The sequence below is a fragment of the Oncorhynchus tshawytscha genome, linkage group LG03 (assembly GCF_018296145.1).
Source record: "Oncorhynchus tshawytscha isolate Ot180627B linkage group LG03, Otsh_v2.0, whole genome shotgun sequence".
In the NCBI taxonomy this organism is placed as follows: domain Eukaryota; kingdom Metazoa; phylum Chordata; class Actinopteri; order Salmoniformes; family Salmonidae; genus Oncorhynchus; species Oncorhynchus tshawytscha.
In genome coordinates, this window is record NC_056431.1 from 18,134,337 (window position 1) to 18,278,515 (window position 144,179).

At 43.5% G+C, this 144,179-nt stretch overlaps 5 protein-coding genes and 1 long non-coding RNA gene across 17 annotated transcripts in view; 3 read left to right on the forward strand and 3 right to left on the reverse strand.

Moving 5' to 3' along the window:
* The first annotated feature begins 30,191 nt into the window (after positions 1 to 30,191).
* LOC112229042 (probable C-mannosyltransferase DPY19L1) lies at positions 30,192 to 44,257 on the forward strand. Its single transcript, XM_042311267.1, has 22 exons — positions 30,192 to 30,609; positions 30,958 to 30,982; positions 31,119 to 31,206; positions 31,402 to 31,539; positions 31,636 to 31,756; positions 33,005 to 33,098; positions 33,230 to 33,287; positions 33,748 to 33,839; positions 34,744 to 34,843; positions 35,382 to 35,459; positions 38,372 to 38,458; positions 38,576 to 38,635; positions 38,914 to 38,994; positions 39,185 to 39,286; positions 39,457 to 39,528; positions 40,405 to 40,484; positions 40,638 to 40,662; positions 40,993 to 41,112; positions 41,502 to 41,676; positions 41,915 to 42,014; positions 42,107 to 42,232; positions 42,526 to 44,257. Exons 1-22 carry the CDS (start codon positions 30,366 to 30,368, stop codon positions 42,695 to 42,697), a joined length of 2,238 nt encoding a protein of 745 aa, XP_042167201.1. The 5' UTR covers positions 30,192 to 30,365; the 3' UTR covers positions 42,698 to 44,257.
* A 3,055-nt stretch (positions 44,258 to 47,312) lies between these two features.
* On the reverse strand, positions 47,313 to 50,676 carry LOC112229069. Its single transcript, XR_002950119.2, has 3 exons — positions 49,256 to 50,676; positions 47,675 to 48,674; positions 47,313 to 47,550 (listed from the first exon to the last, which is right to left on the reverse strand). It is a non-coding gene; the product is annotated as an uncharacterized LOC112229069 (long non-coding RNA).
* Positions 50,677 to 55,167: 4,491 nt separating this feature from the next.
* Positions 55,168 to 81,169, reverse strand: LOC112229050 (fucolectin-6). Of its 2 annotated transcripts, XM_042311278.1 has the most exons (7): positions 81,065 to 81,128; positions 76,279 to 76,465; positions 75,613 to 75,689; positions 62,067 to 62,361; positions 61,591 to 61,745; positions 58,044 to 58,326; positions 55,168 to 57,457 (listed from the first exon to the last, which is right to left on the reverse strand). In XM_042311278.1, exons 3-7 carry the CDS (start codon positions 75,686 to 75,688, stop codon positions 57,286 to 57,288), a joined length of 981 nt encoding a protein of 326 aa, XP_042167212.1. In that variant the 5' UTR covers position 75,689; positions 76,279 to 76,465; positions 81,065 to 81,128; the 3' UTR covers positions 55,168 to 57,285. The 2 variants fall into 2 exon arrangements, with proteins under 2 accessions (XP_042167212.1, XP_024250709.1); XM_024394941.2 differs by lacking the exon at positions 76,279 to 76,465 and having other exon boundaries at positions 81,065 to 81,169.
* Positions 81,170 to 91,397: 10,228 nt separating this feature from the next.
* Positions 91,398 to 112,686, reverse strand: LOC112229060 (fucolectin-1). Its single transcript, XM_024394962.2, has 6 exons — positions 112,370 to 112,686; positions 111,285 to 111,361; positions 98,836 to 99,130; positions 98,356 to 98,510; positions 97,872 to 98,154; positions 91,398 to 92,114 (listed from the first exon to the last, which is right to left on the reverse strand). Exons 2-6 carry the CDS (start codon positions 111,358 to 111,360, stop codon positions 91,943 to 91,945), a joined length of 981 nt encoding a protein of 326 aa, XP_024250730.1. The 5' UTR covers position 111,361; positions 112,370 to 112,686; the 3' UTR covers positions 91,398 to 91,942.
* A 3,534-nt stretch (positions 112,687 to 116,220) lies between these two features.
* LOC112244701 (SWI/SNF complex subunit SMARCC1) lies at positions 116,221 to 132,888 on the forward strand. Of its 3 annotated transcripts, none has more exons than XM_042311301.1 (26): positions 116,221 to 116,456; positions 118,093 to 118,212; positions 118,431 to 118,516; positions 118,694 to 118,868; positions 118,974 to 119,043; positions 119,405 to 119,474; positions 119,587 to 119,662; positions 119,803 to 119,928; positions 120,185 to 120,279; positions 120,427 to 120,557; positions 121,185 to 121,244; positions 121,379 to 121,416; positions 122,413 to 122,534; positions 122,643 to 122,714; positions 122,899 to 123,012; positions 123,260 to 123,413; positions 123,703 to 123,873; positions 123,971 to 124,229; positions 124,601 to 124,762; positions 126,087 to 126,142; positions 128,261 to 128,402; positions 128,502 to 128,668; positions 129,074 to 129,208; positions 130,624 to 130,890; positions 131,083 to 131,199; positions 131,298 to 132,888. In XM_042311301.1, exons 1-25 carry the CDS (start codon positions 116,271 to 116,273, stop codon positions 131,122 to 131,124), a joined length of 3,096 nt encoding a protein of 1,031 aa, XP_042167235.1. In that variant the 5' UTR covers positions 116,221 to 116,270; the 3' UTR covers positions 131,125 to 131,199; positions 131,298 to 132,888. The 3 variants fall into 3 exon arrangements, with proteins under 3 accessions (XP_042167235.1, XP_042167236.1, XP_042167227.1); XM_042311293.1 differs by having other exon boundaries at positions 116,222 to 116,456; positions 120,161 to 120,279; XM_042311302.1 differs by lacking the exon at positions 121,185 to 121,244 and having other exon boundaries at positions 120,161 to 120,279.
* A 10,800-nt stretch (positions 132,889 to 143,688) lies between these two features.
* LOC112229077 (chondroitin sulfate proteoglycan 5) overlaps positions 143,689 to 144,179 on the forward strand; it is a 43,877-nt gene continuing 43,386 nt past the window's right edge. For 2 of the 9 annotated variants that reach the window (XM_042311311.1, XM_042311320.1), the window contains exon 1: positions 143,690 to 144,179. This exon is cut by the window's right edge and continues 153 nt beyond it. The gene's annotated coding sequence lies outside the window, so the exon portion shown is untranslated. The other 7 variants (XM_042311307.1, XM_042311321.1, XM_042311305.1 and 4 more) reach the window with 5 other exon arrangements.

Sequence of the window (144,179 nt, forward strand, 5' to 3'; positions counted from 1 at the left end):
GGTCTCTTTGTGGTGGGATCTTCTGTAACGGCTGTCATCGGAAGGATGAGACCAAGGCGCAGCGTTCCTTGAGTTCCACATAATATTTGTTGTTGAAGTAAAACTTTAGACAAAACAAAACAATAAAGAAAACAACGACCAAACAGCTTCCTTAGCAATAAGGCACCTTGGAAGTTTGTGGTATATGGCCAATTAAGGGCTGTATCAAGGCATTCTGTTGCGTTGTGCATAAAAACAGCCCTTAGCTGTGGTATATTGGCCATATACCACACCCCCTCGGGCCTTATTGCTTAAGCATATGTGTGTGTGTGTGTGTGTGTGTGTGTGTGTGTGTGTGTGTGTATATACGCATGCATGTGTGTGTGTGTATATACACACGCGCATGTGTGTCTGTATACGGGTGTATGTGTGTGTGTAGGGTTAGGACGTTGGTCCCTTGAGAGGGACATCCTGATGTTATTGTTAGTGAAATCTAATCTGTCTGTGTGTGTCCTATTGGGGCAGCATTGTGCTGAGCTCTGGGCTTCAGCAGCCTCTTTCTCCATTAATGCTACATTAGCCAAATTAGAGCCCTAATTGGGGAGGCGAGGAGAGCTCAGCGCTCTTAAAGGGACACAGGCGCTGGGATCTAAGTGGAGAGGCTGACTTAAAGGGGAGGTTTTGGTGTGGGGGGTCATTAAAGAGGTGGGCCTTACCTTTAGGGTGACTAATGCATGGGTGGTTCTGATAGTTCGGATGGAGGTGCAATGTTTTGGTTGATGAAACAACTATTCCATTATTGAAAATTGTGAGAAATGTATGTGTGTGTGAGAGGGAATGAGAGAACATTGAAATTCCCCAGAACTGACCTCTTTGTATGAAGTGTTCTAAAGTAGCTAGCAGAAAGGGAGGGCCTTGGTTGATAAGCTGTAAATGACTGAAAGCTAGCTTAGCCTATTCCCCATTTGTAGGGGCTGCGATCGTTGCTCTAGCAATCTCATAGACTCTGTGTCCTGAGATCTCTACACCTCTGTACCAGTGGAGGCTGCTGAGGGGAGGACAGCTCATAATAATGGCCGGAGCGGAGGTAATGGAATGGCATAAACACATGGAAACCATGTTTTAGATACCATACCATCTATTCCGCTCCAGCCATTACCACAAGCCAGTCCTCCACAATTAAGGTGCCAACAACCTCTTGTGCTAGGTATTTCCTGTAGTGTCATAATTCACTGTGCCCCCAATGCCCCTTTAACCCCTCATATTAATAACCATGTGAACCATGGCCTGAAAGGATGTGGTAGAGGTGGTATACGCACACAGACACGCAGATGCACACACACACCCAACCGCACACACGCGCAAACACACACACACACACACACACACACACACACACACACCCTGGTGGCTTCCTGACAGACTCATTTCCGCGGGTCCTTCCTGTGTGGTACAGGACGGCCATGGTGGGGGTGTGGTCTGGGGCATTCTTCTGAAACATTCCCAATACGTCCTCCTCCAGCCAGACGGTCCCAAGTCAGCTAAATATAGACTGTTTAGGGCACCCAGTATGGTCCTTCACTACTGAGGCCAAGCCTCCTACTACTAGCCTTTACTGCTGGACTGTTTTCTGTCCAAACAGTGGGGCATCCAGGTATTGTGCAGTGGGACAGCAGCAGAGTGAGTTAGTAGCTATTGGTGGATGCTGTGTTCCTGGAGAGTGCTGCAGAGACAGTCAATCACCATGTGTGGTCATGCTCACTGGTAGTAACAGGAATGATCCAGTCAGCTGTTTATTTGTTTAGTGGCTGTTGTCCTATTGGTGATTCTAATGAGAAAGAGCAGTCTATTATTTAACATGTCTATGACTATGTTATAGGGTTGCTAAGGTATCTGCATCTGCCCTCACGTCAGTCCTAACATACACTACCGTTCAAAAGTTTGGGGTCACTGAGAAATGTCCTTGTTTTTGAAAGAAAAGCAAAAAAATGTGTCCATTAAAATAACATAAAATTGATCAGAAATACAGTGTAGACATTGTTAATGTTGTAAATGACTATTGTAGCTGGAAACAGCAGATTTTTATGGAATATCTACATAGGCGTACAGAGGCCCATTATCAGCAATCATCACTCCTGTGTTCCCATGGCACATTGTGTTAGCTAATCCAAGTTTATAATTTTAAAAGGCTAATTGATCATTAGAAAACCCTTTTGTAATTATGTTAGTACAGCTGAAAACTGTTGTCCTGATTAAAGAAGCAATGAAACTGGCTTTCTTTAGACTAAGATCTTGTAGAACTCTGTGTACTACTCCCTTCACAGAACAGCCAAACCAGCCCTAACCAGAATAGAAAGAGGAGTGGGAGGCCCCGGTGCAGAACTGAGCAAGAGGACAAGTACATTAGAGTGTCTAGTTTGAGAAACAGACACTTCACAAGTCCTCAACTGGCAGCTTCATGAAATAGTACCCACAAAACACCCGTCTCAACGTCAAAAGTGAAGAGGTGACTCTGGGATGCTGGCCTTCTAGGCAGAGTTGCAAAGAAAAAGCCATATCTCAGACTGGCCAATAAAAATAAAATATTAAGATGTGTAAAAGAACACAGACACTGGACAGAGGAACTCTGCCTAGAAGGCCAGCATCCCGGAGCTTCACTGTTGACGTTGAGACTGGTGTTTTGCGGGTACTATTTCATGAAGCTGCCAGTTGAGGATTTGTTGGTCGTCTGTTTCTCAAACTAGACCAGTTGTATTGCTTCTTTAAAATCAGAACAACAGTTTTCAGCTGTGCTAACATAATTGCAAAAAGGATGTCTAATGATCAATTAGCCTTTTAAAATGATAAACTTGGATTAGCTAACACAATGTACCATTGGAACACAGGAGGAATGGTTGCTGATAATGGGCCTCTTTACGCCTATTTAGATATTCCATAGAAAATGAGCTGTTTCCAGCTACAATAGTAATTTATAACATTGACAATGTCTATACTGTATTTCTGATCAATTTGATGTTATTTTAATGGACAAAAAATGTACTTTTCTTTCAAAAACAAGGACATTTCTAAGTGACCCAAACTTTTGAAAGGTAGTGTATCTCCATACATTATCAGTACATCTGCGCTCTGGTCCTGAGCAAAACCATCATGACAGCCATTGATGAGAGGCTAAAGGGATTATGGGAGCATAGGGCTAGTCATATTAAGATTGACGCCCATCCCCTCCCCACTGGCCTGTAGAATGGGGAGGTGTTAACTCCCAATGTGGTTCAATAGGCACTCCATTAGATCAATTCGCGGTCCCCTAGCACTGCCGCAAGGCATAATGACAGAACCTGTGGGACATTATCTCCAGGCACGTCCCCCTGTTGTGGGACAAGGTTTTGGCTTGTGGCTGATTGATCGATAATTGTGATGAGCATTCTGACTTTATCTGGAGCTCTCTTAGGGAGCTGACACAAAATGATCCATGATCAGACAATATTGATGCAAGAGTGTAAGAGACTGATCTCTCACAGTGTAAGGTAAGGATGAGAATTCGATGTTCATCATTGATTGGTAATGCCTGACCTGTGTTTGTAAATGCCTCTGTCACGTGAACTGATTGAGATGGTGGGTGGTCTAGAGAATAAAGACACGTTTTCCATTGCTCCAGCATGCTGCCTCTGTCTGGTCTTAACTTTCCTATACTTGACGTTCCATTCATTTTCCGAACAATCTAAATGGCGCGTTACAGTATCATCAAATATCATCGATGTCATATCAATGGATGTTTGAGATCCACCTGTGCTTAAGAATACAGCAGCATATTAAGCGACTGTATGAAATGCATCATATAGGGCCAGGAGTTTTCCGAACCATGTGACCTGAGCAGAATTTTTGGGGGGACCCTAGTTAAGCCTATAACCCGAGCCCAGAAATGGTCAGGTCACATGGTCAGGAAAAAAAGCCAGACCCTGGTCATATGACATTTATATCCATAGATACAGTAAAGGGTGTATCTACTGGCCCTACTCGGTTAAGTCTCTCTTAGAGGCCCGATGGTGGCTGGACTGTGGTTTGCCCTTGGCTGAAATGCTGTCCCCTGAAACCCTGCAGATTTCCAGAAGAACCATAAAGCCTCACTGCATAAGTGGGTTACAGAGCCTGTAATTTGTAAGCAATAGAAGTTGTCCTGGATAAGGGCACATATATATTGTCCAGTAATGTTTTTAAATGGGGAGGGAGGAGGAATCGAGAGAAGCCTCCCCACTTCAATCCTGGTAAATGAGGACAAACAGGATTATCTCCGAGAGTTAGTGGGCTGGGGAGGGCTCAAGAGTGGTGAGGTGGGGAGGGTTGGTGGGTGAGTTGGGACTTTCAACAGCTCTCTCATCATGGGACTTGATGTTGCCAAAGAACAGAGAAGGAGTGGTTAGACTAGAGTAACCTATTCTCCTAGTAGGTAATATGGTACGTCCCCATTGGTGGATGGGGATAGCAAGATGAACACTGTTGGTGGTTCAAGAGAGTAAAGAGTTACATGTATTCAGGGGGCACTGCAGCGAGACTAGAGGCTAGAGCAGGGCTGCCCAAACTGGGGCTCGCGGGCCAAACTTGGCCCACTCTTAATTAAAAAATGTTTACTTCGTCAGGGTCAATTTACTGCTGAGAGTTAGAATAGTAGAATACACAAGTCGCAATTTACTGATGAGAGTTAGAATAATAGAAACACAAGGTGCAATTTACTGCTGAGAGTTAGAATAATAGCAACACAAGGTGCAATTTACTGCTGAGAGTTAGAATAATAGAAACACAAGGTGCAATTTACTGCTGAGAGTTAGAATAATAGCAACACAAGGTGCAATTTACTGCTGAGAGTTAGAATAATAGAAACACAAGGTGCAATTTTGAAATGTGTAAGTGCATTAGCAGTTTTCCACTTGTTATTTCAGTCACTGACAGTCACTCATTTATCCCAGGCAAACAAATCTCGCTTAGGGCCCCAAAAAGGAAGTGTCTGTGCCACAACGGTCATTTTTGTTGTTGTCTTATTTTGGTGTCAAGTTATGTGACTACAATTTGACTACTGTTTAAAGTGTGATTTTATGATAGCTTACTAAAAAGCTATTGTTTCAAGACCCAAAAAATATATTGTATGTTTCTATTTCTAAATAGATAATGCTTATTTGTTTTCCCTGTGGCACACCACTCAGATTATATTTTGTCCCAACAAACCCAAAGGTTTGGGCACCCCTGGGCTGGAGGGTAGAGTAGGCTATATAGGTCTAATGGAGAGAGAGAGACTAGAGTTGGGTACTGGGTACTATCAATAGTGGAAAACACATCACTGATTATAGACCTATTTCATCAATGAGCGTACCAATGAAGACATTGCTTATTGTCAGAAACGCATTGTTGCGCTGCTGTTTAATCCAGACTGTAATATCCATGTGTGCTGTACCAGTTACTACGTGCTAATAATTGCACTAACAATTGAAAGAAAAAAAGCTCCTGCACACTGAACATGCGAGCGTCTCTGCCTGACTATCACTTGTTTATTTTTTTGTTTATCGTCTCTGCCTGACAGTCTTCATCAGACCTAGCTTGCTCCATTGGACATGATTTCTCTGATATCACTGTCTTCATCTGCCATGTTTTCTGCCTTCTCTTCCCGCACACACACTCATCCCCTGACATTCCTGGTGTTCTCGCTCAATTCCGAAAGGTTGCGAAAATGGCTTAGCTCTTCATGTCCAGCAGCGGTAAAGGTAGAGCTACATTTCACTCACGGGGCTTGTAATCAAATAACTCAATCCCTATAAAAGCAATTGTAAGGTTATTATCTTCTCAGGGCCCCATTTGTGCCGAGTGGCACTTAGGAGAGGGGAGTCGGGAGACTAATCTCATATTTGGAGGTCTTAGTCATCAGATTGGCCCTCATGCTGCTCATGGCCAATGTCATTGTACTACTCTGCCATTGCTGGTTTTACCCAGTGTGATGATGATGATGGGGGTCACACTGACCTCTCCCACACTGGTGTTTGTGTGCGTGTTTGAGAAAGGAAGTGCAGCTCATCAATGAGGTCACTATTGAGTTTGTGGCGGTGCTGCTGGCGTGTCAAATCAAATCAAATCAAATGTTATTTGTCACATACACATGGTTAGCAGATGTTAATGCAAGTGTACCCAAATGCTTATGCTTCTAGTTCTGACAGTGCAGTAATATCTAACAAGTAATCTAACAATTCAACAATTCCCTAACAACGACCTAATACACAAGAATCTAAAGGGGTGAATGAGAATATGTACATATAAGTATATGGATGAGCGATGGCCGAGCGGCATAGGCAAGGTGAAATAGATGTTATAAAATACAGTATATACATGTGATATAAGTAATATAAGATATGTAAACATTAATAAAGTAGCAATATTTAGAGTGGCATTGTATAAATTGACTCGTGATCCATTTATTAAAGTGGCCAGTGATTGGGTCTCCATGTAGGCAGCCTCTCTGAGTTAGGGATGGCTGTTTAGCAGTCTGATGGCCTTGAGATATAAGCTGTTTTTCAGTCTCTCGGTCCCAGCTTTGATGCACCTGTACTGACCTCACCTTCTGGATGGTAACGGTGTGAAGAGGCAGTGGCTCGGGTGGTTGACGTCCTTGATGATCTTTTTGGCCTTCCTGTGACATCGGTGCTGTAGGTGTCATGGAGATCGGGTAGTTTTCCCCCGATGATGCGTTGTGCAGACCGCACTACCCTCTGTAGAACCTTGTGGTTGAGGGTGGTGCAGTTGCCGTACCAGGCTGTGATACAGCCTGACAGGATGCTCTTGATTGTGCATCTGTAAAAGTTTGTCAGGGTTTTGAGTAACAAGCAACTTTTCTTCAGCCTCCTGAGGTTGAAGAGGCGCTGCTGCGCTTCCTTCACCACACTAGTTTGTCTGTGATGTGTACGCCGAGGAACTTAAAACATTCCACCTTCTCCACTGCTGTCCCGTCGATGTGGATAGGGTGGTGCTCTCTCTGCTGTTTCCTGAAATCCATGATCATCTCCTTTGTTTTGTTGACGTTGAGTGAGAGGTTTTTTTCCTGACACCACACTCAGTTCCCTCACCTCGTCCCTGTAGGCTGTCTCATCGTTGTTGGTAATCAAGCCCACTACTGTTGTGTCGTCTGCAAACTTGATGATTGAGTTGGTGGCGTGCATGGCCATGGAGTCGTGGGTGAACAGGGAGTACAGGAGGGGGCTGAGCATGCACCCTTGTGGGGCCCCTGCGTTGAGGGTCAGCGAAGTGGAGATGTTGTTTCCTACCTTCACCACCTGGGGGCCCGTCAGAAAGTCCAGGACCAAATTACAAATTAGACCCAGGACCTCCAGCTTGATGATGAGCTTGGAGGGTACTATGGTGTTGAATGCTGAACTGTAGTCAATGAACAGCATTCTTACATAGGTATTCCTTATGTCCAGATGGGATAGGGCAGTGTGATGGTGATTGCGTTGTCTGTGGACCTGTTGGGGCTGTATTCAAACTGAAGTGGGTCTAGGGTGGCCAGTAAAGTGGAGGTGATATGATCCTTGACTAGTCTCTCAAAGCACTTCATGATGACAGAAGTGAGTGCTACAGGGCAGTAGTAATATAGTTCAATTATTTTTGCCTTCTTGGGTACAGGAACAATGGTAGCCATCTTGAAACATGTGGGGACAACAGACTGGGATAGGGAGTGATTGAATATGTCTGTAAATACACCAGCCAGCTCGTCTGTGCATGCTCTGAGGACACGGCCAGGGATGCCGTCTAGGACAGCTGCCTTGCGAGGGTTAACACGTTTAAATGTTTTACTCACTGGTGCACTGTATTATTCTCAAAGTGGGCAAAGAAGGTTTGTAGTTTGTCTGGAAGCAAGACGTCGGTGTCCATGACGTGGATCTTTTTTTTGTAGTCTTTGATTTCCTGTAGACCCTGCCACCTACGTCTCGTGTCTGAGCTGTTGAATTGCGACTCCACCTTGTCCCTGTACCAGCATTTCACTTGTTTGATTGCCTTGCAGAGGGAATAACTCCATTGTTTATATTCAGTCATATTCCCAGACCTCTTTCCATGGTTAAATGCGGTGGATCGCGCTCTCAATTTTGCGCGAATGCCGCCATCCATCTACGGTTTCTGGTAAGGTAGGTTTTAATAGTCACAGTGGGTACGACATCTCCAATGCACTTCTTTATAAATGCACTCACCGAGTCAGCGTATAGGTCTATGTTGTTCTCTGAGGCTGACCAGAACATATTCCATTCCGCATGATCAAAACAATCTTGAAGCGTGGCTTCCAATTGGTCGGACCTGTGTTGAATGGTTCTTGTCACTGGTTTGAGTGACAAGAGCCATTCAACACAGTTGAACACAGTTGAGTTTCTGCCTATAAGACGGTAGGAGAAAAATTGCGTTGTGGTCAGATTTGCCAAAGGGAGGGCGGGGGAGGGCTTTGTACGCATCGCGGAAGTTAGAGTAGTAGTGGTCGAGGGTATTGCCCATGCGCGTAACGCAATCAATATGCTGGTGGAATTTAGGAAGCCTTGTTCTTAAATTTTCTATGTTAAAATTTCCAGCTACAATAAATGCAGACTCAGGATATATGGTTTCCAGTTTGCATAGAGTCCAGTGAAGATCCTTGATGGCGGCCGTCTTGGTGTCTGCTTGAGGGTGAATGTACACAGCTGTGAATATAACTGACGAGAATTCACTTAGTAGGTAAAATGGCCGGCATGTGATTGTACGGAATTCTAGGTCGGGTGAGCAGAAAGACTTGTGCTTCTGGATGATATTATAATTACACCATGAGTCGTTAATCATGAAGCATACACCCCCACCCTTCCTCTTCCCAGAGAGGTGATCATCTCTGTCGGCGCGATACATGGAGAAGCCCGGTGGCTGAACCGATTTCAACAACATATCCCGAGAGTGCCATTTTTCCATGAAACAGAGAATGTTACCATCTCTGATGTCTCTCTGGAAGGCAGCCCTTGCTCAAATTTAGTCTACCTTGCGGTCAAGAGACTGGACATTGGCTAGTGGAATACTAGGGAGCGGTGGGCGATGTGCACATCTACGGAGCCTGACCAAGTGGCCGCTTCGTCTGCCCCTTCTGGGTCGGCTACTGGAATTAGATCCATTGTCCTGGGTGGTGGTCCAAACAGAGGATCTGCTTCGGGAAAGTCGTAATCCTGGTCGTAATGTTGGTAAGTTAATGTTGCTCTTATATCCAAAAGTTCTTCCCTGCTGTATGTAATAAGGTTTAAGATTTCTTGTGGTAACAATGCAATAAAAAAACAAAATACTGCATAGTTTCCTAAGAACTCGAATCGAGGCGACCATCTTGCTGTGAGGTAATTTAGCAGTTTTTGGAGCAATGTACCATGTGCAGCAGAGAGGGAGAAGGGAATATACATGATCTGTTAGGTCTGTTCAATCAAGCCAAATCCATCAAACTGGTTTAGTAACCACATTAATAATATCTCCTGTAAGTCCTTTATTTAACGTCAGTCATTAATCATCCAATAAACTAATTACGCAAAAGTAAAAGGGTAAAATAAACTACCCAGGAAATAATTTGTTGGATCCTAAAAATCCTGCAAAAATGTTTTCTGCAAATGGCTTCAAATGTTCTCAGCATAATTGCTCATACCTGTCAAGGTTGTGCTCTACTGGTGAAGTCAGGTGCAGGAGAGCGGAGAGTTGTGAACAGGAGCACACGTTTTTTAGGCAGAGGCAATAAAACAGACAGACGCCACTGCGTCAAAACCTCCAGCCAAAGAAAAAAAGGGAAAGGTGCGAAACAGTCACAAAAATAAGCAAATGTTTAACAATTAAACATCCTTCATGAAATACCATGGAAAACAGGGGAAAAACCAACCTGGTGCGTAACATGAAACACGTAACAAAAACAATTCCACACAGACATGGGGGAAATAAATACATGCAGTGTGATTAGGGAATGTAAACCAGGTGTGTAGGGAACAAGACAAAACAAATGGAACAATGGAAAAATGGAGCGACGATGCCTAGAAAGCCGGTGACGTCGACCGCCGAACTCCGCCCGAACAAGGAGAGGAGCCGACTTCGGCGGAAGTCGTGACAATACCATCATATTGAGTAATATTTTTTGTGCAACGCTACCAACGTTTTGGGAAACATTCTTGCCTGCTTTAAACCATTCTTAATAAAAATAGTTCTGCAACATTTACTACAACATAATTTAAGGAGAACCTCAAGAGAACATTGCCCAATGGTCCTCAAACATGCTTACTTGATTGGGACGCCTGAGTTCCATTGAGTCTTTCGTTTCTGCTTCCTGCTGTAAACAGGGCAGTGTTGGGTTGGTTTGGTGGCAGTAGTTCCAGGAGCTTCTGCCCTGCTCTTCCCGAGATCAGGCTGTCAGAAGGCTTCTCAGACGATGGATGTCAATAGTGTCAGACTAAATAAACGTGGGGCAGCCAGGCTTGTTTGTGTGGTGTTAACAGGCCAGCGAAACCCCAAAGATCCCTCACAAGGGCCAGGCCCGCCACCCAACATGCAGGTAAAACCCAGGGATGGCCAATTCCCACACTGAAGAATTTGCTGGAAAAATATACACTCTGGACAAACACACATATATACACAACCACGAGCTTGCGTGTGCACGCACGCACACACACACACACACACACACACACACACAAAAAGAGCCACTGGAAAAAGCTCATGAGTGGTCCAGCCAGTATTGATCTTTGAACATAGGATTATACAGTCTGGCTCTATAGGCTTACCCGCTTTTAATTCCCTCACAGAATAGATAGACTGACTTTGGCTCTATACATATCTGGATCAATGCAAATCTACTTATGCTCAAGCAGTTCAATTTTAAACGAATTCCATTAGCCATAAGTAAAAGTTTTCTTGTGTAATGTGATTAGGGGCTCCTCACCGATGGAGCTTCTCTGCAAGCGGTGAAACGTCCCTTCTCCCTCTCTTTCTCTTTTACAGCATCCCTTCTGCCATCTCCTCTTGCCAGTGATCTGCGATGGACAAGGAAGTGACGATAACGGCGAGAGAGAGAGTAACAGCCGCACTCACACACACTTTTATATACTCCCCTTCTCAAACCACACGCTGTATTTTATCACATGTCAACTCTGTCGTTGCTCTGGCATCATAGAAGCTCATCACAGACACCAATGGTTAATGTATGAAACCATGAAACCCTCGTCAATAAATGACCTGTTTCTGTTTTGTTTTGCATATTTGTTACATCTTAGTACATCATGCTATGGGAGTATCCTGTTGTATAAACTGTCCTGATGTAGCGCAGAGGTCAGATAATGCCAGTTCTCCCAGTGGTCTCTGTTTCAGATGGTTCTTTAAGTTCAGATTTCCAGTTAACATTTCATCTCACTTTGTGCTTCAGTGTGTCCTGTAAAGGTAATGAGATTGTCTTTGTGCTTTGCTTTACAGTCATTTGGTTGACTGGATCAGTGTGTTATTGTCATGCACTGAGGCTGGGTGATGTTTTGGGGTGTTAGCGATCTCATCTGTAGCACCAGCTGGCTAACTGGACTCCTCTCTATGCTCGGCTCTTTGTTGTACTGACAGTCAGTCAAGGCGGGTCACTTATTTCAGCAGTGCCACTTTTTTTGTGGAGCCCTTTCAGTATGTAAATTATAAGGGAATTTGAATTTGATCAGCTTTGTGTGCAGATTATTGTTATTTTTCAGTCTCATCACAAAACAGGCTGTCAGCTCACGAGACACCATACTTTGCCATATGAACATATGGGCCTATTGAATTATTGCTCTGAGAATTTACAACTGCACATCAGTATATCTATGTGTAGTTACACTGAACAAAAATATAAATGCAACATGTAAAGTGTTGGTCCCAGTGTTGGTCCCAAAACAGAAATACCTTATTTATAGAAGTTTTCAGACCCTTTGATATGAGACTCGAAATTGAGCTTGTGTGCACCCTGTTTCAATTGAGCATCCTTGGGATGTTTCTACAACTTGATTGGAGACCACCTGTGGTAAATGCAATTGATTGGACATGATTTGGAAAGGCACACACCTGTCTATATAAGGTCCCACAGTTGACAGTGCATGTCAGAGCAAAACCAATCTGCAGCATTGAAGGTCCCCAAGAACACAGTGGCCTCCATCATTCTTAAATGGAAGAAGTTTAGAACCACCGATACTCTTCCTAGAGCTGGCCATCTGGCCAAACTGAGCAATCTGGGGAGAATGGCCTTGGTCAGGGAGGTGCCCAAGAACCCGATGGTCTCTCTGACAGAGCTCTAGAGTTCCTCTGTGGAGATGGGAAGAACCTTCTAGAAGGACAACCATCTTTGCAGCCCTCCACCAATCAGGCCTCTACGGTAGAGTTGCCAGGTGGAAGCCTCTCCTCTGTAAAAGGCACATGACAGCCCACTTAGAGTTAGCCAAAAGGCACCTAAAGGATTCTCAGACCATGAGACAAATTTGTTTACATACCTTCCTGTTAGTGAGCATTTATCTTTTTCCAAGATAATCTATCCACCTGACAGGTGTGGCATATCAAGAAGCTGATTAAACAGCATGATCATTACACAGGTGCACCTTGTAATGAGGACAATAAAAAGCCACTTTAAAATGTGCCGTTTAGTCACACAACACCATGCACCAAGTTTTGAGGGAGCGTGCAATTGGCATGCTGACTGCAAGTGGCACGACCCAGAGGGCTCTCTATGGTCAGGGCGTGACAGCAAGAATGTTAATTTCTCTACCATAAGCCACCTCCAATGCCGCTTTAGAGAATTTCGCAGTATGTCTAACCGGCCTAACAACCACAGACCACGTGTAACCACGCCAGCCCAGGATCTCCACATCCGGCTTCTTCAACTGTGGGATCAAAGGGGTGTGAGGGGTGCTCAGGAGTATTTCTCTCTGTAATAAAGCCCTTTTGTGGGGAAAAACACATTCTGATTGGCTGGGCCTGGCTCCCCTGTGGGTGGGCCTAGCTGCCAAGTGGGTGGGCCTATGCCCTCCAAGGCCCACCCATGGCTGCACCCCTGCACAGTCATGTAAAATCCATAGATTAGGACCTAATGATTTTATTTAAATTGACTGATTTCCTTATATGAACAGTAAGTCAGTAAAATCTTTGAGATTGTTGCATGTTGCGTCTATATTTTTGTTCAGTATAAATAAAATATAGGGTCATGACTGTCGGTGGCACACACACACACGTTGGTTTTACTATCCAATAGGATTTTAATGTATTACCATTCAAATCCTATTTTCCCTAACCTCTAGCTAACCATAAAACTAACACCTAACCCTAATTGTAACCCTAAACTTAACCCCTGAGCCTAAAATAGCCTTTTGGGAACTTTCTAGGCCGAATGCAATCAAATGAGCACTATGGGGCTTGCCCTCAGGCACTGCCATGACATGGACAAACTAGAGATGCCAAGGGATACAATCGACCATTGAGCGTTGTCCCCGACAACAGGTCGAATGAAAACAAACATGGACTGGCCTTCGGAAACAGCCAAACAGCCATCCAGCCACACCAGCCTGGAGAGGGAGAAAGAGGGGGAGAGAGAGAGGGAAAGAGAGATTGTTTTGGTGGTCATGACAGCTGATGTCAATCCACTATACAACTATCGTTACACACAGCATCATTTACAGTAGAGAGCTGGTTGGCTACGGTTATACACCTATCTATTCTAAGTAGAGATTTGTGTAATGACAATTTAAAGTGTCTTAATCTGACACTATCTGTCACCTTCAGCGCCTTGGGTGTGAAAAATGCACTTTACAAATTAAATATATTATTATTATTATTAATACATATTATGCCATTACAATGATAGTGTATAGCAGGCCTTAAGACAAAGGGTTCATGCACAGTATAACTGTTTTACAGTAAAACTGCTGGTTGTCAGTTCTCCACAGGGCCTCTCTCTCACTGTGTACTGGGCTGACGGGAGCTCATAGCAGAGCTCTGAAATACCGCAGTAAAACTTTAACAAGCTGCTGACAGGCCGCTGAATCAGAGGCAGAATCAAGAAAAATGTGGAGATGGATTTAAGTATGCCTCTCGTCATTATCCTCAACATAATCAAATCATTTTACTCATTCAGAACTTCTCAGGCTGCTGCGATGATGATGACGAACACTGTGGAGAATGGTTGACTTTGGCTCTCTCCGTGCCAGGAGAGCTGGCTATTGTATTTAAGAATAATGTGGGCATAGTTGCCAAAGATGTTCACTTAAACAGCTCTTAATTGAAGTTATCTGCTGTTAAAAACTCACTAATATGTTGGCAGATACTTGGAAAATCCTAATATTTAATGTCTCTAAATTCAATTTCAATACATGTCACTCAAATAATTGAAACAGTGTAAAGATACAGATACATTAGTAGCCATTAAAGAAGCACTAACAACAACATGTGAGTGTTTCTTATATATCTGGTAATTGTCACGTATAGCCCTAAGCCACACTGAGGTAATTATGTGCTAAAGTGATAGTTCATTCCAATATCAATGACTCTTAGACATTTTCAGATCTCTAAAGTGGTCTACTGTCAAGACACATTCATCTCCATCGCCATCGATAGCATGGGACATCCACTCATCTTGACATAAGACCTCTTTAGAAATATGTTCAGACCTTTTGATCTGTACATAACAAGAGGTTTTTCTTCCTCTTACAACCTTTGAGTTTTCCCTGCCATCCTACTCTGCGTATCCTATGGTCGCCCCCTAGAGTTCAAAGTCCAATGTTGCAACTGCTGTACAGAGGTAGACAATAATATGTGCTGCTGTGTTACACATACGCTGTGAAACAGTATAAATGTCTGTGCAACAATGCCTTTAGGTTTGGATAACCAGAGGGGAATGTAGACGTAGCGAACGGAGAGACAGAGATGTGTGTGTGAGAGAGTATGACTGTACATATGCTAGAGAGAAGTTTGTGTGTGGACAGTAGGTGTACTATACAGTGTTAACTGTCCATGTTTTGTGTGTGTGTGTGTGTGTGTGTGTGTACGTGAGAGAGTGAGAGAGTGAGTAGGGTTGAGTCTCTGGTCCAGCTGTGTGTGTTTGTTTGTCTTTGGTCTGAGGGCTCAAGGACCGGCCCAGCCCAGTGACAGACATGTGCAGTCCTAGCTTTCTCCCGCCTTGGGCTCTGAGAGAAATATGGTTCCGTGGAACTACCAGTTCCCATGAATCCAAGCTGTGTGTCCCAGGCTGGCAAGGGAAGCACACCCCAGCCCAGCGCATCAATTCATCAACGCCACCGCCCTCCCAATCACATGTGGCTATCTCCTTCCAGTGTGTGTGTGAAAGCTGAAAACACAGCCCCTTTGTCTGTCTGTGTCATTATTACAGTGGTGAAAGTGACGGCAGAGTGCTTAGGTGTTGTCTGTTTATTTCTATTTTTCTACAGTGCTTTTACAGGGTTGCAGAGACAGTGACAGTTTCATGGGGTTATTTTTTACTGCTCGTGGAATTGGTGGATGGTGTTGTGTGCTACATTGCTACACACTGATAGTGCCAATATAAATGTAATGACGGTTTTCTCATTGCATTTTATTGCAATCCCACTGTCAGTGATGGAGTCAATTGATGTGACACCACACCTTGTGGTTTATTTATTTGAGGCTGGGAGAGAAGGTGTGTTCACTATGGCAGGTATGAAACGAACTGTATAGTGTTTTGTACTCCAGACTCCATGTTATGTTTATTCTGTTGTACAGACCCTTGTGTGATGGATATGACTAAAATAAAATAAAGATTGTGTAAGATGAGGCGACGGAATAGCTGCGGTTTGAGGTAGCCTATTGTGATTTTAGTAGTGTAGGGGACAGGCATAGAAATCCTATTAAATGACTATAATAATACATAATACAGTATTCTAATTCCTAATTCTATGGGGACAGGTGATGAAGTTAGGAACAGCTGCACTGAAAAGGTTGCATCTACACAGTAGTAGCTTTCTTTAAAGGGCCCCTACTAAGTTAATTTCTTGTAATTATATTTTGCACTTTAGATGTCCATTTTCCAACGACCCAATATATTTTGTAAACGGTCAACTCTGCACTATTTCGATTTGAAACACTTTCCAGATTAAACTCGGAACTATAGGGAAAGAGTTGATTGGTTTTCCTTTTGATAAATGTAGGCCCTGCTCCTTTAGGAATGTTTGTATTGACTGTTTTTCTCCTCAGTTTAAGTCCTCATAATTTGTACTAATTAACTCTGAATTAATTGTCAGCATCACCGCTAACCACATAAATTACATTTGTGTTAGATGGAAGCAGAAATCCCATTTATTCTCTTTATGGTGTAGGGACATTTTTATTTATTGGACTGTGTTGGGCACTTGTAGGACTTACATTTTTGGTAGGCTAACAATTATTTGTGCCAATAACAACAAACCAAATGATTCATAAATGTAAAAAAATAAAATTATTTATTTCTTATCTATAACATTTAAATAAACTATTTATTTCTTTATTTTAGAACAACAAACTAAGATTTTATGGCATTAATGATTGATCTATCTTCATTTACAAGTACAGTAAAACTACCTCCACAAAGCCTGTCTAAAATAAGTTTTTCAGTCGCTTTCTCTGTCTGCTTACACTCAAAACAATCATCAGTATGATAAATATGCGCGGTGAATAGCTATCGTAAAATTGCCTAGGTTCCGGGAATGGCAAGCAAACATAATCCGTTCCGCTTCATCATCCGTCCAAAATGACAACGCTAACCACCAGGCGAGGGTCGAACAGGGGAAAGTCTCATTTGGCGGGCTGAATGCGGCTCGTGCACCCCGGCTGCTTGGGGCTCGTGCCTTGCCGTGGGACTGCTGGCCGGCTTCAGACAGCGAAACTAAATAAAGATGTTTACTGACAGGCTAATGAACGGATGGGCCCTCTTGATTTAACCTTGATGAATGGTTGGCCCAGGTGTTTTCAATAACGACAATAAGCACTGCAAGCCACAGACCCACTGATACTAGTATAATGCATTATTAGACCATTAGTGGCAGGGGAAGGGAGACCACTTATGCACTAGCCTATCAATAATGCTGTGTCCCAGTCTGCATTTAGGCCTGGGGAATTAGTCATACTGATATTCTATTTAATAAAAAATCACAAGAAGAGGCATAAAGAATCTCATTACATTTTAACAGGGTTACAGTAACCCAGGAGGACCGCAAGTTTAATTTTCATAAGAGCATCCATTCCTCAATTATGTCAAGCAGAGAAAATGTAAATGGTAAATGGAATGCTAACAATATCTCTACCAGCGCATTGGCAGAGAGGCGAGCCGGGGTCTGGAGAGCCACACAGGGAGGGGAGTATAAGTGTGAGTGTGTGTTTGTGCGTATGTGCGTGTGTGAGTGTGAGAGCGAATGGGCATATATGTGTGCGAGAGAAAGACTGATTTAGCCAATACTGTCTTCCCTCTCTCCCACTCTGACACAGACCGTCAGAGACAGTGATATCTCTGGTTATTTCTACTCTACTGTACGTAGCCCTCTAATCAGAGAACATCCCAAACACCTGCAGCCTGACAGTATCTCCATGTGCTAGTTATATAACAGATTGTAACACCAATACAAGTGTTGATGTAAGCAAGAGCACCGAAATGAATACCATTACTAGTTCACCATCCTTTCAACTTTAAAGATAGGATAGATAGGATAGTTTTACACTTTAGAGACTCAATATGATACTACATGCTACGTGCCCCACTCCACTGTGTGACACACTGGTACCTCTATCAGGAACACAGACTGATGTACTAACAGTGTAGGAACAGTTCTGCATAGAAACATGTTTACCTAAATACCTCCACCTCTGATATGAGTGAAAGGTGTCACTCTTCACTTTTGCCCAGCACACACACTCACACACACACACACACACACACACACACACACACACACACACACACACACACACACACACACACACACACACACACACACACACACACACACACTCACGCACCCATGCAGGAACACACACGCACGTATATGCAACCACACACACACACACACACTCACGCACCCATGCAGGAACACACACGCACGTATATGCAACCACACACACACACACACACACACACACACACACTCCAAAGTGTCAGTAGCAGTATTGGCATGTGGCTATCAGCGCCTTGTGCTGGGGCCTCTGTAATAATAAACTGCTAATTGAACGGCTGCTCTGAGCGGCCTGTTAGCAGGGAGCCTGGCTGCCGCTGAAAGATTACTGCAGCACACAGCCGGCCCGCCAACGTGCTGAAAGAGGCTATTAGACCTCGCCTCTGTACCTGGGAGGAGTGTTAATAGAAACTCTCTCTCTTTCACACTCATACACATACACTGGTTCTCAGAGAATACATGGGTAAACAGGCCTACTGTGAGTCACAGCAAACATGCATAGAATAACCTGTAGGATAGACACTTGCTTGACAAAACACACTCCATAGTAGGCCTATCTTGTAAACAAACTTGAGTGTAATGCACGGAAAGTACATTTTGCATAAAAAAATATAGCAGAAATTAACACAACTTTGACTGAGAAACTCTTTCAGATCCAAGTCTGCGTGAAAATGTCTGGCATGCATCACCTGTGGAAGAAACAGTAAAAATCTCTCTCCCCTAGCCTGCGCCCTAGATCTTACATCAAACCCCCTCTGGAGGAAAGGGGGCCCCTGGAGAACAGGCCCTTATGCGGCGGCATGAAGCCATGCAGAAAGCTCATAATCTTTTTATATGTGCACAGGCAAGAAAGATTAAAACGTTAGGGTGTTGACAAGTGACAGAGAAACCTCCTCGAGTGTGTAAGCTGCTCTGAAGAAGTCACACTCCATGGGGTCTCAGCGATCAGCCAGGACTCTTCACCTTAATTAAACTAATTGGCTTTCCAGATTGCTTTCCCAATAGTCGATCAGGTACGTCTTTATGAGTAAGAGGCTTAGTGGAAATATTTCTGGTAATGAGAGGGAGGGCACAGCCCGGGCGGAAGAGGGTAGGGTTGGGTCAGGTGTTTGAGAGAGACAGAGGGAGACAGAGACAGTGTAGTGTGTGCGAGTGTGTTAAATCTTTGACTTGTCCTGGAATCCATACCTTTTCGACACCACAATGTTGCTATATAAAATTGATGAACATGTTGATGTATGCTTCGTTATCCAGCACCTGCTAGAGCCATTGAATGTGCATATGTTTAACCCTCTCACATACTATAGCTACCGCAAAGCCAGGCTCTCTTTTGACAGACAGATAGACCCAGAGTGCTGGCTGATTGTGTCTCCATTAGCTAGCAGAGCCCAGCTGGGTCAGTGGGGAGAGAGGGGGGAATGCAGAGGGGAGGCAGGGGCCCCTTGGTATTCTGTAGAGTCTAAAAGAGAGGTCAATGTATTGTGCTAATTATATTACAGCCCCTACTCAATGCTAGTTAAGTCTGTGCGCATGTGTGTGTGTACCTACATAGTATAAATGATACATGAGTAACTACTAGCTCCTATCTCAATGGATGGATTCTATAGGTCTACAATTGCATCAAACAGAAGCGTCATCATCTGTTTATAACAGAGCTATGCTAGCACTGGGGGGCTCAGGGCCAGAGTTAAAATGTAGAACATAAGTTATGTGCTTTTTCTCAGTGGCTCTCAAAAGCTAATCCTGTAGGCTGCCCTGCTCTGCTCCGCTTCATTTCTCTCCACGCCCTGCCCAGGCCCAGCCCAGTGGTGTAAGCCTATCATATGACTGCATGCTCTGCACATCGGCCTAATCATATGGAAGAGATGATCACAGGGCAGGAAATCGCAGTGCAGGGCCAAAGGAAACAATCTTTCTGCACGGGCTTTAGCCAATCATGTTCTTTCTCTTAACTTGAAGCTGTTGGCCTTCTCTTACCCTTTCTCTTTCTTTCTCTCCTTCTCGCTCCAGGATGCAATCTATGTGATTCTTGGTCTTCCCTATACTTTTTGTTCTTCCCCATTTGAATTAGCTCTCTGTCTGTTTGTTGATCATGTAGACCTGGGGCTTCAAACTTTTCTTTCCCAGGGAGCCCCTCCTACGCAAACCGGCGACCCAGGGACATGTTAGCAAAAAACATGTTTTTTTTCAAGTCTTATGTCTTAAGTGCTCTCATGATAATGGCAAGGAGAATAAATCAACATTTAAAAATGATTTGGTTGATCGTTTTTTATTAAATCCCCACATTATAATTGGAAGAAGAAGTGTAAACGCAAACCCAGCCTATTAGCTTGAAAGGTAACTCCAAAAACATTTTCACTAAGAGCAACTGTTTTGCTGGTTAAACAAATGTTAGCCATGTGTTGGCAACAATTCATGTCTAAGTCAAGAAAGCCAGCGGCACTTGCTGCACTGGTAGCCTATTTGCTGGTGGTTTTTCAAAGTGTATGTCTGATACTCTTGTGTAATTGTCTCCGATGAGTATAATTTGCTCAATATTAGGAGTTGAGAAATAAAGTTGACATCATTAGAAAGAAGATATTCTCCTCTTTTCTACTGCAGGTATGTAATTCTAAATGTGTCTATTCTGTTGTTGCGAATGATATTCATGATTACTTAAAAATAAATGAATATATACTGTACATATATCTTCGCTGACCACTGCAGTACCTCTATGGACCCTAGGGGTCCTCGGACCCCCGGTTGAATACCCCTGGTCTAGACAAATATGGTTTATTGTATGTATACTGTATATGCGCCACTGTAAAATAATTACCAACCAAAAATGTACATGTCTCCCATGTCCTTTCCGTGATACCAGGAACAAGGCCAACAGGAAAGAAACCTCACATTTAATCCTCTCAGTTTAACAGCCTTGTTTTGTAGACCTTCACATAGAGTAACATAGACCTTCACAATGACATAGGACTTCACAATGACTGTCCTATAGACCTTCCATGTGGCCTCAGGTGCTCATGAGAGCACAATGACCTTAATGTTCCTCAGGGCTAAAGGCTGATACCTCTCCTTTTAGGCTGATATACAGTATGTCCTTTATTATCTCTCTGTTATCTCTCCATCAGCAACCATGCAGGTGAGGCAGGCTTGCGCTTTGTCCCAGGAAGAGAGGAATACGAAACATGGAGGTTGACGCTTGCCGGTAATCTGCCAGTGGTATTACCAGGATTAAGACAAGGGCAAGGGACCCGTAGTTAACCTGAACAGGTGTGCCTGTTACCATGCCACAAGCTGACATGACAACCACAGGACCTGCTGAGCTCTTGTAACCGACTGGCATCAAACCTGGATTGTCAGCTTTACTCTAATGTCGGGTTTTGTTCACATGCAGTAACAGACAGAGATCAGGACTGGAAAGTTGTGAAGACTGGAGTGGACTGCAGTGATTGAAGCTGTCAAAAGTGGTCAACAAAGTGAGCAACATCACAAAAGCCGAGCAATAACAAAACACTTTTCTTCAGGGTAACATAGACCTACATACCGTCCCTCTGTCCTTAAGACCACTCTTCACCCTAAACCCCCACACTTTCTCCCTCCCCTTGGGTGAGTGACAGAGTTCTGTAACGATAAACCCCCATGACACCCCCACCTCTACACACACGCACACACACACACACACACCCTTGCACTGATTTGACAGCCGCTCTCCCTCTCATTCAGATTGATGCTGTGTTGTGGCCCCAGGCCCCTGGAGAGGCCTAATTGAATTGGTTTCCAGAGAATACTAATGAGGCGTAATGTTGAGATAACTGATACCCAAAGAATAAGTGATCATTGACAGCATGTGTTTCTTGTCAGTAATAAACATGTCACAGAAATAGGGAGCCAGTTGGTGCATAATGAATTTCCCCTGGCACTCCCCCTTTGTCTCACGGACACGCACAGCATGCAATAAATTGTATGGTTTAGTACTGTAACTAGTGACTAAGTAAACGGGTTGCGAACTTGCACTGCTGAAATTACATTCGTTGGGCCAGTAACCGAAAGGTTGCTGGATCAAATCTTCAAGCTGACACGGTAGAAATCTGTCGTTCTGCCCCTGAACAAGGCAGTAGGCCGTTATTGTAAATAAGAATTTGTTCTTAACTGACTTGCCTATTTAAAAAAAAAAAAAGTATATTTATTTAATAATTTGACTATCAAGGTGTCATTATAAAAATCTCTAAAAGCGAGAATTTTTTTTTAGATGCCACAGACAGACACACGCACACACTGCTTGTGATCACAGATCTCTTCCCACTGTCCCGTGGTTACTTTGGCACCCATGGGCTGCCCTGGCCCAGATGCCTCCCTCAGTTCTCTGGCTGCTCCATATGGGAGATGTTTGTGTAGTGGAGACTTGGGAGAGCTTCAGTGCTCTGAAAGCTCAGTACATAAACACTGGTCCCTGATTCACACTTCAGACTGCCGACTGTGTGCTTACCTACTGGACCAACCAAAACCAGCCCTGCTATCATTTAATCCAGGGAGACGGACTGTTGTGGAGAAGGGAAATAGCAAAAAATATGACATGGTAGCATGGAACTCTAAAATTACGTATGAGAATCTCATGATGGACTCCAATAGGACAATTATTTGTAAAATCAAGATGGCCAACAATTATGTGCCCCTTTCATATGAGACAGACAAAATCTCAAGAGTTGGAGTGAGCAGGACTGTGCAACTTCCAAGAAACGAAGACCCAAACGCCCTTCCTCTTCCAAGAATGCTATTTAGCTTCGGCATAGGGCGGCTGGGCCGGGGCGGCTGGCTTCAATTACCCCGGGGCAGTTAACAGGAGGTGTCATCAGCCACACTACAGTGCGTCGAGCAGTCCTGCCCGCACCGCTAAAACGCCTGCTCCCTGTCCGCCTCTACCCACGCTCGCCCTCCTTCCAGCCAATCCAGGCAAGCGGGCGCTGCTGCAGCGCTCTGTTTGGTGAAAAAACAAATTCCAGTGTGGCCGCAAGCTGAGCTAACAGCAGAGCAGTTTTCAATGGCTCGTCCCCTCACCCCAGTCCCCCCACCCCCAACCCACGCCCCTGTTTCTGACAGTCCTGACGGGCACTCTGTTGCGTTATTGTATTTAGGCTCAGTCTGGCACCCATGAATCAGTCAGGGCCCCAAGAAATGCCACCCTGAGCTTGGCATTGGGATAGGGGATGGGGAGACGGGATTAGGGTGCAATGTTGAAAGCTTGGCATGTAGGGGCCTTAGTTAGGGTATCATGTGATATATACATGTGTCTGTGAAGGTGTGGCTTTGGCCAGGCAAGGGAGAGAACTGGGGTGGACTGGTTGTGTAAGAAACTAAGGTGCTCCAAAGAAAACTGATCCAGGGTGGAGTATCAAGAAGCATCTTGTCACGTGTATGTGGAGGTCAGTGACAGGGTGTTGGAATGGGGTCGTTCCGTTATCTCTTATCTAAATATATCTATTAGCCTATGTGTATTCAATGTTATTGTGGTGATATTGTTATCCAGAGCTTATTCAGTTGTTCCATGGGTCAATAAGGCAAAACCCTAAAAGGTACATTTTATGCCATTGAGGTCCACATAGTCCATGTACTCTTGTTTAATCTTTCTAAATTCAAATCAAATCAAATTTTATTTGTCACATATACATGGTTAGCAGATGTTAATGTGAGTGTAGCAAAATGCTTGTGCTTCTAGTTCCCGACAATGCAGTAATATCTAATGAGTAATCTAACCTAACAATTTCACAACAACTACCTTATACACACAAGTGTAAAGGAATGAATAAGAATATGCACATACAAAAAAATATATATATATGAATGAGTGATGGTATAGAACGGCACAGGCAGGATGCACCAGATGGTATAGACTACAGTATATACATATGAGATGAGTAATGTAGGGTATGTAAGCATATAAAAGTGCATTGTTTAAAGTGGCTAGAGATACATTTCATCAAGATGGCAAGATGCAGTAGATGGTATAGAGTACAGTATATACAGTGGGGCAAAAAAGTATTTAGTCAGCCACCAGTTGTGCAAGTTCTCCCACTTAAAAAGATGAGAGAGGCCTGTAATTTTCATCATAGGTACACTTCAACTATGACAGACAAAATGAAAAGAAAAATCCAGAAAATCACATTGTAGGATTTTTAATGAATTTATTTGCAAATTATGGTGGAAAATAAGTATTTGGTCAATAACAAAAGTTTATCTCAATACTTTGTTATATACCCTTTGTTGGCAATGACAGAGGTCAAACGTTTTCTGTAAGTCTTCACAAGGTTTTCACACACTGTTGCTGGTATTTTGGCCCATTCCTCCATGCAGATCTCCTCTAGAGCAGTGATGTTTTGGGGCTGTTGCTGGGCAACACGGACTTTCAACTCCCTCCAAAGATTTTCTATGGGGTTGAGATCTGGAGACTGGCTAGGCCACTCCAGGACCTTGAAATGCTTCTTACGAAGCCACTCCTTCATTGCCCGGGTGGTGTGTTTGGGATCATTGTCATGCTGAAAGACCCAGCCACGTTTCATCTTCAATGCCCTTGCTGATGGAAGGAGGTTTTCACTCAAAATCTCACGATACATGGCCCCATTCATTCTTTCCTTTACATGAAGCAGTCGTCCTGGTCCCTTTGCAGAAAAACAGCCCCAAAGCATGATGTTTCCACCCCCATGCTTCACAGTAGGTATGGTGTTCTTTGGATGCAACTCAGCATTCTTTGTCCTCCAAACACGACGAGTTGAGTTTTTACCAAAAAGTTATATTTTGGTTTCATCTGACCATATGACATTCTCCCAATCTTCTATTGGATCATCCAAATGCTCTCTAGCAAACTTCAGACGGGCCTGGATATGTACTGGCTTAAGCAGGGGGACATGTCTGGCACTGCAGGATTTGAGTCCCTGGCGGCGTAGTGTGTTACTGATGGTAGGTTTTGTTACTTTGGTCCCAGCTCTCTGCAGGTCATTCACTAGGTCCCCCCGTGTGGTTCTGGGATTTTTGCTCACCGTTCTTGTGATCATTTTGACCCCACGGGGTGAGATCTTGCGTGGAGCCCCAGATCGAGGAGATTATCAGTGGTCTTGTATGTCTTCCATTTCCTAATAATTGCTCCCACAGTTGATTTCTTCAAACCAAGCTGCTTACCTATTGCAGATTCAGTCTTCCCAGCCTGGTGCAGGTCTACAATTTTGTTTCTGGTGTCCTTTGAAAGCTCTTTGGTCTTGGCCATAGTGGAGTTTGGAGTGTGACTGTTTGAGGTTGTGGACAGGTGTCTTTTATACTGATAACAAGTTCAAACAGGTGCCATTAATACAGGTAACGAGTTGAGGACAGAGGAGCCTCTTAAAAAATAAGTTACAGGTCTGTGAGAGCCAGAAATCTTGCTTGTTTGTAGGTGACCAAATACTTATTTTCCACCATAATTTGCAAATAAATTCATTAAAAATCCTACAATGTGATTTTCTGGATTTTTTTTCTCATTTTGTCTGTCATAGTTGAAGTGTACCTTCAACTATGATACATTACATCAAGATGCAGTAGATGGTATAGCCTACCGTATATACATATGAGATGAGTAATGTAGGGTATGTAAACATATAAAAGTGCATTGTTTAAAGTGGCGAGAGATACATTTATTACGTCAATTTTTCCATTATTAAAGTGGCTGGAGTTGAGTCAGTATGTTGGCAGAAGCCACTCAATGTTAGTGATGCCTGTTTAACAGTCTGATGGCCTTGAGAAAGAAGCTGTTTTTCAGTCTCTCGGTCCCTGCCTTGATGTACCTGTACTGATCTCACCTTCTGGATGATAGCGGGGTGAACAGGCAGTGGCTCGGGTGGTTGTCCTTGATGATCTTTTGGGCCTTCCTGTGACATCGGGTGGTGTAGGTGTCCTGGAGGGCAGGTAGTTTCCCCCCCGATGATGCGTTGTGCAGACCTCACTACCCTCTGGAGAGCCTTACGGTTATGGGTGGAGCAGTTGCCGTACTAAGCGGTGATACAGCCCAACAGGATGCTCTCGATTGTGCATCTGTAAAAGTTTGTGAGTGTTTTTTGGTGACAAGCCAAATTTCTTCAGCCTCCTGAGGTTGAAGAGGCGCTGCTGCGCCTTCTTTACCACGCTGTCTGTGTGGTTGGACCATTTCAGTTTGTCCGTGATATGTACGCAGAGGAACTTAAAACTTTCTACCCTCTCCACTACTGTCCCGTCGATGTGGATAGGGGGGTGTTCCCTCTGCTGTTTCCTGAAGTCCACGATCATCTCCTTTGTTTTGTTTACGTTGAGTGTGAGGTTATTTTCCTGACACCACACTCCGAGGGCACTCACCTCCTCCCTGTAGGCCGTCTATAGTCGTTGTTGGTAATCAAGCCTACCACTGTAGTGTCATCTGTAAACTTGATGATTGAGTTGGAGGCGTGCATGGCCATGCAGTCGTGGGTGAACAAAGAGCACAGCAGAGGGCTGAGAACGCACCCTTGTGGGGCCCCAGTGTTGAGGATCAACAGGGTGGAGATGTTGTTACCTACCCTCAACATCTGGGGGCGGCCCGCCAGGAAGTCCAGGGTCCAGTTGCACAGGGCGGGGTCGAGACCCAGGGTCTCAAGCTTGATGACGAGTTTGGAGGGCACTATGGTGTTAAATGCTGATGCACTTGCTAATAAATCCGCTCACCGCATCAGCGTATTCACCAATGTTGTTGTTCGCTGCAATGCGGAACATATACCAGTCCACGTGATCGAAGCAATCTTGAAGCGTGGAATCCAATTGGTCGGACCAGCGTTGAACTGACCTGAGCGCGGGAGCTTTCTGTTTTAGTTTCTGTGTCACGCCCTGACCTTGGAGATCCTTTTTATGTCTCTATTTTGGTTTGGTCAGGGCGTGAGTTGGGGTGGGCATTTCTATGTGTTGTGTTTCTATGATTTTCTATCTCTATGTTTTGGCCGGGTATGGTTCTCAATCAGGGACAGCTGTCTATCATTGTCTCTGATTGGGAACCATACTTAGGTGCCTTTTTCCCCACCTGTCCTGGTGGGAAGTTTACTTTCTTTATGGCACTTTGCCTTTGAGCTTCACGGTTTGTTTTTATATTGTTTATTGTTTTGTTGGCGTCATTTTGATCATTAAAAGATAGTGTGCGCTCACCACTCTGCACCTTGGTCCTCTCCTTCAAACAGCCATGACATTCTGTCTATAGGCTGGAAGCAACAAAATGTAGTCGTGGTCAGCTTTTCCAAAAGGAGGGCTGGTGAGGGCCTTATATAGTCGCAAAGTTAGAATAACAATGATCTAGGGTTTTTCCAGCCCTGGTTGCACAATCGATATGCTGATAGAATTTAGGGAGCCTTGTTTTCATAAATGCAGCCTCAGGATATGTGGTTTCCAGTTTACAAAGAGTCAAATGAAGTTCATTCGATGTGTCTACTTGGGGGGGATATATGCTGCTGTGATTATAATCGAAGAGAATTCTCTAGGTAGATAATGCAGTCGGCATTTGATTGTGAGGATTTCTAAGTCAGGTGAACAGAAGGACTTGAGTTCCTGTATGTTGTTATGATCACACCACGTCTCGTTAATCATAAGGCGTACACCCCCGCCCTTCTTCTTACCAGAAAGATGCTTGTTTCTGTCGGCACGATGCGTGAAGAAACCAGCTGGCTGCACTGACTCCGATAGCGTGTCGCGAGTGAGCCATGTTTCCGTGAAACCAAGAACGTTACAGTCTCTGATGTCTCTCTGGAAGGCTACCCTTGCACGGATTCCGTCTACCTTGTTGTCAAGAGACTAGACATTGGCGAGTAGTATGCCCGGGAGCGGTGCGCTATGTGCCCGTCTACGGAGCCTGACCAGAAGACCGCTCCGTCTGCCCCTTCTATGGCGTCGTTGTTTTGGGTGGTGGGCAAAACAGAGGATCCGCTTCGGGAAAGTCGTATTCCTGGTCGTAATGTTGGTGAGTTGACGTTGCTCTTATATCCAATAGTTCCTCCCGACTGTATGTAATAAAACCTAAGATTACCTAGGGTAACAATGTAAGAAATAACACATAAAAAAAAATACTGCATAGTTTCCTAGGAACGCGAAGCGAGGCAGCCATCTCTGTCAGCGCCAGAACTACAGATTAATCATTTGCTCTCTTGAGAGTTCTAAGAACCCTTTTTGAACCCTTTGTTCTAAGAATGGAGGACAACATTCTGAGGGTTGCTTCCATTGAAGGACATTAGAGCACCCTGATAGCCTGTCAGCATCAGAACATTCCCTTATTCTGCACCCGTACCAGGCAGGCCTCCGTAGGGGCCCTCGCTCCTCCTCAGCCGTGTTTCCCAGAGAAAGCAGGAGGCTCCCGGGTCACAGGGACAACACGACGGAGAACACCAGGGAAAATAAACAGAGCGCTTCCCTCCTGCCCCTCATCCTCTTGTCCCACTCACCCCCCACCAAGAAAAAGCACACCAAGCCGATATGTTTGTTTGTGGAGATGGTGAGAAGCTGTCATGATGTCATCACTAGAAGGCAGCTTTTCCCTCTAGTGCTCTCTGTCCCTTTCCAAGCCAAACAGATGAGATCAGATCATCTTTCCTGATGTTCTTTGGCAACCATGTCTCTGTCCTCGAGGGTTGCCGCGGCCGCAGAGTGGCTCTAAAGATACACAGTTAATCTGGTCACCTGGCATAAAGGTAGTATCTCTGGTATGACAGCAAATATAGTTCTGCACATTATTGGTCAGTTATTTTCTCTGATAACCTTCAACCAAGAACATTTTGTATCTAGAGGAAGACATCTTGATCAGTCCAAGATTAATCTGAAGACTTATAATGAAATACATTTAATAACCATAATTGAACCATTGTGACCACTACAGCATATTTATTCAAATGAAAAAGCTAGAAAGAGTGATAACCAAAAGTAGCACAAATGATTTAATACTACATGTGTCCAATAAACTCTCATAAAGTAGTAGTGTTTATAGTTTTGTAGTCTTTTGTGAGATACAGAGGCCATTAGGAATAAATTATCAGGTCAGACAGTACATGTGTAGTAAATGGAATGCCATTTTGCCTGGTTTTGTAGCAAACTTGAATGTTCTCGATTCATACCCGAAACTGTAGTGACATCTAGTGGTTAAAACCAAGACAAGCGTAAACCAGCAAGCATTGTCTGCTGGTCAAGGGATACCATTACTGTAGTTTGTCAATTTCTGGAAAATGTAGTGGCATTAGTAATGCAAATGTAAACCTGTGCTTAGCATTCATAATTCACAGGGAAATATCCTGGGGCTCTTTTCACAAACACAAATAGACCCCACAGAGCCCCAGGACAGCAACACAATTAGACAAAAAATAAATAATGAGAAAACAAAAAGATAATTACTTGACACATTGGACAGAATTAACATAAAAACAGAGCAACACTAGAATGATATTTGGCCAAAAACAGAGAGTACACAGTGGCAGAATACCTGACCCTGTGACTGGTCCAAACTTAAGGAAAGCTTGAATATGTACAGACTCTGTGAGCATAGCCTTGCTATTGAGTAAGGCCACCGTAGGCTGACCTGGCTCTCAAGAGAAGAGATGCTATGTGCTCACTTCCCACAAAATAAGGTGGAAACTGAGCTGCACTTCCTAACCTCCTGCCAAATGTATGACTATTAGAGACACATATTTCCCTCAGATTAGACAGATCCACAAAGAATTATAAAACAAACCCAACTTTGATAAACTCCGATATCTACTGGGTGAAATACCACAATGTGTCATCACAGCAGCAAGATTTGTGACCTGTTGCCACAGAAAAGGGCAACCAGTGAAGAACAAACACCATTGTAAATACAACCCATATTTATTTTTATTAATTTTCCCTTTTGTACTTGAACTATTTTGCACATCGTTACAACACTGTACATAGACATATGACATTTGAAATGTCTTTATTCTTTTGGAACTTCTGTGAGTTTAATGTTTACTGTTCATTTTTATTATTTATTTCACTTTTGTTAATTATCTACTTCACTTACCTTGGCAATGTTAACATATGTTTCCCATGACAATAAACCCCTTAAATTGAATTGAAAGCCTTTCAATTGAATTGAAATTGACAGAGCGAAAGACCGAGGGATGGGGGGATGCTACTGACATGTGCCACTGTCGTATTAGTTTTATATTTACGTTAGAAAAACAACATTTTGAACTGAAGCGTTCCAGCTACCAACTGACATATCTGTGTTACCATGGCTACTAACGCATGCAGTCTGTATTAACTCCAGTTGGGGGCGAACGTTTCAAAGATTTGTGCAGTGAACACATCATCACTCAGGTAGCTAAGCAAAAGGTGTAGACCCTGAGCGGTGGATAGAAGGTACCCTTCTCAGTTACTTCTACAAAACGTATTTCACAGCAGAAGTTTTACGATTATGAAAACATGGTCGTAAAAACTAGAAAACAAAACGTGAAGGATCAACCGCCGCAGCCCAACGTCGACGATAGAGACAGGAGTCCGTTTGTATCGCCAGGCACCGGGAAAAGTAGACGAGCAGGCAAAGGCACCCCTTTCAACAGCTTGCTTCACAATAGGAATGGACTATTTCCTGGGTTTTCATTCATCAGAAGTAAGCTTGGCCTTACCCCGTCTGCTTTTGTGAAACTCGGAATCACTCTGGTTCTTGGTAAGTGTCACACAACACATATACAGTACTTAGCTAGCTACCAGTACTGTAACTATGTTGCTAACGTATCTAGTTAGCTTACGTTAGCTAGCCAACGCTAGCTCAAACAGCACAACCTCAACGACAGCTAACGTTACTGAGGTTTCTATCCCAGGCTGTGCCTCGGTCATTGGTGGCTAGCAACTTTAACATTACTCTAACTACAGTAGTTAGCTAACGGAAGTTATATTATTAAAACTAACACTAGCTAGCTAACGTTAGCTAACTAATAATAGAACAATGATTAAACCCCACAACTTTCCCAATATATCATTAACTAGTTATTTATGTTTTTCTGTATTTTCTTAGCTGCTCTGGCTGGGTATTTTCATTGGTAAGTTAAGTAGCCAACCTCTAACATTTCAGGTCATTGACATGCACTTCAATGTCTTGCACGTTTCCTGTGTACATTGATTGTAGATAACTAAGGTTAGCTAGATATCCCTAAAGCCTATGTGTTGTTTCTGTAGGTACCATCTCTCACGCCTCTTTGAAAATGACAGACACTTCTCACATCTGTCAGGACTAGAAAAGGAAATGGCATTTCGGACAGAAATGGTAAGTCTTGTGGTGTTGAAAGATGAAAGAAGAAGAAACGAATGAAATCATGATGACATATTCTATATGATTGTGTGTGTGATACTGTGTCTTGCAAAATCTTAGAGCTGTGTTTCTGTAGCAGGCCATGAGCCAATACCTGATAAGGGCTTTTCTGGGGGAATTTAATCCATTTGTTATATGATCCTGTTCTAGGGTTTATACTACTCTTATTTCAAGACCATCATTGAGGCCCCAACCTTTATCAACGGCCTTTATCTGGTCATGAACGATCGGCTTACAGAGTACCCACTGGTTATAAACACACTGAAGAGGTTCAATCTCTATCCAGAGGTAACATTTGTGGAAATGGACATCCTTGGAATTTGATTGGACAACAGACTTTGTGGAGGGTCTTCATGCTGAAATCCTTCCTCCACTGCTCTTTAGGTGGTCCTGGCCAGCTGGTACAGAATCTACACAGATATAATGGAATTCTTTGGACTCCCCACCAAGATGTGTTGGTCCATCAATAGAGGAGAGGGTATGGCTCCGGTGGATGGCTGTGAAGGTACCAATGCAATCTTGTTTGACCTGAACAGACACACACAACTCTCTAGGCCAGATGCAATAAAACCAGAAGTATGGGAAATGATAAAGAAAATGAGTGTTATTCCTGTGCCATCCCGCTGCAGTGGTTCATCTGAAATATTAGTTGTAAAAAAAAATATATATTTTTTAAAATCGTTATTGCTGCATATGAAATTCCACTCCGTAAGGAGAATGATGACACAAAGCCAAACGGTTTGATTTTAATTTCAACATATATATTCCACTGCACTGGATCAATGTTATTTTTCTGAATTGTGGATTTCCAAATGTGCAAGTTTGACTGAATAGCAGTTAATTTCAGGAAAATAGAAATCTGTGTTTCCCACAGGAAGGCCATGCAGTTGCTTAGCTTATGAATAATTGCAATCCATGAGGCTATTTCTTGCTTTTGTTGCATTTTTATTGAGCTGCTGCACATAGGAAAAGCTTTCTTATTTCACTTAACACATTTCACATGTATCTGTGCCAACTTCAATGAAATCTATGAATAAGGGGTAGGTGTTTTGTGAGGGGTGATTGTTCCCCTTTTCTACTTGTTGAACTGTTCTCTTGACTTGTCATTAGCACTCCATAGCATGTTATATGCATGGTACTTCAGTGTTATGTAGTCATATAGTTAAGACTGGCGCAAGTTACACTTCTTTCTAATTAAAGGTGTGAATTATGTGAATTCACACACAATGTAGTTTGAAGGTGCTGCTGTACATGTAAGTGCCGCCTGCCTTTTGTTCCTGTTTCCACTAGCTGAGTGCACAGCAAATTAGAGCAGACTCAAAATGGCCCTTTATCCTCATCAGTTCTATGGTAGTAAAATGAGAAAGCCTCCCACTTCAGGAAAGCATTAAGACGCAGACTGAAGGCTTCAATGTTTCCTTTAGGCCTATGTCTTTCACTATGAGCGAGTCAGGTGTCAATCAATCATTATTCCATCATGCTTTCAAACATCTTGTTTTGAGCCATTCCATCAGTCGACTTAGCATTTTCTAAAAATAAGGTAATTTGTTTGCTACAGTAATATAACAAGCAAACAATATTCTCACTCATTTTTGTCCAGGGCTTCAGGTCATGGCCATAGAATAACATATAGTAATTTTAATAGAATCTCTGGTCATGAGAATCAGTGCTTTGAAGTTATGGTCTTTGGCTATTTGAGGTCCTTGCCATTGCCAGTCTCAATCCTAATAGCCTCTCTGTTTGTGTGTGTCAGGTATGGGTGACCCCGCATACTTCTACGTGACCTTTGTGTTCCTCCTCAATGGTCTGATGATGAGTCTGTTCTTCATCTACGGGACCTACCTCAGGTAACTTAACCATTACCCTCCTTTGATTTTGTATCGGTTGGGCTCAGATTTTAAAGTAATTTAGTGACTAATGTTCTAACAAAGACTGCTAAAATAAGAAAAGTTTCATCTCCCTCCCTTCCTCTCTCTAGTGGCAGTCGGCTCGGGGGTATGGTCACGGTGCTGTGTTTCTTCTTTAACCATGGAGAGGTGAGTGTGTAGCGTACAGGACCGTGAAGGTGGCGATGGGGGATGAATACAATGCAGGCAGCCATCAAAAGGATCTCTGTCTCAGACAGACTGAGTGGTTGCTCTATTGTATTCTTCACACCAATCGATACTGACATTTCAATCATACTCTCAGGTCTCCTGTCTCCTCTCCTCAGTTGCCACCCACTTGTCTCCTTGACCTTCTCTGTCTGTGCTGGTTTCAATGCAGAAGTGTGAATGTATCCGCATCATTATTATAGGAGCATTGGTGCAGTGTGGGTTGTAGGATGATGACTCAATGTACTGGAAGAGATTACTGGATGCGTCTTCATGTACAAATAGCTCTTCGCAGTTGTCATTGATTGATTGCGTAGCGGTACAGAAAATCCCCTCCTACGCAGCAATGTGTTGTTGCAAAATAAAGTAGGATTGTGTTTGTTTCTGTGTGTTTCTGTGTCAGAGCACCCGGGTCATGTGGACTCCGCCCCTGAGGGAGAGCTTCTCCTATCCCTTCCTGGTCCTGCAGATGTTACTCCTCACCCACATCCTCCGGTAACTCACCATCTCTCCTTCCTTTCTCTCCTTCTCTTTTCAATACCCTCTGGCTGCCTCTTCATGTGCTAGTCATATGTAATGTAGAGCAGCGATTCTCAACTGGTGGGTCGCGACCAAGGTTTTTGATGGTTCACGGGTGTCTGAGTAAAATTTTTTTATTTTTTTATAAAAAAATACTCCAGTCTAAACTTAAACCAGATAGAACGTGTGAATAAATGATAATGTACTTACGTGTTTTTATAATTTAATCCCTGAACACTTTTTCTTAAATCAAAGTAGTTTCAATATATAGCTATTAACAGCACTATTTTGGTTGATTTTTGTGTTCTCAAGCCAGTGAGGTGACTTTATTAACATTCTTCATCAAGAATATGGGCAAAATGTAATTATTGACAATGAAAGAGTTGGCTGGGAATATAATTGCTACATTAGCTATCAATATAACATTCCGTTTTTTTTTTTTTTTTCAAGATTGGATTTTGGCGATTCTTTTTCACGATGCGGATGTCGGGACTGAGACAACCTAGTTCAATTTGGATCCCGAGGCAAAACCAGTTGAGAACACTGATGTAGATTATATTGGGAGCTCTGCAATTGTTATGATCTCAATTCATTGTGATCCAGATATCTGGTTTGTTAAGCTTGGTGTTTGCAATACCAAGGTTGTTGGTTCCATTTCCGCATTGTTCACATTTTGTAACTCTAATTCACTTTGAGTCAAAGTGTCTGCTATTCGACCTTGTTAACTTGTTCTCTAAAGCTGTCAGTGTGAGTGGAGGGCTTGGTGGCTGATACATTCTGTCTAGAGGCAGCCTGAATGGGAGCATTAGAGTGTGTTCCTGTGTTAATGGGTTTCCTTAACTCTCGCCTCCTGCTCTTTTCCACATCTATCTCCACAAAGGACACGCAACCCCAGCAGAAAGACCATGTGGGCGCTGGGCATTTCTAATTTGTGCTTCATGCTGCCCTGGCAGTTTGCCCAGTTTGTGCTGCTTACCCAGGTAAGAGAAAAAGAGAGACATAAAGAAGGGTGGAGGGAAAGGTAGAGGCTGTGAGAGGGGTGAGGAAGAGATGGGGATAGAGAGAAGGGAGGCTGTGAGAGATAGATGGAGAAAGAGATTGAGGTAGATGAGTAAACTGGTAAAGGGACATTGTAAAAGATGGAGACAAGGATAACAAAAAAGAGGACAGTGAAAAAGGAGGGAGGGTGTGAGACGGATGGAGAATAAGACTGGAGGAGGAGCAGCAGAGGCAGACAAAAGTGTAGAAGGTTAGTCTTTCACACAGATCTGCTGGCATCTTTGACAGCAAAGCTGTTGCTAAGCAGTCTGGCTAGATTATAATAGCAAATGTCCCTCAGCTAGCTACAGTTCCCTATCCTAATCAGATCCTTATATATGGGGATTTTACAACATACTGTAATCTAAGAACTTAATGTGTTGTGCTCAAAATAAGCATGTACCCTTTATTGCAATCATTTCACAGTTGTTGTATACACTACTTATTGCTTGTGTTTACACATTTGACTACTTGTTTCAGGTGGCCTCTCTCTTTGCCTCGTACATCCTGGGATACATCAGCCCCACCAAAATTCAGTCCCTCCTAGTGACACACATGGTAAATGTATTTTATGGTTCCTATCTAACCTGCACTTGTGGACGTGCATCGTAAAACAGGGCTGTACGTTTCGCTAAGGAGTATGTTTGTGTGTGAGATTCGGTCTGTAGCTACATTACTCCTCTCCACCTCAGTTCCAGCTCTCCTAATCCTCTCAGCAACACAGGCTGTTAGTGTGGCTAGCGTAGCGGGCTGGGGCCAGTGTGCTGGAGAGATAAGAGAAGAGGCCCTTTGTATTAAGATGATGCTGGAGATTTGTGTCGTCGGAGGAGGAGAGAAGAGAGGACATATGGCTATGAATAATTCATTCGCCTGGCAAGAAGTGGCAGCGTCAAGAAAACGGGACACTCACAGGCTTGTGTCCTTGACGACCTACAGCATTGTTAAGCCCACTTTGGCTGTAACAAGTTTGGTGTGCGTGTCTGTGTGCCATGACAACAGTAAAATAGTCCCAGTCGGTATTAGATTGAATGTCGTGGCCCTGCCCACCTGTGGGGGAAAACAACCTATGGTTGCCTAGGTTACCCCATTGGCAAACAGCTGAAACGTAAATGCTATTTCCTTGTTGTTTACCTGTTTTAGTCAATCACAACAACAATAATAAAGTATGTCTAAAGATTACTTTTCAAAATTGCCTGCTCCAAAGTGTTCTCACTACTTAGAAAAACATCATATTGTAGAGCTTCCCTCATGCCCGTTGTCTATTAGAATATTAAGCTAACCTAGAACAACAACATAAACAAATGGACTATAAAGAACTATACAGCTACAAGTAGTAGCATCAAGACTGACTGAAGGCTATAAGTTTTTCATTTGGGGAAGTGGAGTTACAAATGGACTATAAAGGACTATACAGCTACTAGTAGTGAGTGGAGTTACAGACTATAAAGGACTATACAGCTACTAGTAGTGAGTGGAGTTACAAACGGACGATAAAGGACTATACAGCTAGTAGTGAGTGGAGTTACAAACGGACTATAAAGGACTATACAGCTACTAGTAGTGAGTGGAGTTACAAACGGACGATAAAGGACTATACAGCTAGTAGTGAGTGGAGTTACAAACGGACTATAAAGGACTATACAGCTACTAGTAGTGAGTGGAGTTACAGACTATAAAGGACTATACAGCTACTAGTAGTGAGTGGAGTTACAAACGGACGATAAAGGACTATACAGCTAGTAGTGAGTGGAGTTACAGACTATAAAGGACTATACAGCTAGTAGTAGTGAGTGGAGTTACAAACGGACTATAAAGGACTATACAGCTACTAGTAGTGAGTGGAGTTACAGACTATAAAGGACTATACAGCTACTAGTAGTGAGTGGAGTTACAGACTATAAAGGACTATACAGCTACTAGTAGTGAGTGGAGTTACAAACTATAAAGGACTACTAGTAAAGGACTATACAGCTAGCTACTAGTAGTGAGTGGAGTTACAGACTATAAAGGACTATACAGCTACTAGTAGTGAGTGGAGTTACAAACGGACTATAAAGGACTATACAGCTAGTAGTGAGTGGAGTTACAAACGGACTATAAAGGACTATACAGCTACTAGTAGTGAGTGGAGTTACAGACTATAAAGGACTATACAGCTACTAGTAGTGAGTGGAGTTACAGACTATAAAGGACTATACAGCTACTAGTAGTGAGTGGAGTTACAAACGGACTATAAAGGACTATACAGCTACTAGTAGTGAGTGGAGTTACAAACGGACTATAAAGGACTATACAGCTAGTAGTGAGTGGAGTTACAAACGGACTATAAAGGACTATACAAGCATTTCGCTACACTCGCATTAACATCTGCTAACCATGTGTATGTGACAAATAAAATTTGATTTGATTTGATTTATACAGCTAGTAGTAGTGAGTGGAGTTACAAACTGACTATGAAGGACTATACAGCTACTAGTAGTGAGTGGAGTTACAAACGGACAATAAAGGACTATACAGCTACTAGTAGTGAGTGGAGTTACAAACGGACAATAAAGGACTATACAGCTACTAGTAGTGAGTGGAGTTACAGACTATAAAGGACTATACAGCTACTAGTAGTGAGTGGAGTTACAAACGGACTATAAAGGACTATACAGCTACTAGTAGTGAGTGGAGTTACAGACTATAAAGGACTATACAGCTACTAGTAGTGAGTGGAGTTACAAACGGACTATAAAGGACTATACAGCTACTAGTAGTGAGTGGAGTTACAAACGGACTATAAAGGACTATACAGCTACTAGTAGTGAGTGGAGTTACAAACGGACTATAAAGGACTATACAGCTACTAGTAGTGAGTGGAGTTACAAACGGACTATAAAGGACTATACAGGTACTAGTAGTGAGTGGAGTTACAAACGGACTATAAAGGACTATACAGCTACTAGTAGTGAGTGGAGTTACAAACAGACTATAAAGGACTATACAGCTACTAGTAGTGAGTGGAGTTACAGACTATAAAGGACTATACAGCTACTAGTAGTGAGTGGAGTTACAAACAGACTATACTAAACAAGTTAAATGTCTTACCTGTGATGAAATGTTTTCCACACATACTGTAGCTACGTATAGTGTACTTGACACTGGGTCTCCATATTTCCCACTTTCCCACACCGAATAGCCTGAAGTCATAGGGCTCATCTCACAGGCTCTATTTCCCTACGTGGAAGTATTGTGAACCGTAGGTTGGGATTTTTGACCTGGTTCCATGTACGTTGAACAACACAGCAGCTTTTTCCTTTTCTGTATACCATCAAATCTATGATGATGATGTCCCTTTTACACTGGGGGTCAATGGGAATGAATGTTTGTTTTCCCCAATTTGTGGGTGTGGTCAAGGGGAATTCCTTATTATTAGGTGAATATCAACTCGGACTATGTCACCAACCTTCTTTCCACTCCATCTCCAGATCACACTTGCCGTGTGCTTTGTTCTGATGTTTGGAAACTCCATGCTGCTGACATCATTCTACGCATCCTCGCTGGTCTCCATTTGGGTGAGCTGGACTAACACACTCCTCGTGCTTTCAATGTGTAGAGGATGTATTTTATGTTAAGCATGGTGTGATGTTGAAAACGGTATGGTGTTGAAATCAGTTCCTTCCTGGTTGCAGGGAATAATTGCCCTGCGGGACAAATTTGCAGAAGCCTTCAAACCTGGCCTCATCACATGGGTAAGAGGACATAAGTGTGTGGACATGTTTAACTATACCTGTGTGGACATGATACTTGTGTGGACAATCAAAAACTGGACATTTTGCTGGTCCCCACAAGGAAAAAGTCTATTTCTAGGGGGGGTGAAGAATTAGTGTTTTGGGGTTGGGTTAGGGAAAATAGGATTTTGAATGGGAATCAATTGTGTGTGTCCACAATGTTAGTAAAACAAGATTGCGTGAGTGTGTGCGCGGGCACGTGTGTGTGTGTCTTCTGGTTGACCTGTGTCTGCTCTCAGGTCATGCAGGGCCTGGTATGGGTTGTCTCCACTGTCATTCTCAAGTTCATGCTGTCAGCCATCTTTGGAGCCTCTGATGATGTAAGTCTTTGAAAATAGCCCTGAGCATTTGAAACAAGCTAGCTATATTGCCTTACATGTTGGTTCCTTTTCTGGAAGAATCACTGCATTTTGAAACAAGCCATCACTTAATAGTATGATAGTAATAAAAGTAAACAGGAATATGTATTTGAAATTGCAGCTATTTTTACTACAACTTTCTCTCTCCCAGGCTCACATCAGTAGCTTAATAAAGTCCAAGTTTACCAGCTACAAGGACTTTGACACCATGATGTATACCTGTGCTGCTGAGTTTGACTTCATGGAAATTGAGGTATGAAAGACACTTGGCCCTATTTGGCATAGCAACACAGCACTAGTGTTAGAAGGGATCCTTTCGTAGTATTTGGCTGTTCATTTTGTAAAGGTAATGTGTGGTGTGTCAGAAATAAATATTTTTCTCCAGTCGATCTGACGTGTGTAACATTGCTCTTCTCTTTTCAGACCCCACTGCGCTATATCAAGACACTGCTGCTCCCCATCAACATGCTGGTGGTTGCTGTCATAGCAGGACGGGTAAAACTTCATTTGTGTGCCATACACCAGGCACTCCACACAATCCACTGTTAGTGAACAAGGCAGGCATCCTTTAAATGTAATTTCTCCCATTCTGCTCTAGACTTGCCTGTTGAGCTCAATTTGTCATATTTGAGGCAGGCTTGAAGAAACGGCAAGAGAATTATATTCCAAAATTATTCAAGAATCTCCTCGAGCATGTCCAAATGTGTCAGTTTGATCTAATTGTGTGTCAAATGCAGAATCAATAAGACACGTCCGGGTCTCCCGAGTGGCGCAGCGGTCTAAGGCACTGAAGTGCTTGAGGCATCACTACAGATCCGGGTTCGATCCAGGTCTGTCGCAGCCGGCCGCAACTGGGAGGCGCGTGAAGCGACGCACAATTGGCCCAGCGTCGTCCAGCCTGGATGTCCTTGTCCCATCGTGCTCTAGTGACTCCTGTGGTGGGCCAGAAGCCTGCACACTGACACGGTCTCCAGTTTTACCATGTTTCCTCTGACCCAGTGGTGCGGCTGGCTTCCGGGTTAAGCAAAGCAGTGCGGCTTGGCAGGGTTGTGTTTCGGAGGACGCATGGCTCTCAACCTTCGCCTCTCCCTAGACTGTATGGGAGTTGCGGCGATGGGACAAGACTGTAACTACCAATTGGATATCACGAAATTGGGGAGAAAATTCTGTTTGATCGCTTTGCTAATAAAGAAATGTAGGGCTTCTTAATAGTGACACTGGTGAAAATGGTTCATTATTTAATATTTGCTGTGAGTATGCTCACTGTTAGCATATAATAGAAGGCGGAGTCATCCTGGTCAACGTTATATCCCTTCTGAGGTTGGTATTTTTATTTGTGACACTGTTTGTCTCTTCTCCTACTCTGTACAGACCATCCAGGATGTTGTGAGGTTCCTGAGGGAAGGAGAGAAGTATTCTGTCAAACCTGAAGACGATGACGACGATGAAGAGTGAGTATATTTCCCTCTCCTCTCTGTAAAACTCACCCTCTTAACAGCACAAGTCAAAAGGTAAACTGCTGTGTGTATTTTGCCCATTCATTCTTATAAAGACCACGCAACTTGACATTTTGACATCTCATAACTTTTTCAAATCTTTCACAGGCCAGAAATGTTGGCAAAAGGAGAGGTAAGCAAGCATCCTGATTTCCCTGAATGTTACTCCTGATTTCCCTGGATGTTACTGCTGTATACACCAGAGTCTCCTCACATTATATGATTCAAGCCTTCTGTTTTCTTAAATGCGGTAATGTTTATCTGCTTCAGCTACAATAATGATCATCATTGCCTGCATACAGAGGCAATCTTCACCTGCCAGATAAATTGCTAGCTTTATTATCAGTTCTAACCATTTCTTTCTCTCGCTTCCTCCATCCATCCCTCCCCGACTCTTGTTCTCTCCCTGTGCCCTTCAACCCTCATTCTCTACCTGGGCTCTCCCTCTCTGTCATGGTGTTAGCTGGTGTACCATAGCCTACAGTTGATAGCGTTTGCAGTGCTGGCGATGCTCATCATGCGTCTCAAGCTCTTCCTCACGCCCCACATGTGCATCATGGCCTCCTTGATCTGCTCCAAACAGGTCAGTCCCTGACACGACGCAACGAGATTAACACACCACAACACAATTAGCACTGACACCACACATATACCGCAGAGTTTTTAAAAATTTGACCTTTTATTTAACTAGGCAAGTCAGTTAAGAACAAATTCTTATTTTCAATGACGGCCTAGGAACAGTGGGTTAACTGCCTTGTTCAGGGGCAGAATTACATATTTTTACCTTTTCAGCTCTGGGATTCGATCTTCTAACCTTTCGGTTACTAGTCCAATGCGCTAACCACTAGGCTACCTGCTGCCCCTGCATAACGTTACCAAAGATGGATCACAACACCACCAAAGACCTTCATCACAGACACACTACAGACCTGTGCTCTCTTGTGATGCTCATGTGTTGTCTGTCTGTGTCAGTTGTTTGGCTGGATAGGGGAGAAGTTCAAGCTCCACATGATGGTGTTTGGCATCCTGTCCATCATGGCCATGCAGGGCGCGGCCAACCTGCAGGCCCAGTGGGGCATCATGGGAGAATTCAGCAACCTACCCCAGGAGCAGCTGCTGGACTGGATCAAAGACAACACCCAGCCCAGTGAGTGATGTCTTCATCCTACGTCTGAAACCAACCCCCTGGCACTCGAGACAAACTTGTTTTTTAAAATCATGCTAAATGGCATCCTTTGTTATGGAATTGACTAATCTGACTAGGTTGGATTGGTGAAAGCAATTTGCTGGTAACCTCACTTTCAGGTATCCAGTCCCTCTCAGATCATCCATGTCTTTGTGGACTCTTCCCTTAGATGTGCTGTTTTGTTTTGTGTGTGGTGCAGACGCTGTGTTTGCTGGAGCCATGCCCACCATGGCCAGTGTGAAGCTGTCAGCCGGCCGGCCCATCGTCAATCACCCACACTACGAGGATGCTGGCCTGAGGTGTGGACAGAACAATGATACTACTGTACTAGCTATGTGCTAGGCTAACACCAATTCAGCGTTGTCTAAACGTTATGGTCTGTTCCACTCAGGGAGAGGACCAAGCTGGTCTACGCCATGTACAGCCGCAAGTCTGCCGAGGTGGTGAAGAGGAACCTGATGCAGATGGAGGTGGACTACTTTGTCCTGGAGGACTCGTGGTGCACCCGCCGCTCCAGGTAACCCTGGGTGGCCTTCCCGCCAGTAATCCACTGGTGTTTACACTGTCATATGTTCTTGTGACATTGTCAACAAGTCATTCCAGTCAGTACAGGGTACTTTTCCAACTCACTCTGAAATGACACTGAATTGAACTCAACCCAATTCTGCTGCCAAGTGACCTTTTGAACAATCTGTTTCGCGGTCAGTTAATCACAATGTTTTTGTTTAGTTTGTTTCTTTGCTGAAATATTTTCTCTTTCTCTGCCCCTCTCTTTCCCCCCCTTCTTGGCTTTCTCTGTGCTCTCCCCAGGCCTGGCTGCAGTATGCCTGAGATCTGGGATGTGGAGGACCCTCAGAATGCTGGGAAAGTGCCCCTCTGTACGCTCATGTCCAGGGACTCCAGGCCCCACTTTGCCACTGTCTTTCACAACAACGTTTACAAAGTTCTAAAAGTTCCCAAAGCAGCTAAAGAGCTCAGATAACAGCAGGGTCGGCCTGTTTTTGGTGCTACCTTATAGTATTTCCACCGACCTGGTGCGTGTTTTTATGTAGTTCCTTTTCCTGTTGGTCTGTCTCCTTTGGAGGTACCACTGCCACAGCTGCGTTTTACGTCTCCCTTTTTTGAGGCTCTGTTAGAGCAGTGGACTGACGTGATGGGCTAGATAAGAGTCCCCATTCGTGTTGTATAAGCATTTTATTTTATGCGAGCTTATACTAAAGTTGTTCTTAATGACTGAATTAGTTTTATTTTAGTGTGTATTAGTACATTTTGGATGTCAGGCATATTTAGTTTTTGTACTTTTGTGCCCTTTTTTTGCGTATTAAGAATTGTCATTATTTAGACGGTGTTATTTTTTGATTCACTGGTGTGTGTAATAATTTTGTTATTTGCCAAAGCAAAGTGTAGTTAGTATAACTACTAGTGTTACAGCTGCAAGTGTCAGGTTAATGTAGCACACCTGAAAAGTCCTTTTTAAGAGAAGCAGAATATGATAATCTGCAAAAAGATTTTTCCCAACAACCCATTGCAACTTGTAGCAGTGCATTATTTTAAGCATTAGCGTAATGACCTACCACCAAATATCAGTTGTTTAGGACCCTGTATTGACACACAGCAAACACTTAGACATCTTTTGGAGTTGTTAGTCATGTCAATTTAGCGTCATTGCTTTGTACTCCACCACACAGGAAGTTAAGTCATGAATTTGTAGCATTTTTTGCACCTCAAAAAGTGGCCTTTGCACATGTCACAAGAGCAACATATTAGAATTCAACAATGTATTATCACCCAACATTTTCATTTTTTTTGCTTGCGGTTACTTCCTCATTTAATTTTAGGGACATAGCTGTGAAAGACTACACCACTCTGTGGACTCCACTTTACACTTGATAGCACTGGTGTGCTCTACCCACTTAAAACCACTGTCCCCTTTTGTTCATGCAGCTGTGAAAGTCCCTTTGCCACTCTGAGGTCAAGGGTCAAACAGGAGAGTGCTCCACTTAACCGGAGTGTCCTTCTCATTATCCCTGCCACTCACTCTGCCTTTTACCAGTGTGGCATTGAAGTTACTTAAAACAACCCCAGTGTAATCATTCCAGTGTAAAAGCTACAGTATTGTTGGGTACAAATCATCTCACCAATACAGGTGAGGCTTTTTAGCAATAAGCATAGTTAGTTACTCAAAGACTGTTTAAGGTTTATACATTTTATACAACATTCATCAATTGTAATAGTATCAAGTGGTGGTTTTAATTAAATGCAAGGTGGAAGCTAGAAGTTTATTTCAATGTATTCTACTATTTCTGTGACCTTTCATGAATAGCACAGCAGGTGCTTATGGTGTTTTATGCTAAGTTTATTTTTGGTTATGTCCAAGATATACGTTAAGGTACTGAAGTGATCTTGAAAGCAAAGTGCCCAATTTTTAGTGGTGGGGCGGTGACCACCCAACCTGAAATATCTCAAATTTGAGTGACAGACCTAGCTTTGTCTAATGCTTGTCTATTTAATCTGTATTTTGAAAATAAAATGTTCATCAGCGTCTTTCTCTTATTTTTAACAGTGAAACTAATGAGTTAAAGTTTGTGCGGGTTGATCATTTGGCAGAATTGGATATTTCATTCATTAAATGGTTTCTGGATTCACAGTAATAAGCCTTTATTACTAGAATACTCAATTGAATACAAATGTGACTTTTTTATAGTGCGACGGCCTCCTTTAACAAAGAAAAACATTTGAGGTTCCACTGGGTATGACAAGAAATAGTGACTTTCAGAAATATCTCAACATAAGTGTTCAAACCCCTGAGTCAATATTTTGTAGAAGCACCTTTGGCAGCGATTACAACAGTCAGTCTTTCTTGGTAAGTCTTTAAGACAGAGCTCATCAATTATATTCACCTGCGGGATGATTTTTACTTGAGCGGATGTTCAGGGACATAATTACAAATCATTTGTAAACTGCAAATTGACTGCAAGAAGTACAAATATATTTTATTAAAACCATGCTTTCATTTGTATATGGTCACAAATATCTCTGGATGTGGGAATACTTTGGAACAGATTTCCAAAACTAAAATCACTTGGAGCTGATTTGCTGGTGTTTTTACAGTATTTTATGTCCACAATTTTTTAAAATAATATATACAGCACCGATCAAAAGTTTGGACACACCTACTCATTCAAGGATTTTTCTTTATTTACTATTTTCTACATTGTAGAATAATAGGGAAGACATCAACACTATGAAATAATACTTATGAAGTCATGTAGTAACCAACAAAGTGTTTAACAAATCAAAATATATTTGAGATTCTTCAGCCACCCTTTGCCTTGATGACAGCTCTGCACACCCTTGGCATTCTCAACCAGCTTCATGAGGTAATGACCTAGAAAGCATTTCAATTAACAGGTGTGCCTTGTTAAAAGTTTATTTGCGGAATTTCTTTCCTTCTTAATGCGTTTGAGCCAATCAGTTGGGATGGTATACAGAAGGTGGCCCTATTTTGTAAAAGACCAAGTCCATATTATGGCAAGAACAGCTCAAATAAGCAAAGAGTAACTACAATGTTGTTGATCCATTCTCAGTTTTCTTCTTCCACAGCCTTTAAACTCTGTAACTGTTTTAAAGTCTCCATTGACTTCATGGATAAATCCCTAAGCGGTTTCCTTCCTTTCCGGCAACTGAGTTTGTATTGAGTGGGTGTATTGATACACCATCCAAAGTATAATTAATAACTTCACCATGTTCAAAGGGGCAACTTGTTAAGCAAATGTTTACTCCTAAACTTATTTAGGCTTGCCATAACAAAGGGGTTGTATACTTATTGACTCAAGACATTTCAGCTTGTCATTTGTTACTAATTTGTAAAAAAAAAATTGAAAAACATAATTCCACATTGACGTTATGGGATATTGTGCCAGTGACATTTTTTTATTTTTTAAATCCATCTTAAATTCAGGCTGTAACACAACAAAATGTGTAAAAAGTCAAAGGGGTGTGAATACTTTCTGAAGGCAGTGTAAGTGTAATAGGCTGCATTTACAAAGGCAACCCAATTCTAATCTTTTTCCCAGTAATTTGTCTTTTGACCAATCACATCAGATATTTTCACATCAGCTCATAATCAGAGCTAATCTGATTAGTCAAAAGACAAATTAGTGAAAAAATCAGAAGTGAGCTGCCTATGTAAACAGCCTTCGTGACACAACGAATGCAAAAGGGTTTGCTTGCAGTTTGCAGACTATGTGGGTAACTTACCATGCACTGTATCAACTGGATATTGTGTCTCAAATGATATTTTCTCATGGTCAAACGTCTCTTCGTCTGTACTGTTTTGATTATAGGTCTCTTCGTCAGTAGAGAAATAGAAGACGAGAAGTGAGGGAAATCAATTCAAAAGCAGGGTTGAAACTACCACATGTCAACTCATTTCAGGCTTAATCCTAATGCATGAAACTTGAGGTAAATACATCGATTTGAAGTTAGGATTCGGCCTTCCGTGAATCAACTGTGTTGAAATGTAATTGACCCATTGAGTTGGTTAGAGGGAGCATGTGTCCCAAAACCTGTTTCAGCATGTGCATTGAGGATTTTCACCATTTTGAAGTAGTCAAATGGGTAGGACTTGCAATGGGTTAAGGAAGGATCACAGTAGGTCAGTAGGAGGGTTCAGCCAATGAATTACCTGTATACACCTGAGGAAACATTCCATAATTGCAGGTGGCAGTAAATCTATCTGTTCAAACTATACACACTCCAGCAAAGTAGGTAGTGGTATGCACCTTTTCAGTTTATTTTGGTACTGCCAATACACTCATAGAAGAAGAAGAAATTGACAACATTAAAATGGGGACAGCCCTCAATGGTGCTGCCCATGCTCTCACAGAAGTGGCCATTGCAAAGATAGGGGATGAGCTCTCTAGTACATCTCTATGAATTTACCCCAATTCTAATCCATCATATACCCACCAAGCACGGGATGAAGCAGCCCAGGCGGATGATGTCCCTCCATCCCGTGGCACTGGAAGGTGACAGAGTCCCCAGCCGCTATGGATGAGATCACAGCACACCTGCCAGGTAGATTAGGAGTCATTCATACAATAGCCTACAGGATTTATGTATCCTTTATTTAGGTGATCCCATTGGTTCTGAAATAGTACTGCTACAGTAACTACTCAGTAGCAGTGTGGCAATTATAGTAGTACTTTAGTACTGTGTTAGTAGTACTCTTTGGTTGCATTGTGCTTTTCATGTTCTAGTACTTTAGTAGAACTGAGTTGTGAGTAGTTTATTGTAAACATATTGCTCAGCCTACTCACTGAGGGTTACTGTTGCCGTTGTTCTTCAGGGAGCTTCCGATGAGAATCTCTGCCGCGTCCTGCCTCCAGGGTCAGCAGTCCAATCCGGTAGTGATGGTAATGGAGGTGGCTTTGTGAACAGCCAGCAGGTCCACCCTCCACCAGGGGGCGCTCTGAAGCTGGGTGTGGGCACTGGAGCCAGAGAGGCACTCTGCATCCAGGCGACCATCGATGGCGTTCTCTGCATGGGTCAGACGGCTTAGCTTGGACAACTGGGTCACTCTTCCCATCAGTGCCAAGTTGCCTTCTTTCAAACAAGAGGGATGGGGTTTGCTCAGAAAAATTACAAGCCTCTGGTTAAGAATTTCTGATTTCTGGTCCAAATTTTAGCCTGGAGGGTACTGTATCATTGGATGTAGGAGTAGCTGATCTTTCCGAATGGCAAGTTTTCTGAGGGATCTCAGAAGATCCCACAGCCAGGCCAGGTTTAGGTTTGGAGCTGTAACAGCTGTCTCAGTGACAGTTGAAGGCAGGGCTGGAAAAAGGAGGAGAGACACAGGGAGAAAGGGAGTGGAGTAAAAAAAAGTGTATCTGTAAACAAGAATAAAAAAAAGGCATCTGCTGGAGAAGGTGTACATTCTGAATGTTGGAGCCCATACCTGCCTGAAAGGTGCTTGCGTGCAGTTCCACCTCACACAAAGTCAGGCACTTCTCTTTTCCTGGGAGGAGAATGTTGACATCACGCCCCGATATCCCAAAGCACGGAAATGTCCTGGTTTGCCCAGCAGGGATGTATGGAATCCCGGAACACCTACAGGTATAGGAATCTTGAGCATTGTTATATTTTATAAGAAGATTGCGGGACAAACAGTATTTGATGAAAATAAGGGATCAGGGATGAATTTCCTGAAAGCTTAAAAGGGCAATCTGTAGTGGCTAAATCCATTTTGGGATGTATAAATTAATGATGGATTCTTGAAGAATTTACTGTAACTTAGAAATGCCTTATGAGCTTAGTTCAACTGTCGTAGCCCATCAGAACATGTATGTAATGTTCTTAAACAAAGTAAATGTAAACAAACTATATAGCCTCAAAACATGGGTTCAACTATAATTTTAATTTCACAGATGGTCAGTCCTTGCATCCATAGCTTTGTCTATGAATTTAAGAGTGGTTACATTTCTCCAGATTCATCCCTAGGGCGGGAGAACCGTTTGTTATTGTTTCATCTCCGGATTGCCCCTTTAAGTCTGGTTAAATTCTCATAGTTGATGATGATGAGTTATGGAGATGGCTGTGTTGTTTAAGGGAGAGTTGTGTTACTGGGATGACACATAGTGGGTTGTGTAGCCAGCCAGAAGTTGTGTTACGAAGATAAGTCACTGTGGGTTGCTATTGTCTTTGTTGAACAGTGAGTCCCCAACGTGGATCTCTGCTCCACTGATCCTGTCGGAGCATCAGTCCCCTCTGTTGGTAATGGTGACGTAAGTGACGTTGTGGGTCTTGCTCATGTCCACCCGCCACCAGGGGTCTATATCTTTCGTGTGGCTGCAGGACCCCTCCAGATACCGATTGGTTCAGATCAATGGCATTGTTGGCATCTCCAAACTTGTCCCACTGTGACAACTGACTGGCTATCCCGCCAGTGGCTGCATTCTCTTCACAGAACAAACAAGATTAAAAACATTGGGTTTACAAATGGATCATTGTCAGTTCAAGATGCAGTACATAGCTGTACTAATGAATGATCTCAATGAAAACGTTTTCTCAAACAGTGGTTGTATTCTCTATAGAACAACACAAGTAAAAAATATTGTATATTGTATTTCCATATTGAGTCTTATGATATAGGCATAGAATGTTTTGCACTCTTCATATCCTGCACCCTCCTCTCTACAGTAAACATTACAGTACATAAGGGTTTGAGTCACAGGCTTAAAAGACAGTTAGCCATGGCTTCAAGTCATCTAATAGCTACCATGTTGGCAAGTTAATGTCCAACTATAACACATCAGAGAAATAGTAACTAAAACCCTGTAGATACCAGAGGAAAGATGTTTGTCCATATCTGTAAAAGGACCAATAAATTGGATGTAATTTAGAGGAATAGGTCAAGTTTGACCAGATGTCATGATTTTGTCACCCTAACAAGCTTATAAACTTAGATGAAGTAAAAGCTATTACATGTATTGCCCCTTCTGTTAATTGATGACAACACCATATAATGTCTGCTCCTCACCAGGACGGCTGCCCACATTCACCTCCGCCTCACACAGTGACAGGTGTTTATTTGAGCCCGGCAAGAAGACGTTCACATAGCGACCCTTGATCCCTCTGCACTGAAAGGCCATGACCTCCCACGCGGGATATGAGGACATCACAGCGCACCTAAAGAAGGAAATCGTATAATCAGGTTTTTTGATCTCAAATCATAAACATCAAATGCACTGTGTGTTTTAGTGTTTTAAATAAGTCAATATTTGCTGACGAGCTTCCTCAAAATGGATTGTTGTTGCCGTTATTCTGCAGATAGTTTCCCAAGTGGATTTCAGCACCATCGATCATCTCTGGATCAACATCCCGTGGCATTGAAATGTAGTGGCGCCCCCTGCTGGGATGTAGGATATCAACGGACAACTGGATGAAACATTAAGATGTATTAGGAAGAGGTGGATTCCTCGTATTCTCTATCGTCACCTCCTTTTAAAGCCCAGTTGTGAAAAAAGTACTCAACTGTCATACTTGAGTAAAAGTAAATATACTGCAGTACAAAAAGATAGAAGTAAAAAAGTAAGTTACCCAGTAAAATGGTCTTTACAAGTGCATGAATTGGACCATTTTGCTGTCCTGCCTTTTGGGTGTCAGTGAAAATATATGGGAGTGAAAAGTAAACAAAAAATAGGAATCTAGTGGAGCAAAAGTTGTCAAAGGCATTTTTACTAAGCTAAAATGTAAGATGAAAGGGCAGTGCCATACCTGGGGTTACTGTTACCATCGTTCTCCAGGGAGTTTCCAATGTGGATCTCAGCCCCGTTGATCCTCTCTGCTGAAGTATCTCTGTTGGTGATGGTGACGGAGGGGACTTGGTAAGTCTCCGGCAGGTCCACCTTCCACCAGGGGTTGGTCTCTCCCAAAGTGTGGCTGCAGAAGTGATCTTCGTAAGTCAAGTTCCATATTCCATCAATGGATCTTTTTGCAGTGCCTCCATAGAATGTGGAGGATTGGGCTGCTTTGCCCCCCAGAGCAACATACACTGTGGGCCAGAAGGAGAATAATGAGGATAGCTCAGAGCAACATTCACTGTGGGCCAGAAGAAGAATAATGAGGATAGCTCAGAGCAACATTCACTGTGGGCCAGAAGAATAATAATGAGGATAGCGCAGAGCAACATTCACTGTGGGCCAGAAGAAGAAGAATGAGGATAGCTCAGAGCAACATTCACTGTAGGCCAGAAGGAGAATAATGAGGATAGCTCAGAGCAACATTCACTGTGGGCCAGAAGAATAATAATGAGGATAGCGCAGAGCAACATTCACTGTGGGCCAGAAGAAGAAGAATGAGGATAGCTCAGAGCAACATTCACTGTAGGCCAGAAGGAGAATAATGAGGATAGCTCAGAGCAACATTCACTGTGGGCCAGAAGAAGAAGAAGAATGAGGATAGCTCAGAGCAACATTCACTGTGGGCCAGAAGAAGAAGAATGAGGATAGCTCAGAGCAACATAGACTGTGGGCCAGAAGGAGAATAATGAGGATAGCTCAGAGCAACATTCACTGTGGGCCAGAAGAAGAATAATGAGGATAGCTCAGAGCAACATTCACTGTGGGCCAGAAGAAGAATAATGGGGATAGCTCAGAGCAACATTCACTGTGGGCCAGAAGAAGAATAATGAGGATAGCTCAGAGCAACATTCACAGTGGGCCAGAAGAATAATAATGAGGAAAGTTCAGAGCAACATTCACTGTGGGCCAGAAGGAGAATACTGTGGATAGCTCAGAGCAACATTCACTGTGGGCCAGAAGGAGAATACTGAGGATAGCTATTCAGCACACAGATCAACCATAAATCATGTTACCATCTGATAATCTTCTTATATGTCATAAAATCGTTTTTAAAGACTATATTTAAAGATCCACTTTTGAAATAATGACACTATTTCTATGCGTTAACTTTACATACAGAACAATAGAAAATAGATTCCCATGGGACCCAACAAGGTAAGGGGGTTTACCAACCTAATTCATCTTTAGATCCCCTTCCCATTCCCAGAATCCACAGTAGGGACAGTATAATAACTTCTTTCATCTTGCTGATTGAAACAAATAGGACAGGGTCACAGATAAACATTGACAGGTTCAATGTTCTGCTCAACAGACAGTTCTTTGAAATGTCACAGATCAGGTAAAACATGTCAGATCAGACTGACATATTTTGCAATAGGCTTCTCAAAATGAAGTTACCATATACATTTGGGAACTTACTGTGTGTGTAATGTGTTTGCATGCTCTGCATTAGAGGGGTTTCTTTAAGCCCTCAGAGACTGGCAAAAATGGATTGAACATAGGAAGGGTCCACTGACCTCTGAGTCACTATGTTCGCAATGTACAAAGATCTGTTTACCTTTCAAAAGTGGCCAACAAGACTGTGCTATGGAGCATGACATATACAGAGCCCTGACACAGGCATGTCACATTTAGTCATCTTATTCCAATCTGTACTTTTTGTGTGAACTGCACTTTTTGTATTCCTTGTACAGTATGCTCATAAGTATGTTCATAAGACATGATGAAGCTTCACAGACACACTAAGACGGCCTTGAGTGTCGGGAAGACTCAGTGGAACAACCTGGTGACATCAACCTGGCCATTGCCCTATAATCATGCTATATCATACAGTACACATGCGTATAGTCCAAAACCACCTCTAAGTCAGTCCTAAATGGTCATTTAAAACAAATTGTATGTTTTGCTCATCATTTTACCAGGCTGAATAAATCTAGCAGCATTGCAGTATCACAGTTTGCTGTGTCCTAGTGGAAGAAATGTTTCCAATACAACAGCACTGTCAGATGGTTCAAAAGAGGAGCTTCATTTCATCTCAAATATTGGAAGTAAAACAAACCAAATATCAAGAATACAGTATGATTTAATCACTGTGTGTGTGTTTTGTGGGGGTGGGGTGGGGGGGTTGTTTGGTCCCCACAAGGATATTAAAACAAACGTGTGTGTGTGCGCCCATGTTTGTGCATGCACACGTGTGTAGATGACCAAGATTGGGGCTCTGCTTGGCATGTCCACCCCCTACATTGTCCCACTGAAGAACTACTCATCTGAGCTGGACATGGAGGAGAACACGGACATCCTTCTGCTCAGTGCAGTGGACCACATCCTGCAATATGCGAACCTGTACTTCCAGGAGAGTGCAGCAACAGAGCCTAAAATGGTTTCTTTAAAACAAAGCTGTAAAATGCAGTATAACATAAATATGCATTACATATGCTTATCATGTTTTATTCATTGTTTTAACTATTGTTACCTTGTTAGTCATTGACAGCAGTCTTGCATTGAGAAAAACTAATATGTAGGAGATATTTCAGGCCTGTGTATATGCTGTCTAATAAGGTTTAACCTGTTTTGTCTACTAGAAGTACTCTCACGGTGTTATGGGTCACTGGCCACATGTACACTGAGTGGACAAACTGGGAACACCCTCCCAATAATGAGTTTCACCCCCTTTCCCCCTCAAAACAGCCTCAATTCGTTGGGGCATGGACTCTCCAATAATTTCATATGTTTATGGTTCTTCAAACCTTGTTCGCAATGTGCCATGATATGAGGCCGGTAAGTAAGAAAGTTGCATGCAATAAAATAATCTTCAGTAATCCCGACCATAACTTCGGGCCCTAATAGAAGATAGGGTTACAGCTTCAGAGGGAACAGACTGTGGCAAAGGGAGGATTGTTGTTCAAAGGATGAAGGCATATTGCCCGATTATTGACCTATTTACATACCAGAAACACAAACAACCAAATACACAAATACACAATGGAAACATTCCAGATTTATGAATTAAGTTTATTCATGAATTTGGTCCCACTTTAAATGACGTGCAGCTTATAAAGGCTTCCTAAAACCTTCATAAACACTACATAAATGTGTTACACACCATCTATAATCGTATGCCATGCTTTATAAAGGGTTCATAACTGTGGCATAACTGTTCGCCATAACCACCAATGTCTAAGGGGACAAAACCCACGATGTCGAAAATGATACAAACCTGTGCTTTATAAAGGGTAGCATGAGCACCGCTTAATAAAGAGCTTATAAATCATATTCAATTGTGGCTTCACAAAGTATTTATAACCCTGTCATACATCTTGGTAGAGCATTGCAACGGCAGGATATTGGGTTCGATTCGATTCAACACCCTATAATACGTAAAAATGTATTCACGTATGACTGTAAGTCGCTTTGGATAAAAGTGTCTGCAAAATGTCATATATTATATTTCACTAAAACATTTCTAGATTGGCCCATCCTCTTTCCCTCTTGGGTGCATAGTCAATATTGGACTTGACTTCAACTTCCCCCAAAACGCTGTGCTGCAGGAGAACACAGACTCTAAAGTGCAGTCATGCAAAGCAAAAAACCTTGGTAGGGCCTTTTACAATCGTTAGTCTGTTTGTTGTAGTTGCCTACTTCTTTTTCCACGCCAAATTCCGTTTTCTTGGTTTTGTTTTTCCGGGTTTCAGATTTTCCCCATTCTTTCTGCTTTCCCCCAGTGTTTTCTCACTTTCTTAATAGAAAAACAACATTTCATTTTCTGTGTTCACAACAATTCTTAAACCACATCAGACTTTTGAGGTCTGTGAAAAATCTAAGAAACATATATTTGTAAGTGTAGTTGCTCTTTAATTCAGTGAGCATGCTCTGCACTTTTGTTTTGTTAGCAGGCTTTCTGTAGTGCAGTAAGCACACATGATGTGATCTGGCCGCCAATGGAATGAGTGGAGTAAAAGGCCGGCCACATTCCGTATTATTTTGAGCCCCATGAAATGACACCATATATACAGTTTTCTGATGTATCAAATAATTATGTCATGCAATAAGATGCAAATTAATTACTTAAAAATCATACAATGTGATTTTCTGGATTTTTGTTTTAGATTCCATCTCTCACAGTTGAAGTGTACCTTTGATAAAAAATTACAGACCTCTACATGCTTTGTAAGTAGGAAAACCTGCAAAATCGGCAGTGTATCAAATACTTGTTCTCCCCACTGTACATTCATTCTACAGACCCTATTGAGTATTCCCTGCAATACTTGTACTGCTGCACCCAGAATAGTTATTGCTCTAAGCCAATATGTATTCTATATATGGTGATTTGCATTGGGAGCATTTATTTGACCTTGGAACATTTTTTAAAACCCAAATGTAATGCAAATGTCACTTAAAAATCTATGTTTAATGTTTAGACAATTATTTTTCATATATCATGAATGGTTTTTGAGACTTTTCTGCTATTACATGGGGGACTTTATTTGGAACATTTCCAAAATTCTGTGACACGGAAGTACTTTTTTAGTGTTGCTGATGAGACACAGATGATGTGATGAGTTCTCAAATCCAAAAACAAGTAAGTTCACCTTTATTTATTGTGATTTAAATGTGTTGGTAGTAGTTAAGTGTTGAGTTAGATTACATACTGTAGCTACCTCAATCATTATTTCAAATCATTTCGGTGACTTCACAGCAATTACTAGCTAGACAAAATGTTGTTAGCTAGCAGGCTCAGCTAAATACATATATATCCCCTACACACATACATGTCTCATAGCTGTATTGTAACAATACGAATTTAATGGAGTTTCCCATCTTCCCGTTTAGAGTTTCTTGTGCAGCACAGAAATGCCCTTATCTAGATGGTGTGACAAACAACCTTTCCTAACAGACCTGCTAACTTTGTTGTTCATTTAGGTTGGAACCAACACCCAGTAACACCCAAGAACCGTTTTCCTGCCAGCTCAGGGACAAGCTGGACTATTCACAGCCCTGTGTAATGGTCAATGTAACTGCACTGCTGGACTGTTTGAAATGTCATGTATTTGTATTGTTTTAAAAATGTACAAATAAAATAAATGTACTGTATGGTTTAAACATTTCTTTAATGTTTTCTTGTTTTATCATTTAATGCCAATTCCCTAAGTGTTAATACAGTTGTGTTAACATCATTAAGGCATTATGCATGTGTTAGGAATGACCAAAGGTGTCTGACCTTATATTAAGTACAGCATCATATGATATAAGGCATTTATGCATGTGTTAGGAATGACCAAAGGTGTCTGACCTTATATTAAGTACAGCATCATATGATATAAGGCATTTATGCATGTGTTAGGAATGACCAAAGGTGTCTGACCTTATATTAAGTACAGCATCATATGATATAAGGCATTTATGCATGTGTTAGGAATGACCAAAGGTGTCTGACCTTATATTAAGTACAGCATCATATGATATAAGGCATTTATGCATGTGTTAGGAATGACCAAAGGTGTCTGACCTTATATTAAGTACAGCATCATATGATATAAGGCATTTATGCATGTGTTAGGAATGACCAAAGGTGTCTGACCTTATATTAAGTACAGCATCATATGATATAAGGCATTTATGCATGTGTTAGGAATGACCAAAGGTGTCTGACCTTATATTAAGTACAGCATCATATGATATAAGGCATTTATGCATGTGTTAGGAATGACCAAAGGTGTCTGACCTTATATTAAGTACAGCATCATATGGTATAAGGCATTTATGCATGTGTTAGGAATGACCAAAGGTGTCTGACCTTATATTAAGTACAGCATCATATGATATAAGCCATTATGCATGTGTTAGGAATGACCAAAGGTGTCTGACCTTATATTAAGTACAGCATCATATGATATAAGGCATTTATGCATGTGTTAGGAATGACCAAAGGTGTCTGACCTTATATTAAGTACAGCATCATATGGTATAAGGCATTTATGCATGTGTTAGGAATGACCAAAGGTGTCTGACCTTATATTAAGTACAGCATCATATGATATAAGCCATTATGCATGTGTTAGGAATGACCAAAGTTGACGGACTTTAAATTAAGTACAGCGTCATGTGATATAAGCCATTATGCATGTGTCATAAATGACCAAAGTTGACGGACTTTAAATTAAGTACAGCGTCATGTGATATAAGCCATTATGCATGTGTCATAAATGACCAAAGTTGACGGACTTTAAATTAAGTACAGCGTCATGCGAAGGTGTCTCATTTCAAACAAAGTATTGCTGGACACTACACGAAGTGTTAATAAGTAGGTGATTAACATTCCGCTGATTTATTAAGTTTCTCTCATGATCCACAGGTTACAGTAGGGTGTGAGAGGTATTAAATGGGTTGATGGACCTGCAATGCTTGCGTTTATGTGTCAGAACCAAGATGATTTGGAGTAGCCCAACCTGAGACTACCGCACCAGATATTCCTCTTCTGTTCCCATACTAAAGACCAGGGCTTGATTACAACATGTTACAATGGTGGCCACATTCTGTGGCTGATCTTTCAGCGGGGAAATGGGTGAATGTGTCAAAGATTTGACAGGGCCCAGCACTGTGTGGTATGGCTCGTTTTTGTTGTTTTCATGTTTGTGTACTGAGGAACATGTAACTTGGTTCCAGAAGAAAGACACTTTCAATTTCTTTAGATTGGGGACTTTCATCAAGGTAAGGGTTTCTTGGTGTAATGTTGTTCTCAGGCTATTGCTCACACAGCACATTGACGCCTGGGATATCAACCATTCAAAATTGGGCATAGTGGGAGTGACTATAGAATTCTATAGCAGTGACCTTACTGAGTAAAGTATTTGTCATCATCACTACTTAACAACAAAAAAGTCATAATTTTGGCTTTATGAAGCCTTTATAATCTGAACGTCATTTAAAGCGGGACCATTCATTCTAACATAATAGCATTACTTTACAGCATTACATGCATTTCATGGTATGAACTGTCTAACCAATAATTAGGCTACATAATAATTCATGAACGTTGTTCTTAAAAAGTGTTACAAAAAGTGATCGTCAATTTATACCCAAACATCCAAAAACAGTGTGCAAGACGAACTTACAGAATAGTGATAGTATACTAAAAAGTTGAATTGTTTTCGTAAGACAATACATTCCCCAAACATTGCAGGGTGCTGTTAAGAATTAATGATCTGATTTAGTTACATGTAGGCCCAGTCCCATCCAGGGGTGATCCGTACACCTCCACCTCACACAAGGTCAGGTACTCCTTCCTCCCTGGAATGACCACGATGACATATCGACCCTCCATGCCCGGACACTGGAAGGTGCTTGAATTGCCAGCTGGGATAGAGGAGATCACAGCACACCTGCAGGATCAAACAGAAACAAACTATAGCAACTTCTGATCAATTTCAAATTGATATCTAGCCACTATCTCTAGCCGCCCGTCTGCAGTTCAAACAATAAAAAAGCGTCCACCCCGCCATTGTTTTGGTAAAAAGCTGAGGGATGAGGCTGCATTCATGTGACCTCTTTCAAATTCCTATGGATGCAAGGACTGACCAACCATGATATCAAAAGGATAGTTTTAACAATGTTTTGAGACAACACAGTATTTATTTCAATCTACACTGTTTCAAATATTGGAGTAAAACAAGTTTATATTTTGGGTTCTGATGAATGTTGAACTAAGTGCATGAGGTATTTATGAGCTACATACTTCAAGAATCAATTGGTATAAAATCGTTAATTTAAAAGTCCAAAAATGGATGTACCAAATGCAGATTACCCCTTTAAGGTACCCGGTAAGTAAAGTAGGCAGGATAAATGTACTAATATGGTCATAGCTCCACCTAGCTTTCTGATAGGTTAGGTTGGTTTTCCATTGTTTTCTTGCTTCAACTAATCTTTAAAACGTATAAAAAGGACCTCAACTCTCCTACAGTAATTCACCTAGGATTATTGATGCCGTTGTCTTTCAGGGAATCTCCAATGCGAATCTCAGCTCCATTGAGTCTGCTGGGAACACCGTCGACTGTGTTGGTGATGATGATGGAGAACACTTTGTAGGTCTTCAGAAGGTCCACCCTCCACCAGGCGTTGATGTCCTGTAGAGTGTGGGTGCAGGACCCTCCTATCCAAATAGCGTTGCGATTCCCGTCAATAGCGTTCCCTGGAATGCCAAACTCATTCAAAGACGACTGGGTGGCCTTTCCATATAGAGCCACATTATCTCCTGCACAAAATAGAGCATAATGCGCATTAACTATCATCTTAACAAACAATTGTTGGAACTTGTGTAAGCATATTCATGCACTGTAATCGTAGAGATTAATGTTTAGACTACCATTACAGAGAATATAACAAAAGTTGTACTCATAACACACTGTTCATAATCTATATATACATATATATATACACACTACTAGTCAAAAGTTTGGACACACCTACTCATTCAAGGGTTTTTCTTAATTTTTTACTATTTTCTACATTGTAGAATAATAGTGAAGACATCAAACTATGAAATAACACATATGGAATCATGTAGTAACCAAAAAAGTGTTAAATAAATCAAAATATATTTTAGATTTTAGATTCTTCAAAGTAGCCACCTTTTGCCTTGATGACAGCTTTGCATTCTCTCCACCAGCTACATGACGTAGTCACCTGGAATTATTTTCCCGTCTTGAAGGAGTTCCCACATATGCTGACCACTTGATATCTGCTTTTCCTTCACTCTGTGGTCCAACTCATCTCAAACCATCTCAATTGGGTCTAGGTCGGGTGATTGTGGAGGCCAGGTCATCTCATGCAGCACTCCGTCACTTTCCTTCTTGGTCAAATAGCCCTCACACAGCCTGGAGGTGTGTTTTTGGGTCATTGTCCTGTTGAAAAACAAATGATAGTCCCACAAGAGCAAACCAGATGGGATGGCGTATCGCTGCAGAATGCTGTGGTAGACATGCTGGTTAAGTGTGCCTTGAATTCTAAATAAATCACAGACAGTGTCACCAGAAAAGCACCCCCACACCATCACACCTCCTCCTCCATGCTTCACGGTGGGAACTACACATGCAGAGATCATCCGTTCACCTACTATGCGTCTCACACAGCGGTTGGAACCAAAAATCTCACATTTGGACTCATCAGACCAAAGGACAGAATTCCACCGGTCTAATGTCCATTGCTCGTGTTTCTTGGCCAAGCAAATCTCTTCTTGTTATTGGTGTCCTTTAGTAGTGGTTTCTTTGCAGCAATTCGACCATGAAGGCCTGATTCACTCAGTCTCCTCTGAACAGTTGATGTTGAGATGTGTCTGTTACTTGAACTCTGTGAAGCATTTAATTAGGCTGCAATTTCTGAGGTAATTCTAATTAACTTATCCTCTGCAACAGAGTTAACTCTGGGTCTTCCTTTCCTGTAGCGGTCCTCATGAGAGCCAGTTTCATCATAGCGCTTGATGGTTTTTGTGACTCCCCTTGAAAAAACATTTTCCGTATTGACTGACCTTCATGTCTTAAAAGTAATGATGGATTGTCGTTTCTCTTTACTTATTTGAGCTGTTATTGCCATAATATGGACTTGGTATTTAAGCAAATAGGGCTATCTTCTGTATACCACCCCTACCTTGTCACAACACAACTGATCGGCTCAAACGCATTAAGAAGGAAAGAAATTCCACAAAAGAACTTTTAGCAAGGCACACCTGGTGACTACCTCATGAAGCTGGTTGAGAGAATGCCAAGAGTGTGCAAAGCTGTCATCAAGGCAAACAGTTGCTACTTTGAAGAATACCAAATATAAAATCTATTTTTATTTAACACCTTTTGGTTACTACATGATTCCATATGTTGTTTCATAGTTTTGATGTCTTCTCTATTATTCTACAGAATAATGTAGAAAATAGTACAAATAAAGAAAAACCCTGGAATGAGTAGGTGTGTCATGAGCTGGCGAACACCCAGAGAAATGATTGTATGTAGAGGTGCTGACTAACGGCGAATAAACTATAAGCTCTAAAAAATAATAAAGAGAGTCACACACTCTGTTTGTAGCATATTGAATATCTTAGGCAATTGTTATCATACGTGTTGAGCCACTGAGGTATCAGGCAGCAGCGGTGAGAGAGGCACTGATTTAGTTGAGGGATCCAACCAAAGACCCTATGATAAAGATTGAGGCCCAGTCCTTGTCAGAGGAGCTGGGATCATACCGCTTCAGCATCTGTACAGTGGTGTGGTATGACATCTTGAGACAGATCCAACATGTGAGCAAGCTGATCCCAGTATGCATGTGGATGTTGCAGTCATTCTTCTCAGAAAGACAGAGGTCTCAGCAACTGCAGGGCAACAGGCTTTATGACTGCACAAACGTCAGCCAAGGATATTTGCGAGGGTATGAATGGATATTTGCGAGGGTATGGCTGTTCTACAACAAAAAAGGCTGAGGTCCATAAAGCGGCACTTTTCATACAAATCATTTGATGAGCCTTTGAGTGATGCCCTGAAGAAGCTGGTGGTGACATTTTTCAGTGTTGTTGTTGATGCTGGAACCTCAGTCCTTCAGGAAAGATTTTCCACATTAGAAAATGTGGGAGAGAAGTTTGGAGTGCTGTCATCCTTCCAAAGTCTCTCAAATGAGGAGTTGACATAGCAATGTGAGGCCCTTAGTATGACACTGCACTATAACAAACACTCAGACTTGGATGGCAGAGAGCTTGCACAGGAACTGAAGAACTTGCCTGACTTCCCATCGAAGACCATGACCCTGTTTAAGTTGCTGATATTTATACACGAAAGGGAGCTCTCAGAAATGTATCCACATTTTTGGACTGCTCTCATATTTTGTCTTACTCTTCCAGTGACCGTAGTTGAAGCAGAGAGGATCTTTTCAAAGCAGAAGCTCATCAACTCCTACTTGAGGTCCACCATGCCACAGGAACACCTTAGTGGCCTTCATGTCATCATTATTAACCATGCAATTGTTGGGCAGATTTCTTATGAGGATGTAATTAATGACTTTGCATCAAGGAAGGCAAGAAAGGTCAGGGTTTAGATGGCAGTTGTGCAATTTAGTTAGTGTGTTTCTTGTTTGAAGTGCAAAAGTGTAATAATCAGGTTCTCTTCTTTATAAGTATATAATTATATTTGTATATTTGTGTGATAAAGGATTTGTGCAATTTAGTTTTATTTGTGTGTTTTTTGTTAGCAATAGGGTAATAGTGTAATAATTTGATTATCTTTTTATTTATTTATATACTACAATTTGTTTATATTTGTCTTTGTTGCCTCTTTTTGATATTATTGAGTCTTATTTTTGTAAATAGTTTAATATTTATACAGTTTTAAATTGTATGATTATGTATTTGTGTTGTTCCAAATGTCTGAATAAAAATGACAGTTAAGGTGCGCTGAAGGGAAGGTTCGCCCAGGGAACCATACAAGCTAGAACCGCCACTGTTGGTACAGTATATATAAAATATATGAATATAAGTTCTGACCAGTTGGGGCAAGGTATCCGTAAACCTCCACTTCACAGAGTGTCAGAAGTTTATGCTGGCCTGGTAGAACCACAATCACATAACGTCCTTCGAAACTTGGGTCAAAAGCAAGGGTGAGAGAACTGCCGGCTGGAACAGAGGGAATTGTTTTAACCCTGGAGAGAGAAATGGGTTTTACTGACCACTGTCAAGATACTGCATCATATGCTATCTAACTTGATTTAAACTAAAGTAACAAGGCACGGGAGATGATATGCTGATATCTATAACTGTGCCTGTGGTCTGGTGGTAACCTATGAGTAGGGTTGAAACTTTTCACCAGCATTGCTTGTTTCTATCTGTCCTGCCTGCATGGGTTTTTATGTACAGTATGTCCACTATGTATATTCTGGTCACTCTAATTGAGTTCTTCATGGACATAAACAGTAACAACACATTGTAAATACAATTTCAAAAACCACAGTATCTTGACTCACAGAGGGTTATGAATGCCATTGTCCACTAAAGAATTTCCTATTCGTATCTCAGCCCCGTTAAGCCTCTCAGGAAAAGCATCCCCTCTGTTGGTGACGGTGATGGAGGTGACTATGTAGGTATCAAGCAGGTCCACTCTCCACCAGGGGTTAGTTGATTCGTCAGTGGCAGTGCAGGACCCATGATGGAAATGTGAATCGCGGTTCCCATCAATGGCATTAGAGGCATGACTCCAACCGTGCCATAGGTTCTCGATGAGGTCTGACTGTGTTGCTTTTCCACGCAAGGCAAGATTTCCTGCAGGGAAACACATCATTGAGTGAGTATAGAGGAACAATTTAAAGATGCAGTCAAAACAGAATAAACATGTGTTCTAATCTGCTGATAGTCCTCTTTAGCAAAAAAAAACAAATGTTTGTATATACTGTTAATTTAGTAACCAGATTGTTAGCTAACTAGCTAATGAGGTTACATGACTGAACAAGGTGTAAACAAATGCCCGACAGTATGCTCGGTAATATGAGTCATATATGTTTTATCTGTTTGTGCTAGAAACAATCCGTTTTCACTGTAGTAATGGTTCAACCATGACAGTAATGAATTTGTGCTCACTTATTTCTCAGGTCACTTGAAAACATCAGAACATTGAAGCCTAATAATTACGGTTTTTATCTGGGTGATTATTTTCCTATTTATTTTATTTTTTTATTTTTTTATTTCACCTTTATTTAACCAGGTAGGCTAGTTGAGAACAAGTTCTCATTTGCAACTGCGACCTGGCCAAGATAAAGCATAGCAGTGTGAGCAGACAACACAGAGTTACACATGGAATAAACAATTAACAAGTCAATAACACAGTAGAAAACAAAGGGGGAGTCTATATACAATGTGTGCAAAAGGCATGAGGAGGTAGGCTAATAATTACAATTTTGCAGATTAACACTGGAGTGATAAAAGATCAGATGGTCATGTACAGGTAGAGATATTGGTGTGCAAAAGAGCAGAAAAGTAAATAAATAAAAACAGTATGGGGATGAGGTAGGTGAAAATGGGTGGGCTATTTACCAATAGACTATGTACAGCTGCAGCGATCGGTTAGCTGCTCAGATAGCTGATGTTTGAAGTTGGTGAGGGAGATAAAAGTCTCCAACTTCAGCGATTTTTGCAATTCGTTCCAGTCACAGGCAGCAGAGTACTGGAACGAAAGGCGGCCAAATGAGGTGTTGGCTTTAGGGATGATCAGTGAGATACACCTGCTGGAGCGCGTGCTACGGATGGGTGTTGCCATCGTGACCAGTGAACTGAGATAAGGCGGAGCTTTACCTAGCATGGACTTGTAGATGACCTGGAGCCAGTGGGTCTGGCGACGAATATGTAGCGAGGGCCAGCCGACCAGAGCATACAAGTCGCAGTGGTGGGTGGTATAAGGTGCTTTAGTGACAAAACGGATGGCAATGTGATAGACTGCATCCAGTTTGCTGAGTACAGTGTTGGAAGCCATTTTGTAGATGACATCGCCAAAGTCGAGGATCGGTAGGATAGTCAGTTTTACTAGGGTAAGCTTGGCGGCGTGAGTGAAGGAGGCTTTGTTGTGGAATAGAAAGCCGACTCTTGATTTGATTTTCGATTGGAGATGTTTGATATGAGTCTGGAAGGAGAGTTTGCAGTCTAGCCAGACACCTAGGTACTTATAGATGTCCACATATTCAAGGTCGGAACCATCCAGGGTGGTGATGCTAGTCGGGCATGCGGGTGCAGGCAGCGATCGGTTGAAAAGCATGCATTTGGTTTTACTAGCGTTTAAGAGCAGTTGGAGGCCACGGAAGGAGTGTTGTATGGCATTGAAGCTTGTTTGGAGGTTAGATAGCACAGTGTCCAATGACGGGCCGAAAGTATATAGAAGGGTGTCGTCTGCGTAGAGGTGGATCAGGGAATCGCCCGCAGCAAGAGCAACATCATTGATATATACAGAGAAAAGAGTCGGCCCGAGAATTGAACCCTGTGGCACCCCCATAGAGACTGCCAGAGGACCGGACAGTATGCCCTCCGATTTGACACACTGAACTCTGTCTGCAAAGTAATTGGTGAACCAGGCAAGGCAGTCATCCGAAAAACCGAGGCTACTGAGTCTGCCGATAAGAATATGGTGATTGACAGAGTCGAACGCCTTGGCCAGGTCGATGAAGACGGCTGCACAGTACTGTCTTTTATCGATGGCGGTTATGATATCGTTTAGTACCTTGAGCGTGGCTGAGGTGCACCCGTGACCGGCTCGGAAACCAGATTGCACAGCGGAGAAGGTACGGTGGGATTCGAGATGGTCAGTGACCTGTTTGTTGACTTGGCTTTCGAAGACCTTAGATAGGCAGGGTAGGATGGATATAGGTAACAGTTTGGGTCCAGGGTGTCTCCCCCTTTGAAGAGGGGGATGACTGCGGCAGCTTTCCAATCCTTGGGGATCTCAGACGATATGAAAGAGAGGTTGAACAGGCTGGTAATAGGGGTTGCGACAATGGCGGCGGATAGTTTCAGAAATAGGGGGTCGAGATTGTCAAGCCCAGCTGATTTGTACGGGTCCAGGTTTTGCAGCTCTTTCAGAACATCTGCTATCTGGATTTGGGTAAAGGAGAACCTGGAGAGGCTTGGGCGAGGAGCTGCCGGGGGGGCGGAGCTGTTGGCCGAGGTTGGAGTAGCCAGGCGGAAGGCATGGCCAGCCGTTGAGAAATGCTTATTGAAGTTTTCGATAATCATGGATTTATCGGTGGTGACCGTGTTACCTATCCTCAGTGCAGTGGGCAGCTGGGTGCAGAATGCAAAATAAAATGGCAGGTCACAAAGCAAAATATTTAGGAGCAAATGTGACCAAAATGGCAGCATCCACATGAATGTAGAAGTGTTTAGAAATGTATTCTATTCTTATTTGCATGAAAAGAGACTCCAAAATGACACAATGGATTTACCAATGAATTTTTATTGGCCACAAAATAATCTGAAACACAACCAAAACAAACTGCACATGCATCCAACGTTTGTATTGTTACAAGCTTGATGTAGTCATTGTGTGCTCGGAATGTAGGACCAAATTCTAAACTTTATTTCTAAGAATCTTTAGGGTTGTCAATAATTTTGACCCCTACTTTTGAGAGAAAAAAACATTCTTTTTTCTCTGAGCAATTGTAGTAGAAATGATATAATTTGTGCTTATCCAAAACCAGAAGGTCTGGACATGTATCTAGGAATTGAATCCCTATGCTTGTGTTGCACAGCTGGTTACTTGTCTTTTGAATGTTTGCTGAGGTGATGAACTTTGCTTGTGTTGAAGATTTTGTTTTAAAATGGCCCAGGTCCTGCTACCATCCATGTCTGTCAGACCAATGTCTCCCCTGTTCCTTTTTTTACCAGCTAATTGTTCTGTTCATGGGCTTGGTCAACTGGCATGCATTAGATCTTTTTATGGTGTTTTTGGCAGGACCCAGAAGTCAGAGAATTTTTTTCTGATGTTAGCTGGTAGCTTTAATGTCTCGGATGTGAATAGGAATCCACCTAGCGTAGTTTATTCTGTCCAGAGCAAAGAACCAGGGTGCCAAGGCATCTTATGTTTCAACATAAAGACCAAAATGTCTAGTTCTGTGTGCACAGTCTTTCAAATTCAATAACAATGTTCCAGAACTGGAAGGTTGGATACCTACTTTCTGCATATTAAAAGAAGAGCATGTGGACTAGAACAACCAAGCATCTTTCAGGAGTTTTGACAATGAAAGCAGAGTAACTTGATGACCAGGTTTTGGCCAAGCGTACTGCCTTCAAATCAAATCAAATCAAATCAAATTTTATTTGTCACATACACATGGTGAGCAGATGTTAATGCGAGTGTAGCGAAATGCTTGTGCTTCTAGTTCCGACAATGCAGTAATAACCAACAAGTAATCTAGCTAACAATTCCTAAACTACTACCTTATAGACACAAGTGTAAGGGGATAAAGAATATGTACATAAAGATATATGAATGAGTGATGGTACAGAGCGGCATAGGCAAGATACAGTAGATGGTATGTAAACAAAGTGGCATAGTTAAAGTGGCTAGTGATACATGTATTACATAAAGATGCAGTAGATGATATAGAGTACAGTATATACGTATACATATGAGATGAATAATGTAGGGTATGTAAACATTATATTAGGTAGCATTGTTTAATGTGGCTAGTGATATATTTTACATAATTTCCCATCAATTCCCATTATTAAAGTGGCTGGAGTTGAGTCAGTGTGTTGGCAGCAGCCACTCAGTGTTAGTGGTGGCTGTTTAACAGTCTGATGGCTTTGAGATAGAAGCTGTTTTTCAGTCTCTCGGTCCCAGCTTTGATGCACCTGTACTGACCTCGCCTTCTGGATGATAGCGGGGTGAACAGGCAGTGGCTCGGGTGGTTGTTGTCCTTGATTATCTTTATGGCCTTCCTGTGACATCGGGTGGTGTAGGTGTCCTGGAGGGCAGGTAGTTTGCCCCCGGTGATGCGTTGTGCAGACCTCATTACCCTCTGGAGAGCCTTACGGTTGTGGGCGGAGCAGTTGCCGTACCAGGCGGTGATACAGCCTGCCAGGATGCTCTCGATTGTGCATCTGTAGAAGTTTGTGAGTGCTTTTGGTGACAAGCCGAATTTCTTCAGCCTCCTGAGGTTGAAGAGGCGCTGCTGCGCCTTCTTCACGATGCTGTCTGTGTGGGTGGACCAATTCAGTTTGTCTGTGATGTGTAGGCCGAGGAACTTAAAACTTACTACCCTCTCCACTACTGTTACATCGATGTGGATAGGGGGTGTTCCCTCTGCTGTTTCCTGAAGTCCACAATCATCTCTTTAGTTTTGTTGACGTTGAGTGTGAGGTTATTTTCCTGACACCACACTCCGAGGGCCCTCACCTCCTCCCTGTAGGCCGTCTCGTCATTGTTGGTAATCAAGCCTACCACTGTTGTGTCGTCCGCAAACTTGATGATTGAGTTGGAGGCGTGCTTGGCCACTCAGTCATGGGTGAACAGGGAGTACAGGAGAGGGCTCAGAACGCACCCTTGTGGGGCCCCAGTGTTGAGGATCAGCGGGGTGGAGATGTTGTTGCCTACCCTCACCACCTGGGGGCGGCCCGCCAGGAAGTCCAGTACCCAGTTGCACAGGGCGGGGTCGAGACCCAGGGTCTCGAGCTTGAAGACGAGTTTGGAGGGTACTATGGTGTTAAATGCTGAGCTGTAGTCGATGAACAGCATTCTCACATAGGTATTCCTCTTGTCCAGATGGGTTAGGGCAGTGTGCAGTGTGGTTGAGATTGCATCGTCTGTGGACCTATTTGGGCGGTAAGCAAATTGGAGTGGGTCTAGGGTGTCAGGTAGGGTGGAGGTGATATGGTCCTTGACTAGTCTCTCAAAGCACTTCATGATGACGGAAGTGAGTGCTACAGGGCGGTAGTCGTTTAGCTCAAGTTACCTTAGCTTTCTTGGGAACAGGAACAATGGTGGCCCTCTTGAAGCATGTGGGAACAACAGACTGAGATAGGGATTGATTGAATATGTCCGTAAACACGCCAGCCAGCTGGTCTGCGCATGCTCTGAGGGCGCAGCTGGGGATGCCGTCTGGGCCTGCAGCCTTGCGAGGGTTAACACGTTTAAATGTTTTCCTCACGTCGGCTGCAGTGAAAGAGAGTCTGCATGTTCTGGTTGCTGGCCGTGTCAGTGGCACTGTATTGTCCTCAAAGCGGGCAAAAAAGTTATTTAGTCTGCCTGGGAGCAAGACATCCTGGTCCGTGACGGGGCTGGTTTTCTTTTTGTAATCCGTGATTGACTGTAGACCCTGCCACATACCTCTTGTGTCTGAGCCGTTGAATTGAGATTCTACTTTGTCTCTATACTGACGCTTAGCTTGTTTGATTGCCTTGCGGAGGGAATAGCTACACTGTTTGTATTCGGTCATGTTTCCGGTCACCTTGCCCTGATTAAAAGCAGTGGTTCGCGCTTTCAGTTTCACGCGAATGCTGCCATCAATCCACGGTTTCTGGTTTGGGAATGTTTTAATCGTTGCTATGGGAATGACATCTTCAACGCACGTTCTAATGAACTCGTTCACCGAATCAGCGTATTCGTCAATGTTGTTGTTTGATGCAATACGAAACATATCCCAGGTCACGTGATGGAAGCAGTCTTGGAGTGTGGAATCAGATTTGTCGGACCAGCGTTGAACAGACCTCAGTGCGGGACCTTCTTGTTTTAGTTTCTGTCTGTACGCAGGGAGCAACAAAATGGAGTCGTGGTCAGCTTTTCTGAAAGGAGAGCGGAGCAGGGCCTTATATGCGTCGCGGAAGTTAGAATAGCAATGATCCAAGGTTTTTCCAGCCCTGGTTGCGCAATCGATATGCTGATACAATTTGGGGAGTCTTGTTTTCAGATTAGCCTTGTTAAAATCCCCAGCTACAATGAATGCAGCCTCAGGATATATGGATTCCAGTTTGCAAAGAGTCAAATAAAGTTCGTTCAGAGCCATCGATGTGTCTGCTTGGGGGGGAATATATACGGCTGTGATTATAATGGAAGAGAATTCCCTTGGTAGATAATGCGGTCGACATTTGATTGTGAGGAATTCTAAATCAGGTGAACAGAAGGACTTGAGTTCCTGTATGTTGTTGTGACCACACCACGTCTCGTTAACCATGAAGCATACGCCCCCGCCCCTCTTCTTACCAGAAAGATGTTTGTTTCTGTCGGCGCGATGCGTGGAGAAACCAGCTGGCTGCACCGACTCCGATAGCGTCTCTCCAGTGAGCCATGTTTCCGTGAAGCAAAGAACGTTGCAGTCTCTGATGTCCCTCTGGAATGCTACCCTTGCTCGGATTTCATCAACCTTGTTGTCAAGAGACTGGACATTGGCGAGAAGTATGCTAGGGAGTGGTGCACGATGTGCCCGTCTCTGGAGTCTGACCAGAAGACCGCTTCGTTTCCCTCGTTTCCCTCTTTTTCAAAGTCGTTTGTTTGGGTCGCTGGCTGGGATCCATTCCGTTGTCCTGGGTGAAAGGCAGAACACAGGATCCGCTTCGCGAAAGTCATATTCTTGGTCGTACTGATGGTGAGTTGATGCTGCTCTTATATTCAGTAGTTCTTCTCGACTGTATGTAATGAAACCTAAGATGACCTGGGGTACCAATGTAAGAAATAACACGTAAAAAAACAAAAAACTGCATAGTTTCCTTGGAACGCGAAGCGAGGCGGCCATCACTGTCGGCGCCGGAAGTTGGAGTCTGCTGTTTCTGAAGTTGGCAACCCCAGCATGGGGCAGCATGGGCATACTGTACCCACTGTACCCAGCACCCTGTTGGTCCCTGTTGGTCCCTTACCATTTTTCCTCAGGACATCTTTTTTTATCTGGATAACTAGATATAATTAATATTGAATGTAGGCTGTTGTACATAGCCGCGGGAAGTAGGGGTCCTGAGGGTGCTTCAGCAGCCCCTAAAACATCTGAATAAAAAATATATAAAGATGTATTTTTTTCACAAAGTAGTGCACTGGGCCTTTACAACTCTTGAATTCAATATTGCAGCAACTCAAAACTAAAATTGTCCCAGTAATCAAAATAACATAACATACATATTTTCCAGACATTGTAGTTAGGTAAAATTTTTGGTTCTGAATGAAAGGTGGAAATATGTATTTTCCGGACAATGAAATCAGGTTCATTTTTAGTTCTAAATTAAAGTTGAAAATATGTAGTTTATAGACGTCTATGTTTGGACCAAGGCAAGGCTGGTCCAGACTGGACAAAATCTGAACCAAACAGTAATCTATGATTGGTTTAGATTTAGTCTGGACCAGACCAAAAATCTATGTCCATGGACGTTGAAATCAAAGCTGGACTGTACCAAAAAAAGGCTGCCGTCCTGTATTTAGGAAATGTTGTTTGTTGTGGCGTACAAGCAGGTCAGCCACAAAGGGGAGAATTGTCATGAACTGGTGACAACTCCCTCTGCTGGACGTGCCAGGTCTTGACGGGCTCACCGGCCAGGACTAATTGGTGCTGATTGTGCTTTGTGAGTAATCAAGGGGCTGATTGGAGTAAGAGTAATCAAGGGTAATCAAGGGGCTCACCAGCTGGACGAGTCCCATAAAGTTACCAGAAGAGATGCACATGGGGAAGGGGACTGGGGGAAGAGAGGTTACTCCCGTATAGTCGTGAGCAGTCCTAGAGGTAATGGAGGGAGCTCAGTTTTGTTCCCCCCAGGATACAGCAAGACCCCAGCGCCCAGAAAATCAAATCAAACTTTATTTGTTACATGCGCCGAATACAAGTGTAGACCTTACCATGAAATTCTTACTTACAACCCCTTAACAAACAGTGCAATTCAAGAAGAGTTAAGAAAATATTTACCAAATAAACTAAAGTTAAAAATAATAAAAGTAACACAATAATATAACAATAACAAGGCTATATGCAGGTGGTACCGCTACCGAGTCAGTGTGCGGGGGTACAGTTTAGAGGTCTTCTACATCTGCATTGCTTGCTGTTTGTGGTTTTAGGCTGGGTTTCTGTATAGCACTTTGTGACATTGGCTGATGTAAAAAGGGCTGTATGATACATTTCATTGAGGTCTTTTGAACATGTCAGTAGGGGTGAAGTGACTGTTCACAGATAATAAACAGCGAGTAGCAGCAGTGTAGGCCATTTGATTAGTTGTTCAGCAGTCTTATGGCTTGAGGGTAGAAGCTGTTAAGGATCCTTTTGGTCCTAGACTTGGTGCTCCGGTACCACAGTCTATGACTTGGGTGACTGGAGTCTCTGATAATTTTATGGGCTTTCCTCTGACACTGCCTATTATATAGGTCCTGAATTGCAGGAAGCTTGGCCCCAGTGATACACTGGGCCGTACGCATTACCCTCTGTAGCGCCTTACGGTCAGATGGTGAGCAGTTGCCATACCAGGCGAGATGCTCTCGATGGTGCAGCTGTGGAACTTTTTGAGGATCTGGGGACCCATGCCAAATCTTTTCAGTCTCTTGAGGGAGAAAAGGTTTTGTCACGACTGTGTTAGTGTGTTTGGACCATGATAGATCATTGGTGATGTGGACACCAAGGAACTTGAATCTCTCGACCCGCTTCACTACAGCCCCGTTAATGATAATGGGGGCCTGTTCGGCCCACCTTTTCCTGTGGTCCATGATCAGCTCCTTCGTCTTGCTCACATTGAGGGAGAGGTTGCTGTCCTGGCACCACACAGCCAGTTCTCGGACCTCCTCCCTGTAGGCTGTCACATCGTTGTCGGTGGTCAGGCCTAACACTGTTGGGTTGTTAGCAAACTTAATGATGGTGTTGGAGTCGTGTTTGGCCACGCAGTCGTGGGTGAACAGAGATTACAGGAGGGGACTAAGTACACACCCCTGAGGGGCCCCAGTGTTGAGGATCAGTGTGGCAGATGTGTTGTTGCCTACACTTACTACCTGGGGTTGGCCTGTCAGGGAGTCCAGGATCCAGTTTGCAGAGGTGTTTAGTCCCAGGGTCCTTAGCTTAGTGATAAGCTTTGTGGGCACTATGGTGTTGAACGCTGAGCTCTAGTCAATGACCAGCATTCTCACATAGGTGTTCCTTTTGTCCAGGTGGGAAAGTGTATTGAGGAGTGCGATTGAGATTGCATCATCTGTGGATCTGTTGGTGCGGTATGCGAATTGGAGTGGGTCTAGAGTATCTGAGGATGCTGTAGATGTGAGCCATGACAAGCCTTTCAAAGCACTTAATGGCAACCGACGTGAGTGCTACGGGGCGGTAAGGGACTATGGTGGTCGGCTTGAAACATGTAGGTATTACAGACTCAGTCAGGGAGAGGTTGAAAATGTCAGTGAATACACTTGCCAGTTGGTCCGTGCATGCTTTGAGTACATGTCCTGGTAATCCATCTGGCCCCGCGGCTTTGTGAATGTTGACCTGTTTAAAGGTCTTGCTCACATCGGCTACCGAGAGCGTTACCACACAGTCATCCAGAACAGCTGGTGCTTCAGTGTTGCATACCTCGAAGTGAGCGTAAAAGGCATTTCGCTCATCTGGTAGGCTCGCATCACTGGGCGGCTCTCGTCTGGGTTTCCCTTTGTAGTCACTCACAAGCCCTGTCACGTCCGACGAGTGTCAGAGCCGGTGTAGTAGGATTCAATCTTAATCCAGTATTGATGCTTTGCTTGTGTGATGGTTCGTCTAAGGCCATAGCGGGATTTAGATGTCCCGCTCCTTAAACGTGGCCGCTCTAGACTTTTGCCCAATGCGGATGTTGATGTAATCGACGACTTCTGGTTGGGATATGTACGCACGGTCACTGTGGGGACGACGTCGTCGATGCACTTATTGATGAAGCCGATGACTGAGGTGGTATACTCCTCAATGCCATTGGATGAATCCCGGAACATATTCCAGTCTGTGCTAGCAAAACAGTCCTGTAGTGTAGCATTCGTGTCATCTGACCACTTCCGTATTGAGCGAGTCTATGGTGCTTCCTGCTTTAGTTTTTGCTTGTAAGCAGGAATCAGGAGGATAGAATTACGGTCAGATTTGCCAAATGGAGCGTGGGGGAGAGCTTTGTATACATCTAAGTGTGGAGTAAAGGTGGTCTAGAGTTTTTTTTCCTCTGGTTGCACATGTGACATGCTGGTAAAAATTTGGTAAAACTGATTTAAGTTTGCCTGCATTAAAGTCCCCGGCCACTAAGAGCACCGCTTCTGGATGAGCATTTTCTTGTTGCTTAAGGCCTTATAGAGTTGGTTGAGTGCGGTCTTAGTGCCAGCATCGGTCCGTGGTGGTAAATAGGCGGATAAGAAAAACATAGTTGAGAACTCTCTTGGTAGATAGTGGGGTCTACTGCTTATCATATGGTACTCTACCTCAGGTGAGCAATACCTCGAGACTTCTTTAATATTAGACATCACTCACCAGCTGTTATTGAAAAAAATACGCACACCCCCACCCCCCGTCTTACAAGACATAGCTTCTCTGTTCTGCCGGTATATTGAAAATGACAGCCACAAGTAGAATTGATGGCAGTGGGAGTTCACTCGCTCGCCTACGGATTCTCAAAAGGCAGCCCGATCTGTGGCATCTCTTCCAAGGCTGCTGGCCCAGACGGCATCCCTGGCCGCGTCCTCAGAGCATGCGCAGACCAGCTGAGGGTGTGTTTACGGACATATTCAATCGCTCCCTTTCCCAGTCTGCTGTCCCCACATGCTTCAAGATTGCCACCATTGTTCCTGTACCAAAGAAGGCAAAGATAAGTGAACTAAATGACTACCGCCCCGTAGCACTCACTTCTGTCATCATGAAGTGCTTTGAGAGACTAGTCAAGGATCATATCACCTCCACCTTAGCGGCCACCTTAGACCTACTTCAGTTTGCATACCGCCCTAACAGGTCCACAGACGATGCAATCGCCATCACACTGCCCTATCCCATCTGGACAAGAAGTTATACCTATGTAAGAATGCTGTTCATTGACTACAGCTCAGCATTCAACACCATAGTACCCTCCAAGCTCATCATCAAGCTGAAGGCCCTGGCCCTCAACCCCGCCCTATGCAATTTGGTCCGGGACTTTCTGACGGGGCACCTCTAGGTGGTGAAGGTAGAAAACAACATCTCCACCTCGCTGACCATCAACACTGGTTCCCCACAAGGGTGTGTGCTCAGCCGCCTCATGTACTCCCTGTTCACCCACGACTGCGTGGCCATGCATGCCTCCAACTCAATCATCAAGTTTGCAGATCACACAACAGTAATGGGCTTGATTCCCAATAACGACGAGACAACCTACAGGGAGGAGGTGAGGGCACTCGGAGTGTGGTGTCAGGAAAACAACCTCTTCCTCATTGTCAACAAAACAAAGGAGATGATCATGGACTTCAGGAAACAGCAGAGGGAGCACCCCCCCCTATCCACATCGAAGGGGCAGCAGTGGAGAAAGTGGAATGTTTTAAGTTCCTCGGTGTACACATCAACAACAAACTGAAATGGTCCACACAGACAGTGTGGGGATGTTTTTCAGAGGCAGGGACTGGAAGACCACTCAGGATCGAGGAAAAGATGAACGGAGCGAAGTACAGAGAGATCATTGATGAAAACCTGCTCCAGAGCGCTCAGGCCCTCAGACTGGGGTGAAGGTTCACTTCAGGACAAGGACCCTAAGCACACAGCCAAGACAATACAGGAGTTGCTTCGGTGTGCACCGACGCTCCCCATCCAACCTGACAGAGCTTGAGAGGATCTGCAGAGAAGAATGGGAGAAACTCCCCAAATATAGGTGTGCCAAACTTGTACTGTACAAGTGCCAAATGTGCTTCAACAAAGTACAGAGTAAACGGTCTGAATACTTATGTAATTGTAATATTTCAGTTTTTTAAGTTTAAAACATTTGCACAAATGTCTAAAACCCTGTTTTTGCTTTGTCATTATGGGGTATTGTGTGTAGATGAATTTAATCAATTTTAGAACGAGGCTGTAATGTAACAAATGTGGAAAACGTCAAGGGGTCTGAATACTTTCCGAAGGCACTGTAAATTTGCCTGTTGGTGTCATAAATACATTGACATATAATATAGCCTCACTTTTCATAGTAAGAGATCTAGCCCTGTTAATCTAAAGGGTATAATATCTCAACATAATCTCAGAGCATTTCGTATTATTCTGTATGTAAATTCGTGACAATTAGTTTAGTATGATATGTTACGTTACGTATGATATGTTACGTATGGTATGTATTCATTTGTGGATGTCCATCACCCATTTCATATGATATGTTACAATTCGTATTATATGTTACGGATTTGCAAAACGTACAATACGTTACAAATTTGCAAAACGTATTATATGTTACAAATTTGATAAATGTATGTGAGATGTTACGAATTTGCAAAACGTATTATATGTTACAAATTTGATAAATGTATGTGAGATGTTACGAATTTGCAAAACGTATTATATGTTACAAATTTGATAAATGTATGTGATATGCTACGAATTTGCAAAATGTATGATATGTTACGAATTTGCAAAACATATATTACGTTTTCAAATTCTAGCTAGGTGGCTAACATTAGCTAGCTCGCTGACATTAGCTAGACTAGGGGTTAGGGTTAAGGGTAAAGTTTAGGAGTTAGGTTAAAGGGTTAGGGTTACGGGATGGGTTAGCTAAAAGGTTAGGGTTTGGAGAAGGGTTAGCTAATGTGCCAAGTATTTGCAAAGTTGCTAAAAAGTAGTATGTTGAAAAGTTGCTAATTAGCTAAAATGCTAGAGTTGTCCATTAAGAGATTTGAACGCGCAAGCTTTGGCTTGTTAGACGTTCATGTTGTACACCCATCCATCCACCACAACCAACCACCCTACTTTTGTTTTTGCGATACATAACTGTGTCTTATGCAAACATACCAAACATAACATATCATACTAAATGGAGTGTCTCTGATTTATGTACAGAATAATATGAAATGCTCTGAGACCAGCTCTGTATCTATCTAGTTAACAGGAGGAAAGGGAATAAAAATGTGATTACTTGGGACTGTAGGGCCAATAGAGCATGCCAGTCCCAGGAGAGTCAACAAGAGGAACATCGTGGTCGATCTCATCATCCTGGAGGAAGAGCCCAGAGCAAGTCAACAGGTCTGATAGGAACCAGTCCACAGAAACATTGGCACAAACACTGAAACAATCTGTTCGGCTGAAATTTAATCACAATTATATTTTTATCAATTCAGCTCATATGAACAAAGAAAAACATTTCAAATATTGTTTTACTCACTTCGTAAGAAGAACAATAAACACGAAGAGGGTGCATTTTGGGTAGTGTCATTTAAAAAATGTTTTACTGTTCTTTTAAACTCATTTTAACACTGTTATAAAGAGCAAATGTTCAACTTCAAAATGTATATAATATTTTTACATTTCTAGCCTGTCATCTATGTGTAACAGGGCTGATGTGTTTTGCTCAACCCTCTCAGTTTTCCGCCATGTTTTTATTAATAAAAAGTAATCACCATATTAAAACGAAATGGCGCCGGAGCAGAAGGCAGATGTTTTACGTGCCCCCAACTGATTGTTTTTTGTTTGTTTATCTGTGTTGTTTGTAACTTATTGTTTGACTATTTTTGTACATAATGTAGCCGCTCCCCTCTCTTTTGACCGAAAATAACTTCTAGATATCAGGACTGCGATTACTCACCACGGACTAGCAGGATCCTTTTTTTTCTTTCATGATATACGGCTCCCTCGGGAACAGGCCCCGACCCCAGTGATCTGCGTGAAGAGGAGGCGGAGAAAGAGAGGCCGGAGGGCGGGCTGCCTTCTGAGGAGTGGGAGGCGATCGCATAAACCCCCACTCCCCTCAATTCTGCTTGCAAACATGCAATCTTTGGACAATAAAATGGGCGAGTTATTGGGAAGATTAAACTACCAACGGGACATTAAAACCTGTAACATCTTATGCTTCACGGAGTCGTGGCTGAATGACTACAATACCGACGTACAGCTGGCTGGTTATGCGATGTACCGGCAGGAAAGAACAGCGTCGTCTGGTAAGGCAAGGGGCGGCGGTCTGTGTATTTTTGTAAACAACAGCTGGTACATGATATCTAAGGAAGTCTTGAGCCATTGCTCACCTGAGGTAGAATTTCTCATGATAAGCTGCAGACTACATTACCTACCGAGAGAGTTCTCATCTATATTCTTTGTAGCTGTTTACATACAACCACAGTCAGAAGCTGGCACCAAGATAACATTGAATGAGCTGTATTCTGCCATAAGCAAACAAGAAAACGCTCACCCAGAAACGGCGCCGGGGACTTTAATGCAGGGAAAAGTAAATCTTTTTTTAAATGTAAAATTTTTTTAAACAATGTTTAATGTTTAATTTAAAAAAATGTTTAACCTCCTTTTTCTTCCCAATTTCGTAGTATCCAATTGTCAGTAGTTAACTGTCTTGTCTCATCGCTACAACTCCCGTACGGGCTCGGGAGAGACAAAGGTCGAGAGCTATGCGTCCTCCGAAACACAACCCAACCAAGCCGCACTGCTTCTTAACACAGCACTCATCCAACCCAGAAGCCATCCGCACCAATGTGTCGGAGGAAACACCTTGCACCTAGCGACCTGGTCAGCGTGCACTGCGCCCGGCCCGCCACAGGAGTCACTAGTGCGCGATGAGACAAGGATATCCCTACCGGCCAAACCCTCCCTAACCCGGACGATGCAAGGCCAATTGTACGTCACCCCATGGACCTCCCGGTCGTGGCCGGCTGCGACAGAGCCTGGGCTCGAACCCAGAGTCTCTGGTGACACAGCTAGCACTGCGATGCAGTGCCTTAGACCACTGCAACTTAAATCAGTTTTACCTCATTTCTATCAACATGTTAAATGTGCAACCAGAGGGAAAATAACTCTGGACCACATATACTCCACACACAGAGACGGATACAAAGCTCTCCGTCGCCCTCCATTTGTCAAATCTGACCATAATTCTATCCTCCTGATTCCTGCTTACAAGCACAAATTAAAGCAGGAAGCACCAGCGACTAGATCAATAAAAAGTGGTCAGATGAAGCAGATGCTAAGCTACAGGACTGTTTTGCTAGCACAGCCTCGAGTATGTTCCGGGATTCCTACAATGGCATCTGTCATTGTCTTCATCAATAAGTGCATTGATGATGTCGTCCCCACAGTGAGCGTATGTACATACCCAAACCAGAAACCATGGATTACAGGCAGCATCCGCACTGAGCTAAAGACTAGAGCTGCCACTTTCAAGGAGTGGGACTCTAACCCGGAAGCTTATAAGAAATCCCGCTATGCCCACCGACGAACTATCAAACAGGCAAAGGGTCAATACAGGACTAAGATCGAGTTGTGCTACACCGGCTCTGACGCTCGTCGGATGTGGCAGGGCCTGCAAACCATTACAGACTACTAAGGGGAGCACAGCCGAGAGCTGCCCAGTGACACAAGCCTACCGGACAAGCTAAACTACTTCTATGCTCGCTTCGAGGCAAATAACACTGAAACATGCATGAGAGCACCAGCTGTACCGGAAGACTGTGTGATCACGCTCTCTGCAGCCAATGTGAGTAAGACCTTTAGACATGTCAACATTCAGGCCGCAGAGCCAGACGGAATACCAGGACATGTACTGCGAGCATGTGCTGACCAACTGGTTGGCCAGCAGCATACCACCCTGCATCCCACTGCTGGCTTGCTTCTGTTGCTAAGCAGGGTTGGACCTGGTCAGTCCCTGGATAGGATACCAGATGCTGCTGGAAGTGGTGTTGGAGGGCCAGTAGGAGGTACTCTTTCCTCTGGTCTAAAAACATAATAATCCCAATGCCCCAGGGTGGTGATTGGGGACACTGCCCTGTGTAGGGTGCCGTCTTTTGTATGGGATGTTAAACGGGTGTCCTGACTCTCTGAGGTCATTAAAGATCCCATGGCACTTATCGTAAGAGTAGGGGTGTTAACCCCGGTGTCCTGGCTAAATTCCCAAGCTGTCCCTCATACCATCATGGTCACCTAATCATTCCCAGCTTACAATTGGCTCAGTCATCCCCTTCCTCTCGCCTATAACTATTCCCCAGGTCGTTGCTGTAAATGAGAACGTGTTCTCAGTCAACTTACCTGGTAAAATAACGGAAAAATAAAAATAAACTAAAAACTAGCAAGTGTCTTCACTGATATTTTCAACCTCTCCCTGTCCGAGTCTGTAATACCAACATGTTTTAAGCAGACCACCATAGTGCCTGTGCCCAAGAACACTAAGATAACCTGCCTAAATGACTACCGACCCGTAGCACTCACATCTGTGAAGTGCTTTGAAAGGCTGGTCATGGCTCACATCAAAACCATCATCGCAGAAACCCTAGTCCCACTCCAATTTGCGTACCGCCCCAACAGATCCACAAATGATGCAGTCTCTATTGCACTCCACACTGCCCTTTCCCACCTGGACAAAAGGAACACCTATATGAGAATGCTATTCATTGACTACAGCCAGCGTTCAACAACATAGTGCCCTCAAAGCTCATCAATAAGCTAAGGACCCTGGGACTAAACACCTCTCTCTGCAACTGGATCCTGGACTTCCTGAAGGGCCGCCCCCAGTTGGTAAGGGTAGGTAACAACACATCCGCCATGCTGATCCTTAACACTGGAGCCCCTCAGGGGTGCATGCTCAGCCCCCTCCTGTACTCCCTGTTCACTCATGACTGCACAGCCAGGCACGACTCCAACACCAACATTAAATTTGCTGATGACACAACAGTGGTAGGCCTGATCACCGACAACAATGAGACAGCCCATAGGGAGGTCAGAGACCTGGCCGTGTGGTGCCAGGACAACAACCTCTCCCTCAACATGATCAAGACAAAGGAGTTGATTGTGGACTTCAGGAATAAGAGTACAGAGCACGCCGTCATTCTCATCGACAGGGCTGCAGTGGAGCAGGTTGAGATCTTGGAGAGCTTGGAGTTCCTTGGTGTCCACATCACCAACAAACTAACATGGTCCAAGCACACCATGACAGTCGTGAAGCGGGCACGACAGAACCTATTCCCCCTCAGGAGACTGAACAGATTTGGCATGTCTCCTCAGATCCTCAAAAGGTTCTACAGCTGCACCACCGAGAGCTTCCTGACTGGTTGCCTGGTATGGCAACTGCTCAGTCTCCGACCACAAGGCACTACAGAGGGTAGTGCGAACGGCCCAGTACATCACTGGGGCCAAGCTTCCTGCCATCCAGGACCTCTATACCAGGCGGTGTCAGAGGAAGGCCCTGAAAATTGTCAAAGACTCCAGCAAACCTCGCCATAGACTGTTCTCTCTGCTACCACACGGCAAGCAGTACCGTAGCGCCAAGTCTAGGTCCAAGAGGCATCTATACAGCTTCTACCCCCAAGCCATAAGACTCCTGAACATCTAGTCAAATGTCTACCCAGACTATCCACATTACCCCCCCCTACACACCACTGCCATTCTCTTTTTGTCATCTATTCATAGTCACTTAACTCTACCTACATGTACATACTACCTCAACTAACCGGTGCCCCCGTACATTAACTCTGTACCGCCACCCCCCTGTATATATGTTATATGTTTATATATATGTTTTACTGCTCCTCTTTAATTACTTGTTACTTTTATCTCTTATTCTTATCCGGATTTTTTTAAACTGCTCTGTCGGTTAGGGGCTCGTAAGTGAGCGTTTCACTGTAAGGTCTACTACACCTGTTGTATTCGGCGCGTGTGACTAATAAAATTTGATTTGATTTGATTTGAAAGTTCAGTTCCCTTAACAGGGTTGACCCTGAAAATGAGAGTCAAACGTAAATTAATCATTATTCTCGTGAAATTAATAATAGTCTTCGGAAATGATATTGTCAAAGCAACAAAGTAACAAGGGCTTTACAATGATAGCGAAAACTGGAACATTTTGAGGTTAAAATCTTCCTCAGAAAAAGGACATGTCAAAATGCTGATTTTAGACTGCTTAGAAATCATTTATTCATATATTGAATTTTCCATGCAATCTTTAAAGGGCACTTATTTTATTATAACAGTCTTTTACATTTCTGCACAATTTCTACTTAATAAGGAACGTAATTCAAGAGAGTATAGTATTAGCAGAGAGAACAATGAGAGGTGCTGCGTTACTCTTAGCATTATCCTTTCGTGACCTTGCTACTTTTTAAAAATAGAATACAAGTCTTTCAGTATAAAATACAGTCCAGCTTGCTGTCTCTTTGCAATCACAGCCTCCTTGCAAACACAGGAGCATACATTTAAGTAAAGGACTGGATTATGGGAACATCACGCCCATCTGAATTCAACCCACTGCTGAATTAAGACATTATTATTATGAAATAACTGTTATGTAAATCAACAGTTAATGTGTGGTTGTGTAAGGCAGAACATATAACGTAATCGAAGACAATTCCAAATAGTATTAGATTGTAATATCCTCTTACCTTAAAAAACAAGGTCACTGTTGATGCTGATGTAGGTAAAAGCTCTGTAGACAACTGAATCTGACTGATTCATTTATACACCAGTCACAAAGTCAATGACCCTGCCCACCCCCCTCGTCTCCAAGGACATCCTCCTAACAATTTACCATACCATGATAACTAGTCACCTGCACTACTGTGCCATAGTTTGACTTCCAGCCCCAAATCAGTGAGATAAGACAGATCTCAACCATCTCCAGTTAATCATCAACAGGGCTGCTTGTATCATGACCGGGCATTCGTGGAGGGAACACAACACAACAGATACTTCTGTAAAATGCTGGAATCTAACCACTGACGGACAGGATCCTTTTCAACATCCTAGTGACGTTTCTTTGGGACCATTATAGACATCCTGACAACTGATACACTGAATGTCCTGAGAACGTCCTAAATACTAATCTAGTCCTCATTGACGTCCCAGGACCATAGAGGGAACTAAGACAAAAGCAGACTACAAGAACTAGAAGACTACAAGAACGGCTCTGGCTGCACAAGGACACCATGTGGGAGAGCTTCTGGCAGGTATTGGAGGACTTTATGCTCAAGGGGACTTTGTTGTTTGCTATGAGTGGGTTTATTTATTTTTGTGTGAAACATTTGCTTTCGGTGGATCCTTGCTGCAACCTGCCTGCTGGCCTACGGTGACGACTGTAAACCATGACGTATTAATATACATGTTAAAAATATACTTTTTCCCTCTGCTTCACTCTGCCTGCTCAACTCACTTTTCCACCCTGTGACATAATCATTGAGATAAATAACTAAAACATGATTCCAACTTATGGCGAAATACAGACAGTATAACTGATTGATCAGGATATCGTGATATGGAAGGGAATAACAGGAAACATCTACACATGTTTAACGTGTTACAGAGTAGTTGTATACTTTGCTACTTATAGAATCTCAAGAGCATGTACAAAAGCAGGCAACATATTGCTTGTATACTTACTCCACATCACATATTTTACTGCAGTTGATGACTACATTCAATTAGATAAAAGTAAACTAAAAGTGTCTTATTATAAATTGACTTCAATGTTTACTTATGGTCCTGGTACAATTACAATCCACACTCTTATACATGACCAAGTGAATGTGTATACAGTATGTGTGTGTGTGTGTGTGTGCATGCTTGTCTGCGTGCGCAGGTGACTTAGCTAAATGTCTTGGTTTTGAGAATTTAAAAACATAGGGTTAGGCCATAATATTCCAATCCAAATATCTTTGATAACTGCATTCTAGGTGAAACCAAGAAATGCTTCCGAAACGTTGGTGCTGTGTTACACTTTATCTTCTCCAAATACATTAACATACAATACAGTACAATGATAGGAGACATTACAGTAAGTATGGTTTCAATAAAACAGATATAAATTAATGTACTCAATATAACAACATTTACAGTGTGACATTAGAATGAATTTTAACATGGATGTATCCTACACATACACTAAGTCTTCACAAGGTTTTCACACACGGTTGCTGGTATTTTGGCCCATTCATCCTGTTGCTGTTGCTGGGCAACACAGACTTTCAACTCCCTCCAAAGATTTTCTATGGGGTAGAGATCTGGAGACTGGCTAGGCCACTCCAGGACCTTGAAATGCTTCTTACGAAGCCACTCTTTCATTGCCCGGGCGGTGTGTTTGGGATCATTGTCATGCTGAAAGACCCAGCCATGTTTCATCTTCAATGCCCTTGCTGATGGAAGGAGGTTTTCACTCAAAATCTCACGATACATGGCCCCATTCATTCTTTCCTTTAGTCGTCCTGGTACCTTTGCAGAAAAACAGCCCCAAAGCATGATGTTTCCACCCCCATGCTTCACAGTAGGTATGGTGTTCTTTGGATGCAACTCAGCATTCTTTGTCCTCCAAACACGACGAGTTGAGGTTTTACTAAAAAGTTATATTTTGGTTTCATCTGACCATATGACATTCTCCCAATCTTCTTCTGGATCATCCAAATGCTCTCTAGCAAACTTCAGACGGGCCTGGACATGTACTGGCTTAAGCAGGGGGACACGTCTGGCACTGCAGGATTTGAGTCCCTGGCGGCGTAGTGTGTTACTGATGGTAGGCTTCAATCTCACACAAATCATCAAGGAACCCACCAGGTACAACCCTAAATCTGTAAACAAGGGCACCCTCATAGACGTTATCCTGACCAACTGGCCCTCCAAATACACCTCCGCTGTCTTCAACCAGGATCTCAGCGATCACTGCATCATTGCCTGTATCCGCTTCGGGTCCGCAGTCAAATGACCACCCCTCATCACTGTCAAACGCTCCCTAAAACACTTCTGCGAGCAGGCCTTTCTAATCGACCTGGCCCGGGTTGAGGATGCCTGGTCATTCTTTAAAAGTAACTTCCTCACCATCTTAGATAAGCATGCTTCGTTCAACAAATGCAGAACTAAGAACAGATATAGCCCTTGGTTCACTCCAGACCTGACTGCCCTCGACCAGCACAAAAACATCCTGTGGTGGACTGCAATAGCATCGAATAGTCCCCGCGATATGCAAATCAAATCAAATCAAATCAAATTTTATTTGTCACATACACATGGTTAGCAGATGTTAATGCGAGTGTAGCGAAATGCTTGTGCTTCTAGTTCCGACAATGCAGTAATAATGAGCAAGTAATCTAACTTACAATTCCAAAAAAAACTACTGTCATACACAGTGTAAGGGTATAAAGAATATGTACATAAGGATATATGAATGAGTGATGGTACAGAGCAGCATAGGCAAGATACAGTAGATGATATCGAGTACAGTATATACATATGAGATAAGTATGTAAACCAAGTGGCATAGTTAAAGTGGCTAGTGATACATGTATTACATAAGGATGCAGTCGATGATATAGAGTACAGTATCAACGTATGCATATGAGATGAACAATGTAGGGTAAGTAACATTATATAAGGTAGCATTGTTTAAAGTGGCTAGTGATATATTTACATCATTTCCCATCAATTCCCATGATTAAAGTGGCTGGAGTAGAGTCAGTGTCATTGACAGTGTGTTGGCAGTAGCCACTCAATGTTAGTGGTGGCTGTTTAACAGTCTGATGGCCTTGAGATAGAAGCTGTTTTTCAGTCTCTCGGTCCCAGCTTTGATGCACCTGTACTGACCTCGCCTTCTGGATGGCAGCGGGGTGAACAGGCAGTGGCTCGGGTGGTTGATGTCCTTGATGATCTTTATGGCCTTCCTGTAGCATCGGGTGGTGTAGGTGTGCTGGAGGGCAGGTAGTTTGCCCCCGGTGATGCGTTGTGCAGACCTCACTACCCTCTGGAGAGCCTTACGGTTGAGGGCGGTGCAGTTGCCATACCAGGCGGTGATACAGCCCGCCAGGATGCTCTCGATTGTGCATCTGTAGAAGTTTGTGAGTGCTTTTGGTGACAAGCCGAATTTCTTCAGCCTCCTGAGGTTGAAGAGGCGCTGCTGCGCCTTCCTCACGATGCTGTCTGTGTGAGTGGACCAATTCAGTTTGTCTGTGATGTGTATGCCGAGGAACTTAAAACTTGCTACCCTCTCCACTACTGTTCCATCGATGTGGATGGGGGTGTTCCCTCTGCTGTTTCCTGAAGTCCACAATCATCTCCTTAGTTTTGTTGACGTTGAGTGTGAGGTTATTTTCCTGACACCACACTCCGAGGGCCCTCACCTCCTCCCTGTAGGCCGTCTCGTCGTTGTTGGTAATCAAGCCTACCACTGTTGTGTCGTCCGCAAACTTGATGATTGAGTTGGAGGCGTGCATGGCCACGCAGTCGTGGGTGAACAGGGAGTACAGGAGAGGGCTCAGAACGCACCCTTGTGGGGCCCCAGTGTTGAGGATCAGCGGGGAGGAGATGTTGTTGCCTACCCTCACCACCTGGGGGCGGCCCGTCAGGAAGTCCAGTACCCAGTTGCACAGGGCGGGGTCGAGACCCAGGGTCTCGAGCTTGATGACGAGCTTGGAGGGTACTATGGTGTTGAATGCCGAGCTGTAGTCGATGAACAGCATTCTCACATAGGTATTCCTCTTGTCCAGATGGGTTAGGGCAGTGTGCAGTGTGGTTGAGATTGCATCGTCTGTGGACCTATTTGGGCGGTAAGCAAATTGGAGTGGGTCAAGGGTGTCAGGTAGGGTGGAGGTGATATGGTCCTTGACTAGTCTCTCAAAGCACTTCATGATGACGGATGTGAGTGCTACGGGCGGTAGTCGTTTAGCTCAGTTACCTTAGCTTTCTTGGGAACAGGAACAATGGTGGCCCTCTTGAAGCATGTGGGAACAGCAGACTGGTATAGGGATTGATTGAATATGTCCGTAAACACACCGGCCAGCTGGTCTGCGCATGCTCTGAGGGCGCGGCTGGGGATGCCGTCTGGGCCTGCAGCCTTGCGAGGGTTAACACGTTTAAATGTCTTACTCACTTCGGCTGCAGTGAAGGAGAGACCGCATGTTTCCGTTGCAGGCCGTGTCAGTGGCACTGTATTGTCCTCAAAGCGGGCAAAAAGTTATTTAGTCTGCCTGGGAGCAAGACATCCTGGTCCGTGACTGGGCTGGGTTTCTTCCTGTAGTCCGTGATTGACTGTAGACCCTGCCACATACCTCTTGTGTCTGAGCCGTTGAATTGAGATTCTACTTTGTCTCTGTACTGGCGCTTAGCTTGTTTGATAGCCTTGCGGAGGGAATAGCTGCACTGTTTGTATTCAGCCATGTTACCAGACACCTTGCCCTGATTAAAAGCAGTGGTTCGTGCCTTCAGTTTCACACGAATGCTGCCATCAATCCACGGTTTCTGGTTAGGGAATGTTTTAATCGTTGCTATGGGAACGACATCTTCAACGCACGTTCTAATGAACTCGCACACCGTATCAGCGTATTCGTCAATGTTGTTGTCTGACGCAATACGAAACATCTCCCAGTCCACGTGATGGAAGCAGTCTTGGAGTGTGGAGTCAGCTTGGTCGGACCAGCGTTGGACAGACCTCAGCGTGGGAGCTTCTTGTTTTAGCTTCTGTCTGTAGGCAGGGATCAACAAAATGGAGTCGTGGTCAGCTTTTCCGAAAGGGGGGCGGGGCAGGGCCTTATATGCGTCGCGGAAGTTAGAGTAACAATGATCCAGGGTCTTTCCACCCCTGGTTGCGCAATCGATATGCTGATAAAATTTAGGGAGTCTTGTTTTCAGATTAGCCTTGTTAAAATCCCCAGCTACAATGAATGCAGCCTCTGGATAAATCGTTTCCAGTTTGCAGAGAGTTAAATAAAGTTCGTTCAGAGCCATCGATGTGTCTGCTTGGGGGATATATACGGCTGTGATTATAATCGAAGAGAATTCTCTTGGTAGATAATGCGGTCTACATTTGATTGTGAGGAATTCTAAATCAGGTGAACAGAAGGATTTGAGTTCCTGTATGTTTCTTTCATCACACCATGTCACGTTGGCCATAAGACATACGCCCCCGCCCCTCTTCTTACCAGAAAGATGTTTGTTTCTGTCGGCGCGATGCGTGGAGAAACCCGCTGGCTGCACCGCTTCGGATTGCGTCTCTCCAGTGAGCCATGTTTCCGTGAAGCAGAGAACGTTACAGTCTCTGATGTCCCTCTGGAATGCTACCCTTGCTCGGATTTCATCAACCTTGTTGTCAAGAGACTGGACATTGGCAAGAAGAATGCTAGGGAGTGGTGCACGATGTGCCCGTCTCCGGAGTCTGACCAGAAGACCGCTTCGTTTCCCTCTTTTTCTGAGTCGTTTTTTTTTTGGTCGCTGCATGTGATCCACTCGGTTACACTGGTTGTAAGGCAGAACACAGGATCCGCGTCGCGAAAAACATATTCTTGGTCGTACTGATGGTGAGTTGACGCTGATCTTATATTCAGTAGTTCTTGTCGGCTGTATGTAAAGAAACCTAAGATGACCTGGGGTACTAGTGTAAGAAATAACACGTAAAAAAACAAAAAACTGCATAGTTTCCTAGGAACGCGAAGCGAGGCGGCCATCTCTGTCGGCGCCCTGTTCAGGGAAGTCAGGAACCAATACACGCAGTCAGTCAGGAAAGCAAAGGCCAGCTTTTTCAAGCAGAAATTTGCATCCTGTAGCTCTAACTCCAAAAAGTTCTGGGACACTGTAAATTCCATGGAGAACAAGAGCACCTCCTCCCAGCTGCCCACTGCACTGGTAGTAACACGGTCACCACCGATAAATCCATGATAATCGAAAACTTCAACAAGCATTTCTCAACGGCTGGCCATGCCTACCTCCTGGCTACTCCAACCTCAGCCAAAAGCCCCCCCCCCCGCAGCTACTCGCCCGAGCCTCCCCAGCTTATCCTTTACCCAAATCCAGATAGCAGATGTTCTGAAAGAGCTGCAAAACCTGGACCTGTACAAATCAGCTGGGCTTGAAAATCTGGACCCTCTATTTCTGAAACTATCCACCGCCATTGTCGCAACCCCTATTACCAGCCTGTTCAACCTCTCTTTCATATCGTCTGAGATCCGGAAGGATTGGAAAGCTGCCGCAATCATCCCCCTCTTCAAATGGGGAGACACCCTGGACCCAAACTGTTACAGACCTATATCCATCCTGCCCTGCCTATCTAAGGTCTTCGAAAGCCAAGTCAACAAACACCGTACCTTCTCCACTGTGCAATCTGGTTTCCGAGCCAGTCACGGGTGCACCTCAGCCACGCTCAAGGTACTAAACGATATCATAACCGCCATCGATAAAAGACAGTACTGTGCAGCCATCTTCATCGACCTGGCCAAGGCTTTTGACTCTGTCAATCACCATATTCTTATCGGCAGACTCAGTAGCCTCGGTTTTTCGAATGACTGCCTTGCCTGGTTCACCAACTACTTTGCAGACAGAGTTCAGTGTGTCAAATCGGAGGGCATGTTGTCCAGTCCTCTGGCAGTCTCTATGGGGGTGCCACAGGGTTCAATTCTCGGGCCGACTCTTTTCTCTGTATATATCAATGATGTTGCTCTTGCTGTGGGCGATTCCCTGATCCACCTCTACGCAGACGACACCATTCTGTATACCTCTGGCCCTTCCTTGGACACTGTGCTATCTAACCTCCAAACGAGCTTCAATGCCATACAACACTCCTTCCATGGCCTCCAACTGCTCTTAAACACTAGTAAAACCAAATGCATGCTTTTCAACCGTTCGCTGCCTGCACCCGCACGCCCTACTAGCATCACCACCCTGGATGGTTCCGACCTTGAATATGTGGACATCTATAAGTACCTAGATGTCTGGCTAGACTGTAAACTTTCCTTCCAGACTCATATCAAACATCTCCAATCTAAAATCAAATCTAAAGTCGGCTTTCTATTTCGCAACAAAGCCTCCTTCACTCACGCCGCCAAACTTACCCTAGTAAAACTGACTATCCTACCGATCCTCGACTTCGGCGATGTCATCTACAAAATAGCTTCCAATACTCTACTCAGCAAACTGGATGCAGTTTATCACAGTGCCATCCGTTTTGTTACTAAAGCACCTTATACCACCCACCACTGCTACCTGCTCTAGTCGGCTGGCCCTCGCTACATATTCGTCGCCAGACCCACTGGCTCCAGGTCATCTACAAGTCCATGCTAGGTAAAGCTCCGCCTTATCTCAGTTCACTGGTCACGATGGCAACACCCACCCGTAGCACGCGCTCCAGCAGGTGTATCTCACTGATCATTCCTAAAGCCAATACATCATTTGGCTGCCTTTCCTTCCAGTTCTCTGCTGCCTGTGACTGGAATGAATTGCAAAAATCGCTGAAGTTGGAGACTTTTATCTCCCTCACCAACTTTAAACATCTGCCATCTGAGCAGCTAACCGATCGCTGCAGCTGTACATAGTACATCGGTATATAGCCCACCCAATTTGCTCTTTTGCACACCAGTATCCCTACCTGCACATGACCATCTGATCATTTATCACTCCAGCGTTAATCTGCAAAATTGTAATTATTCGCCTACCTCCTCACGCCTTTTGCACACAATGTATATAGACTTTTTTTTTCTTTTTTTCTGCTGTGTTATTGACTTGTTTATTGTTTACTCCATGTGTAACTCTGTGTTGTCTGTTCACACTGCTATGCTTTATCTTGGCCAGGTCGCAGTTGTAAATGAGAACTTGTTCTCAACTAGCCTACCTGGTTAAATAAAAAATAAAAAATCTATCACGTCCAGAAAACAGTGTGTGCTCCAGATTACAATTTGGTAATAAGTGCTCTGGATCTATCAGTGCAGTGGTGACCCATAGACCTCCACCTCACACAGGGTCAGGTGTTCACTTCTTCCTGGAATGACCACGTTGATGTATCGACCCTCCATCCCGTTACATTGGAAGGTGCTGGAGAAGCCAGCTGGATGAAGAGATCACAGCACACCTGCAGGAGGAAATCAAAACTGCTTCAAAACAGTAACTATGAAACAAGCAGCTCCATGTTAACTCATCAGACTCATATAGTGAACCACTCAATAATGTTGACAATTCAACACATTTCCTGGTGTTGTAAGTCAGGCTGTACCATAGAGATAGATAGAGGACTCAAGTGACTAAAAGCCTGTTTTAGCATATGGAGTGCCATTGAGGACTTTCACCATTTTGAAGAACTCAACAGGGTGGGACTTTCTATGGGTTAAGGAAGGATCACATAATTCCAGGAGGGATCAGCCAATGAATTATACTCGTGATCAAATATTCTGTAACTACAGGTGGCAGTAAATATTCAACCTTGGCTTTATACCCTTTCAGTTTGTTTACCAACTCATAGAAGTAGTAGAAAATAAAATGTACTACTTCAAAATAGAGACGGCCTCAATGGCACTGCTCATGCTCTCAGAGACGCCATAATGGGAGAGATAGGATGTTGTGTCCTCTAACTATCTCTACATCTTGTACACAGTTATGCTAACCAACTTTTTGTCAAATACACTTTATGAGTCCACAGAAGGTCCAACTGCCATCAAGGGTTAACTTTAACTTTGGTGTTGGTAGGAGGAGGAACCATCTTCCCAAATATTGTTCTGATTCCCATCAATGGCATTGTAAGCAAAACCAAACCCACACAATGATGACTGGGTGGGTTTTCCCTGTAAAGCTGCATTATTTCCTGGACAAGACAATTGTTAGAACTTGCATTAGTATGCTGATATCCATGTAATCCCCCTTGTAATTGAAGGAGTATATATTTTTAGTTATTTATTCATTTATTTCACCTTTATTTAACCAGGTAGGCCAGTTGAGAACGGGTTCTCATTTACAACTGCGACCTAGTCAAGATAAAGCAAGCAGTGCGACACAAACAACAACACAGAGTTACACATAAACAAACGTACAGTCACTAACACAATAGAAAAGTATATATACAGTGTGTGCAAATGAGGTAAGATTAGGGAGGTAAGGCAATAAATAGGCCGTAGTGGCGAACTAATTACAATTTAGCAATTAAACACTGGAGTGATAGATGTGCAGAAGATGAATGTGAAAGTAGAGATACTGGGGTGCAAAGGAGCAAAACAAAAAATAACAATATGGGGATGAGGTAGTTATAGGGGCTATTTACAGCTGGGGTATGTACAGGTGCAATGATCTGTAAGCTGCTCTGACAGCTGATGCTTAAAGTTAGTGAGGGAGATATGAGTCGCCAGCTTCAGTGATTTTTTCAATTCGTTCCAGTCATTGGCAGCAGAGAACTGGAAGGAAAGGCGGCCAAAGGAGGAATTGGCTTTCGGGGATGACCAGTGAAATATACCTGCTGGAGCAGAAAAAAGCTAGTCATTATGCCATTAACTGGTAAAAAAAACATGAATAATTGTCAAAGTATATTATTTTCATGGTATGTTGATGGAAGAGGAACAATGGTGGACTTGGGCCCTGGCTTGTCCTTTTGAGTAAAAACTAGCCTCTGGGTAGGTGCTGCTATGGTGACCAGTGAGCTGAGATAAGGCGGGGCTTTACCTAGCAAAGACTTTGTTTGGCAACGAATTTGAAGCGAGGACCAGCCAATGAGAGCATACAGGTCAGTGTGGTGGGTAGTATATGGGGCTTTGGTGACAAAATGGATAGCACTGTGATAGACTGCATCCAATTTGCTGAGTAGAGTATTGGAGGCTATCTACAGCTTCACATTTTACGGATTCGGCAGCCGGCTTTAAACCAATGTGTAACTACTGTTGAGGCAACGATACATGGTTTATAATGTATTGTATCATACAGTATGTATATCCAAGACATCACTTGAATATTTGTCTGCATAAAATGAGTCAGTAGAAGACATGATTGCTCTGAGTTACTTCACTTTTTTTACTAGGCAAGTCAGTTAAGGCATCTGCAGTAATTCCGACCACAATTGAATAATTTAGAGTAGAAGATAGGGATACAACTTTAGAGGGAACAGGCTATGGAAAAGAGTGGATTATTGTACAGAGGCCAAAATGGACCTATTTACAGACTACAAGCACAAACAACCAAATACATAATAGAAACATTCCAGATCCAAGATTTAACTTTTAATTCATTTTAGCACAATAGCAATAGTATTACAGCATTATATGTATTTCTAAGTATGAATGAGAACCATCTAACCAATAATTAGGCAACAAAAATTTTTTGTGTAACACAAAATGTTGGCCAATTTATGCCCAAACTTCCAAAAACAGTGTGCAAGAAGAACTTCCAGAACAGGGGACCAAATTTGTTTTTGTGTACTGAAAGTAAATACACATTTTTGATAATTAACATACTGGAAGTATACTAAAAAACATTAATTGTTTTTCGTAAGACAATACATTCCCCAAACATTGCAGGGTGCTGTTAAGAGTTAACGATCTGATTTAGTTACATGTAGGCCCAGTCCCATCCAGGGGTGATCCGTATACCTCCACCTCACACAAGGTCAGGTACTCCTTCCTCCCTGGAATGACCACGATGACATTTCGACCCTCCATGCCCGGACACTGGAAGGTGCTAGAAGTGCCAGCTGGGATAGAGGAGATCACAGCACACCTGCAGGATAAAACAGAAACAGACTACTATAGTACCTACTGATAGCCACTTCTGTTCAATTCCAGATGGATATTAAGCCCCTATCTCAGGGTACTTAAAGTAGTTAAATAAAGGTTAAATAAAAATAAGAAAGTGCCCTTCTGCCGGACACGCAACAATCGTTTTGGTAAAAAACTGAGGATGCAAGGACTGACCATTCATAATATCAAAATTAGAGTTTTACATTGGTTTTCCAAGCCTCATTGCTTCAACTAATCTTTAAAACGTATATGATGCCAGATTCAAAACTTATAATTTTTCAATTGAAATTATTATACAAGTTATTGCAACCAAAATAATGTTATATACAGTATATGGGGGATACAACTGTCATGACATGGCCCTCTTTGGGTATAGCGAGTGCCTTGCTCTCTCTCCTCTCCTACACCCAGGTTCTGTTATCTCAGGTCATAAATTCCTGGAGGAGGATCTCTCCACCTGGCCATGCAGAAAGAGACACACAACGAGAACAAAGTCACTTCTTCAACATCACAGAATTTGAGAACTGAACAATATCCATGTTTTGGAGAATGTGTAAACGGTCAGTGGAGAGGCCCGCTACAACCCGATCCTTTTTGTTTCCTGTTTGTGACCTCATGAAAGACAATACAGTCACATTACCACAACTCTATTTATACAGGTGCCTTCGTTATGAGGTGTGCGTCTAATTATTGTATAAAATGAATGAGTAAAGATGAAACTATTTGTGAAATGATGTAAGGTATTGTTGAACCGTTGATGTGAGAGAATTGTATTCCCTTTAAAGTTTAACTAAGTCATTAGCCTGCCCCCACGAGCACAGACATGATCTGGCTCATGGGACAGCCCTTTTTTACTGTTACGAATAAAAACCCCACCTGAAGAAATCCTCTTCAGACCACGCGTACCTCGGTCAGTCGAGGGGGTGAAGGTTGAGTAGAGACCACAAAAACCTCAGTATAAGCTAAGGTTGTAATGGTTGTTGAATTCCTAACCATACCACGTGGAGCATTGGCTACAAGGGTGGAAATGGTTAAACTCTGAGACTATCGATCCCGAAAGAATAAGAGCAACTCTTCGATACTAATTACTAGTCTGCAGCTTGAAATTATGTCAACCTGACATGCGAAGACCGACAACCGCCAAAACATCTATTCTATAAGAACATTTCTGATTGGTACTCTGAAGTATCCATCCTAACCACGAAAGACTTCAGGGAAGCAGAGAGAGACGCTCGGATGAACTTTCCAACAGAAAGACAGACGATTCCAAACAAAGATCACGACAACACACTGAGCGTAAATATATATTGATTACAATTATTCCAGAATGAGTGAGAAAAGGATTAGAATTTCAATGAATATAATTATCAACTTTGTTTGCAACAGCCTTTTTGATTTTCCCGCCCTTCTCAGTCCACACCCACTTCCCTTTGTCCACCAAGCCGTCATATCGGCATAGCTCACTAGGGAGCCTCCCTTATTTCCTTTTAACCATAACTGCTGTTTGTTTATGCATTTCTGTGATTATTTAGTTAGTTAGTAAATAAATGAATAAGACAATTGATGTATGGATGATTCATAGTAAAGGCTGGGTTCGTGCAGATAACCAACAATTTATGACGTTTGGAATGAGACTAACGTGAGGTAAAGAATAATTAATTAATTAGAAGACTAATTGATTAGATATTAAAATATCTGAAGAGTTATATTAGGAAAAGTATAACTTTGAAATCTGAAGAAGTTCCTTTGTGCCCCGACTTCCTAGTTATTTACATTTACATGATTAGTTTAATCACGTAATAATAATTACAGAGAATTGATTTGATAAAATAACAGTCTTCACTTTAATGATGCCAAAGACACGACACAACCATACCAGCAATGCATATTTTGCTGCGAAGAGACAGAATCGTTAGAGTTTTGGGACACTGTAAAGTCCATGGGGAATAAGAGCACCTGCTCCCAGCAGCCCTACGATAATCAATCATTTCAATAAGCATTTTTTTTACGGCTGGCCATGCTTTCCACCTGGCTAGCCCTACCCCAGCCAACAGCTCAGCACCCCGGCCAACAGCTCAGCAACCCTACCCCAGTATCTCTACTTGCACATCATCATCTACACATCTATCTCTCCAGTGTTAATGCTAAATTGTAATTATTTCACCTCAATGGCCTATTTATTGCCTTATCTCCGTACTCTTCTACTTTTGTGTACACTGTACATCGATTTTTCTATTGTGTTATTGACTGTACGTTTGTTTGTGTAACTCTGTGTTGTTTTTGTCGCACTGCTTTATTTTATCTTGACCAGGTTGCAATTGAAAATGAGAACTTGTTCTCAACTGGCCTACCTGGTTAAATAAAGGTGAAATTAAAAAAGACAATTTGTTTTGGTACTTTCCATATGTAGCTTTTTTTTGGTAGCAGGTCTAGAAATGGCTGAAGAATTGCTACATATACCTGGAGCTAACTCTGCAGATAGCACAACAGGGTGATTTGAAAAGTCATAGTCAATCGATCAATAATATAAAAACCTTTGGCACTGTATATATATATATATATATATATATATATATATATATATATATATATATATATATATATATATACAGTGCCTTGCGAAAAGTATTCGGCTCCCTTGAACTTTGCGACCTTTTGCCACATTTCAGGCTTCAAACATAAAGATATAAAACTGTATTTTTGTGAAGAATCAACAACAAGTGGGACACAATCATGAAGTGGAACGACATTTATTGGATATTTCAAACTTTTTTAACAAATCAAAAACTGAAAAATTGGGCGTGCAAAATTATTCAGCCTCCTTAAGTTAATACTTTGTAGCGCCACCTTTTGCTGCGATTACAGCTGTAAGTCGCTTGGGGTATGTCTCTATCAGTTTTGCACATCGAGAGACTGAAATTTTTTCCCATTCCTCCTTGCAAAACAGCTCGAGCTCAGTGAGGTGGGATGGAGAGCATTTGTGAACAGCAGTTTTCAGTTCTTTCCACAGATTCTCGATTGGATTCAGGTCTGGACTTTGACTTGGCCATTCTAACACCTGGATATGTTTATTTTTGAACCATTCCATTGTAGATTTTGCTTTATGTTTTGGATCATTGTCTTGTTGGAAGACAAATCTCCATCCCAGTCTCAGGTCTTTTGCAGACTCCATCAGGTTTTCTTCCAGAATGGTCCTGTATTTGGCTCCATCCATCTTCCCATCAATTTTAACCATCTTCCCTGTCCCTGCTGAAGAAAAGCAGGCCCAAACCATGATGCTGCCACCACCATGTTTGACAGTGGGGATGGTGTGTTCAGGGTGATGAGCTGTGTTGCTTTTACGCCAAACATAACGTTTTGCATTGTTGCCAAAAAGTTCCATTTTGGTTTCATCTGACCAGAGCACCTTCTTCCACATGTTTGGTGTGTCTCCCAGGTGGCTTGTGGCAAACTTTAAACGACACTTTTTATGGATATCTTTAAAAATGGCTTTCTTCTTTCCACTCTTCCATAAAGGCCAGATTTGTGCAATATACGACTGATTGTTGTCCTATGGACAGAGTCTCCCACCTCAGCTGTAGTTCTCTGCAGTTCATCCAGAGTGATCATGGGCCTCTTGGCTGCATCTCTGATCAGTCTTCTCCTTGTATGAGCTGAAAGTTTATAGGGACGGCCAGGTCTTGGTAGATTTGCAGTGGTCTGATACTCCTTCCATTTCAATATTATCGCTTGCACAGTGCTCCTTGGGATGTTTAAAGCTTGGGAAATCTTTTTGTATCCAAACCGGCTTTAAACTTCTTCACAACAGTATCTCGGACCTGCCTAGTGTGTTCCTTGTTCTTCATGATGCTCTCTGCGCTTTTAACGGACCTCTGAGACTATCACAGTGCAGGTGCATTTATACGGAGACTTGATTACACACAGGTGGATTGTATTTATCATCATTAGTCATTTAGGTCAACATTGGATCATTCAGAGATCCTCACTGAACTTCTGGAGAGAGTTTGCTGCACTGAAAGTAAAGGGACTGAATAATTTTGCACGCCCAATTTTTCAGTTTTTGATTTGTTAAAAAGTTTGAAATATCCAATAAATGTCGTTCCACTTCATGATTGTGTCCCACTTGTTGTTGATTCTTCACAAAAAAAAATACAGTTTTATATCTTTATGTTTGAAGCCTGAAATGTGGCAAAAGGTCGCAAAGTTCAAGGGGGCCGAATACTTTCGCAAGGCACTGTATATATATATATATATATATATATATATATATATATATATATATATAAACTCAGCAAAATAAGAAACTTTCTGTTTTCAGGACCCTGTCTTTCAAAGATAATTCATAAAAATCCAAATAAGTTCACAGATCTTCATTGTAAAGCTTTTAAACACTGTTTCCCATGATTGTTCATAGATCCATAAACAATTCATGAACATGCACCTGTGGAACGGTCGTTAAGAAACTAACAGCTTACAGACGATAGGCAATTAAGGTCACAGTTATGAAAACTTAGGACACTAAAAAGGCCTTTCTACTGACTCTGACAAACACCAAAAGAAAGATGCCCAGGGTTCCTGCATCTCTGCGTGAACGTGCCTTAGGCATGTTGCAAGGAGGCATGAGGACTGCAGATTGGGCCAGGGCAATAAATTGCAATGTCCATACTGTGAGATGCCTAAGACAGCGCTACAGGGAGACAGGATGGACAGCTGATCGTCCTCGCAGTGGCAGACCACGTGTAACAACACCTGCACAGGATCGGTACATCCGAACATCACACCTGCGGGACAGGAACAGGATGGCAACAACAACTGCCAGAATTACACCAGGAACACACAATCCCTCCATCAGTGCTCAGACTGTCCGCAAAAGGCTGAGAAAGACTGGATTGGGGGCTTGTAGGCAGGTCCTCACCAGACATCACCGGCAACAAGCAGCAAAAAGTGCTCTGACAAGTCACGGTTTTGTTTCACCAGCGGTGATGGTCAGATTCGCGTTTATCGTTGAAGGAATGAGCATTACACCGAGGCCTGTACTCTGGAGCGGGATCGATTTGGAGGTGGAGGGTCCGTCATGGTCTGGGGCGGTGTGTCACAGCATCATCGGACTGAGCTTGTTGTTATTGCAGGCCATCTCAACGCTGTGTGTTACAGGGAAGACATCCTCCTCCCTCATGTGGTATCCTTCCTGCAGGTTCATCCTGACATGACCCTCCAGCATGACAATGCCACCAGTCAAACTGCTCATTCTGTGTGTGATTTCCTTGCAGACAAGAATGTCAGTGTTCTGCCATGGCCAGCGAAGAGACCGGATCTCAATCTCATTGAGCACGTCTGGGACCTGTTGGATCAGAGGGTGAGGGCTAGGGCCATTCCCCCCAGAAATGTCCGGGAACTTGCAGAAGCCTTGGTGGAAGAGTGGGGTAGCATCTCACAGCAAGAACTGGTAAATCTGATGCAATCCATGAGGAGGAGATGCAGTGCAGTACTTAATGCAGTTGGTGGCCACACCAGATACTGAATGTTACTTTTGATTTCGACCCACCCCCTTTGTTCAGGGACACATTATTCCATTTCTGTTTGTCACGTCTGTGGAACTTGTTCAGTTTATGTCTCAGTCGTTGAATCTTGTTAAGTTCATACAAATACCCTTGAATGAGTAGGTGTGTCAAGACTTTTGACTTTAATCTTTAAAACTTAAAGTTAAATGGACCTCAACTCTCCTACAGTAATTCACCTAGGATTGTCGATGCCGTTGTTTTCCAGGGAGTCTCCAATGTGTATCTCAGCTCCATTGAGTCTGCTGGGAACACTGTCGACTGTGTTGGTGATGATGATGGAGAACACTTTGTAGGTCTTCAGAAGGTCCACCCTCCACCAGGCGTTGATGTCCTGTAGAGTGTGGGTGCAGGACCCTCCTATCCAAATAGCGTTGCGATTCCCGTCAATAGCATTGCCTGGAATGCCAAACCCATACAAAGACGACTGGGTGGCCTTTCCATATAGAGCCACATTCTCTCCTGGACAAAATAGAGCATAATGCGCATTAACTATCATCTTATCAAACAATTGTTGGAACTTGTGTAAACATATTCATGCACTGTAATCGTAGAGATTAATGTTGAGACTACCATTACAGAGAATATAACAAAAGTTGTACTTATAACACACTGTTCATTATATATATATATATATATATATATATGAATATAAGTTCTGACCGGTTGGGGCAAGGTAGCCATAAACCTCCACTTCACAGAGTGTCAGAAGTCTTTTCTGGCCTGGTAGAACCACAGTCACATAGCGTCCTTTGAAGCCTGGGTCAAAGGCAAGGGTGAGAGAACTGCCAACTGGAACGGAGGGAATTGTTTTAACCCTGGAGAGAGAAATGGGTTTTACTGACCTCGTTACTGGAAAATACTGCCTCATGAACTATATAACTTGATTTAAACTAAATTAACAAGGCACGGGAGATGATATGCTGATATCTATAACTGTGCCTGTGGTCTGGTGGTAACCTGTGAGTAGGGTTGAAACTTTTCACCAGCATTGCTTGATTCTATCTGTCCTGCCTGCATGGGTTTTTATGTACAGTATGTCCACTATGTATATTCTGGTCACTCTAATTGAGTTCTTCATGGACATAAACAGTAACAACACATTGTAAATACAATTTCAAAAACCACAGTATCTTGACTCACAGAGGGTTATGAATGCCATTGTCCACTAAAGAATTTCCTATTCGTATCTCAGCCCCGTTAAGCCTCTCAGGAACAGCATCCCCTCTGTTGGTGACGGTGATGGAGGTGACTATGTAGGTATCAAGCAGGTCCACTCTCCACCAGGGGTTAGTTGATTCGTCAGTGGCAGTGCAGGACCCATGATGGAAATGTGAATCGCGGTTCCCATCAATGGCATTGGAGGCATGACTGTAACCGTCCCATGGGTTCTCGATGAGGTCTGACTGTGTAGCTTTTCCACGCAAGGCAAGATTTCCTGCAGGTGAACACATCATTGAGTGAGTATAGAGGAACAATTTAATGATGCTGTCAAAACAGAATAACAGTTTTCTAATCTGTTGAAAGTCCGGGGCCTTAGCGAAAAAAAAATATGTTACATGGTAAGATAAAATCATGACATTTAGTACAAACATGAATTCAGATGATATGAAAACATCCGAGAAGCTCGTTGCAAACTTAACGTGGAGACTAAATGGCCGCCGATGTAGATGATAATTAATCCATAGTCATGTATAAAATAAGTTATTAAGCAACATTTTTATAAAATAACATGACATTAAGTAATAATACATTAAATGTATTCCTTAAGTTCTGATACGTGGAGAAAATAAAATACTCTTGGTTCTGGTTCACATGTGCCAGCACAATGGCATAATGGCACAATGCAGTGCATGATAATCCAGCACCCAGCCATCAACACTTCTGAGAACAGAGGGGCTCACTTTTGTAGCCACTATTGAAACATGAAAAATGGTTTGGTAATAGAAATTTGGTACTTTTGGTACTTCTATTAAATTTGTCTCACGTTTGGTAATCAACTAAATGTATTTAACTTATTATAAAATGATTACATTTGATCTGTGTGTGCGGTGCGGTATGCTTTCCTAAAAACATTTTAAAAGAAAAGTCATCTAAAAAGTCATCTATGCCTACCTGGCAGAATCATTATTATTTGCATCAATCCAGTGGCCATGTGTTTTGCAAACTCCATCACATGCTCGTGTGTGCTACAGAAATGCTGCTAACCAAACAAAAGTGTTAAGTGTATACACACTTGAATTAAAGAGTAACAACACTCAAAATACTATTTTTGCCGTTGTATGGTTTTTGCATCGAATGTCATGATACTTAACCTGGTATCGGTATCGAAGTAAACTTTTCTGTATCGTGACAACACTAGCTTCTTAGGGCTGAGATCCCGGTAACGGGATCGATATGACAACAGCCAGTGAATTTGCAGAGTGCCAAATTCAAACAACAGAAATCTCATAATTAAAAGTCGAAGATAGGAGACACAAAAAGCACAAAGATAGGAGTCACAAAAAGCACAAATACAGATCAAATTAATCACTAACCTTTGATGATCTTCATCAGATGACACTCATAGGACTTCATGTTACACAATACATGTATGTTTTGTTCGATAAAGTGCATATTTATATCCAAAAATCTCAGTTTACATTGGCGTGTTATGTTCAGTAGTTCAAAAACGTGGTGATTTTGCAGAGAGCCACATCAATTCACAGAAATACTCATAATAAACATTGATAAAAGATACAACTATTATACATGAAACTTTAGATAAACTTCTCCTTAACTTCTTGGTGACAGGGGGCAGTATTTTCACTTCCGGATTAAATGCATGCCCAAATTCAACTGCCTGCTACTCATCCCCAGAAGATAAGATATGTATATTATTAGTAGATATGGATATAAAACCCTCTGAAGTTTCTAAAACTGTTTGAATCATGTCTGTGAGTATAACAGAACTTATTTAGCAGGCGAAACCCCGAGGACAAACTATTCTGATTTTTTTTTGAGGTCCCTCTCTTTTCATTGGGAATCCAGATTTCTAAGGGACCTTCTTGCAGTTCCTACCGCTTCCACTGGATGTCACCAGTCTTTAGAAATTGGTTGAGGTTATTCCTTTGTGTAATGAAGAAGTACGGCCATCTTGAACGAGGGTCACTTGAAGTGTACTGTTAGAGGCGCGTGACCAGAAAGCTAGCTACAATTTGTTTTCTTCCTGTATTGAACACAGATCATGCCGTCTTCAATTTGATAGATTATTTACGTTTAAAAATTCCATAAAGTTCTATTACAAAAGTAGTTTGAAATGTTTTGGCAAAGTTTACAGGTAACTTTTGAGATATTTTGTAGTCACGTTGAGCAAGTTGGAACCGGTGTTTTTCTGGATCAAACGCGCCAAATAAATTGACATTTTGGATATATATCGATGGAATTAAATCGAACAAAAGGACCATTTGTGATGTTTATGGGACATATTGGAGTGCCAACAAAAGAAGCTCGTCAAAGGTAAGGCATGAATTTTTTTTTATTTCTGCGTTGTGTCGCGCCTGCAGGGTTGAAATATGGTTTCTCTCTTTGTTTACAGAGGTGCTATCCTCAGATAATAGCATTGATTGCTTTCACCGAAAAGCCTTTTTGAAATCTGACATGTTGGCTGGATTCACAACAATAAATATTCACTTACCATTGATGATCTTCATCAGAATGTGCTCCCAAGAATCCCAGTTCCACAATAAATGTTTGTTTTGTTCGATAATGTCCATCATTTATGTCCAAATTCCTCCTTGTTGTTAGCGTGTTCAGCCCAGTAATCCAAATTCATGATGGGCGAGCAGACGAGCAGACAAAAAGTCAAAAAGTTCCGTTACAGTCCGTAGAAACATGTCAAACGATATATAGAATCAATCTTTAGGATGTTTTTAACATAAATCATCAATAATTTTCCAACCGGAGAATTCCATTGTCTGTAGAGAAGCAATGGAAAGCAAGCTAACTTTCACGTGACCGCACATGGTCAGCTCATGGGACTCAGGCAGACCTCTGACTCATTACCTTCTCATTCAGCCCCACTTCACCCTAGAAGCATCAAACAAGGTTCTAAAGACGGTTGACATCTAGTGGAAGCCTTAGGAAGTGCAAGATGACCAATATCCCACTGTATCTTCAATAGCGGCTGAGTTGAAAAACTACAAGCCTCAGATTTCTCACTTCCTGTTTGGATTTTTTCTCATTTCTTCTGCCACATGAGTTCTGTTATACTCACAGACATCATTCAAACAGTTTTAGAAACTTCAGAGTGTTTTCTATCCAAAAATACTAATAATATGCATATATTTGCAACTGGGACTGAGGAGCAGGCAGTTTACTTTGGGCACCTTATTCATCCAAGCTACTCAATACTGCCCCAAGCCATAAGAAGCTAGCAGGCAGTTTGGCAGCCTCTGGTAAAAGCGTCCACAAAGTTGTAATGGCGCCGTTTTATGGTCCGCTAACCAATTGTGCTAATGTGTGTGTTTTTTGGAGTTATTTGTAACTTATTTTGTACGTAATGTTTCTGCCACCGTCTCTTATGACCGAAAAGATCTTCTAGATATCAGAGCTTCTAGATATCAGCGATTACTCACCCTGTACTGGAAGAAGATTTTTTCATTAACGAGTCGGACACAAAGGATTTACTCCAGACACCCGACAAGGCCCTCATCCCAGTCATTCGCTGGAGAAAGAGAGGGATATTTCTGGGACGTAGGTCTGGGTGCCTTGTAAGTATTCGACGGCGAGTGGGTAATCTGCCTTTACCATTGGTCCCATTAGCCAATGTACAATCATTGGATAATAGAATAGACAAACTATGAGTATGTATATCCTACCCACTGGACATTAAAAACTGTAATATCTTATGTTTCACTGAGTCGTGGCTGAACAACGACATGAATAACATACAGCTGGCGGGTTTTACACTTTTTAACCAGGATATTACATCTTGTAAGACAAAGGGTGACAGTCTATGTATATTTGTAAACAACAGCTGGTGCATGAAATCTAAGGAAGTCTCGAGGTTTTGCTTGTCTGAGGTAGAGTATCTCATGATAAGCTGTAGACCACACTAGAGTCTATTTAACACCACAAACCGATGCTGACACTAAGACCGCAATCAATGAGCTGTATATGGCCATAAGCAAACAAGAGGCTGCGCTCCTAGTGGCCAGGGACTTTAATGCAGGGAAACTTAAATCTGTTTTTACCTAAAAAGTTCTCTAGACCACCTTTACTCCACACACAGAGACGTGTACAAAGCTCTCCCCCGACCCCTATTTGAAGCAGATGAAGGACATGCTAGGCTACAAGACTGTTTTGCTAACACAGACTGGAATAAGTTCCAAGATTCTTTCGATGGCTTTGAGGAGTACACCACATCAGTCACTGGCTTCATCAATTGGTGCATCGATGATGTCATCCCAACAGTGACTGTCCGTAAATACCCCAACCGGAAATCATGGATTATAGGAACTTATTCCACCACTGAGCTAAAGGGTAGAGCTGCCGCTTTCAAGGAGCGGGACTCCAACCCGGGAGTTTTTAAGAAATCCCACTATGCTCTCTGACTAACCATCAAACAGGCAAAGCATCAATACAGGACTAAGATTGAATCGTACTACACCGGCTGCGATGCTTGTCAGATGTGGCAGGGCTTGCAAACTTTTACAGACTACAAAGGGAAGCACAGCCACAAGCAGCCCAGTGACACGAGCCTACCAGACAAGCTAAATCACATGCTTGAGAGCATCAGCTGTTCCGGACGACTGTGTGATCACGCTCTCCGTAGCCGATGTGAGTAAGACCTTTAAACAGGTCAACATTCACAAGGCCGCAGGGCCAGACGGATTACCAGGATGTGTACTCCGAGCATGCACTGACCACCTTGCAAGTGTCTTCACTGACATTTTCAACCTGTCCCTGACTGAGTCTGTAATAACAACATGTTTCTAGCAGACCCCCAAAGTCCCTGTGCTTAAGAACACTAAGGTAACCTTCCTAAATGACTACCGACTCATAGTACTCACGTCTGTAGCCATGAAGTGCTTTGAAAGGCTGGCCATGGCTCACATCAACACCATTATACCAGAAACCCTAGACCCACTCCAATTTGCATACCGCCCCAACAGATCCGCAGATGATGCAATCTCTATTGCACTCCACACTACCCTTTCCCACGTGGACAAAAGGAACACATACGTGAGAATGCTATTCATTGACTAGAGCTCAGCGTTCAACACCATAGTGCCCTCAAAGCTCATCACTAAGCTAAGGGCCCTGTGACTAAACACCTCCCTCTGCAACTGGATCCTGGACTTCCTGACGCGTCGCCCCCAGGTGGTAAGAGTAGGTGACAACACATCCGCCACCTCAACACAGGGGCCCCTCAGGGGTGTGTGCCTCCTGTACTCCCTGTTTACTCATGACTGCATGGCCAGGCATGACTCCAACACCATCATTAAGTTTCCCGATGACACAACAGTGGTAGGCCTGATCACCGACAATGATGAGACAGCCTATAGGGAAGAGGTCAGAGACCTGGCTGTGTGGTACCAGTATAGGAGAGTTAAAATGGTTATTACATCAAACTAGTGCACAACGCAGAACAGAACCTCCAGGTTAAGGGTCAATGGCCCAAGCCCGCAAAAAGGAATATTCCAAGTTCAGATAGAAGGGGGGGAGTCAGATCGCTATGATCGCCAGGAACTTAACCTTTGGTTTCTAGTTTCAATTGTTGCGCTACTAGTACTGCCTGTTAATGTTAAGTAGGCAGCTACAGTAACTGGATGATATTAACATCTTCGGTTTTCATTCAATTAAATGTATTTTATTTAATCTGGGTGCTTACGTCACCTACTAACACCCTGGTACTAACCATAGCTCCCAGTTCTCCTCAGTCCAAGAAAACACTGCGAGAGAAAGGTATGTGTCGCAGATTACTCGGGTGTAGAAGTCCGTAATGTTAAATAAATAAAGCATACCAAGGTTAATGCTGTAGGTATTGTTATAAGGGAGTGTGAGACTATTAAAACAAGTACGTTTCAGAGTTTTATCATTGCTATTGATATAGTTTTATAGAGTGCTAAAAAGTATTGCTGTTGCTAGCTTTCTGTGATGCAGATGGTTAGCTGAGCTGCTGATTTTGCTGGCTTTGCATTATGGGAGTTTTTTTCACTTCGGACTGAATGGGATAAATGTGATTTCACATTGTAGCTTGTTTGTATTACAGTGTTTTTTTTACATGAGTTGTTGTATTTTAATACTGTCAACACTGAAAGCACCTAGCAATCCATTAGAGATGTGAGACAGGGTTTCATCTTTCTTCATGCTCCCCTATAGAAAAACTTGTCAGATGGTGCATTGGAGATTGATGTATTCCTGTCCTGTCTTTTCATGATATAATTACAGGTATGGTTCTACTGTCTAAGAATTACTATTATACATTCTTTGTACTTATTTTATTCTATACATTGTGACTTTATGTATGAATGTGATTGTGGGAGTCTGAGAAAGCACAGAGAGTAAGAACAATTTGTCAGATGGTGCATTGGAGACTGATGTATTTCTGTCCTGTCTTTTCATAATATTATCTACATAAAAGCCCCTAAAGACAGCCGTGGTGTCGCTCTTCATTTCTTGGTTCTTCTGTGGTACATATAAAGACCGCTACAGACTGGTGCAATGACCCGGATCAACAGATCAACTGCAACGGATCGCCGGGGGACCCCTACACAGAATTGGGTCGACTTAACACGTTTAGAACATTTGAGGGCAAGGTGAACTTTGTACAATATGTTGCGTACACCACAGTTGTTGAGATTACAGAACAGGAGAGAAGATGTATCAGTTGTTGGTGATAACAATGTACATGTTACTCCATTTAGTGTTACTGTGAGAGGTCCACAAGTTATTACCACTGGGGTAGGGCTCAGTTGGCCAGTATGGTGGAACATAGTGCTAGAGCCAGTCCTGTTAGATACTCAGCAGTCGATACTAGAAGGCCAAGCTACCAAGCAGTAGTCAACCATAGCATGATAACAGTAGCCAACCAGGCAATGATAACAGTGAAAAGTCCCAGATGCCCATAGGGGGTGAAAATGAAAACCGAACCCAATTACAAGCCCTGGTAGAGTTAGTCAAACAACTGTGCAGTGAATTAGGAAATCAAGTTGCCGCTAGTCTAGCAGGGGCTGATCCAAGCACTCCCCAAACCATAGTACAAATACCTGATTGGTCAAAGGTCAACCTAATTCTGAAGTCAGACATCAGAGAACAGACCGGTGCACAGTGACTGAATGACAAGAAATGAAGCAAGCTGACTTGAAACAGAAGGGATGCAGTATATCAGCACAGGGGCAAGAGATACAGGACAGACTGATGGGGCAGGCTGAAGACATAGTCAGAATTGGGCTCTGTGGAAACCCCCTCATTAGCATAAGCAGAGACCCCGAATCCATATTCAATATCCTGAGGCAGCACTTTGGAGAGGCAATCTCATCCACAATTCCATTAGGATACTTCTTGGATTATTGGGTCAGACTGAACAAAGCAATTGACCTTGCCAATGAGTGCTTGCAAAGACAGGGAAAAATAGTGGATGATCCAGGTCATAAGGTGACCATGATGTTTGTTAAGCACTGCCCTGACCCAGCACTATATGCCACTCTTAGATGCAAGCCTTTTGAAAGGGAGAAAAAGGAAAACCTCATGGCGGTGCCCTAAAACGTCTGTAACCTCAAGACTGGACTTCTGAATGTGAGGAGGCACTGGAGAAGCTAAAAGTTGCAGTCTACCAAACAGCCATGATGGATCACCCAGACTTTAGCAGACCATTTATTCTATTAATAGATGCATCAATGGATGGCTTAAGTGCAGGACTTAGGCAGACACTTGAGGGTGAGAGTAGGCCCAGACCAGTAGCCTTTGCAAGCAAAACTCTGTTGAGGTCCCAGTCCCGTTACCCAGCACACAGATAAGAAGTTCTTTGCTCTTAAGTGGGATGTGATAAGTTTACCCATTGGCTGAAGGGAAATGTGTTCACCCGTTCGCGCACTTTAAGGACAATACAGTGTCACCAACACAGCCCGTTACCACAGTCTGTGGGCTCTCCTTCTCTATGGCCGACGTGAGTTAAACATTTAAACGTGTTAACCCAAGCAAGGCTTCAGGCCCAGACAGCATCCCTAACAGCGTCCTCAGAGTATGCGCAGACCAGCTGGCTGGTGTGTTTACGGACATATTTAATCAATCCCTATCCCAGTCTGCTGTCCCCACATGCTTCAAGATGGCCACAATTGTTCCTCTTCCCAAGAAAGCTAAGGTAACTGAAATAAATTACTATCGCCCCGTAGGTATTCCTCTTGTCCAGATGGGATAGGGCAGTGTGCAGTGCAATGGCGATTGCATCATCTGTGGATCTTTTGGGGCGGTAAGCTAATTTAAGTGGGTCTAGGGTGTCAGGTAAGGAAGAGGTGATATGATCCTTAACTAGCCCCTCAGAGCACTTCAGGATGACAGAAGTGAGCGCTATGGGGTGATCGTCGTTTAGTTCAGTTACCTTTGCTTTCTTGGGTACAGGAACAATGGTGGACATCTTGAAACAAGTAGGGACAGCAGATTGGGATAGTGAGACATTGAATATGTCAGTAAACACTCCACCCAGCTGGTCTGCGCATGCTCTGAGGACGCGGCTAGCCTTGCGAGCGTTTACACGCTTAAATGTCTTGGCTGGTTATCCCTTTGCAGTTCATGATTGTCTGTAGACACTGCCACATATGTCTTGTGTCTGAGCTGTTGAATCGCGACTCCACTTTGTCGCTGTACAGAGGAAATAACTTCACTGTTTGTATTCAACCATATTCGCAGTCACCTTGCCGTGGTTAAATGCGGTGACTTTCGCTTTCAGTTTACCGTGAATGCTGCCATCTATCCACGGTTTCTGGTTTGGGTAGGTTTTAATAGTCACAGTGGGAACAGCATCCCCTATACACTTCCCGAGGAATTCAGTGAAGCATGGATTCTGATTGGTTAGACCAGCATTGAATAGACCTTAGCACAGGTATTTCCTGCTTGAGTTTCTGCCTATAGGAAGGGAGGAGCAAAATGGGGTTGTGATCTGATTTGCAGAGGCGGGGGAGGGCCTTGTAGGCATCCCGGAAGAGAGAATAGCAGTGGTCGTGTTTTTCCCCAGCGCGAGTACTACAGTTAACTTCTTCGAGATAGGGGGCGCTCTTTTAATTTTTGGATAAAAAACGTTCCCGTTTTAAACAAGATATTTTGTCACGAAAAGATGCTCGACTATGCATGTAATTGACAGCTTTGGAAAGAAAACACTCTGACATTTCCAAAACTGCAAAGATATTATCTGGGAGTGCCCCAGAACTAATGCTACAGGCGAAACCAAGATGAAATTTCATACAGGAAATGGTCCAGAGTTTGAATGCCCTGTGTTCCAATGTCTCCTTATATGGCTGTGAATGCGCCAGGAATGAGCCTGCACTTTCTGTCGTTTCCCCAAGGTGTCTGCAGCATTGTGACGTATTTGTAGGCATATCATTGGAAGATTGACCATAAGAGACTACATTTACCAGGTGTCCGCCCGGTGTCCTCCGTCGAAATTATTGCGTAATCTCCAGGTCCATGCTCGTTCCATTTCTTCAGAGGAGAAACCAAACTGCCACGAATGATTTATCATCGATAGATATGTGAAAAACACCTTGAGGATTGATTCTAAACAACGTTTGCCATGTTTCTGTCGATACTATGGAGTTAATTTGGAAAAAAGTTCGCGTTGTAATGACTTAATTTTCGGGTTTTTTCTTACCCAAACGTGAAGAACAAAACGGAGCGATTTGTCCTACACAAATAATCTTTTTGGAAAAACTGAACATTTGCTATCTAACTGAGAGTCTCCTCATTGAAAACATCTGAAGTTCTTCAAAGGTAAATGATTTTATTTGAATGCTTTTCTTGTTTTTGTGAAAACGTTGCATGCTGAATGCTAGGTTTAATGCTATGCTAGGCTATCAATACTCTTACACAAATGCTTGTTTAGCTATGGTTCAAAAGCATATTTTGAAAATCTGAGATGACAGTGTTGTTAACAAAAGGCTAAGCTTGAGAGCAAAAATATTTATTTCATTTCATTTGCGATTTTCATGAATAGTTAACGTTGCGTTATGGTAATGAGCTTGAGGCTATAAATAGGATCCCGGATACGGGATTGCTCGTCGCAACAGGTTAATTTGTTGATAGAACTTCGGTCAGGATATGTGGTTTCCAGTTTGCATCAAGTCCAGTGTAATTCCTTGAGGGCCGTCATGGTATCGGCTTGAGGGGGAATATACACTATAACCAAAGAGAATTCTCTTTGGAGGTAATACTGTCGGCATTTGATTGTGAGGTGTTCTAGGACGGGTGAACAAAAGGTCTTGAGTTTCTGAATGTTATCGCAATCACACCATGAGTGGTTAATCATGAAACATACACCACTGCCCTTCTTCCCGGAGAGTTCTTTATTCCTGTCTGCGCAATGTACTGAGAACCCAACTGTCTGTATGAACGGGGAGTGTATATCTGGAGAGAGCCATGATTCCATGAAACAGAGTATGTTACAGTCCTTTATGTCTCTCTGGAAGGAGATCCTCACCCTGAGCTCGTCTACTTTTTTGTCCAGAGTCTGAACTTTAGCAAGTAATATACTCTGAAGCGGTGGATGGTTTGCCCGCCTCCTGAGTTGGACTAGAAGTCCACTCAGAATACCTCTTCTCTGCCGGCGTCATCTTGGAGCAGCCTCTGGGATAAGTTAAATTGCCCTGGGTGGTGCAAACAACGCAACCAATTCAGGAAAGTCGTAATCCTGGTCGTAATGCTGGTGAGTTACCGCCACTCTGATATCCAAAAGTTATTTCCGGCTGTATGTAATAACGCGAAAACGTTATGGGCTAATAATGTTAGAAATACCACACACAAAAACGAAATACTGCAAAGCTGCTTAGGAGCTGGAAGCAGAGCTGCCAGGTCTGCCGGCCCCATCTTTCAGCCATCACTTTTTAACGCCAAGGCCCCGGATATGATCCTAGTACATAAATCTGCAAGTTGTGTCGTAAATACATTGAGATGTAATATTTCCTCACATTTCATAGTAAAAGACCTTGCCCTGTTAATTTAAAGGGCATTATATCTCAACCTGGTCTCAGAGCATTTCATATTATTCTGTATGTAAATGCATAACACACCATTTAGCATGATATGTTATGTTTCGTATGTTATGTACTAATTTGTAGATGTTCATCAACCAATTCATATGATATGTTAAGAATTACAATTTGGTATTATATATTACAATTTGCTAAATGTTTTATATGTTACGTATTTGCAAACTTATGATATCTTACGAATTCGCTAAATGTATGATATGATACGAATTTGAAAAAGTATGATAAGTTACAAATGCAAGCTAGGTGACTAACATTAGCAAGCTCGCTAAAGTCAGCTAGGTCAGGTGTTAGGGTTAATGTTAGGGTTACTTTAAGGAGTTAGGTTCAAGAGTTCGGGTTTGGGGAAGGGTTGGTCGAGAAAGGTTGAGGTTAGGTTAACTAATTTGCTAAGTAGTTTTGTTGGGGCTTGTTTCCTTGTTCCTTGTCAATCATTGCATCATTGGTGAAATTAGCATTGTGACAATATCTTTAATTAAACCATTCAAAAAGCTTTATTAATGCAGTTGCAGACAGAAGTTGACCCCAGGAACATAACACACATTTTTCAGAGTAAGTTCTGCAAAATATTAAAGGTCCCAAGTTATTTTATTAAACCCGAAGTCCAACCCTAGTGATGTCACTGCCTACATCATTATCTTCTACTCCTGATACCAAAACCATGCCTACTCAACACTAAAACTCTTGTTTATATAGCTATCTAAAAGCTTAGCAGTAAATGTCCAAGTTGATTTAGAGTGGAATGTCTAACTAATCTCTTATCTCTTACACTCCCCTGCAGAGTTCTGTCTTCACAGTCACACATTTCTCAGGCAGTTTCTTCATAAGAGCCTAGAAAAGTACTGTGGAACAATATTAAACCTCATAATGTCTATATATATTGTTAATTTGTAGTCTAGGACCCTATAAATGTAAGGAGGGAGGGGTCTTATAGCCCCTCCCCTTCTATTAATACAACATAAGCATAATTATTATAATACATCAAACATTTGGTACAGCCCCTATCATGAGCCCTAGGTGAACCCCTTTCATTTTCAATGTAGCTCAAATGTAGTATGTAGTCAAAAAGTTGCCATTTAGCTAAAGTTGTCCATGATAGGATTCGAACTCCCAATTTTAGGGTTGCTAGAGGTTTGCGTTATACGTCCGCCCATCTATCTATCCAACTAACCACCCTACTATAGTTTTCGCCTTAAGTAACCATCTGTCTTATGTAACCATATCAAACGTAACATATCATATCAAATGGAGAGTCTTGGATTTACGTACAGAATGATACGAAATGCTCTGAGATCAGGTTGAATATCTATCAGTTAATAACAGGAGGAAAGGAATTAAAGATGTGATTACTTGGGACGGTCGCGCCAATAGAGCCTGCCAGTCCCAGGAGATTCAACAAGAGGAACATCATAGCTGATCTCACCATCCTGAAGGAAAAGCCCAGAGCAAGTCAACAATGGGTCTAATAGGAACCAGTCCACAGAAACATTCAATTCAATCACAATTTATAATTTTTATAAATTCAGCTCACTTGAACAAAGACATTTTAAATATTGTTTTACTCACCTCTCAAGAAGAAGAATAAACACCAAGAGAATTTTGGGTACTGTAATTTTTAAATGTTTTGTACTCTTCATTTGAACTCATTTTAACATTCTGTCATAAAGAGCACATGTTGAAGTTCATTTAGAACATGTTTTAAACATTTCTAGTCATCTACGTGTAACATGGTTGAAGTGTTATTCTTGACCCGCTCAGTTTTCTACCATTTTTTAATTGAAAATATTATTTAAAAACGAATCACTATATGAAAACAAGACTTCAGTTCCCGTAGCATGGTTGTTCTTGAAAATGAGGGACAAATGTAAATGTATCACTAATCTGGTGAAATTACAACAAAATAACAAGGGCTTTACTATTATGATGAAGACTTCGGGAAATTTTGGGGTTAAAATCTTCCTCAGAAAAGGGACATGTCCAAAGGCAGATTTTTGGCTATTTAGAAATACTTTATTCATAAAAAAAATCTGATGTATTTGATTTTTTTTAAAGGGCACTTGTTTTAATATAACAGGCATTTCTGTATAAGTTCTACTTAATAAAGAACGTAATTCAAGAGAGTATGATATTAGCAGAAAGGACCATGAGAGGTGCTGCATTACTCTTAGCACTATTCTCTCCTTTCGTGAACTTGCTACTTTTTTAAATAGAATACAAGTCTTTCTCCTTGTAAACACATCAGCATGCATTTTAGTAAAGGATTGAATTATGGGAACATCACACCCATCTGAATTCAACCCACTGCTGAATTAAGACATTATTATTATGCCATAACTGTTATGAAAATCAACATTTAACGTGTGGTTGTGTAAGGTAGAAAATATAACATAATAGAAGACAATTCCAAACAGTATTAGATGTTAATATCCTCTTACCTTCACACTCAACAAAATAAGGTCACTGTTGATGCTGATGTAGGTAAAAGCTCTGTAGACAACTGAATCTGACTGATTCATTTATACACCAGTCACAAAGTCAAACACGCCCCCACCCCTCGCCTCCAAGGACATCTTCCTAACAATTTACCATACCATGATAACTAGTCACCTGCACTACTGTGCCATAGTTTGACTTCCAGCCCCACGTCAGTGCGATAAGATAGGTCTCAACCATCTCCAGTTAATCATCAACAGGGCTGCTTGTATCATGACCGGGCATTCGTGGAGGGAACAGAAGAGATACTTCTGTAAAATGCTGGAATCTAACCACTGACGGACAGGATCCTTTTCAACATCCTAGTGACGTTTCTTTGGGACTATTATAAACATCCTGACAACTGATACACTGAATGTCCTGAGAACGTCCTAAAAACATCCTTATCTGGTCCTCAATGACATCCCAGGACCATCCTGGGAACTAGACAGAACACTCCTAGAGAATGTTCTCTTGTGACCATCACACATTCGTCCCGATGACAGGAACAATAATGTGTTGACTTTTGTCTTATAGACGGCTACAAGAACGTCTCTGGCTGCCCAAGGACACCATGTGGGAGGGCTGCTAGCAGGTATTGGAGGTCTTCATGCTCAAGGGGACTTTGGTTTTTGCTATGAGTAAATATGGGTGTTTATTTATTTTTGTGTGAAACATTTGCTTCGGTGGATCCTTTTTGTAACCTGCCTGCTGGCCTGCGTTGCTTAATGGGCTCCTTTGTTTCTTTGGTTTGGATTGTATGTTTGTCTGATGATTTGAAGTAACATGGTTTTTAAATTAAAAATAAAGAGAACATTTTATTCGGAGATGAGGCATTCTCACTGAATTGTACACTTTGTAGTTATTAAACAGGTCCACTCGCCACCAGGGGTTAAGGTCATGGTCAGTGAACATGCAGAATCTATGTGCCAAATCACTGTCAAGGTTCCCATTAATGGTGTTTTGAGCGTAATAAAATTCCCACATTGATGACTAGGTGGCTTTCCCCGTAAAGCCACATTCTTTCGGCACAAGATGGTAAAAAAAGATTTTTGAGAAACAACCTAATTGTGGTTACACATTTTAATGAGTCGGTCGAAGAGATGTTTGCTCTGAATAAGTTAATAATAACCTTTATGATTCCTTACTCCAATAATACTAACATGGAATTAAAAGTGATGGCGCTTATCCTTACCAGTTGGGGCAAGATACCCATAAACCTCCATTTCACAGAGTTTTCGGAGTCTGTTCTGTGCACTAGTGTTGATGTTGATTAATCACAGATCACAATCCTGCAATAGATAGAAGGGAATCTTCCTCTAATTTGTCTGTTTCTGTGTTGTATTCTCAAATGAACATGACCTTTTTGTTCAGTCATAAGCTCTCCAATTAGCTTTATTTGATTGTCACTCATTTTTCAGGATATCAGCCATGTGAACCCATTTTGAAGCTGGTAATGGCATGCAACGCCAACGCAGCCATAGGCCTGCCCTACAGTATGATGGCATTAGCTTTATGGACATTTGCAATGTGCATCTGAAGCAGAGAATAGCTTAACTCACACATTGTTGACATATTGTTCCGCTAGCTATATGTCCTCAATTTAAAAATGATACCAGTATAAAATGTAGATGAGGCTAATTATTTGAGTAGATTTTGTAAATGCCTTGTGCTGACATTAAATGTTTTAGTGCTAATCCAACCCTTGCAATATAGGTGGTGACATATCTGGAAGCAGTAGATCCTTAGCTTAAAACATACACACAACTACTACCAAGTTCAATGCCAGATACTTTTCTCCGAGAAGGTCTGAGTGACACTTGGCGATGCCACTGTGATCATGAAGATGGTTTGTCTAAGACTACCACAACAATGACATTGTCTATGCTAAATATGTTTCAATTGTAAAGAAACAAAATAGTTGGGATAAAATAAATACTTTTTATTCAATGGGGCTCAGCAAAATACTTTTCATTTCACCCAAACAACAATATAGCCTACTATTAAAGTACAGTATGTCTACAATGTCATAAACAATAGTCTTTTACACGTTCCAAATGATATATGATCATCCTGTCCGGTTTTGCACTCCCTCAGGCTCGGGCTGGGGGAAAGATCTTTGTGGGTGGTGGGGAAGATCTATACTCAGCCTTTTCTGTTGGTAGTAAATTGGTGGTCTGTTGATATCCCTCTAGTAGTGTGGGCGCTGTGCTTTGGCAAAGTGGGTGGGGTTATATCCTGCCTGGTTGGCCCTGTCCGGGGGTATCGTTGGACAGGGCCACAGTGTCCCCCAATCCCCAGTCTCAGTATCTATGCTGCAGTAGTCTATGTTCTGGAGAAAAGGGTCAGTCTGTCTTATCTGGTGTAATTCTCCTGTCTTATTAGGTGCTCTCTCTAATTCTACCATCTCTCTCTCCCTCTCGACACCTGCAGGACCTGAGCCCTAGGGACTATAACTGCAGTTACACTGCATTACACTACAGTTATTATGCAATTCCTGCATCCAAAATACCACAGTCGACTGCAGTTACTGCACGTTTCAAAACTGTCATCTTTTTTTGTAAGGGTGTCCCTGTCCCCAGTCCACCTGGTCTTGCTGCTTATCCAGTTTCTGCTGTATTGCCTGTGGCTATGGAACCCTGACCTTTAATTTATTTATTTATGATTATTTTTCATTTATTTTTTATTGCAGAAAAAACAGTATACATACAAGAAGTATACAAACAGACAATGATAACATATGCTAGGGTGTACAACAAATTACTGATTATACAAAGACCTTAAAAGATGCACACATTGATTGATTTAACAGCTTTCTTATTAGAAGAATGTTGAATGGTCTTAATGTACTGCTCAATTCCTTATAGAAAACACGGAAGAGTGTTTTTTTATTTGTGAATTTACATTTATGAATATTACATTTTGCCATTAGCACAATTAGATTTACATTTTGCCATTAGCACAATCCTTTTTATAGTTAAGGAAACCGAGCAGCACATTCTCACATAAAAACAAAAGTCATGAAGAATAATAAAATAATAAAACTAGGAATACCTTTCCATAATTTCTTTACAAGTAGACAATGCCAAAATAAATGCAAAACTGTTTCTGGATGCTCAACACAAAAAGCACAGTTAATGTTAATGTATTTTTTTGAGTTTCTTCAGGTAATGATTCGCATTCTAAAAGAGACCTCTTTGACCTTGTTAACAAGCAGGTAATTGTGTGGTAATAACGAGTTTTTTTTCCAACTGAAATTATTGACAAATGTATTCCAGTAAATTGTGACGTAAGGAATTGATACAATATCCATTTGAAATAAAGCACGTATAGATCTGTTGTTCTGAGGGAGCAAGGAGAAAAAAATGTTTTCCTACTGGAGAGTCAACTGGATTAAGCGAGGGTAGGTCAAGAGGGTGAGGTCTGGTTACACCTCTAAACAACATGAGAGTTCCAGATGGAATAGCATCAAAGACTATGGCGACCTCTCTAGATGTAACATGGATATTGTAACGAGATAAAAATGCATCATAATTGAGTAACATACTTTCTGCATTAAAAAGTTGACTCACCAGCAGGATATGATTATGAAACCAGTTCTTAAAAAATAAAGACTTGTTTCTATACAAAATATCCTTATTGTTCCAAATAGAATACCAATGTGGGAAAAATGATGTTTATATATTAACGGCCACGCTAAGAATACTTGTCTATGAAAAGCAGATCACCCATATGAACCCTCTTTATCGCGAGATTAAATAACTTTACGTTATTTACTAATATGCGCATGCGCCCCCCCCCGAAAACTTGCTTGGTGAGTGACGCGGGTGAGAAGCGAAATAGCAGCGGACAGGACAAGTAACAATGGCGACAGCGGCAACTGCAGCGGGTGGAACGGGTTCAGGGGGACCTGCAGCCGGCCCTGTGGGCGTTGGTACTGCGGTGGGCCGTAAGAAAGATGGAGGTCCTTCGTCGAAATACTGGGAGAGCGCAGAAACGGTCTCTCAGATCGATTCGGTGCGCCAATGGATCGGGAAACACTACAAAAAGGTTAGCGAGCGGTGGTTTTAACCTCCATTGATTTCCAACGTTAAGGCACGCGTCTCTAACACAATGGAAGTGCTATCTAGATATCTCTTTCAATATATCGCTCCTATTAAGTACTTGTGGCAAACTAGATATTACTAGATGGATATCTTTAGATGCATGAAGCTAGCTATCACAACATTACCCAACAACATGAACATTACATGTCAAGCGATAGTTAGGCTAGCTAACATTAGCTGCTAACTGAATAGCTATCGTACCGGCCGTTTGATTTGTTGCACCGCCGACACTAGCTGAAGAGTTGTCTGTTTGTGTAACCTACCAATCTAGGGTAGCAAGGTAGCTAACATAATTACTCCTGTTTTCATCTGACTCTATCTGAGCGTAGCTGGCTATCTAACATAACGAAAACTAGTTTAAGTAGGTAAGATGACTAGTTAGTTAACATGTCTTGAAACGGTGTCATTGATGTAAACATTGTTGCGGTGAACAGGTGTTGTGCCGAAAATCTCCCCCTTCTAATTTCCTTAATTTTGTGGCTAGAGTCAAATACTTTCTGTGGCACACATCAGAGTCTACTTTCTATATAACACACTTCGTAAGGATAGGCAACCGAAATGCGTAATGTATGTGTGTTATATTAAACAAAGAGGGAGTAAAATGTTGGCAAGCAATACACATTTCAGAGCATGGCTGAATTATTATCCTTACACTTTCAAAAATACTAGTCGAATAAGACATGGGAGGGGTGACGAATTTTGGCAACGAGATTTATTTATAGACTAATACAAATCAGTAGCGGATGTAGGTACGGGCGGCATGGGGCGCCCCCGGGGGCGGTCGGCCGCTGAAGGGGGGTTCGCTCAGGGCGCCATACAAGCTAGAACCGCTTCATACACTTGAAGCAAAACCGAAAACTGCAGACAAAAATGCTTCATGCTACTAAGATGAGTGAAGTGCAGAAATCTCAACTAGCAACCAAGTCGCCGCAATGAACGCGAAGGGGGGAGAATTCTGTCAGGGGGGAGATTTTCGGCACAAGGCACGGGACTTGATGTAATTAACAACATTAGTTAGCTACAGTAACGTTTGGTAACATTGTGATTGACCAGAGAATAGCAGACCGGTCGATTGGTCCATTGACTTACATTTGTCTAAGTAATTAGCTGAATGGTCTTGATGGGAAACCTTGACTACCTCGTACTGAACTACTTTGCGCTGGAGACAGTGTTCCACACACAACCAAGCAATGTCTGCCTTTGCTGACTGCAGCAAAACATCTCAGCATGGATGTGGATTTCCCAAAACAACTGTTGAAAAGAAGTAGCTAGCTACTGTAAACTATTTTCTACTGTATTTATTTTCTTGAAACGAGGGAGCCACTCTTTTCAGTGACCAGGGAAGGGGCCTCACTGAGAGAAAAAGTGATGTCTTATCACCCCACATTTAACTAAAGGCTGCTGTTTTGCTCTTATAGTATGAGCTATCTACTCATGAGATCTTATGTGTGCCTGCATTGGCCATGTGTTTGTCTGACCAATGTAGCCTAACACTTCTGTGGTCTCACAATATTCAATCCCTCCTTTGTCACACATGAGTGTGCCGCCCTGACTAACACAGTGGCTTTGTGGTGTCTCAGTATGTACAGGCAGACTCTCCCTCCAATAAGTCCCTGGCAGGGCTGGTGGTGCAGCTGCTTCAGTTCCAGGAAGATGCTTTCGGACGGAGGGTCAACAACCCTGCCCTCACCAAGTTACCTGTGAGTATCTCCTCCACACACATCTTTACACCTGGACAGGGACGGGACCTACACACACAGTGATATTTTTTGGGCAAGGGAAGAGTGGGCTGTAGTGTGTTTTAGGGCTTCCCAATCACTTCTGCACATTTTGTGTCACAGTAGTTTGCCATGTCTTTATCTATCTGAGCTAGCTTGTGTGAATGTCCCTCGCCTTTTCTTCTGTATTGCCTCATCAGACCAAGACCTTCCTGGACTTCAAGGCAGGGGGTGCTCTGTGTCATATCCTGGGCTCCACCTACAAGTTCAAGAGCGAGCAGGGCTGGTGAGTAGGGTCTTGATTTGAATACTTTAAAAAAAAAGCATCATTCCCACCTTGGACTAATCACGGAATCACCGTAGAAGGTAGTGGTTGCTCCAATAGAGGGAGGGGGGAAAAGATGCCCTGTGGAGTTGAGACTGTAACTAACAACAACATGTTCTATCCCTCCTATCTGTGCAGGCGTAGGTTTGACCTGCAGAACCCCTCCAGGATGGACAGGAATGTGGAGATGTTCTTGAATGTAGAGAAGACCCTGGTTCAGAATAACTGCCTGACTCGACCAACCGTGTTCCTGGTGCCTGACATGGAGCAGAAGCAGGCCAATAAGCTGAAGGACATCATCAAAAGACACCAGGTAAGACACGCCCACCCAAATCCTACCAACCAATGGTAGGATTGTTTCACCACTCACCAGAAATTCAAATGGCATCATAAAGCTACTCTCCTTCCTTTCCTTTAGGGCTCTATCACAGAGGACAAGTCTAAGGCCACCCATCATATCTACCCCTCTCTAACCCAGCAGGAGGATGGTAAGGGATGTGCTCTACTGAGAAAGGAAATAAAGCTCCCCCTTGCAATGTATATATCATGTACTTTGTTACTTGGTCCCATGTGGCTCAGTTGGTAGAGCATCTGCTAAATTGATGAAATGTACAAAAATGATATTTTTATATACATATGCCTAAGTTCTGGTGTAGTCTGGATTGTGCTGTATTCTTTGAATCTAATTCCTTATGGTCACCTTACAGAGGCTTACTCTACTCTCATATCACATTTCAAAGAAAGTGAAACGTGTGTATACAGTAATATACTATTATTAATACAGTAGTCTGTATGTATTACTCGAGTATGTGTGTGTATACGCTGATAAAGTGTGTGTTTGTCTTGCAGAGGAGTGGCTGCGTCCGGTCATGCGTAAGGACAAGCAGGTGCTGGTGCACTGGGGCATGTACCCAGACAGGTGAGAGACTGGCACTGTTAGACTACAGCTTTGCTGGTCCACTCTGCCCTCTTACATGTCCACCCACTGTGACCTGTTACTGACCTTTAACCCCTCTTCTCTGTGTGGTCAGTTATGACACCTGGGTGTCCACCAGTGACGTGGAGGGGGATGTGGAGGACCCACCCACCTCTGAGAAGCCCTGGAAGGTAGGGATGGAGCATCCAGTCATGTTAATGTTTTATATAGGCCAAATCAACCTCCGCCACCAGCCTGAAAAGTACTAGCAGACAACACCCTTGAGTAGTGGATTAGTTTCGTCTGCTCTCTCACTCTCCTCCTCTCCCAGGTGCATGCTAAGTGGGTCCTGGACACCGATGCCTTCAACGAGTGGATGAATGAGGAAGACTATGAGGTGGACGAGAACAAGAAGACTGTGAGCTTCCGCCAGAGGATCTTCCCAAAGGAGGAGGAGGTGTGTTATGGTGTTATGGATTCTTAGGAAGTGTGTTTAAGTGAGTTGCTGCACTCTGTGGATTGTTGTCTTGTTTGTCTGTGTCGTGTCACCCGTCCTTTCAAACTCTTCCTTCCTCTCCTCACCACCACATCCTCCCTCTTCTCCTCCTCCCCCGCTCCCCTCTGTGTGAGACTGTTCCATCCTCTCATTCTCTCTCTCTCATCTGGCCATCCCTCGTGGTTCTGATCAGTCTTCCCGTACACCCGATCGCAAGGAGCGCAAGGCCAACGCCGCCGGGAAGAAGAGGAGGCGCTCGCCATCTCCCCCGACCACCCCAGCCGAGTCCCGCAAGAAGGGTGGCAAGAAGGGGTGAGTCCCCCTATAGCCACAGATCTATGACCAGCTTAACCTTCCCAAATCCTAACCTTAGTCATTAGGGAGAAAAACACTAAACTGACCATGGATCAGTGTCTTGGGAAAACACCACCAACCCTTGACCTCTTCTCCTGTCCCCAGGAACCCTGGGTCTCACTGGAAGCGTCGTGGCCACCGTGGCGAGGATGAGGAGGAGGAAGAGGACCTGACCAAGGACATGGAGGACCCCTCGCCTGTTCCCAGCATGGAGGAGGTCACTTTGCCCAAGAACGGTCAGTTGATTGTCCAACTCGTCCCTCTCATTGTCTCCCTCTCCCACATCTGCTCTCCTCCCTCTTGATCCTTCACTCTGTCTTCTTTCTCACCCCTACCTCTCCTCCTCCTCGTGGTCCTCTCTTCTCCTTCATTGGCTCAGTCACTCTAAATCACATGTTGTAAGTCTCCCATTCTCTCTCTCATGGTCATGTTTCTTTCTCTCAGTGCATCAATCTTATGCTTGTCACCATGTTGACTTGCAGTTTATTCATCTCTGTAGTAACTGCAGTTTTTTCCTCTGAATGAGTTATTTTCTAACTGCGCTCTGTCCTTGCCAAGATGGCATGGAATTGCCTGGGGGGACTTTCTTCAGTGGTGCATTGAATGGAGTGCTATTCCAGCTGAACGTGCTCTAAGCCGAATGTGCTCTAAGCCAAACGCACTTAACTAAAAATGGCCTTTTTGACCCAGTCCCATCTGCAATGGCCCACTTCTGCAACCCCTCCCCCCTCTAACTATTTCCGTGGTTGCTTTTGAAAAGAGAGCTTACAAGAGAAAAGAGAGCCAATAGCCTCTGTCAGTGCATTTCACCCCTACTATACTCTGGCTATTCTACAGCCTTTTTTCCCCTTCCCTGTCCTCAGTGAACTCTAAGAAAGACAGCGAGAACACCCCAGTGAAGGGAGGGGCAGTGGCAGATTTGGGTGAGTGTGTATGCGTAGAACTATTTCAGTGTTTTTAAGTATCTGCCTGTCCCAGTACTAAACAGTCAATCACCGAGATGTATTGTGTCAAGCAATGGATAGAGTGACGTCCTAATGCCCTCTCTGTCTTCTAGATGATCTGGAGGATGATTCTGTGCTCTCTGGAGGCAAGGTAACACCAGCTTTTCCTGAAAAATCTTTAATGATTGCCTCTCAATGCTGTCTCTTCTCCATCTTCATCGTAAACCTTTCCCTATTCACCCACAACTATAGTCGTCATTGATAGATCCACGGTCAGATTATCCTAACCCCCACTTCTTAGCAAATCCAGAAGGGAGATGGAAAAATATCTCACCTGGTTTCTGTTTTAGAGGCCATGTCTACCCATTTGTAGATTTGGGCCCGGTTTCCCGATAGCGATGGAACTTAGGCCTATGGCTGTTTTTAACAATGCATATTTCCTACAACTGCCGAAGACGTAACATGCATTTCCAAAAACACCACGCTGAGAGAACGGTCACGAAGTGCATCGTTGGAACATGTGTCCATACTGATAGGATCGAAAGAGCTTTCGTTTCAGCTTTCTCCATTCAAATCTTTTCTTAAAATTATTATTATTTCACAATACTGATGACTGATCAGCTCCTATTACCACCTATGGCCTATTACCACCTACAATAGGCGACACATTATGAAATATATTGAGACAAATTAGACAGTAGCCTACAATTAGCAAAATAGAACTCCGTTGTATCCATCGCAAAGATATTGGCAACTTTTGTATTTGTAGTCAACTTTGTTCTGATGTTATCAAGGGTCACAGACTGATAAACCATGTGGTTCTATGTTTAGTGGAGGTCTACTGTGTATCAAGTGACGCGGGAGGGCAAAAAAGCAGCTAACAATGCACTTAGCTGTTCTACGAGTGGTTTGAGGCATGCGTTAGATTACGAGCATTTTCCAGTGCAGCGTTAACTCATTCAGATCCAGTTTTTTGCCATTTGGGGTGGGATTATTCTTGATTTTATCTGGAACTCCTGCTTTTCTAATATTTTATCCTCTGTTCATATATAATAGAAACTGACCAAGCAAGCACTAGGCAAAATTCTGCTCTCCTTTCTTGCCTATGTTGATCTGATCCAATCCGTGTGACTGTCTCCCCCTGCAGGAGGAGGAGGAGCAGGGCAAGGCCGAGGTCAACCGCCTCATCGACTCCAGCGAGGACAACGTGACCGAGCAGACCCACCACATCATCATCCCCAGCTACGCCGCCTGGTTCGACTACAACTGGTGAGGATGGCCCCACTGTTCTTAGTGTGTGGGGAGTGTAGCATGGGGGTGTTGGGCAGTATTTTATGTTTGTGTTTTGAGTTTACCCCCGCCCCCCTTCTCTTTCAGTATCCACGAGATTGAGAGGCGTGCACTGCCAGAGTTCTTCAACGGCAAGAACAAGTCCAAGTCCCCTGAAATGTGAGTCAGTGGAGAACACTGCCCAACACATCAACTCACTCATCCCATTAAAGAACTGCAGACGCACGCTTTCACTAAGAATCTTTCATCGTATAAACACACATCCATTGCTGTCTACCACATGACGTCCTTATTTGTTCAGACCCTTCTGTGTTTTTTTGTAAAATGTGTTTGTCCCCGTCAGATACCTGGCCTACCGTAACTTCATGATCGACACGTACCGGCTCAACCCCCAGGAGTACCTGACCTCCACCTCCTGCCGCAGGAACCTGACGGGAGACGTGTGTGCCGTCATGAGGTGAAGGGTCAAGGGGTTAACGTGAAATGGATTCCCTAGGGCAAAAGTTAGGACATTGTTCGTCAGGGTGCACCGTATGCAAGACACTTTGATGTGTGTTGTTTTTTTATAGGACACGTTTAGGTTGTCCCTTACTGTTCCAGTTCGTTTTTCCCCGTTTGGTGCTTAGTGAATATGACCCAGGTTTAGCTGGAGGGATGATTGTGGAGAAAATTTGTTGCATATATCTGTCATGTCTCTCTACTAGGGTCCATGCATTCCTGGAGCAGTGGGGGCTGGTGAACTACCAGGTGGATGCTGAGAGCCGCCCCCTCCCCATGGGCCCCCCGCCCACCCCCCACTTCAACGTGCTGGCTGACACCCCCTCTGGCCTGACGCCGATGCACCACCGCCCCCCACAGGTTAGATAGACAACTACATGAATCTATGGTCATATTTCTTTCATCTATCCAGTTCTTTCACGTCGTTGGATACTGAGGGAGTAGGGGCTAGGGGAAGGGTCTTTAAACTCAAGCAAGTTAGTACCGATAGCGAATTATATCCAAATACACATACAGGCGTTGAGTGTCTGTAACCGTTGAGTTTGATTATTTAATGGGTCATAAATGTTGTGAAAGTATTCACTGCATCCTCTGACCACAGTGTGATTCCTTTCAACCTCCTCCCCTGTCTCTCCATCCATCCTTCTAGATCCCCTCTGGCCAGCAGATGCTCAACTTCCCAGAGAAGGGCAAAGACAAGCCCTCTGACATGCAGAACTTTGGCCTGCGTAATGACCTCTACTCCAAGAAGAACCCCAAGAGTAAAGGAACCAGCGGCGGCCGGGAGTGGACCGAGCAGGAGACTCTGCTCCTATTGGAGGTACGTCAGTCACAACAGACCAGCTGACCAATCACACACATAATCTAATACCTACCAGCCTATCAGAACCCTTATTCCTCTATCGCCTCCCTACCAGGCTCTGGAGATGTACAAGGACGACTGGAACAAGGTGTCGGAGCACGTGGGCTCGCGCACCCAGGACGAGTGTATCCTGCACTTCCTGCGTCTGCCCATCGAGGACCCCTACCTGGAGAACTCTGAGTCGTCCCTGGGCCCCCTGGCCTACCAGCCCGTACCCTTCAGCCAGTCAGGCAACCCTGTCATGAGCACCGTGGCCTTCCTGGCCTCCGTGGTGGACCCCCGTGTGGCCTCCGCCGCCGCCAAGGCAGCCCTGGGTACGTGTTGTGGGGACTGGGTACGTGTTGTGGGGACTGGGTACGTGTTGTGGGGACTGGGTACGTGTTGTGGGGACTGGGTACGTGTTGTGGGGACTGGGTACGTGTTGTGGGGACTGGGTACTTGTTGTGGGGACTGGGTACTTGTTGTGGGGACTGGGTACTTGTTGTGGGGACTGGGTACGTGTTGTGGGGACTGGGTGTTTTATCACAATGTGTTTATTCACAAAATAAAATGTTTTTAATTTGTATGTAATATCACTTTGCATGTAGTGTGTCGTAAGGACACGGTTGTGTGTGTAATATTGCTGTATGTGTGAACATATCTGTGTGTGTGTGTAGCTAACTACAGTGTCTCCCTCTCTCTCCAGAGGAGTTTAGCCGTGTGCGTGAGGAGGTGCCAGCAGAGCTGGTGGAGGCCCATGTGAAGAAGGTGCAGGAGGCGGCCCGCAGCACGGGCAAGGTAGACCCCGCCTATGGCCTGGAGAGCAGCGGCATCGCAGGAACCGCCCCCGAGGAGCCCGAGAAGACCGGTAACACACACACTCGGAGCAAAACGCATGCATTCAGATACACAGTCGCACATTTGCAAAGATAGATAAAAAATACTCTTGTGCGTACACAAACATAAAAATTATCACACGGTATACAGCATTGATCGGGAGGGGGGGAAACAATAGTTATTTATTGGGATATCATTTTTCGTACCGTTTTGTCAATATCAGTATATTATTTCTGTGCTAGTTGGTTGTACCTGCACCAAAACTCCAGTATTTTTCCTTCATAGCTCGTTCTCCATCTTTTTAAATAAGGAGCCAATTTGATATCAGCAATTGTATTTCAATGACTGATCAAGACTCTTTTTCATGGCTCTCTTGTCTCTCTGCAGAAGACCTCTGGTGAGCAATTTGTTTGGAACAGCGAATCTCAATAAAGTCACAGTATCGAATAGCAATACCTATAGAATTGTGTAAACACACAGGCCTTCATATAAACACGCAAAAGCATTCTCTCATCACATGCATGCAATATTCACTCAAACAAAATACCCACCCATATACATCCCCCCACATTTAGACGGAGTACTGAGTGTTACCAGTGGAGGGCAGCAAATGGCCAAGACACAGACTGACCACAGCTAACAGGTTAGGACGAGGCTGCTCGTAGCCAGTTGTTCGCGGGTCACCTAGACCTTATACCTACCTCCTGTGCGTATGCTCGCGTAGGTAAAGCCAGATGTTTATTCTCACCAATACATTTTGAGGTGCCAGTTGAAATCAGGATGGCCAGTGGGGGGCGACGTAGATGTTTCAGGGTATCTTCAGAGTGTGTTATGTCTATGTGTCCGGCTGTCGTGGTAACCAGTGGATTAGAACAGCAGATGGGGCGTGGGGGAAGGGGTTGAAACTGGGTCAACACACTATGCCACGGCCTCAATGCCTGGTACACATACTCAGCAATTACACATGAATAAATGCATGTTACACATACACGCATCAACAACCAATAAATGGCCTAATTGCATTCAATACCCTCCCCAAAGCAGTCTACCATCTCTCATACAGGTCAATACTCGCATAGTAAAAAACGCGTCCAAATGCACATGCGGACATGTTTTTTTTCAAACACACACATTCATGCACTCTCACGCGGCATCGACTCGCTCACTTTCTCCCACATTTCCACATGTGCACGCACACACGCATACTGTCATTCCTAACCACAGTAATGTCTGACTCATGGTGAGGTTCAACTTAGGATGCGTCATCTCTTTGTGATCATTTTCTCTGAGAGATGTCTTGTTCTTTGTCTAGCCCTCTTCTCAAAGCCCCTCTTTCTCCCTGTCTGTCACTGTAGAGCCAGCAGAAACCGAGAAGATGGACACAGACTCCGACTCCCAGCAGCCTGACAAGGTGAGACGGCCCAGGGGTGAGAGGTCTTTAGTTTAGTTTATTCATTCAACCATTTAAAAAAAAAAAAAGAGCACACATAAAACTTGAAAAAGCCATACATGCACATGAGTTAAATCGTGGAGGATAACACAAAGTCTGGGACTTATTGCCATTGTTAAATCGTGGAGGATAACATACAATAAAGTCTGGGACTTATTTACATTGTGATCCTCTTGAAACAATATGGCAAGGCAAGATCGAACACGGTTGAACACAGTATGACAGCGAGATAATGTAACAAAGAAGAACAACATCTCATTGCAGTTACGTCGTAGGGGACATTCATATGTGCACAGAAGACATCAACCCATTTTTTACTTTATTTTTAAAGCTGGCAGTCGTACAGTCTGCCCCTCCATTTACTACTCTCCGTCTTCCGCTTACTCTATTCTCTCCATCCATCCTATTTCCCTGTGTTTAGGATGGCCACGGGGCAAATGTAACGCCACAGATAACGTTAGTAGGAGTTAGCCAAGCGTGGTTGACCACTGTAGAGGTTGACATCTTCATTAACCTTCACTAGCCATCGCCGATCCACGCCGGTTCTTGTCCCGATGGCTTTACTGCAGGCTTTTTGAAATGCAGGGCATTAGCTTTGTATATTTTCTCCTTCGCTCTCAAGGACCTGTCTAGCTATAATCTTCAGTTCGGTGTTTCTCAGTTCTGACCTGCATATACACGTTACAGCCTTATAATTGATTAAATTGTCCCCGTCCCCCCCCTTATCCACACACACCCATAATGACAAAGCAAAAACAAGTTTTTAGAATTTTTCCAAATGTATTAAAAAAATCTATGATAAATTAGCACATTTACGTAAGTATTCAGACCCTTTTACTCAACACTTTAAAGCACCTTTGGCAGTGATCACAGCCTTCAGTCTTCTTGGGTATGTCGCTACAAGCTTGGTACACCTGTATTTGGGGAGTTCCTGCAGATCCTCTCAAGCGCTGTCAGGTTGGATGGGGAGCTTCGCTGCACAGGTTCAAGTCTGGGCTCTGGCTGGGCCACTCAAGGATGTTCAGAGACTTGTGCCGAAGCCACTCCTGTGTTGTCTTGGCGGTGTGCTTAGGGTCATTGTCCTGTTGGAAGGTGATTCTTCACCCCAGTCTGAGCTCCTGAGCACTCTAGAGCAGGATTTCGCCCTGTCGCTGAAAACCATCCCCACAGCATGACGCTACCACCACCATGCTTCACCGTAGGTAGGGATGATGCCAGGTTTCCTCCAGACGTGATGCTTGGCATTCAGGCCGAAGAGTTCAATTTTGGTTTCATCAAACCAGAGAATCTTGTTTCTCATGGTCTGAGAGTCTTTAGTTGCCTTTTGTCAAACTCCAAGCGGGCTGATTTGGTGGAGTGCTGCCGAAATGGTTGTCCTTCTGGAATGCTAGAGCTCTGTCAGTGACCATCTGGTTCTTGGTCACCTCCCTGACCTAGGCCCTTCTCCCCCGATTGCTCAGTTTGGCCAGGCGTCCAGCTCTAGGAAGAGACTTGGTGGTTCCAAACTTCTTCCATTTAAGAATGATGGAGGCCACTGTGTCCTTGGGGACCTTCAATGCTGCAGCAATTTTTTGGTACCCTTCCCCAGATCTGTGCCTCGACAAAATCCTGTCTCGGAGCTCTACGGACAATTCCTTCGACCTCATGGCTTGGTTTTTGCTCTGACATGCACTGTCAACTGTGGGACCTCTTACATAGACAGGTGTGTGCTGCCGAAATGGTTGTTTCCAAATCTTGTTCAATCAATGTCATTTACTGCAGGTGGACTCCCAAGTTGTAGGAACATCTGAAGGATGGTCAATGGAAACAGGATGCACCGGAGCTCAATTTCGAGTCTCATAGCAATGGGTCTGAATACTTATAACACAGAAATAGCTTATTTACATATTTTTTTATAAATTTGCTAACATTTCTATAAACCTGTTTTCGCTTCGTGATAATGGGGTATTGTGTGTAGATTGCTGAGGATTTTTGTAATATATCACAATGTGGAGAAAGTGAAGGGGTCTAAATACTTTGAAGGCTCTGTAAATATAATCAGCTGTAACGCCACAGTCTTACCTGTCTCTGTTGTCTCAGGCTGAGTCTAAGGATGAGGCAGAGAAGCCCGGTGAGTCTGCTGAGAAGCTGGCTGAGGGAGAGAAGGTGAAGAGCGAGATGGCCGAGCCGTCGGAGCGGGAGGAGGGGGAGAGCGAGGGAGGAGAGGGCAAGGCTACAGCAGGTAGAGTAGATGGCTATTCCGTTTCAATTGACTTATCCATTTTTGGGGGAGGGTTGTAGAAGTCCAGCATTGACTTGAATGTTTATGCAATGTTTTCAGACAAAGACAAGGAGGAGGCCATGGAGACCTCGGAGGAGGACAAGGAGGAGCAGGGAACGATGGAAGAGGAGGAAGAGGAGAGGAAGAAGCTAGAGCCGGACGGAGGGGAGGGTAACATTGCCACTGCTGCCGCTGCTGCCCTCGCCTCAGCTGCCACCAAGGCCAAGGTGAGCTTCTTCCAGAGGTCCAAGGGGATAGCACTTTGTGTATCAAACCGTGAAACTACACCGCAAGCATAGCGCTAGCTTTCGGTATGTGCTGTTTTTGCTGTTTGAAACCAGAAGTAGCAAACGGAGGCAGAAATCAAAAGCGAGAGCCGACTTGTCAGTTGGGAAAAGTCAACAAAATGCTTGAAATAGACCCAAGACTTAACAGATGCTTCAGCAGCTCCGTTCACTCATGCTATGCTTGTGCTGCCGGTGTAGCATCGCATTGATTGGTGTGTCAGTTTTGCCCACGGCTCAAAAGTGCTTGCGCTACTCTTACGCTACCTGGCCAGTCTAGTTTGGCGAAGCTTTATATTTTGATTTCTGTTACATCTCTTTCCTCTGTGTTTCTCCCTTTCCCTGTAGCACCTGGCGGCGGTGGAGGAGAGAAAGATCAAATCTCTGGTGGCTCTGCTGGTGGAGACTCAGATGAAGAAGCTGGAGATCAAGCTCAGACACTTTGAGGAGCTGGAAACCATCATGGACCGAGAGAAAGAGGCTGTAAGTAGTGGTGCCTAGGTGGATTGTGGGAAATGTAGTTCAGTGGGAGACTACATGCGGGTTGAAGTCGCTTGTAGTTTCAGACCCCTTTGGGATGTGAAAGGATTGGATATGCATCTTGATTGTAGTGGTATCTAGGCTATATCTGTGTCAGTTGTCATCCATCCAGGCATTTCAGAGATGTGTGTGAGGGAGAGCCAACGGCAGATGGATAACTTGGAAGTACAACGAGCTGGTTTTGGGAGTGGGCCTGTTTCTACAACATGAGCAGAGGAAGTGAAAAGTGTCAATATTAAACGTTTGCATTATGAGGGGTAGTTGCAGAGTGCACAGAGGATAGTTGAGTAAAAAGCATGCAAGCCCATGAAGGGAAAGCACTTGGGGGGGATCAGGCATAGTTGCTTTGTCCATTTGGGTACACATGGTTTAAGAGCAGTAAAATAAGATGGTCAACTAACTGCTGGGTAGACAGTGGAAAGTGTTTGTGTAAAACTGTAAAGCGTGGAGCTGCTGTGGACCGCAGCCCAGTTGAACAGCCTGATAAATAGTGCATGAAAAAGCCAGCCAGCCGTTACATAACCCTCTTGAACAGCACCCAGGCTGCCTCTCTCCTACCGTTACCACAGGCTGTGAACACTGGGTTACACACACACTCTCTCATACACACACTGTCTCTGTCTTAAACACACACACACACTAAATAAGGGCACTCCTCACTGTCTTACTACTCCACACTTTTCCACCACTACAAATGTACTTACCAGGGCACACACGGAATAGACTTCCTCTCCCTCATCTCTTTCTCCACCTCTCTCCATGCTGTGTCTCTGTAGTGTTTCTGGTAATGGAATTCACCCGTTGATTCCGTGTCAGAGGGAGTGTTAGTGGTTTATTGCATGCAATCAATCCCTTTATCGACATTTCCAGCCATTGCTCCCTCTCTCCTTCCTGCTTCGAGTGGTCCTGTTTCACTGCCCCCTCTCTTCCTCCCCACAGTCTCATTCCATCGCTTTTCCTCTCTCCTTCCTGCTTCCAGAGTGGTCCTGTTTCACTGCCCCCTCTCTTCCTCCCCACAGTCTCATTCCATCGCTTTTCCTCTCTCCCGCTGTACCGCTCTTCCCCTTTGTCATAATGTCAGCTATTCGGATCAGCTTGTCTTTATAGCTTATACTTCGTTCTTTGATTTATCAATCCATGAAATGAAACTGTTTCTGTATCATCACCCTGGTCCATATACCACTGTTGACTTGATGTATCGCTCTCTCGCTCTGTGTTCAATTAAATTAGCTTTATTGACATGATTATCTTTTCAAAGTGATACTATGAGTAATGGTCAACCTTATGTCCTTGTGGACAATGGGCTTTTGAGAATGATAATCATGATTAATAGTATAAAATTATGACACCCCCTCCAGTTGGAGTTGCAGAGGCAGCAGCTGCTGACGGAGCGCCAGGCCTTCCACATGGAGCAGCTGAAGTATGCTGAGATGAAGGCCCGCCAGCAGATGGAGCAGCAGCAGGCCAGTGCAGCGGCCCAGGGCCCCGCACCCCACCATGGCCCCCCAGGGCCAGGCATGCACCACGGACCCCCCCACCACGGACCCCCTCCCGCCATGCACTCTGGACACGGCCCCCCGGCCCCGGGTTCCACCCCATGGGTCCCCACCACCCGCAACAGACAGGTAAGGACACACACTGGAGCACAAAGACTCAGCAAAGAAGCACACAAAGACCCCAACAGTCCTGGAACTATATCCAAGGCAAGGGAATAACACCAAATATCAGCTAGGAAACATTGGCCTGTTTTCAAAAACATGTTCCAGCACACTGATTCTGTGATAGGCCAAGATTCTCACCAAGCCTCTCCTGTTTAGGACCAATGGGAGGGCCCGGTCAGCCCATGCCAGGGCGCATGATGCCTGGTGGCCCCCCCACTGGCAGCATGCCTCCCATGATGGGTCCCCGCCACCCTGGAGCCCCCAACGGCATGTGTGAGTACGCTATCCGTATCCGCCTTCCAGATCCTACTCAGCCAGAAAGTGTGTGTTGGTGTGTCCCATTCTCAAACCAGTGTGTTCTCTGTCCTCAGACCCTGGCCCCTCGCCTGTACAGCCTGATGGTATGCCCCCAGCGTCTGTGGGACCTCAAGCGGCAGCCCCAGCACGAGTTGCTGACAACTAAGATCCCTGCCCCCAAACAAACACACACCAACACACACACACACCTCTTGTAAAACCTCAGCTCATTGATGGCCTTGCTACTGGCTGGGTGTTTTCTCAACTCCAAAAACTCTTCCTGGCTTACACACACACACACTTCCCTCTCAGGGCACAGCGTCAAGGGGGTTGTGACTCTGGCCCTCCTAGTAAGAACACTGTTTTCTCCTCAGTCAGTCTGGTGTGGGGCAGATCAGATGGGCTCCTCCCAGTCATTTAAAATAATATATTGTGTTTGTTCTCTATTTAAAAGAATATGAAGCTAATATTTTGGGAGAAAATTGGAGAACTCTCACTTTTCCCTCTTTCCTCTCACCTTTTAGAATGACACTAGTCTCTTCCTTTCCTTCAGCGCAACACCAACTCCCCCCCTCGCGTCTTCCTCCCTCTCCCTCGCGTCCTTCCCCCTCCTTCGTGTCTTCCCCCTCCCTCGCGTCTTCCCCCCCAACACAACACCAGGGGAGCTTGTTGATCATTTAGGGATGTGTGTTGTGTACTGTAATGAATGGGATCATGAGGGTTTCCTTCGACACACACAGAGGGGACCAGTAACCCTCCCCTCACACACACTCTTCACACTGAGAATCTACCTCTCCACTTTGCTCTTCTGAAGCTTAAACACTGTAGTCCGAAGTGTGTGTTCAGTTTGTTGTTGGCGTGTCAGAAGAGCAGAATGTGCGTACAGCAGAGACGGGTGTTTGATGACTGTCTGCTGAGCTGCTCTGCCCCCCCATCACCCATAGCCCCCACCAGCCAGGTGTAGAACTGTACTACTCACAACCTTCGCTGAACCCTGCTCTAGTACCCTGGGGGCTGTTCGCACACAGGCCGAATATCCCACTGACCTTCATCCATCCTTTTAGTGCGCTAGGTATGGTGATATAGTTGTAGTTAAAAACCATGTGCTCTTCCTCAGTGGTGGAGTGGGCTTCTAGCTGTTCTGGTGCTGATAATGTAGCTGCTACCGCTACCTAGCGCTACCTCTCTTCATCCATCTCCATTCATTTCAACACCCCTCCACACCTTTCTGCTACCTCTGCCTCCTCCCCTTCTTTGTCTGTCTGCTACCTCTAGAACTGATCTTGCTCTCTGCTAGCTACCTCTCTGCTCTACGCACCCCTCTGCTACCTCTAGTACCCCTCTCATTCGCTGCCCACGTGACTGCTGCGTTACTGTTACCCCCCCTCAGGTAGAATATCACACACGCATACACACAGCATCTCTCTCACGCTCTCACACACTTCCTCATTCAAGGTCTTTCCAGTCTGTTATATCACAAATGATGAGAACCCCCTTACATCTTGTATCTTTTTTCAGTTTTATGGTCATGTATTTTTAAGAATTAACTTTGTGTAGATTGAGTTCTTTGTTCTTGGAAGTTTGTAGCATTTTTTGTTTGTTTATTCAGGTGTGTTGGTACTTGGACCTGAACAATGTCTAATAAATTGTTTTTGTATGAAGTGATGTCTGGTATTTTCAGTAGTTAATTTATTCTGAACTAAATGTTGGATTTCGTGCTTACGCGTTTGGTTTTTATAGATATTGTATTATTTCAGGGAGTGTAACATATCTAGAGCACGACGAAATGCTCACATTATCCTGGGAAATAGTTAGGAAAGAGAATATTCTTATCTTTTTCTATACATATTTTGGGGTAATAATTTTATGGTTGCAAAAAATAACTAAAGCCATATTTTGTCTGGTGAGGATTCTAGGACAAAGGCAAGGTGCTACAGGGGAGAGATGGCTCTTTGTGTAGTTGTTTTGCTGCTTAGGCTCTTATGCAGCAGCTGCAAATGCATATGAGGAAAAATTATAACGGCGTCTATTCATCCTGGTGTCATTTAAGCCCTAATCCCAGGCAGCCAGCACTAATCTGGCGAGAGGGGGGGGGCTTTCTCTGCCCATGGAGATTGGCCAGGAGGATGTTATTGAGAGGGATGAGGGACGATTATGTCTTGGGTTGAGTGGGGGTTGGGAGGGGTGTTTTTATTTTTATCTGAGCAGCCGTAGAGGAGGGAAACAGTGATCACGCACTACAGATACAGTAATGACAAAGCATCACCCTTTAGAACAGAGTTGGGCAACCCTGGTCCTGGAGGGTCACAAGCGCCTCATGTTTTTGATTTAATCGACCTGGAAGACCAGGTGTGTTGAATTTAGGCAATCACTGAACTGCTCAATCAGCTCAGATGGTCAGGTGTGGTGCCTGAAACAGAACAGGGTTGCCTACTCTGTACGATCTACTTCTCTTCACATAAACAGGCTCAATGTTTTGAACAGCTCCTCTCCAGACCTGAAAGGGCATCTACACAGAACAAAAATATAAACGCAACATGTAAAAATCCCAGAAATGTTACATATTTCTCAAATGTTCTGCACAAATTTGTTTATTTACCTGTTAGTGAGCAATTCTACTTTGCCAAGATAATCTATCCACCTGACAGCTGTGGTATATCAAGAAGCTGATTAAACAGCATGATCATTACACAGGTGCACCTTGTGCTGGGGACACACCACAATGCCACAGATGTCTCAAGATTTGAGGGAGTGTGCAGTTAGTATGAGAGCTGGTGCCAGACAATTGAATGTTAATTTCTCTACCATAAGCTGCCTCCAACATGGTTTTAGATAATTTGGCAGTACATCCAACCGGCATCACAACTGCAGACCACGTGTATGGCATCGTGTGGGCGAGCAGTTTTCTGATGTCAACGTTGTGAACAGAGTGCCCGATGGTGGTGGTGGGGTTATGGTATGGGCAGCTACAGTCAACAAACACAATTGGATTTTATCGATCGAAATTTAAATGTACAGAGATACCGTGTTGAGATCCTGAGGCCCGTTGTTGTTCCATTTATCAGCCACCATCACCTCATGTTTTAGCATGATATTGCACATCCCCATGTCGCAATGATCTGTACACAATTCCTGGAATCTGAAAATTACCCAGTTCTTCCATGGCCTGCATACTCACCAGGCATGTCACACATTGAGCATGTTGGGGATGCTCTGGATCAACATGTACGATGGCGTGTTCCGCTAATATCCAGCAACTTTGGACAGCCATTGAAGAGGAGTGGGACAACATTTCACAGGCCACAATCAACAGCCTGATCAACTCTATGTGAAGGAGATGTCACGCTGCATGAGGTGGTCACACTGAGTGGTTTTCTGATCCACGCCCCTAACATTTTTTTGTAAGGTATCTGCTACCAACAGATTCATATCTGTATTCCCGGTCATGTGAAATCCATAGATTATGGCCTAATGAATTTATCTCAATTGACTGATTTCCATATCTGAACTGTAACTCAGTAAAATCTTTTAAATTGGTATATGTTGAGTTTACATTTTGGTCTAGTATAAAAGCATGGTAATATGGTGGACAGGACACCTATCCAGTCCTTGTGTTTACCAGTGGTCACAGAGGAAAGAAGACAAGGGGATCAACCTCCCGATCCACACTCCTCCCTTTGTCCCCCATACACTCTCCCTCCTCTTCCCCAGCTGAGTGAGTGGTAGAGATAGACACAGCGAGAGAGTGTGCTGCTGATGGGCACGGGGATAGAGACTAGCTGCTCCCTGAATGAGTTGAGATGAGATGTTTCATAATTGACACAGTGTCTCCCTCTGCCCTCCCACAGCTGTGCCGATTCTGCCACTGCCAATGAGCTTTACTCTTCACAACTCAAGCATAGCTCTCCTTCACGCTCCCCTTCTCTCCTCTGATTTCCCCCTTGATGTTCATTCTCATTTTACCTTCACCTTGATTTTCAACATTTTATTTTTCTTCTCTGCTCCCTCTGCAGTCCCATCTTCCTGTTCCTCACTTTGGTTGCATAGGCTACAGATCGAGTACCCTTAGTAATTGAAGTAGCCTAACATGCTGCTATTGTGTCAAACTGTTTTTAGCATCAGCCCAGCTGTCTTGCTTACCAGTAATGGCAATAGTGTGTCAATTTCATCCTTCCCTTCGGGCCAATAGTCCAGCCCTATGTGCTTGATTTAGTGGCTGTAAACATAAACAGATGCATAAGTATCATCCATAAACAGATTCATGAATATGAAGTGATTTGTGTTGACAGGCCTTAAACAGGTCTATGAATAGGGCATTGGGAAGAAGAGGATAGAAGTGTCCTCCTTAACCATAATGCATACAAACCTAGGCAAAGTGTTCCCAGTTTCTGTGTGTGGCTGCAATAGATGCTCTGTGCCATTGAAAACATATTTCCAGCGCAATGCAAATGTAGGGAGGATGAAGCAAATAATGGCAGCCTGTGTGAGTAACACCATCTGTTTTTTTTAGCAGCGTGCGTACGCCTGTGCCTGTGTAACAGGTAGGTTCCATCTCTATCTGACGCACAGAGGGTCCTTGCCCTTTCACGGAGGATGTTGCCATGGCGACATTCTTTCACTGTATAGCACTAGAGAAAGTAGCGCCATGGGCAATCCATCACGCAGGTTAGTGTCAAAGAACAGTGGCTTAGTGCTATAATGATAATAATCACGGACTGCATTGAAATAGTGCTTTCACCATGCGTCAAGCACTTCACATTGTGTATGGTTAACTCCATCCACAACCAATACATAGCATCCACTTAGGTGGGTGGTGCACGGCAGCCATTTTGTGCCAGAGAATTCACCACACATCAGCTTTTGCAGTAAGCCAAGTGTGTGTGTTGTGCTCCTGTCTGACAGGTTGATGTCTCATACTGTAAGCGCTGAGGGGGATGTAAGCGAGGGGTTTATTAAAGATGGAGGATGTTAAAGTAGGGCAGCGGTTCACACTGCCAGAGGGGGTGATGGGGAAAGGAGCGACGTATGCAAACCTCTCCTTCACCCACCATCCCTCTCTCCTCACAGACATTCTCATCTCATTGTTTTAATCACTCCAACGCAGGTATCAGACCAGATTCATTTACGGTAGCATTGCCCAACGTTTCTCAGTTATTACTCAATATTTACTGTATTTTTGGAGGGAAATGGTCAAGCAAGCTTTTTTTTTTTTTAAATGTCAGTCTTTGTACTGCAGTCGCCCATCTATCCCTTCTCCCCTATGAAGTGACCTTTGACATGTAAATGGAACTGACAAAAGCCAGTGTGAACTACCCTGAAATGACATTTAGATACCATTCGATTGTACTGTTGCAATGTAAACACTGGCAATGGATGACTCATGCATAAAGTAGCATCACACACACACACAATCAGCCTCACTTACCGTGCTTTTAGTTGTACACAGGACTACCAAATGTTCCTTTCAATTGCTCCGATTCTGTTCTTCCGCTCGACTGATTGAGTGAAAGCCATTGCTGAGCAGTACTTAGCTAATTATCCCAGTCATAGACTGTAAAAGTGCTGTAGACAAGAGATTTCAGTGCTTCCTAATGGGCAAAGCAACTCTGGCAGCCCCCGCTTGGATTCCTGCAGTTCTGTCATCTTTCTGCTGGGTATTTGATGAGAACGCATTAGCTGTGAACACATGATGGGACAATGACAATAGAGCTCTCTCTCTTTCTCTATCTCCTCACACACAGACACACACACACACACACTTGAACTATTATGACCTGTGTTTCCACGCCTCATTGCGTCCTGGCCAACGGATACATAAACATTCCGTTTCGCCCCATCTCCCTCATTACCTGCATCCATTTTGTCTGTCACTGTCTCAAACTTCAAATTATGCAAGAAGAAATCCTCAGTGGCTCGACAGTAGGCTCCAGTGGCTAGGATTGATCTCTATATCCACGGCCCACGTTGACGACGTGATATAATGAAAGTACAAAAATGCAGCGTGATACTATCAAAGTGTAGTGTGTTGTGTGCAACTTACTTAACTCTCATTGTTCTCTCTACTCAGAACCCCCCCCTCCACACCAACCCTTCAACAGGCCCCACTCTGCTGTTGATGACACTGTCATGTCTTGTTTATTCATGAACCTTGTATTTACTGACTTACTATGTCAACATGGAGTCTGTAGAATTAGGAATGGTGGAGTCATGAGTCGCCAGTCCCTCTCAACTCTCATATTGGTCATTGGCCTCGGCTAACTGGTTCCTGCAGAGATTAGTCTTGTGCCATTTCCATGAGCCAAACATCCACCAGTCTCATTGGAGCCAATGTTGCTAAATTGATCTCAATGGTTTACTGGAATTGACGTATGAGAGGCGATCAAATATTGACACGTGCCAGGCTGTGCTTTATTTTGACACTGGTAAATTTGCAGAGAGGAAAACTGGTCCAGGAAATGTCTGGTTTACAAAGAAAAAAAGAGAAGTATGTTTGTTAATGTGTGTGTGGTGCGTGTGTGTGTGGATGTGGGTTTCCATCTGTGCATTAGACCATTCTTTTATACTCCCATCTTAGTTTCTGGAGCCTGTGAGTGGGTGGTTGCCTTGGCTATGTACATAGTAACAAATGCTTGTGCAAATTACTGAAGCTTTTCTGCCGAAGGAGGGAGGAAGAGAGAGAGAGAGAGCGAGAGAGAGAGAAGGATGAGGAAGGTGTTGCTGCTGGGTGCAGAGAGGGAGAGGAGGGGGGTGACTGGAACGGGTGAGGCTGAAGCTTACGTACAGTATGTATGGATGGAGGGGGACGATGGTTTGGATAATTGGTGGCCTGTTCAACGTGCTATGTTTGGGGTTTAAACAAAGAGGGAGGGGTTTTGAGGATGGGAGTTTGTTTTAAAAGGGGGTTGGGGATGGGAGTTTGTTTTAAAAGGGGGGCACAAACAGTTTAGTTCTGCTCTGGTTAGCAGCACGTCAGCTTGTGTTTCCCAAAGCCCAACCCGGCACTAAGAATAGAACCACTGCTCAGATGGCGACGGAAAGAAGGAGGAGGTGGGAGGAGGAGGACAAAGAGGGATGGAGAAAAAGGGAAGGCTGTGGCAGTATGAGTTTTAACTGGACTGGAAGTGGATTGTAAAATACATCTGGAACATGGATCTGTACAATAGAATCTGTGTGTGTCTGTCCATCCGAGTATACATGTCTCAACCATGTATCTCATCCAGGAAAAATAACCACTGAGACTCTTCTCCATTCATTGATAAAGACCTCATGCCACACCACACACACAACTACGAGTACACACACACACACACACACACACACACACACACACATACACACACACACACACACACACACACACACACACACACACACACACACACACACACACAGACACCTCCCACACGAACACTGTCTCTCCCTCTGTCTCAAACTCCCACATGAGCGTTTTCACTGGGCATGTATACAGTAGCTGGAATTCAGAAGCGAAGCAGCCTAAAAGGTCATTGTCTGGCCTCATTAGCACTATCTTCCACACAGCTGTAATAATGAAACCATAATGAGATATTATTAGTAAGTATATAAAGTAATGTGGGTCATTGAATGACCTGAGATCATCTGTTAAACTCTTCTCCAATCTCACTTTATCATGTTCATACCTAACACAGGATATGTTACCCACACAGCAAACATCTTGCAGTGTTTCTTAGATAAAGGTTAGGGATAACGGTCTAATGTCTGTCAACGGTATAATCTACAATAGTTTTAGAAACATTCTGAGAACATTTCAACAACAGAGCTAATGGGAGGTGTTCCTAGAACTTTGAAGAAAAAGGGAATCAGAGGGGAAAATCCATTATGTCCCAGTCTTTTTTTGATTGTTAGATGGGTAGGTATGACCTTTGAACCTCCCACCTTTCCAGTCTGACCTACGATGACCTCAGTCTTCCCCAGGGTGTCTGAGAAACTGCCTAATTGTTACATTGTTTGTTTTGTTGTTGTGTGCATGCATGCCTGCCTGCACCCAGTACCCCTGTGTCACCAGAACCGGATAATAATTGTTCCCCTGAGGTGGGGGGGCAGACATATTTTTGGGGAGAGGAGAGTGAGGATTATTGTCTAATCCCAACGTTGTTGACGGCCCCGTGTTCAAAATTAAACCGATTGGTGAGGCTTTCATAACAACAGTCCTGGCTAGAGCAGACATGATAGCTGTAAGAGGTATTAACCCAAAATGAGTATATGACACCCAGAGACAGATCTGGGGTGAGGTGGTTTGGAGGGGTCTATTTGGGCATTGGGGAAATCCCCTCATCTAACCCATCAGCTGAACACGACTCCATTTTGTTGATCCCTGCCTACAGACAGAAACTAAAACAAGAGGCTCCCACGCTGAGGTCTGTCCAACGCTGGTCCGACCAAGCTGACTCCACACTCCAAGACTGCTTCCATCACGTGGACTGGGAGATGTTTCGTATTGCGTCAGATAACAATATTGACGAATACGCTGATTCGGTGTGCGAGTTCATTAGAACGTGCGTTGAAGATGTTGTTCCCATAGCAACGATTAAAACATTCCCTAACCAGAAACCGTGGATTGATGGCAGCATTCGCGTGAAACTGAAAGCGCGAACCACTGCTTTTAATCAGGGCAAGGTGAATGGTAACATGACCGAACACAAACAGTGCAGCTATTCCCTCCGCAAGGCTATCAAACAAGCTAAGCGTCAGTACAGAGACAAAGTAGAATCTCAATTCAACGGCTCAGACACAAGAGGCATGTGGCAGGGTCTACAGTCAATCACGGACTACAAGAAGAAATCCAGCCCAGTCACGGACCAGGATGTCTTGCTCCCAGGCAGACTAAATAACTTTTTGCCCACTTTGAGGACAACACAGTGCCACTGACACGGCCTGCAACGAAAACATGCGGACTCTCCTTCACTGCAGCCGAGGTGAGTAAGACATTTAAACGTGTTAACCCTCGCAAGGCTGCAGGCCCAGACGGCATCCCCAGCCGCGGCCTCAGAGCATGCGCAGACCAGCTGGCCGGTGTGTTTACGGACATATTCAATCAATCCCTCTACCAGTCTGCTGTTCCCACATGCTTCAAGAGGGCCACCATTGTTCCTGTTCCCAAGAAAGCTAAGGTAACTGAGCTAAACGACTACCGCCCGTAGCACTCACTTCCGTCATCATGAAGTGCTTTGAGAGACTAGTCAAGGACCATATCACCTCCACCCTACCTGACACCCTAGACCCACTCCAATTTGCTTACCGCCCAAATAGGTCCACAGACGATGCAATCTCAACCACACTGCACACTGCCCTAACCCATCTGGACAAGAGGAATACCTATGTGAGAATGCTGTTCATCGACTACAGCTCGGCATTCAACACCATAGTACCCTCCAAGCTCGTCATCAAGCTCGAGACCCTGGGTCTCGACTCCGCCCTGTGCAACTGGGTACTGGACTTCCTGACGGGCCGCCCCCAGGTGGTGAGGGTAGGCAACAACATCTCCACCCCGCTGATCCTCAACACTGGGGCCCCACAAGGGTGCGTTCTGAGCCCTCTCCTGTACTCCCTGTTCACCCACGACTGCGTGGCCACGCACGCCTCCAACTCAATCATCAAGTTTGCGGACACAACAGTGGTAGGCTTGATTACCAACAACGACGAGACGGCCTACAGGGAGGAGGTGAGGGCCCTCGGAGTGTGGTGTCAGGAAAATAACCTCACACTCAACGTCAACAAAACTAAGGAGATGATTGTGGACTTCAGGAAACAGCAGAGGGAACACCCCCCTATCCACATCGATGGAACAGTAGTGGAGAGGGTAGCAAGTTTTAAGTTCCTCGGCATACACATCACAGACAAACTGAATTGGTCCACTCACACAGACAGCATCGTGAAGAAGGCGCAGCAGCGCCTCTTCAACCTCAGGAGGCTGAAGAAATTCGGCTTGTCACCAAAAGCACTCACAAACTTCTACAGATGCACAATCGAGAGCATCCTGGCGGGCTGTATCACCGCCTGGTACGGCAACTGCTCCGCCCACAACCGTAAGGCTCTCCAGAGGGTAGTGAGGTCTGCACAACGCATCACCGGGGGCAAACTACCTGCCCTCCAGGACACCTACACCACCAGATGTTACAAGAAGGCCATAAAGATCATCAAGGACATCAACCACCCGAGCCACTGCCTGTTCACCCCGCTATCATCCAGAAGGCGAGGTCAGTACAGGTGCATCAAAGCTGGGACCGAGAGACTGAAAAACAGCTTCTATCTCAAGGCCATCAGACTGTTAAACAGCCACCACTAACATTGAGTGGCTGCTGCCAACACTGACACTGACACTGACTCAACTCCAGCCACTTTAATAATGGGAATTGATGGGAAATGATGTAAATATATCACTAGCCACTTTAAACAATGCTACCTTATATAATGTTACTTACCCTACATTATTCATCTCATATGCATACGTATATACTGTACTCTATATAATCGACTGCATCCTTATGTAATACATGTATCACTAGCCACTTTAACTATGCCACTTTGTTTACATACTCATCTCATATGTATATACTGTACTCGATACCATCTACTGTATCTTGCCTATGCTGCTCTGTACCATCACTCATTCATATATCCTTATGTACATATTCTTTATCCCCTTACACTGTGTATAAGACAGTAGTTTTGGAATTGTTAGTTAGATTACTTGTTGGTTATTACTGCATTGTCGGAACTAGAAGCACAAGCATTTCGCTACACTCGCATTAACATCTGCTAACCATGTGTATGTGACAAATACAATTTGATTTGATTTGATTTGATTTTGATTCAACCTGACTCACACATAGCCAAATGGCTGATTCAGCTCCGGATGGGTGCATTTCTTAAGGGAAAATAAAGGGGGTTGTCGGGTGAGTAGAGAGGGTAGTGAAAGTCAAGTCGCTCTGACTCAATCGATCCCATCTCAAATGTTACTATATACATAGTCACTCAGGACATAGAGGAGACTAACAATGTCTCTGTATAATGTTTTTTTAAAGCATGGGGACTGCAGACTTTGAGAACAGTTGGTGAAGGAGAGCTCTGATAGATGATTTCTAGATCTTAGCAAAGTTCATTGAGGGGAGAATGAGTGTCTGAAGGTATTGTACTGTATGTCTGTTTATCTGCTCCCCCAAAGAGGAGTATTGGTAGGCAGGGGGGCTGCAGACTGCTTGAGGTAGTCTGCAGGGCGCGACCACACACATATACACACACACAAAGCCCTCACAAGAAAGCAAAGTGATCATCTTCAGGTCAGGTGTATTGGAGAGGTAGGATGTGTGAGTACCATCCTTAATTTAGCTGAACCCTGTCTACGTGAATACGTTGAAAAGTCTCATTTGAAATAGGACAGTCAATTATTCATTTGTTTTACACTGCATTTCTACTTGACTTACTTTCCACAATTAACACACACATGTGTGTGTAACACACACGTGCGCGTGCAGCCAAGCATTCACATGCTCACAAAAACACGCACGCGCACACACACAACATAAAAGCCTGTTGCCGGGACTTCTTCCCCTCTTCCTCCATGGTCTTCCTGCATGGTCTTGTGGCCAGCTAGGTCACTTGTGATTACAAGTCAGTATTCTAAGTCTACCCATGTCTGAGAACGTTGGGAGATGAAGTGTAAAACGCCCACTAGGGGCAACAGTGAGCATTGTTAAATAGCTTCAAGCATCTGCCTCTGATTCCAAAGATTGCATGTTGGAATCCAGCAATAGAACGTTTTTGATGCTATTGTTTTAAGCCTATTCATTCGGAGTTAATGCCTAATCTTAAGAATTTGGATGTAATGCCTAAACTAAATCCTAACCATAAAAATCCGGAGTTAATGCCTAAACTAAACCTTAAACACTTTGAAATGTCACGTTTGGAAGAACTTCGAAATTTCACATTTGAGAAACATGGATGAACATGTAGCCTAATTCTGACCTGAGGCTGTGAGAGCTGGTAGCTTGTGAAAGAATGTAGGACCCCTACCGTCAGTACCTTGGGCCCTCATGCATTCATCACTGCATCCCAATGTCTCTCACACCCCACCCCCTCTCTGCTGTTTGTTTCTTTATCTGAACAAACAATTAACAAAAAACATGTTGTTTCTAAAGCATTAAAACACTACTTTACTTTAAATCTCCCTCTCATCCAACTGTTATGTGGCATGTGGCCCATGCACCGAATAGTTTGCCCACAGTGCTTAAAACCCATGATTTATTTTTAACTTGATTTATTCAAACATTTGGCCAAAGCATCAATCTCTACAGGGAAATGCTTGAAACATTTGACAGTGGAAAATAAGCACACGCCTGCACGCTTACGCAGAAGTATTATAATTTTTATTTTAAGTCTCCGTTTATAAATTGTGTTTAAAAGGCTGCTGAAGCGCCGAGCTGAGTGTGTGCACTGGCAAGATCCAAGTCTCAGTTGAATAGCAAATTGGTCCAAATTATTGAAAGGAAAAAAGCCTTGGGAAGAGGAGGGGTAGGAGACCGGAGGAGGGGGGCAGCAACAATCCTTTTCCCTTCCCAGATGGTGAGAACAGTGCCGATCGCATCACATTCCGCGGAGCGTTCCCAGTCGTCCTATGGTGAAGTGCCATCGCTCTAATCAAAAACAAACGGAGCCGCAGCTTTCGCTTGCGCTCAACTCAGCTCCAGTACGGAACGTCCATCCTTGGCTGTACGAGGTCTCCGTCTGGCCGATATTCGGTGGCGACGGGGCCTTGAACGATTGAACTGTGGTTAATTGAAGAAGCGGGAGAAGTAAATACGAGCACACCACTCAAGACGAAGTTACTATGGAGAAGCGCAGGGAGGCGGGAGTCTAACGTGGATAGGGGGCACAAATCAAATCAAAAGATTTACTATTCGGATTAATACAATTTTGAA

What these genes read in the sequence shown, in the direction of transcription:
- LOC112229060 (XM_024394962.2), bottom strand. Translation starts at nt 111,360, where the DNA reads ATGGTGAGATCAGCTATGATGTTCCTCTTGTTGAATCTCCTGGGACTG. An exon ending in TATTGGCGCGACCGTCCCAA is followed by an intron (nt 99,131 to 111,284) that starts GTAATCACATCT and finishes GTTCACCTGCAG; the next exon opens with GAAATCTTGCCTTGCGTGGA. An exon ending in AACGGCATCGACAATCCTAG is followed by an intron (nt 92,115 to 97,871) that starts GTGAATTACTGT and finishes TTTATCCTGCAG; the next exon opens with GTGTGCTGTGATCTCCTCTA.
- LOC112229042 (XM_042311267.1), top strand. Translation starts at nt 30,366, where the DNA reads ATGGTCGTAAAAACTAGAAAACAAAACGTGAAGGATCAACCGCCGCAG. An exon ending in CCCTCCTAGTGACACACATG is followed by an intron (nt 35,460 to 38,371) that starts GTAAATGTATTT and finishes CTCCATCTCCAG; the next exon opens with ATCACACTTGCCGTGTGCTT. An exon ending in TTGACTTCATGGAAATTGAG is followed by an intron (nt 39,287 to 39,456) that starts GTATGAAAGACA and finishes TTCTCTTTTCAG; the next exon opens with ACCCCACTGCGCTATATCAA.
- LOC112244701 (XM_042311293.1), top strand. Translation starts at nt 116,271, where the DNA reads ATGGCGACAGCGGCAACTGCAGCGGGTGGAACGGGTTCAGGGGGACCT. An exon ending in TTCAAGAGCGAGCAGGGCTG is followed by an intron (nt 118,517 to 118,693) that starts GTGAGTAGGGTC and finishes CTATCTGTGCAG; the next exon opens with GCGTAGGTTTGACCTGCAGA. An exon ending in AGACTCTGCTCCTATTGGAG is followed by an intron (nt 123,874 to 123,970) that starts GTACGTCAGTCA and finishes CCTCCCTACCAG; the next exon opens with GCTCTGGAGATGTACAAGGA.
- LOC112229050 (XM_024394941.2), bottom strand. Translation starts at nt 75,688, where the DNA reads ATGATGAGATCGACCACGATGTTCCTCTTGTTGACTCTCCTGGGACTG. An exon ending in CGGATACCTTGCCCCAACTG is followed by an intron (nt 58,327 to 61,590) that starts GTCAGAACTTAT and finishes TATTTTGTGCAG; the next exon opens with GAGATAATGTGGCTCTATAT. An exon ending in AACGGCATCAATAATCCTAG is followed by an intron (nt 57,458 to 58,043) that starts GTGAATTACTGT and finishes TTGATCCTGCAG; the next exon opens with GTGTGCTGTGATCTCCTCTA.